General features: G+C 44.2%; 6 protein-coding genes across 18 annotated transcripts in view; 3 read left to right on the top strand and 3 right to left on the bottom strand.

Annotated features, from left to right (window-relative positions):
* RhoGAP102A (Rho GTPase activating protein at 102A) overlaps nucleotides 1-28,705 on the bottom strand; it is a 42,928-nt gene extending 14,223 nt beyond the window's left edge. The window contains exons 1-4 of the mRNA XM_019845525.2: nucleotides 26,756-28,705; nucleotides 19,517-19,673; nucleotides 16,516-16,632; nucleotides 4,894-5,081 (exon numbers count right to left, since the gene is read on the bottom strand). Of these exons, the coding sequence (XP_019701084.2) occupies nucleotides 4,894-5,081; nucleotides 16,516-16,632; nucleotides 19,517-19,673; nucleotides 26,756-28,705 (2,412 nt within the window). The remainder of the gene's footprint in view (nucleotides 1-4,893; nucleotides 5,082-16,515; nucleotides 16,633-19,516; nucleotides 19,674-26,755) is intronic.
* A 26,625-nt stretch (nucleotides 28,706-55,330) lies between these two features.
* Nucleotides 55,331-57,113, top strand: LOC109504691 (uncharacterized). The gene is made up of 4 exons (XM_025300553.1): nucleotides 55,331-55,790; nucleotides 55,908-56,261; nucleotides 56,445-56,553; nucleotides 56,685-57,113. Exons 2-4 carry the CDS (start codon nucleotides 56,016-56,018, stop codon nucleotides 57,029-57,031), a joined length of 702 nt encoding a protein of 233 aa, XP_025156338.1. The 5' UTR covers nucleotides 55,331-55,790; nucleotides 55,908-56,015; the 3' UTR covers nucleotides 57,032-57,113.
* A 756-nt stretch (nucleotides 57,114-57,869) lies between these two features.
* LOC105192100 (uncharacterized) lies at nucleotides 57,870-59,159 on the top strand. Its single transcript, XM_025300554.1, has 4 exons — nucleotides 57,870-57,966; nucleotides 58,322-58,464; nucleotides 58,594-58,755; nucleotides 58,890-59,159. Exons 1-4 carry the CDS (start codon nucleotides 57,878-57,880, stop codon nucleotides 59,066-59,068), a joined length of 573 nt encoding a protein of 190 aa, XP_025156339.1. The 5' UTR covers nucleotides 57,870-57,877; the 3' UTR covers nucleotides 59,069-59,159.
* Nucleotides 59,160-59,298: 139 nt separating this feature from the next.
* Nucleotides 59,299-65,056, bottom strand: Uvrag (UV-resistance associated gene). Of its 3 annotated transcripts, none has more exons than XM_011155986.3 (10): nucleotides 64,890-65,056; nucleotides 64,082-64,562; nucleotides 63,788-63,992; nucleotides 63,063-63,650; nucleotides 62,809-62,981; nucleotides 62,244-62,470; nucleotides 61,999-62,169; nucleotides 60,974-61,924; nucleotides 60,822-60,891; nucleotides 59,299-60,737 (listed from the first exon to the last, which is right to left on the bottom strand). In XM_011155986.3, exons 2-10 carry the CDS (start codon nucleotides 64,184-64,186, stop codon nucleotides 60,543-60,545), a joined length of 2,685 nt encoding a protein of 894 aa, XP_011154288.1. In that variant the 5' UTR covers nucleotides 64,187-64,562; nucleotides 64,890-65,056; the 3' UTR covers nucleotides 59,299-60,542. The 3 variants fall into 3 exon arrangements, 2 of the variants coding, with proteins under 2 accessions (XP_011154288.1, XP_025156357.1); XM_025300572.1 differs by having other exon boundaries at nucleotides 60,543-60,737; nucleotides 64,880-65,007; XR_003113181.1 differs by having other exon boundaries at nucleotides 60,626-60,737; nucleotides 60,966-61,924.
* cyst (rho guanine nucleotide exchange factor 18 cysts) lies at nucleotides 64,956-85,476 on the top strand. Of its 10 annotated transcripts, none has more exons than XM_025300568.1 (19): nucleotides 64,956-65,118; nucleotides 65,717-65,823; nucleotides 71,633-72,079; nucleotides 72,677-73,134; nucleotides 73,474-73,623; nucleotides 73,747-73,934; nucleotides 74,949-75,086; nucleotides 75,710-75,785; nucleotides 76,033-76,162; nucleotides 76,258-76,450; nucleotides 77,601-77,672; nucleotides 79,606-79,662; nucleotides 79,876-80,425; nucleotides 81,538-81,767; nucleotides 81,896-82,431; nucleotides 82,528-82,739; nucleotides 82,864-83,043; nucleotides 83,104-83,807; nucleotides 84,314-85,476. In XM_025300568.1, exons 2-19 carry the CDS (start codon nucleotides 65,784-65,786, stop codon nucleotides 84,609-84,611), a joined length of 4,659 nt encoding a protein of 1,552 aa, XP_025156353.1. In that variant the 5' UTR covers nucleotides 64,956-65,118; nucleotides 65,717-65,783; the 3' UTR covers nucleotides 84,612-85,476. The 10 variants fall into 10 exon arrangements, 9 of the variants coding, with proteins under 9 accessions (XP_025156353.1, XP_025156352.1, XP_025156355.1 ...); XM_025300567.1 differs by having other exon boundaries at nucleotides 65,047-65,265; XM_025300570.1 differs by having other exon boundaries at nucleotides 65,047-65,265; nucleotides 72,677-73,080; nucleotides 84,314-85,475.
* A 3,226-nt stretch (nucleotides 85,477-88,702) lies between these two features.
* Nucleotides 88,703-91,090, bottom strand: LOC105192104 (WD repeat-containing protein 89). 2 transcript variants are annotated; one of them, XM_011155989.3, is made up of 7 exons: nucleotides 90,703-91,090; nucleotides 90,023-90,249; nucleotides 89,594-89,931; nucleotides 89,396-89,521; nucleotides 89,203-89,303; nucleotides 89,025-89,124; nucleotides 88,703-88,941 (listed from the first exon to the last, which is right to left on the bottom strand). In XM_011155989.3, exons 1-7 carry the CDS (start codon nucleotides 90,849-90,851, stop codon nucleotides 88,786-88,788), a joined length of 1,197 nt encoding a protein of 398 aa, XP_011154291.1. In that variant the 5' UTR covers nucleotides 90,852-91,090; the 3' UTR covers nucleotides 88,703-88,785. The 2 variants fall into 2 exon arrangements, with proteins under 2 accessions (XP_011154291.1, XP_011154290.1); XM_011155988.3 differs by having other exon boundaries at nucleotides 89,025-89,127; nucleotides 90,703-91,088.
* Between the last annotated feature and the right edge of the window lie 16,410 nt (nucleotides 91,091-107,500).

Genomic DNA, 107,500 nt, shown 5'->3' with positions numbered 1-107,500 from the left:
GCCTGGCGTGGTGACAGCTAATTTAGAAGCCTCAGTGATGTAAGAAATTAATTCTACACAGTTTGATCGGTGGCCTCGACCGAGCCAGCAAGTTTACGTCGCGATTTTCAGACAGAGTCTCACCGCCCACGTCCAGCTGTTCGGCTGCTATAAAAAATGCCCATATTATGAACAGTCCTTGTTCACTGGTACATCCTTGAAAAAATATATTTTCACAGACCAGATTTCCTTTCTCTCTCTCTCTCTCTCTCTCTCTCTCTCTCTCTCTCTCTCTCTCTCTCTTGTCCGGAAGTCCGTCGAGACTTTTCAATATTCAAATTTACCAACCCTGTCTTGCGATCATCGCCGCGACGAATGTCGCAACGCAGAAGGGTCTCAGTATCTCGCAGATTTATCGCAGGCGATACCACGCAGGCCAAGTTCATCTCATCGACTATGTTTTCTTCGTTTTCTTTTTTCCTTACACGTTTCTTCTTCTTTTCCCTTTTTTTTTCGGTAACTACGGACGATTTATGGACACCTGGGTGCCATAACTCGGCGTTATAATCTTCGTGTTAGAGAAGAGGCACGGCGAGATATGACGGAGGAAACACCTCGCGCTTAATGGAGCCTGTGAAAGGTGATCTGCTTGTGCGGGGAAGGAGGCCTCAAGCTCTGTAATTTCTGCGCGACTAATTTATGCATCGTCGCTCTCTTCCCGCTCGCCAGGCGTAGCTTGAGACGAGTTATAGCGCGCGTCATCAACACCGGCGGAATTAATGCTCATTTTAGGATGTCGATTTCCGTGTCAACGCCGAGTGCAATAACTTGTGAGAGAAAAGTAATAAAGATTTACGTGATTTACAAAATAACTTATTATTATAACTTACGAAAAAATAACTTCTCGAGAAACAGTAAACAGTCATCTTCTTATTATAAAATATATGACTGCATTCGGACAGCTTCGACATTCGCGATTCGAGACTGCGGCGCTAATTGAGAAAACGATTTACGAGCCGCGCTAATAATAAACTCGTGCTCACCCCCCCCCCCGGCCGGTGGCAGAAGAAAGGAGCGTAATAAAACGGAAGTTTGTGCCTCGTGTTATAGTGATAATTAATTAGGAAATTCCTACGGCGAAGGCGGGGACAGGTAGCGGTGCACTGCACCGTTCCTGAAACTAGCAAAGTCATTATGTACAGCGAAAATGGAAGTTTGCAGTCGTTTAACTACTCCAGCGACCGCTCGCTTGCGCGATTGCCTGCAGTGTGCCCCGGAGGTGGACTCGATAATGGCTTAATCAGCTCTACGAAGACTCCTGATTCGCTGCCGTGCGCTAACGCTGCGCTGGGAAACACGTCGGTGATCCCGGGAGGACGTTGCGTCTTTTTCACGTCAGGACGATCAAAACGCCCGCTCGACCGCGCATTTCGTCGTGGAAGACTACGCATATAAACCTCGACTGCGAGTAGCGTAGGAAGTGTACATCGACGAGTATAACGTAATCGCATTGCGAGGAGACCACGTCGACGACGCAATATTTCATCCCTCAAGGCTCCCGAAGGTTCGCGAGGAAGAACACAATATGCGTCACGTATACTGCCATTTGCTTAATACGTCATCTTTTACGGGAGAAATAAAAGTTTTCCGCCGCGTCGTATATATTCATATTTATATCCGGCTTTACCGAGAGCGACAGGGAAAGCGAGAGAGAGAGAGAGAGAGAGAGAGAGAGAGAGAGAGAGAGAGAGAGAGAAGCAGAGGCGTTCGGTCTTGAAATTTAATAGCGTAGCGCGCAATAAAAACGCTAAAGAGCCGCGCAGCGTCTGCGAAAATAACCTTCCAAAAAGATATCGTGAAATCATAATTTGATTATATAATACGACGCGTTGCCGGCCACGCCGACCGGGGGTTTCGCCCGAGTGCTCACCACCGAGGACAGGCATCGGTGCGCGATCGTGCTAAGTATCGCGGGTGATATCGGGCGGATCTTGCGGATTGAGGAGCAGCGGGAGACGGTACGATTCTTAAAATAACGATGAACACCCGCGCTACCGGGCAAAGCGCAGAAAAAAAAATTGCTCTTCTGCTCAGGTGGCGGGCGCCTGTGAAAGCGAAATATTCACTTCCGGCTGCGAAGCCGGAGAGATATTTGTCACTTCTGAGAGCGAGAATAAAGAAGAGCGAAAAAGGGCGGTAAAGCGGAGAACGCGCGCCGACCATGTTCCCGCGCATCGGACAGCTTTATCATGAGAATGAGGATAAATGAGGGAGGCTGTACGCTTCCTCCGCGCGCGTCCAGGCTGAAATTTTTCCCGAAGGCTGAAATAAAATCCGCGCGTTCGTCATTTCGAAATTAAATACCGAAAGTTAAGAGATCTATGGTGAGGGATTCTTCTCCCGCCTCCGTCCGGAAAAGTTGCGGCCCCAAAGCATGACAAAAGTCCAAGACTGGATTACCTGAAGTAACCCGCCGGATATTTCGAGCTTTCGCCGATCGATTGCCCTGATTCAAATTTCTGATCAGAGAGTATCCACCGGAGATCACAGGCGCCGCGGGAGAGGGGAGGTCGTATATCCGTTAAAATAGATATAAAAACTGATCGCCGATTATAATTGCCAAGTGTCTAATGTATCATGCATCGTACGTGCGTCTCATCTGATAATTAAGTAAAAAAATTCAAAACTCATTATCGAGTAGAAAAGTTAATAGGGTTCTGGTAAGGGCCTGATTATTTTTCCGTAATATTAATCGGACCCTAACAGGGATAGAAAGACAAGGGCCCTACAAGATGTGTAACAAGTAATTTAATGGGTCCTTGTAAGGCAATATTAAGAGGGTCTTATAAGGAAATATTTTTATTATTGCTTGAGTCAAAATATTCGTTATTTTTGATCCAAGAAATTTAGACTGCAATTTCTTTCTTTATAATCTTATTAGTATACAACAAGAATTTTTTAAAATATAGCATACTTTACAATAAAATATAGCATTCTTTACACATTACAAAAATCCTGCTACTGTTTTTATTAAAGTTTGCTGCATTTCAAAACGAAGGCAATATTAGAAAAATAGAAAGAGACTAATGAATATGACAACTAATAAAACTAATAAAATTTGTTTTTTATTGCGGTATAATTAAAAAATCTTTAAAAGAACCAGATACAGCATACCTACTAAAATAATACTAAACTATGAAAATTTTATTACGCGCTTCAGATCTTATTAATTTTCTGTAACAAAACTTGATGTTGTATCTAAAGCATCCTCAAAAGTTCCTTCTAAGGCTCACATCAGTTTTCCTTCTATCAAAGCCTTATTTATTAGATCTAAAGCATTCCTAAAAGATCCTTCAAAAACTCTTCTTAACTTTCCCTATCAAAACTTTATTTATTATTTATTATTATTTATTATTTATTTATTAAATCTAAGGCATCCCTAAAAAATCCTTCCAAGGCTCTCATCAGTTTCCTTCATCTAAGTTTTATTTCGCAAAATCCAAGAGATCCTTAAAAGAGCCTGAGCTCGGGGCCTGATGTGGTAATGATCAGTCATCCCTTTTCATTTAGGGCATCCTACTTTCAGCCTTATACTAACTTGTTGTATACTAACAAGGTTATAAAGAATGGAATTACTTCATGAGAACGGCCCTGACAATTTTTTCCTCGGGGAGGAGCTTATTTTGCACTTTTAGGTCCCCACGAGCGTGAGGCGAGAAAATGTTTAACGCGTCGACTGCCACGCCGGGATTTTCGCAGATTGCTCGGAACGCTCGGCTCAAGTTCGAACCACCGAGTACGCGGGCAGCGAGCGCGACGAGAGCGTGTATATTCGTTAGCTCGTCTCGTCGACTATATATAATATTTAATTTGTTATACGCAGTTGGTCACGTCTCGCACTTAAATCAGCGAGGCGCGGGCGATGTTGCAGCGGCCCGGTCGCGCCGGTGGCAGTGAACGTGTTAACCTTCACGTGTGCAGGCACAGAGGAGGCTCTCGTATATCTGACGTAAGGTCCTGCGTTAGATCGATAGCGGCCCTGACCGTCCGTGAACGACAGCCGTGGAGTACACAGAGTAAACGTGTACTCCACGGTGGCGTCCGGTCGGACGTATCCGTCGAAAAATAACCACTTGCAGCTCGACGTCTGGCCGGCATCGCAAGTGGTCATCGATAAACACCCGCCTTGCCCCGAGGCACGATGACGCAACGGATGATGCCGTTAGAGCGCGATGTCGCTCGTCGGTGACGTCGACGGAGAGAGAGAGAGAGAGAGAGAAAGAGAGAGAGAGAGAGAGAGAGAGAGACGTCGCGCGCTTTCAACACAGCCGGCTGCTTTTGGGCGTTGTTCAAATCGATTTTTATTCCCACGCAGCCACTCCCAGTTAGCACGCGAGGATCGAGGGTGCACGGCGCTCTTTGTTTTATCAAAGGGGATTTTTTCTTTTTTCTCTTTTTACCCGAACCGCCGCCTCCGCCGTCCCCGATAGCGCGGAATCCGGGGAATTTTGCGCTTTGTGCGCTTGATACGATGCCGTTCGCCGCGTTTCTATATTTACCGGCCGGCCGCGGCGCATCATTAATGGCCGGTCGATCAGCTGCCAAGCTTCACCGCTCGAAAGAAACGTACTTTCGTAAGTAATACAGGTCAACGCCTTGAACAGCAATGATGCGCCGCTACGCGGTACGCGATGTATAGCCGCGGACGAGATAAAGAGAAGTCGAGTACTTTCTGATCGAGAAGAGGAAGAGCGGTGGATCGAACCGCTGAGGTCCTCTAAAGGTCGTCATTACGACATCGCGATATCGAGTTTTGTCTCGCGAAAAATCGGGGATTGTATCAGTCTTTCGTACGAGAGGGACGTTTCTGGAAACGGCAAAATTCAGCATCTTCTTGAAGAAGATTGCCTTTACCTCCTCGGTTTTCGCCGCGATGGTCGTCGGGGTTTCGATGAGGCTGGAGAAACTGGCCCTGCTGCCGTGCCTGCTGCTTCTGCTCAGGGAACCGACATCGGTCACCTCCCCAGCGGCTATTCGGGCGATCCTGTCGTTTTCTATGCACTGCGACAGCGGTATGCCGAACACCAGGCCGCCGGCTACGTCTGAAGCGAGAAGAAAGGAGAGATACAAATCTCGCGGTCTCCTCCGTCCGTGCGTCGCAAACTTGAGGGAAGCTCGTTATCGCGAGTATATTTTCTCGTCAAGAATAGGACAAAACTTGGAATTTTGTTTTTATTTCATACTCCTGACTGAAGCGCCAAACTCACCAGATTCAGGCGATATTTAGAGTCAGTTTGATGTCAAACTTGTGAACGAACAGGATTTGCGAATGAACCTGTGAAATACTCGAATCGTGCTTTCGAAACGTTCTGAGACTACATTTTCAGTTGGACTCGGCATGCATTTGCCGGGATTGGGAAAGTTACTTTGTAAAAGTATCTAGTTAGAGTTAGTTTTCTTCACTGAAAAAGTACACTCATAAGTTACTGATCTTCAAAAATAACATGTTACAGTTATAGCTATTTAGAAAGTAACGTGTCGTTACTTTTTCACAATAATTGTGCTATTATTTTAAATTTCGTAATTGTGTAAATTCTTTCCATTTTATATAAAAGTAGTTTGTTGATTATTATATGTTTCTCATTTTGTATATAATTTTTAGAAATTAGATTCATTAATTTAAATAAGCAATTCATATTTATTCTTTAAGATTATTGATAACAATTATAAGAAAGTGAATGAATTTGATGAGGATAATAAAATACTAAAAATACTAAAAATAATCTTAACATCAAGAATTAGATTTTTCCACTAAAAGATATATTGATATTTTATTTTAAATAAAAACTTACACTCATATGTTTTCTTAAATTTGCAGTTGAAGTTCTACTTGCATGAATAATTTTTTTGCCAGTGCAAATTTTGCAGAGAAATGCCCAGTTGTACTCGTTTCCAAATTTTTGCTGCAACTCGAATATTTCTGCATATGCTGGCGCCATGGCATTTTACAATTCTTCTCCGAAGATTGAGACGTTTTATCCATTGCTTGAATTTTTCGTATAACTGAAACCGCGCAGCGCACTTCACGCTGAACGCAAGTTATGTTAACAAGTAAGGATAGGCACGACGGAAATGTCCAATAGGAGAACAATCTTTTTGACAGAAATACAGGTTGCGTTCGGAGAGGAGATTATCAGCGTTATTGCGTCATTTTATCCTTGTTTTAATCTAATGAACGATAAAGATAGGTGATGCAACAGCGCGTTTTCCAAATGCAGCCAAAATTACTCTATGCTTCTTGGGTATCAAGCATCGCACGTCGCGTTATCGTGCTGATCTGCCACAACAAAACAAATGTAACTAGGTTAAGTAAGTTATAGTTATAGATGGAAAAATTGGAACGAAGTTAAGTTATAGTTACCGAAAAAAGAAAAATAACTGTAACTTCATCACAAGTAACGAGTTACTTCCCAACCCTGGCATTTGCTGCGTGCGGTCACTCGCTCGTTCGTCGCTAGCGTGTTATCTATTTATTGTGCGTGATTCCGCCGGTGAATCTCTCTCTCTCTCTCTCTCTCTCTCTCTCTCCCTCTCTCTCTCTCTCTCTCTCCCTCTCCCTCTCTCTCTCTCTCTCTCTCTCTCTCTCTCTCTCTCTCTCTCTTTCCCCGCCTCTCTTCCGGATAATTGCAATCTGTCTGATCACTTGGTCGGCAAACGGAACACTGCGAGAGACCGACATCGATCTGATGTACGGGCCGGCAGCTGCGTTTCGCTCGCGGCACAGCGAATTCGCGTGTACGCTACATACGCAGCCGCGCGTATTCCGCGCGCACCAACAGGCCCGGTGATATTAAATCGTCTCGCTGTCTGCTAATTAGATCCATTAATATGAACGATACACGTCGAAAGCCATTTCAACGGCTTGCCGTCGATCCGTCGAGGCGTTCCTCCAAAATTCCAATCGCTACATGTTATTCAATTAGCGCTCCTCTCTCTCTCTCTCTCTCTCTCTCTCTCTCTCTCTCTCTCTCTCTCTCTCTCTCTCTCTAAAGCGCATAAACTAAATAATTAATAGCGAAGAACACCTTCTGATAGAATTATTCCGTCTCACTAACATTCCGTCTCACTAAAGAAAGGCTCCCGGAAGGGTTCTCCGTCCCGCTCACAAGGAGATAATTCGCTTTCGAATCGAATATCACGCACGAAAGCGCACTCGGCTCGCCCGGAGCAGCGTATCAATTATTCTCTTAAACACTAGATATTTCTACTTGCCTCCTTTTTCTTACTAAAGAAACGGAAGTTCAAAGACTCCGTATCTCGGAGAGAGCCTTTGAGAACTTTCCTTCCTTCCTTCCTTTAAAAAGCCTTCGATCTTGCTCTTCTTCTCACTCACGTGGGAGACAAAAGGATACGAGCTTGCACGCCGGTAATACAGCGCGTGGATCGTTCTTTTGAATCCCTTTCCCTTTGATAATTTTTTAATTTAATTATTTTCATTTCATTTAATAGGGTGCGCGCAGCTTTGCTCAGTGATGTCGTCGCTGATTAATAACCAATAACAATTTGGACGATTCCGTCATGCATTTCCGATGCCCTTCTAAATATCCGAGAAATTGTCTCAGCTCAACCGAGTTGACAGTCTCAAATCAGCCGAATTATTAGATCGGGCTTCTCCGGCTACCGTGGATACCACCGTGAACTCCACGCTCGACGCTCGGGATATTTTAGTGGGCCAGTTGCCGACACGCGAAGAGGCCAAGGAGTCCGCCACGTACGGCTCCGAATGACGTACGCATTCAACATGACACTAATTAACATCAACGTCTTACCCAGCAGATATCGCCGTGTCCTTTCGGATTCGCGGCCAAAACGTGTTCCACCGAGGCACAAAGTTGCAACTCGAAGACAGACGTGAACTCCTTCAGCGCCCACGCCCGACTCGCCGCGTCGATCGTGATATAAAAGCCGGATAATTCGAAGCACGTTTCGAAGTGCCGGGCAGCCGAGTCGGTCGAGGGTACCCGCGCCAGTCGTCTTCGATTATAACGTCAGCGGCGGGGAAAATTACACGGGCGAGATTCTTGCAATTCACGTCCACGGGAGCGGCTCTCTTCAGCGTCAAGGAAACTGCTTCGATTGCGTTAGACAAAAGCGCAATCGGCCGATATATCGCGCGCGAGCAGACTCCGGGTTTTCATTAACCCAGCGGGAAATGCCGACGGGGATTGGTTGATTCTCTCAGCCGCTCCTTCTTGACGTTTCGCATTTTGACTTTGCCCGTCTGTGGATCGATCTCCTTTTCCATCGCGGCTCGTAATGAGAAAGACACCGGCGCGGCGGTGTACTCTCGGTTTCAGTACGATGGAAAAATTAGCCAACCTGCCTCTATGCAGGCGAGGAACGTAACGGCGCATTTTATACATTCAAAGGACATTGTATGAAATTGAAAGAAAGAGAGAGAGGAAGGAATATCTTCGCCGTTTTGCGTAACACAATTTTCCAGTACCCGTCGCGTCGATCACTCCGACAGAGAAAGAGAGAGAGAGAGAGAGATAGCCACCCGAGTAGAAAAATTAATAGAAGTAAGAGCCTGATTATTTTTCCCTAACATTAATCGGACCCTAGTAGAAATAGAAAGACAAGGTGTGTAACAAATGGTTTAACGGGTCCTTACAAAGCAATATTAATAGAGCCTTATAAGGAAATATTTTTATTATTGTTTGAGTAAAAATATTCGTTCTTTTCGTTCCAAGAAATTTAGACTGTAATTTCTTTATTTCTTTATAACCTTGTTAGTATACAACAAGAACTTTTTATTTTCAAAATATAGCATATTTTACAATAAAATATAGCATTTTTCACATATAAAAATCCTGCTACTGTTTTTATTAAAGCTGCATTTCAAAACAAAGGCAATACTAGAAAAATCCTTGAAAAAGACTAATGAATATGGCAACTAATAAAACTAATGAAATTTGTTTTCAATTGCGGTATAAAAAGATCTTTAAAAGAACCAGATGGAGCGTACCTACCAAAACGATACTAAACTATGACAATTTTATTACACGCTTCAGATCTTATTAATTTTCTGTAACAAAACTTGATTTTGTAGATCCTTCTAAGGGCCGCATCAGTTTTCCATGTTTTAAAGCGTTATTTCGTAAACTCTAAGGCATCCCTAAAAAATTCTTCTAAGGCCCTTATCAGTTTTCCTTCTATCAAGCCTTATGTATTAAATCTAAACCATCCCTAAAAAATCTTTTTAAGGGTCTTTCCAACTTTCCCTAGCAAAACCTTATTTATTAAATCCAAGGCATCCCTAAAAAGTCCTTCTAAGGTTCTTATCAATTTTCTTTATCAAAGTTTCTTACTTCGCAAAATCTATCTCAAGGCATCCCTAGATCCATCTCGGGGCCTGATGTAGTTCCATAATAAGGCATCCCTTCTTAGAGCATCCTACTTTCAGCCTTATCGGAGTCTTACATTTCATAAGGATGGCCCTAACAATTTTTTGCTCAGGCAGCGTTCGGGGAAACGTATTCGCGATTAAGCGTGTTTGCGGCACCCTTCGTGTTAGAAATCGTGCGTTTCCCTCTGCGACGGGGCGGTTATCCGTTTCGAGAAGGGAACAGGGAGAACAGATCGGCTTGGTCTCTCGTCACCGCGGCCAATGGCGGGTATCGAGGGTAAGGTGCTGAAGTGAGTCTCTCACTCTCTCTCTCTCTCTCTCTTTCTCTCGCGGTTCGGCCACTCTTGAAGCCAGCTGAAAACCGAAAGGCAACAAACCGTGTCCCTATACCGGGTCCGATTATAGACCGCGATCTGGGCCATCCCGGCTTCTCCCCCGAGCGTGCTCCTCGGCCGCGCAAAGAACGAGAGCGCGCGCAGCGCGGGGCTTCGCCACTTTACGAACTACAATATGCGAGAAGCGAGCGGCGACGGCCTTTTCTTGGAAGCGGCGGGAAACGATCGGGCATCGATCGTCGACACTCATGCCACCCCCGACGTGTGTGACGATCCGACGACGCCGGGCTCTACGTATTTAGAAGCGCACGCGGACGTTGCGCGCGTATAAATATCCCCCGGTGTATCTCGTTGCGCGCGTTCTCAAGTCGAATTGACATTTCCTCCGATACGTGTATTTACACGTGCGCGCGATTTTGTTTATCTGTGTGTTTTCATTGCGAGCGTGCCGCGAGGAAGAAAGAGAGAGAGAGAGAGAGCTGAGGAAGAAGGAGGAGAGAGAGAGAGACAGAGAGAGGAGAATTTATTTGGACGCAGAACTCGAGTAGCTTCTCGCTTCTTTGGCGACGCGAACGACGACGTTCGATGCATCTCGCGAGAGCCTCGCGAGAGCCACTTTGACGCGATCGTCAAGCGCTCCACACTCGTCGAGATCCTTCCCGATTTAACATTATCGTTATTATTACGTGAATATGAATAGCGAAGAACGTCTCGACAATAAAATCGATAGAGAGAGAGAGAGAGAGAAAGAGAGAGAGAGAGAGAGAGAGAGAGAGAGAGAGAGAGAGAGAGAGAGAGAGACAAAGAAAGAGAGAGAGGTTATCTCATTTACCTCGGCAAAATAAAAGCACATTTTATCGACATCCTTTTCCTTCCATTTCCATTCGGATCCCCCCTCTCCCCGCTGCCCTTCCGTCTCATTACTCATCCTTTTCTTTATATCGCACCCCAAGCCACAGGGTGCGGTTCCTCGTGGCGCAAGTCGAATCCTATCGTCGCTTCCTGCTTTTCACAGTAAACGTTCGTCCGGAGAAGACACAAAGGGCAATATATCTATTCTCCACGTGAGGTGCTTCGTGAGAGGTGCAGTTCATATTCCGAGACGCGCACGGTCCCGCGGGCGGACGCGCGCGGCGCATTAAAGGGTGTGAGCGACCTCGCGGCGAAGAGGCTCCCGATTGACGCCCGGTGTCCCTACGCATAGGCACTTGTACCCGTAGCGCGAACCGCAAATAAACCTGATATATGCGGAAATATGTACCGCCACCGAGCACCCCGTGGTTAATTTTAGCCGACGAAATTGTGTCTCATACCAGCCTGGCCGATGCTGCTGCTGCCGCTGCCGCTGCCGTGTCCGCCTCTCGCCTCCGCCTGCCGCAGCTTGCACATGGGCAAATGAGATGCGTTTTTCTCGCGCCCGGGCTCTCTCTCTCTCTCTCTCTCTCTCACTCTCTCTCTCTCTCTCTCTCTCGCTCTGTACGAGCGAGACCGATCGCGAGAATTTTCGCCGCGATATTCCGTCATCGAGCTGACCGACGCTAAACTAGTTTCCAGATTCCTCAGAGTGAGATCTCTCGCTCCGAACGGGCGAAAATTCGCTCCGGGCGACATTGAAAATTGCCGCTATTCGGAATCGCAAGATTAAGCAGTGCTTCATTACGTTGGATCATACGAGCAATGTTCAATAAGCACTGTTTGATATGTAAATAATGTTGATGTAAGAAGCAATATCTGCATAAAAGAATTAATCATGTGTCAAACTCGGGGTAGGTCAGTCCGTGTGAGTGAATATTTCGATCTACCACGGAGTGGTGAACTTGTCTCTATGAAGTACTTGATTCACTCTTCAATTCCGAATTATATGACCGAAAAAAAGTATTCTATTTGTAAAATGATTTTTCCCATAGTCTCATATTCTGAGCGAAGTCTTTTCGATAAAGCGATTAAAGTGAGGTATTCATATAAAATTTATTAGATATTATTCCGACTGTTTTCTTCTTATTTCAAGAGGATTTCCTCTTATATCAATTAATTTTCTTCTTATATGAAGAGGAATATGCTGATTTGAATGTCGGCTTCTTTTATTCAGTCATGCTCTACCTCCAGACATGAACGGAAAAAAAAAACCATATGCTCATGGGTCGGAATATTTGGTTAGACTTTTTGAAAAGGTATGTATGTTACTGCAACATATAACAAAGATAATTTACCCACATTTGGTCAAATACAGTTTATAATCTCTTGCAAGAAGTTGAATAATATATTCTTTCTTTTAACTATGGTTTCATACAATTGGTTATGACAAACATCTTTGTAGGTACGAAGTCCACAACAAAACTGATTGGAAATTTATTTGTTATGATGATCTTATTTCAATCGTGCTTACTTATTGTAGAACTGGAGCCAGAAGTACATCTATATATATATATATATATATATATATATAATCCCTCTAACTTTAAGAATAATGTGTTTATAATATTTTCCTCTTAATCTTAGAGTCTCCTCTTGAGACTATATATAAGAATAAAATTCTCTAAAATTTAAATGATTCCACTTGCTCTGAAATTACTTTTTTTAGGTAATATTCATAAAACAACCCAAAGTGGAGAATTCACTTTTCATGAGCAAAAAGGAGCTCAAATTCGACTTTCGATTTAGTTATTACTTTACTTTTCGCGTGCGGATATCACTCGCAGAAATTCAAATCGGGAGGGAGAGAGAGAGAGAGAGAGAGAGAGAGAGAGAGAGAGAGAGAGCATGGGACATCACCGTTTCTTGACGATGGGAAACGCATCGGCCAATTATCGCCATTTGCTATTTTTACCTAACTTTCTTCGTTCCTTTGCGCTACTCGGTATATCTATCTTTACTTTTTTTATCGTCTTTTGCGACGATCGCTCTTAAGTAGAGCCGAGAATAGTTACTGCGTGTTCGGCTAAAGTTCCGCGATGCTTTCTCGAGAGTGTCGTGCGCATTGTACTCCCGCGCGGTTGTACTATCGTATTTGTATTTGCAATAAAATGTATTTGCGGTAATTTGCATCTGTAAATCATGGCTGAGTAACACGGAGGCATAAGTCGCGCGTTGGCTGAAACTCGACACGGGAAATCGTTCCGCGCGCTCGCCTACCGTAATCGCGAGCCGATTCGCCCGTTACACGATACACCCGCGCCAGGATTCTTATTTGAACTGTCGCAGGCGACTGCGAGAGTGCAGCGCAAACAGCGTCGACAATGCAATCGCGCGGCCATGAGGCGCATAATTAGTTCGGCGAAATGAGACGGAATGAGAGTGCGCGGTGAATACCGTCACGAAGTGTGGAACAAGCCGGGACATGCAGTGGGCGCATTTTCGAGAGAGGCTTGTCGCAGGAAATTGCAGTTTGCTCGCGACGATTCCACTCGCGTGAGAGCACTCGACGCGCTGGGAAAAAAAAGGAAGAAAGAAAGAGAATTGCGCCGAGCTGGCCGCGAAAGCGCCGAATTTGCGTTGCCACGTCACGGAAGTTGCGCGTCAGCCCAACGACGCGCGATCAGTGCCCACTTTACGAAGATAACATAATTTCCAATCTTTGATTCCAAATTGAGCAAGGATATCCAAGTGATCGTCGTTCTTTGTTCCGCGCGACGAATGTCCCCGTCCGCCTGATTGTCGCATGCACGTGAAGCTCGTTCAGCGACGGCTTATTTGGCGTACTTTTCACAATGATCGAGCGCGAGGAATTCGCAACAACAGGGATAGGACGGCCGACGAAAATAGACTAGAAATTTGTCCCAAGAATAATATTTATTTTTGTTGCGGCTTCGGTGGGTGTGTGAAAATTTATATATATATATATATATATATATATAAGTATCACGCACATTTACGCACATACGCGCAGGAATTTCGTAAAGGCGTATCGGTGATAGAACACTCACCCGAAGTTCGCGGCAAAGCGCTATTGCGTCTGTCTGAAAATAACTGGACTAGTTATTCTCCAAACAAATAATTGCGCCATAAACTCGCCCGTTAAATACGGCTCTCTGCACATTAAACTGCGCACGTACTTAATTATTGATTCGCCCGCGCGAATTTCCGCGACTCCGAGTTTCCCCTCCGCCCCCGGCAGCCCCCAGGTAACGCTTCAAGTTCGCGTAACATTCTGCGTCTCTACGCCCAAAAAAAAAGTATTCTATTTGTAAAGTGATTTTTCCCGTAGTCTCATATTCTAAGCGAAGCCGTTTACGGGAAAAGGATTCCTCTTCCGGTAAAGCGATTAAAATGAATCATTTATCTGAAATTTATCAGATATTATTCTGTCCTTCCTCTTATATATATTTCAAGATTTCTTCTTATATCAATTAATTTTCCTCTAATATGAAGAGGAATGTGTTGATTTGAAAGTCGGCTTCTTTTGTTCAGTCATGCTCTACCCTCTACTTCCAGACATGAACGAAAAATAATCATATGCTCAGAATGTTTAGAACTTTTATGAAAGTTTAGCTTTTTATAAAAGGTATGTGTGCTGCTGTAAGATATAACGAAGATAATTTACCTATATTTGGTCAAATACCAGTTTATAATATATTGCAAGAAGTTTGAATAATATATTCTTTCTTTTAACTATGTTTCACACAATTGGTTGTGATGAACATCTTTGTAGCTATGAAATCCATAACAAAATTGATTGAAAATTTCTTCGTTATAATGATCTTATGTCATTCGTATTATTTATTGAAGAACTATTTATCGTAGAACTGGAGCCAGTAGTATATCTATATATACAAGGTGTCCGAAAAATCGCCTACTCCACTTCGGGAGGTGATTCGGGACCCAAAAACAAGCAAAAAAGTTCATACAAACATAGGTCCGGAAATGAGCCGTTTCCGAGTTATAGCCACTTTTATGTTCAAAAATCGTAATTTAGAATCTGCTTGACATCCCTCTTTCTTAATTATTTCTTAAATTAAAAATTTTTATTTTTTAATTTTTATTTGTTATTTTTATTTAATTTTTAATTTTCAATTTTTATTTTTAAATTTTTATTTTTAATTTTTCTTTAATTATAATTTTTTTAGTTTTTTTCAATTTTTCAATATTTGTAAATACGATTATATTATTTTTAAAGTAAACATGAACAGATATTTAAATCGAATTAAATAAGGTGTTCAAAATGACCACCTTCAGCACGAATGCAAGCCCTTATTCTTCTATCAAAGGAATTCCGAACACTTTGAAAATTTGGATCCCTCCTTATTTCTTCAAATCCATGAATTATTCTTTGTCTTAAATCAGCAATATTATTGGGTGCATTTTTGTAAACAATTGATTTTACATGACCCCATAGATAAAAATCAAGTGGATTCATGTCTGGTGATCTTGGGGGCCAGGCAACCTAACCTAACCAACTGATTTGGATAGTCGCGAAGACAACTGACTTTAAGTAGTCGTGAAACCAGCTGATTTCTTTTAAAAATAATGTAATCGTATTTACAAATATTGAAAAATTGAAAAGAACTAAAAAAATTATAATTAAAGAAAAATTAAAAATAAAAATTTAAAAATAAAAATTGAAAATTAAAAATTAAATAAAAATAACAAATAAAAATTAAAAAATAAAAATTTTTAATTTAAGAAATAATTAAGAAAGAGGGATGCCAAGCGGATTCTAAATTACGATTTTTGAACATAAAAGTGGCTATAACTCGGAAACGGCTTATTTCCGGACCTATGTTTGTATGAACTTTTTTGCTTGTTTTTGGATCCCAAATCACCTCCTGAAGTGGAGTAGGCGATTTTTCGGACACCCTGTATATTACTTTTCGTTATACATTATAATAATTTTTTGCAAATTAATTAGTATAACCAGCAAGAATAAAGTAAGAATAAATAGTAAGAATAAGTAAGAATAAATTAAAGTAAGAATAAAGAGAAGTAAAGTGAGAATAAATAATAATTCTCTTAAAAAAGGATTAAACAATCTGTATATAAGAGGAAATTTATATTAAAATCAATAAGATTTGCATTATACATATATAATTGCTCTAACTTTAAGAATAATGTATTTATAATATTTTCCTCTTAATCTTAGAGGAATCCTCTTGAGGCCATATATAAGAATAAAATTCTCTAAAATTTAGATGATTCCGTTCTAAAATTACTTTCTTTTGGGGTGATTTTTCGGGGGCTCTGTGGAATCGGCGAGCGTAGAAGTATAACCCTCACGTTGCGAGCATGTATCAATCGCATGCGTACTCTTCGAGAAAGACAGATCTTACCCTTTGCGACGTAATGCGTGCGAGCGAAGTTTTGTTATATGTCCATCCTTGATTACTTTTACCGACGCACCGTGCCGATTTCATTCCCGTCGACGTTGACAAAGTCATTTTTAGACCACTCGTTATCGCGAGTTTCTACCTTGCAAGAGCAGAAGGACTCTTCGAAATAATTAGAGGGCCTCGTTTAGTGGACGTTAACCGTTACGTTGAACCCGCGCGAGATCTGAACGGCCCCCCCCCCCGCACTCCTTTCGTCGCGAAAATCGCAATTCAATATCGAACGGGGGCGTCTCATTCGTTCGCGAAGAGATAGAGAGAAAGAAAGACAGAGAGAGAAAGAGAGAGAGAGAGAGAGAGAGAGAGAGAGAAAGAGGGCTCTAATTGCGGAAGATAAATGTAGGCCGCGGTATAAATAACGTCACTGCGAAAGTTTATATATTCCAAGCGCTCGATTATCCCTCAGCGTGGAGGAAAAAGCAGCCGGCGACGACGGCCGCGTGATTAACCGGTAATCGTGCTTTGTGCTCACCCTTTTCCTTCTCGTCCTTCCCTTTATTGTCGAAGAAGCCGGTTGTGAGTGCTTTCCTCTTCAGCAGATACGCCCGTCTCTTCGGCTTCGTGGTCGCCGACCCGCTGCCGACCGATTCTGGAAAGAAACGCGGAGAGAAATGACCTGACAAATGTATTCCGAGACACATTCTGCTCGTTTCTTGAGTTTTTAGCGTTACATTATGCAGGCCGCTCGTAGAATTCAAACGGTATCCGCGTTTGTCTGCCGTGCCGGAATAATTCATGTCGAACGACCGTTCCGAAGTAAATCCGCGGCGTGTCGAAGCTGCCGGTTGATAATTTTATAAACCCTCGTCTCGGGCGAGAATAAAGGGGACACGATTCTCCCCGAGATGGGGTTGGACAATTACCTCCGTTTCCCGTACGAATTATCTTCGTTTCACGTTTTTCTACGTCTCGCAGGACGGAAATAACGCCGCGTTAATTACATCCAGAGCTCCGAGCGGAGTTCCTCGCAAAAGTCGGCTCCGACCGAGCGCGCGCGAGCCACGCGGGATCGGGAGATTCATGAATTCCACTTTTCATCTATGTCGCGCCTCTCACGTAACGACAATAACATTTTTGTCCCGGCGGCGCAATAAAATATCCGCATTCGAGCTCGATAACTCGTCATTTTTCCGGATTCCGATGATTTCCGCGACGAGGAAATTTCACTCGCTGCGCTGCGCGAGCGGAATTGTTTGCGTGTTCAAAAGTACGAAGAATTTCGAACAACCGGTTACAGGTTACCTCCGTTTCCTCGTACTCGGATTTTCTTTCCCGGCAATTTTCAATGGAATTAAAGCAGGTTCTGGAAGGGAAGGAGGGCGAAATTTAAAAGAGCGCTGATAAGAGCCAACGAGCGCTCGTTTTAACGCGCGAAACAAATAATGAGGGCGGATCGTGCAAACTTATTACGTTCTAAAGGGAGACTTCGTCGCGGTCTGCTTTTATTATTCACCGCGCGCACGTCAGAAGCAGCGCTCGCCTCTCTTATTAGCGCTGCTGAATAAATCTCGAATTCTAACCGGGCCATTCCTGCGCGTCGCGCTTCTGCGCTCTCCTTCCATGCGTTCCCTGCGGCTGAGCTGCGATTCCGGATGAAAAGCGAGAGTGCCGGAGTTAATCAACGCGAGACTTATTGCGATGGGAGTTCCTTGCACTCTCTATCTCTCTTTCTCTCTCTCTCTCTCTCTCTCTCTCTCTCTCTCTCTCTCTCCACCGCGGGCGCACGCCGCCCGCGTCGCCGTTTCTATTATAACGCAGTTATTCATAGTCATTCTATGACACATTCTATTTGCAATACAATGCCGCTTTAACGAGCGCGGCGTCCGCGCGCGTTCATCGCATTCCGGCCCTCTCGCTCGCGCGCGTGCTATCGCAGACGGACGAGAGAGCTCCGCGAGAGAGGAGAGACATCGAAATTCGAGTGGACGCTCCGTCGTAAAGGCGAGAGAGCGGACGCTCTCGTAACCATAAACACGTCAATCATCTGGAGTCTTCAGACGAGACAGCCGAACGGCGCCATGTCTTCGCGATAGGTGCCAAAGTGAGATCTCTTTGAGAGAGATACCAACGAAATTCCAACATTTTATTTCTTCCCTATTATCCTTCCCGCCAGGTGCGAAGGTGACGGGAGGTCGTTTCAGGGTCACGCGCTTATCGACACCATCGAGGAATCGAGGAATGGAGGAGAAACCGGCGAAAATCCGGCCGGCACCGAGGAAACCGGAACCCGGCATCGAGTTATCCGGCTAATTTCAAGCGCGAGTCACAATTTGAATTTCTCAGAAAAATGGTCACTACATTTAAATTTATACACTAAGGGCCTTTGCACGCTAAAACAGCGTTAACCGTAATCGTAATTTTAGTAATGTCCAACAGATACTTTATTATAATAGAGTAACGCAAGTGAAATTCTGTCTTAAAGTTACGACTGCGTTACTCTGTATGTGTTGGAAACTACTAAAATTACGATTACGGTTAACGCTTTTTTACGTTAGGCAAAGGCCTTTAAAGTAAAGTAAAGTAAAAAAGTACTTGACAAAAGACTGCGCTTGACAAAGGGATTCCTTATTCGTGCGTCTCGAGACGAGACTCTCGGATCTTCGATTTATCCTCCAAGAGTCGCGCGCGATCCATTTTACGCAGGACGACTCCGCGATGTCGAAGAGGATCGCTTTCATCGTAAAAATGTGCGCACTGCGGGGCAGGGGGGAGGAAGAGAGGAGCACAGCGGAGAGCGGCGAGAAGGAATTTCTGCGATACCGACGGCTGGGTTAATTCGCTGAAGAAGGAAGCGCCTCGCTCGCGCGCCGGGGAGCGTTGATGAGAGAGGGCATAAGGATTCGATTCTGCGGAGCGTATAAAAGCATCCGAGAAATTCATGAGCCTCGTCGGTGTTTGTTAAATAGAAACTAGCGGGGGCTGCGCGTTAAATACGCCTGGAATTTCGGCGGACGTCGTTGTTGCCTCCTTTCCTCGCCTTCGCTCCTCGCTCGCGATAACACCCCGCGGATTAACGTAGCGTGGCCTTAACACGCAGATGGCCTTAATGGAATTACGCGCGGTGGTGGGACTCCTCGTGACTCGCGAGGAACGGAACGCGGAACCGCTCGGCGAGGCGCGCTCGGCGAGACCGCGAATGTCGCTTTGACGAGCGAGCCGAGAAAAACACGCGAGAAAACTCGACGGCTCGCGACTGCGACGTGACATTATACGTAAATTGAAATGACATTATGAGTGCCTTATCGGCAAAACAGACTTTAATTCCGATTACGATTACGCGCGGCGCACTCGAGTAAGCGGTATCTTGCACGCATTGGCCGCTCGGTGAACTCGGGACGTTGCAAATCGAGATTCTACGCTTGCAGCGGCATGATAAATCAAACACGCTTCTGCTTCTTCTCTCTTGGCGAGAACGCCCGAGGTCTTTTTTCTCCCGCTCAACATTCCTCAACTTTGGCATAAATAAGACTCACCGCTCGGCGGCCTGATGTGCACACCCAGGTTGAGAGCTTGAAGCTTCGCAACCGCCACCTTGCAGAGGACCTTCCTCTCGATCTCGGACAGCGTCCGCAGCTGCGTGTCCTGCAGGGTCACGCGCCGATTCGTCGTGCCTGCCCAGGTGCATTTTCCCTGCGACAAGGGGGAATGGTTGATATCACTTTCCGGGCAGCAACCGGCGGATCAGTCGCAAGTCGCGCTTGCACTTGACAGATCCTCGCTGACGGATCCTGCGAAAGCGTCACGAGTCTCCGTCTCGCGGACATCGCGGAGCGTGCGAGGTATTAAGCGCGGCGCGGAATATCTCTCGTCGTACGCGACGGGATTTCCGAACGGGATTAATAATTCCAGACGCGAGCCTCGTTATCATGCAACGATTATTCAAATTAATCTTGCCATGTAAATTCGCGAAATTAAAATTTATGAATTCACGCAACGCGCAGCGCGCAGCGCGGAGCCGCGCGTTGTCTGCGAATTGCCGCGACTCGCGAAGCGTGTGTATAATAATGTTTGTAACGTGGGAGTGCGATAGAAATTCGGCAAGTTTACGGCAAGTGCGAGGACGACGGTCCTGCGACACGTATCCTGGCTCATTAACTACGTTTCACGAGACTCTGACGAAACTTTCGCGATGGATCAACGAAAAGCCACGGCTTACCCGAGAGATAAACAGGACGAGGTGTAATATTGAGGAAATGCGAGATGCAACGAGAAGACGCGATATGACAGGCCATAACTCATACATTTTCCTTCCACTTCGCGGAGGAGATCGAGTTAATCTTGCTAGAGATGAAATTGTCTGAATATTTTGCTCGCGCGCGCGCGCGCGCACGCTTCCGAGAACGCGCCGTGCCATCGAGCCAAGTTTATTTAAATTATACGCGGAAATTTGGAAACAATGAACCGTCGTCGGCTCGATTGATACGACGATCAGCGCACGATATTCGCGCGCATAATCGTCGCGAGAATCGAGAATATCGGTTGAATTGAATTCTGCCCTCTCACTGTATTTACAGCGAGAGTTTCTCTTCTCGAAACGCGTTCGAATTTCGCGTCGCTGAAATCTGGAGAGTTTCCCGAGCGAAAATTGAAAATTACCTTTTCGCACACATTAACAATCCATGTGATGGTAAATGCACGATGGCAAAAATTACGAAACGGATGGATGATCCAGAGAAATGATGAAAAAGCAAATAAGCAACAGGAAGCAAATAAAATTTCAAACATGTACATTTCGAATCATTTATTACTTGTCAACATGTCCTCCAATTTATTTCGCAGAGTTTACTCTGTAACCGTTTGGGAATTATGTTTGCGTTTATGTTTCACACTTTGGTCGCGGAACTCTAGCGAGGATGTATTATAACATCGTAGGTTATTAATTGCAATATTTCGTGCACATCCTTAACGAACCCCTGGATTATCTGTACGCTTGATCTATTTTCTTCTATCAAAGTCATTTCTCGCTGCTTCCGCTTTCTTGTGGAGGGAAACCCCGGCAAATGTCAATCTTATCAGCTTCTATTCGATAAAAATTGCGGGGAAGCTACCCTGCCATTCAACGGCTACCCTCGCATTCATGAACTTATCAGTCGCGGGCCAGAGAGGCGTCAAATTACGTTACGTCCGGACGAAAAAACAAAGCGACGTTGGGGAGAACGTTGACGAAACGTAAAAATCACTCCCGCTGCAACGGCGCGTGCAATCCGCGAAGTTTTGCGCTTTTGAAAGCCCCCGATAGGAACGGGAACGACATTCGCCTATCGTTCTTCGCTTATTCAAACCGCTAGCAAATGCATTGCCCTGTTGTCTACAACGTTGCTCTCTTCCAATTTGTCAGCGAAGAAAAGGACGAATATATAACGGTCACTGTTATTCAGCAACAAACAATTTTGCTAACGCTCGTTCCTTTCTCCCTTTTCGTGCGAGTCTCGAAACGTACTTCGAAACGTGCGACGTAGTACACATCGTTCCACCTGCGGTAAACGGAAATAAATACGCAGCAATGAGACAACGCGGACGGGAAAGTCCGAGAGAATATTTCGCAATTAATTGTTCCGCTTTTAATCCAGATTTTTCACAGTCTTTTCACCGTGGCACGAAAATTCAACAAAACAAAATGGCATAATTAAAGTGTATTTCAGACAGATAAGAATAGATTTTGATTTCCTAACTATCACGCTGCTAAATATAACATCACAATGGCGAAGTGGTAATTTTGTCGCAAACACTCCAGTGGAAACTGGAAATTGCCTTTTAATTTCACTACCCCTTTAATAATAGAAGAGTCAACGTTCGTTCTGAGAAAGCTGGTATTAGAGAGAATTACTCCTCGCAAAGTTATGCTTAAAACTAATAATTGGAATAATAATTCAATTGCATTAAAAAATTGCCTCTTAATTTTACTGCTCCTTTAATAACAGCAGAGTCAACGTTCATCCTGAGGAAGCTGGTAATAGAAGATTTTTTTTCTCAAAATGGTATTTAAAAATAACAATTAAAATGATAATTGACATAATAATTGAATTATATCTAAAAACAACGGATTAATTTTCTTTCCCACAATATATAAGCATTAAAGCCTCGTCTATTCTCTGATACTTCCTCTCATAGACATAATATATCTAGACTGCGTGTTCGAGGAGTGGGGATGCAACTCTCGGAGAGAAGGAAGCACCCTGTTTTTACTGTTCGTTCTCTCTCGCACAGTCCCGATAGAAGGGGTATAGGGGAGGCAGTTGCTGTACAGTAACCACCTATTCCCCTATTCCCCTTCCACCAGCAATGTGCGAGAGAGAACGAACAGTAAAAACAGAGTGTTTTCTTTTCTCCGAGAGTTATACCCCCACTCTTGAAATTTGGGAGAACGCGCAGCCTAGATATACCATGTCTATGTTTCCTCTTGTGAAAGAGACAACTGTTAGCAAAAGAGTTTCTAAAACTTCACGATATACGGTAAATGTCCCAGTAACCGGACGTTTAAGCGCGTAAGTCGTCACAAAAAATACAATATATAATATTAAGAATAATTTTGATATAAATATTTGCATTTATTCGAAAACTTTCCCGAAGATTTCCTCAAGTAGAGAAAAATGATTTAAACCAATGTATACATCTACTGTTAATGAAATATGTGTCAACGGGAAATAATATAAATATAGATGCTATGTTTTAATGAATTTATTAACGATTGACCATTATTTTGCCAAACTACAGATGCATATTTATTTAATTGATTTTTATTTTAACACAAAAGTGTCAAATTGGTATATTTTTTCCCAACTAATCGTCAAATATTGGGGTTTTTTGTACACAACAATTATCACTTTCATTCATTATTGTTAAAATAAATAGTAAATATCTTTTTTCAAAGTGGTCGGATACTGGGTCGTTTACCTTATGTACAAAGTTGCAACTTTTAATATTTAACATTGCAAGGAAGGAGACGTATCAAAAAAACATTATTCTCATCCGTTGATGTCGTCTGCTGCTGAGAAGGGCTGCTCAAAGTGACGTGCGCTTATTATTCTGTGCAGTTACCTTATTTCCCGACGAGACGCTGCCGCGGCCTTCGACGCGACGGGTATTTGGAAATTAACGCGATAATGCGGGGGAAGGGAAGAAGGAGTTAGGGTCGAAAAAGTTCGTGACTTGCCTGTTAACCGGCCCAGGCGAATTTTGTTACTCCTGTTTCATATTCCGTAGTCTGCGGACGTACGTAAGAGACGTACCCCGCGGTGGGTGCACGAAGATTAAACGGGGGTAGTGGGTGATGTTCAAGGAAAGGTTGAACGAAACCGCATTTTCTAGATAAAGACAGAATATATAGGACGGACCTCGTCTCCCATGCAAATGCGAACGGCCCGTGGAACGACGGCAATTTCGCTTCGTGCTATCGTCCCTCGCCTGGTCAAACTATTTCTTTCGCTCGCACTATCTTGCTCGACTGCGACAAGTAGATAACGCAATGCTCGCTCGCACGTGCGAGACCACTTTAATGTCGACGAAATTGTAAATCTCGAAGCAATGTAATCAGCGAGATCAGTGCTACGCGAGAGGAACTCGCTAGTTGGACGGTGTCCGGCGTTTCCTCACTCGCGAGCGAAGCGATTTTCTCCCCGTGAGAAAAATGTCGAGACATAAATAGTTTCGGAGGAGTGAGACCGGACGATAAGTATCGTCTGTTATTCACCGCGAAGAGGAACGTCTCTCGCGGGACGTTCTGTGCGAAACGTAAATCAATGTTCATTTCCATGGGAGATCTAAAAGCTGCCGGACGACCAGCGCGACATTTCTTCTCCTTTATCGAGGAGATAATTAATTTTAAGGCTAGACGAGCTGAGGCTAGACGAGCAACGTAATTTCACGAGATGCAAACGCCGGTGTTTTCCGACCGACGCACAATGGAGCCAGATGACATTCTTTGGTTCTCAAAATTCTCTAGAGATCTGAATTTCCAACCGATCATCGACACCGATGGATGAGGTTGATCCTAGATAAATTCCGAAGAGATCTGTCTTGCCAAAATTAAAAAAGAAAATTGTTTTCTCGAATTACTAGCCCCAAAAGAGGAAAAATTATCGTTAAACGCGAGAAACTTGTGAAATACTCATTATTCGACACTTATTTCTATCTAATAGCGTATTCAGCGGATTGAAACTATGAAACCAATCAACGGACACCTCGAGATATATCGATCTTGAACCAGAAACCCATTACCCCAAAACTCATATGTCCAAAATACAAAAACAACAAATATAGACCCGATAAGCACAAAACCGAAGGATTTTGAGTCTTTCAATCTAGGAATCTATCAATCCGAGAATTTTTTAGCTCGTGGATGCATGAAGCCGTATGTATTAAGAGACCCAAATAGCCCAAGAACCCAATCTAGCCACAGCTAGACCCAAGACACTGTACTTTAAACTACAAACTTTTAAGACAAACCCTAAACCGATGAACCCTGAACCAATAATTTTTTCGAAATTTCGGCTAGACAGATCTCTTTGGAATATATTCAGGATCAACCCCTCATCCATTGTGGTGTCGATGATCGGTTGGAAATTCAGGTCTCTAGAGAATTTTGAAACAAAAAATATCATCTGGCCTCACTGTGCGACGCGGCGCTGCGACAACGAGAGAAAGAGAGAGAGAGAGAGAGAGAGAGAGAGAGAGAGAGAGAGAGAGAGAGCTTTCCTTTCGCTTTCCGCGAACTCGCGGCGGATTATTCGCCGGAATAACGGAGGAGGAGCGCCACGTGAGAATAGCATGGACGCGGAGGTAGTAACGGTGGTAGTAGCCTTCAGCTTCGGTGTTGGTATATCCGAGTAGTAGTAGCAGGGGTTAAGTATAGTTTATACACACCGCCGTTGGCTGACTATTTCTGGCGGCGCCAGCGAAATTCCGAGGCCCTAAATTGGTTATCGCGCTTACCGCTTAACGAGAGCGTCTGCCGCAAGGTCGACCCCCTTTTTCTTCTTTTGCGTCTTCCCCCTTCGCATCTTTCGCGTGCTTAGACGCCGAGGATAAGGAGGTGTCGAAGGAAGAAAGGAGATACGCGGTCAGATCAACGGGCGCGATGATTAACCGGGCATGCCGCGTGCCGAGAGAAGCGGCCCTCAGTTCTGGAAACGGCCACGTTCCGCGAACAAGTCGAGAGGTATTCGCGCGAAAGGGCTATTTGCGCCGACATTTCTGTGTCACACACGGCGAATATTACAGTTGAAAATTGGGCGTCTTAACGGACTCTAGCAGAAACGCGCGCACAGACGTCGGTATATATATATACGTATCTCACTTTCTCTTAAGTTGAGAACTTAAATAGATAGAATACTCCAAAATAGACTTCTTTAATTTCTGGAGAAATTCTGCACGAAGTAATTCCAAGGCCGAGTGAAGTTTCGCCGCAAACGCGAGGGAAACCGACGCGCGACGTGGAATTCGCACCGCCCGGCGAAATTTGCCCCGTCGCAGACTACTATGGGAGCGGCGCTAATAAATTTCGGTACGTCGTCGAGAGGAGCTCCTTGCGCAGCAGTTTACGATGCAAATATAAATATCAGAAACGCCGGGAGTAAGGAAAGACACTTGTCAGTCGAGAGTTATCGGGCGACTTCGCTATCCTCTCCGCATTAGAGGCTGTCGGCGGCCGCTTTAGATAGATCACTTGTAGACGCGTGGCGTGTTATCATGTTTATAGAGGAAGCGTAACAGGTTGGAGTCACACCGTCGGAACGTAAATAACCTTCCCGTCGGCCGACACGTCCGATCGATCCCAGACACGCATCGACTTTCCCCTCGACTTTTTCCGCGAGACCGGCCGGAGTTCCGCCGAATACACGTACGCGCGGCGCGGAATCCACGCCGCGGAAAGATATTCCTGCCTCGCGTAACGTGGAGATCACCGCCAGCGAGCGCATTACGAAAATGCGGGTCTATGCCAAATTCACGGCATCCACTGTTCCTTTTTATCGAGCTTTTCGCTAATTTCGCGGAGACGCCAAAGAATGCGCGTACTGTAGCACGTTGGAAAGTGTGTGTGTCCTCGGGACGCATCTAATATAACTTCCAGAAGACGCATTTCGCTTCTGCTCTCCCGGTCTCTCCTTATCTCCGAAGTGGCGGAGGAAGCTCTACGCGCGCGCTTAATAAGTCTGATTATCGCGAGTCCGCACTTGCCGCAAGTGCACCGAGAGAGAGAGAGAGAGAGAGAGAGAGAGAGAGACCGCTTTTGTGTGCTTCGCGTGCGAAAAAGAGCAGAGTCGGAGACGTGCAGAGCGTTAATAGAGTTAAACGAACTCGATTTCAGGGCTGTAGTCGTCCCGGTTCTTTCGGTAAGATTCTCGTGTTATCTTAATCTCTCGTTTGTGTGTGTGTGTGTGTGTGAAACGAATTCCAAATTTAGTTCGATAAGGCAATCACAGCACTCCATTAATCGTCCGACTTGCCTGATCCTCTTCGCGTTAAAATTCCATCAATATTCAAGCCTCATCAACTCCTACACAATATTAAAATTTCACACACACACACATGCACATCAAGCATGAAGCAGAGCCGGCTTTCAATATATTGTGCGGAATCAGCAATTTTGATGTGCGAAGCGAGCGGACTGTCGAGAGCTTTCAGCAGCCGAGACTGAAACTCCTCCACAATATTCCACAAATCGAGCACGAATATACGCGGGATACACTGAAAAGCTGAAGCAGAGCACTCACCTGAGGAGTCCACACGGACGGCTGATGCGACGCCCTGGACGTGCTCTTGCTCCTGGAGCGCCAGATCTTCTTCGCCACCAGCCGGCTGCCGTGATGGACCACGCTGCTCGAGGACTTGCTCTTCTGCATCGCGGTGCCACCTGCGGAATTGGTGGAGGCAGACGTGAGTGCCGGCGAACCGGGCGCGGAGTGCGGCTTATCCTTATGCGCGTTGGAACCGTGCAGGAAGTGGGACAGGAAGGACTGATGGTGATGGGGTTGCTTCGGGGTGGACGGCTCCTCGGAGCCGAGGCCGGCGTCGATGCTGCTCCGGGAGCTGGCGTTTCGGCTCGCGGCTGACGTGGTCGTGTCGGCGTCCGACAGGTTCTCGGACGGCGGCGCGTCCGCGGAGGAGGACATCTCCCGATAATTCACAGCCCAGTTCTCCTCCGTCTGGCAACCCTTGCTGTTGCCGTCGTCGTCGCCGGGCTTGGTGATCTCGCCCTTGGCCTTGATATTGCGCAGGTTCCGGTCGTAGTTGACCCGCTTGAACCGGTCGACCTTGTCCGCGTCCATCGACTTCTTCCGCGCCATTCTCAAGTACCTCTTGATGGTGTCGCTGACGGACGGCGACACGTCGTCGTTGTCGACGCTGCTGCGCCTTCGTCCGCTGGGCTTTTGCGAGTCCTTCGACTCCTTCGACGTGTCCTCCTTTTCCCTCTCGAGGAGAATCGCGTCGAGAACGGCTCGCGGCACCGGCTCGGTTTGCACGCCATCGTCGAAGAAACCTCGGTCGGTGCTGGGTTCTTGGACGGCGATCAGAGGCGGCGGCGAGATCGGCTCTCTCTTGCCGGCTGACCAACTGTCGGACTCTTTGCCTCTCTGCGGCTTGCCTCTCTGATGACCCCACCATCGAGTAGACGGCGTGGTGTACGCACCAGTCGCTCGAGGCCCTCTGAAGCCTCTGGTGCATCTCAGGTCGAAGTAGAGCTTCTCCAAGAGCTTCCGGTCGGTCAGGATGTCGGAGATCACGTGTTCCCGAGAGGAGGACTTGCTGTAATAACGACCCAACGTCTCCATCAGCGACTTGTGCACGTAATCGCCCTGATAAGACGACACAGACGACGACGTCGGAGCGACGTTCTTCACGGCGGAGGAGCTCTGGCGAGAAGAAGCCGGCTCTTCGCGCCTAGTCTGCGCTACGATCAGGTCCAGGTGCTGCTGAAGCTTATCTATCAGGCTGCGATAATCGAAGGGTTCCTTCCCTTCCGTCTGCTCGGCGGCTGCCTCCGACGACTTGGCGCTCGTCCTCGCCGCCGGGTGAGCCGTGTCAGCCTGCATGTTCAGGTACTTTTGTAGCATGTCTGCCAATTCTTTAGCCTCGGTGTCCTCCTGAGACGTCTTGCGACGCATCACCGGGCTCGACGGCGTGCTGCCGCCGCCGCCGCCGTCGCCGCCGCCGCCGCCGCCGCCGCCGCCGCTGCCTGACGTCAGCAGCCATTCTCTCTTCGCCTTGGCTAGATCAAACTTGCCAGACGTGGTCGCGCGAAGGACGAAGTTCTGAGGCGAGCTCCTGACGTCGTCGGCTTCATCGGCCGAGCTGGCCTGGGTCCGGCAGCTGCCGCCTTTAATCTGCCGCCGACGTCTCGGAGCCCGGAAGCCCAAGGTGCCGGGATACGAGGCTTTCCTCCAGAGCAGGAAGCGCGGCTCCTTCTGGCACACCTCCTGGAAGTATTGCTCGATCTTCGGGATATCCTCCGAGCGATTGTGCGTGCCGTCCGGGATGAGGCGTCTGCCGGCGTCCGCCATGTACCGCCACGTCTTCCTCGTCAGCAGCCATCGCTCCTTGGACGGTTTGCTGGAGCGTTTGGTCCTGCGTTCCTTCGAGGTCGCCGGAGTGCCGCGTATCGAGCTTCCGGTGTCCATGCTGTCGCGACGCGAGCGTCTCCTGCCGCCGGGACGCTCCGCCATCGTCGCGTCCTTCTCCTTCCTCGCCACGCGAACCACCTTCGCGGGATTCTACCTCCTGCTTGTGCACGACAACCGACGACTCGCGTCAGTCGTCCTCCAGCTTCCCGTCGCGGACTCGCTGTACCATACCAGGTGGTGTGCGTATGTGTGTCAAATGTGTATGTATGCTTGTACATATATTTGTACGTATATGTGTATATATATATATATATCTCCCTCTTGTCACTCGCGACGATCCGTCATCGTTCGATCGGGAGGACACATCGGGCGAAACGGAACGTCTCGTGTAGGATGATGCACCACTGCACTTCGATGCTCGGTGCACTTTGTGACGCTGCTTGCAGAAGCAGACGATTTCGAGAGAGAGAAAGAGAGAGAGAGAGAAAGAGAGAGAGAGAGAGAGAGAGGGGGAGAAGGAGGAAAGATCACGCGATTCTTTCTCGGACGATGATGATTCCGTTGGTCCCCCCGAATGCCAAGTGAGGTGTCAGCGGCTTCGAAAAGAAGCCGCGGAGTTTCGAGCACCAGACTACCGCTCGCTCCAGTTACACGACGTATCCTCCAGGTGATGAGGTTTCAGGGTCAATAATGGCCGGCTCGGTGGACCCGACAGCACTTGGGTCGTCCTCGAGTGAGAATCAGGTAAGTCGCTCGGATGGAGAAGCACTATCTTACGGTGTTCTCCAGGTAACGGGGGCTCACTACGGCGCGAGTAAACCGATACGGCACTACGACGACGACAACAACGACGACGATGACGACGCGGACGTCTCGACGGCCGGACGACGTCGCACGAAATCGCACGCGTTACGCTTGCCCGCGAGCCGGCAAGGTGGAAGCTGCCTAAAGTACGCGACTGCTGCTCCTCAGGGCGTCGCGACGCTCGTGGACGCTCCGTGTCTAAAAGCGTCTTGGCCCCGTCTTACCTCTTCCTTCCCTCGTGCGGAAACGCGAATGAGCGAGGGAGCGAGCGAAAGAAAGAGAGAGAGAGAGACAGAGAGAGAGAGAGAGAGAGAGAGAGAGAGAGAGAGAGAGAGAGAGAGAGAGAGAGAGAGACAGAGACAGACAGACAGACAGAGAAAGAAGGAGAGAGAAAGAGAAAGAGAAAGAGAGAGAGAGAGAGAGAGAGAGCAAGATGAGGATGGACGGACGGACGCTGCAGAGACGACGACGGACCAGACCGAGGAAGAAGAGAAGGTATAGACTGCGGTCTAGGATACCTGGGCCAGCAGACTAACCGGAGGTAGCGTCGGCGGTGTCGTCATACGTTTGCCAAATACCGACGGCGCTTTCTGGCGGCGCAGCCAGCCGCTGGCGTTTCTCGACGAAACAGTGTCGGCTTTGACGACGTCGTCGTGACGGCATGATACCCGCCTCCTCGTCGTCGTATGATCGAATAAGGATGACGATGTCGCATCGCGGGCAGAACGCGCTAGCTAAGCGCTCATCACCGCCGGCCGATGAATTAAAGCCAGTGGCAGGCGTCACGAGGTGCGGCTGTCGTCGCTCGGGGAGTCTCGGAGGATCGCGGACGAGGAAGTGGCGAAAGCAGCCGGGAGTAGTCGAGGAGTATCCTCGAGTACTCTGGTTCATGGCTGCGCGATGCACGTCATGGGAAATACGCAGGTATAACTTGAGGCATAATCGTAAATCATGGGATCCGTAAATATTTCTCAGCGAGTCATGGCCGCGGGGAAAAGATGGCTTATACGTGTCTCGGTTTATAATGGAGTCCACGTGGAGAGTAATGACGATAACAGCAGCGATCAAGCCGCGGCTCGTGTAATTACGACGCGCGCTCGTCGACGCGCGCGTTGACGTGTCAATCGCAGGTGACACTCTGAAGCAAGTTGTCACCGGTGTCAAAATAGATGCCCTGTCGTGGGTAATCATGTCTCAATTGATGGCACTGCTCCCAGTTATCCGTGACTAAATGGGAGTCATAAAAAGTGAAAACTTTATAATCCCTCCAATTACAGGTCGCTGCGAGAGGTCGCTTTCGTTGTACTTCGGTCGAAGCCGGAATCTTTTAATAGCCTAATTTCCTCTCTACGAGGCTTCATGGGAAAATGACAAATTTTCTTTTGTACCCGATACATCCGTCGTCAGTGGAAACCCCCGTCCCGTTCTGAGTCCTGTTGCACGTATTATATCGGCGCGACAGCGAGCGAATAAAGTAAGGATTCTCATATTCCGAAGGCTGCGGTGAATGTATAAGCAGCATTTACGATACTTCGCGGGGCACTTCGCGATGCAGCGTATCGATGCGCAATGCGGAAGACCCGAGGTGATGGGCTATGGATTACGATAAGAAATGCGGCCATCAAAGAACCTGCGCGCTGCTCGGTTTCTTTCGAAAACCAAGGGAAAATAGACGGAACGTTACTCGTTTAAATTCAAGCGAGCCCCGTTTTAATCTCTCGAGGAATCGGACGAATTTGCGAGAGTCGAAAAAGAGAGACTGATTTGATGTTAAAGTAACACATCTGCGTAACATCTGTCAACAGTACGACGAGATTTCTCTTTCGCTTGCCGTGAAACTTTGCGACGGCGTCGTCAAGTTTATTCACACATGAAAAAAAGAAAAAACTCGGCACGTGCAGTGGATTTTCCGTTGTTTGAGCAAAAGAAGGAAATCTTCCCGCAGAAGGTCTTCAGCCAATCAATTGTTTTCAATTATCTCAATCGAGTTTTAATGCAGCCGAATGCCTTCGATCGTGATAACAGAGTTATCGTTATTACCGACTTTTCGCTTCAGTCCTCATTCTGTTACACGAATTGAGATTTCTTTCCGTGTGTAACAATTTGCTGCATTTTATCGACGATATTCGAATTAAATAAAGAAATGACGGGCGTGTATCTAAACGTGTCGATCCTGAAACTCCTGAAAAGGATAACGGCATTTCAATTAAGACTCAGCTACAAATATTGAAATATGAAGAGCACAGACCCGCGACCTGTTCACTCGAGCGAAAATTGCGTATAAAATTCACAAAGCGCGCGCGCGCGCCCTTTGTTCGCACCCCCGTCTCCGTCGATTTGGGGGTGTGCTCCGCACACGCAGCGGCGTGCATTCTAAAATTGATAACCGATGCAATCGCGTCCGCGTTAATTAATAGGCTAACACGAGGCGCGTCATGCGACGCACACCGGCGTTTCGATCAATTTTTCGGTGTGATATTCCAAACCGTCGGTATGAAATGGATTTTACTACTAATTGGATTATCGTGAAGGATCGCGGTGTCGAATGTAACGGTTCCTGTTTCGAGAGCGGACTAAAATGCTCACGTCCGCTCACGTGCTAGCCATTCATCATCAGGTGACGCCGCTCATAATTTCCGAGATTATCCGGCGAAAATCCGGCGTTCGCTCGCTTAATGAGACTGAACGAGTAATGGAATAATCGGCGATTTTCATTTAAGAAAAGGGTGAAGTGCCGGAATAAAAAAAACAGAATTACAATATAATATATGAAAATCGTTACAAGGTAGTATTGATCGGATTTTCAAGAAGGGAAGTATCTGTCGCCCAATTATTTCGGAGGTCACCCTATGGCCCTATATATGTTGGACTAACACACCTACTGCTGATCTATACAAAGACCGTAAATCAGAAGCAAGTTAACTGAGACTTATTAGCTAGTGGAGTTTCTTTTTGCTCGTCGGCTCGAGTCTTAATGTAACACTCGTAGTCACGGAGGAGTACGGACGCGTGAGAGCACTTTGGAAACAATGGGCAAAACAGCAAAGTCAGGCGCCGGCATCGAAGAGCGAGAGATGACGACAAACTTGGATGCAAACTTGTCCAGGACGGCCAAGTTGTAATCTTCGTGTGGAAAATTCGAGTACTCGATTAATTTATCCAATTAGGCTGTCGCAAGTGCGGATTTCAAAAAGTGGAGGGCGCGAGAGAAGAAATATCACGAACAACACGACACATCTCGGTGGTTCGCATTGTGTTATTTGACGAAGAAACCGCTGTTTTTGACTTTACCGTCTCTAAAATTCATGCTACTACGCCGATGCACGTTGTGTTTGCTGTCTGCAAACACGTGGGGGTTTTTGCAGCAACACAGGGAGATGGTTTACTCGCTACCGAGCATGCGAGTTCCTATCCACCGAAATTACACCGATCCTCCAGACTGCAGTGAAGTAGCAGTGAAGAAACACGGGCAATGTATGACCGCGAGTTTAATGAAAGAAACCCGAACGTTATTTTCGAAAAATATTTTCTCGCGCGGAATATATTTGCCGGTGTCCGATGGAGAAACCGTCCGAGAGCAAGAGCCGCCATATTTGATTCCGATTTTTTGTAATATTTTCAGTGCGATGGAAACTCGTTTCCTACAGAAAATTCCCTCTCTTCACGAAATTAAATAATTTCGTAATATTTTATTAGTCTTTTCCTTCCTTTATACAACACTCAGATAAAAATTCAAAGATATCGCAATGTATATTATTATTATTTTTACGGCATTTAAATACCTTCTATAAAAAATCTCGTTTTTAAGAGAGAAACTTATTATCTGTGTAGTTATTATTTATTTTTCTATGATTCTAGACTCGAAAAGTTTATATCTCTAATTATATATCCCGTGACCTACTTGTATGATGTTAATATTATGCTAATATTATGTCAATATTATGCCAAGTATGTTGAATCAAATACGAGCGGCGTGTAGCCGTTCTGCCGTTGTTTACAAAAGTGTAAAGCGAAAAGCCCGACGATATTCCTCGATGTTTTCGCGCGAATTTTGCCATCCGTGAGCACAATAAGGAATTCCAAAACTTTCGGACGAGTTCAGATAAGGCTCGCCGGCAGACACTTCGGCGTCTCTCGACGAGTGCTCGACGAAATGCGAACTCTAAAGATAGAGCGACGTGTGTCGTTTCTCCGCTTCGTTTCCTCCCTCGCTGATTTACCAGCGCACTTTTTTGCGCGCCGCGCATCCCGCGCTCAGTTCTTTCCTCGTCTGGAGAAGCGGCACGGCGCATTCAGCCTTCGCACCTGTTTAGATTTACGTGCGCGCCTTTCGAAATGATACCGAGCTCTCTTTCTCTCCTTCTCTTTCTCGAAACGAGACCAAGGTGAAGAAATACGTAGCGTTCGAACATCGCTTTCAAGAGCGGCAAAGTCAAGAAAACAAATGGAAATTTTACAGTTGTTGTGTGCTCGGATTTGACATTAATCATTTCGATGTTTGTTAGACTGCTTCATATCGTATGTCGGACGTGGAACACGCAGTTTGCTGCGGATTCTCACGTGAGACAGTTCCGCGATAGGACTTTACGGCTTCCCCGTTGTACCTTTACGGCCGTCAAACAGCTTTGCATTCGCGCACAACACAATGCGTTACAGGTACGCCGCTTGACAACGACCGCGTTTTTATCGATCGCGGAAAGCGGAACGGGCTCGCCGGAAATGATAAACGAGCCGCTAAACGGCGATTGTAGGCAACATCCGGGAGACAGTGCCGAGCCACCAAATCCTTTCACGCATTTACCGCATGGAACACATAAAACGTAATACAAGCGTAAGCATATAACATATACATATTACATGTCGGTAAAGGGAGCATCTTTGTTGGAATGGTCGAAAGGTCTTATTACTATCGTAATATCGCGGGATTTATCGTGTCCTCGTGGTATTAATTCCCACGTCGGCGCGGAAATGCGTAATTTTATATTCCGCTGTTTATATTTTATATCGATGATATTAAATATACAATGTTATGTTGATAATTAGTTGTTTTTTAATTTAATTTAATTACAAATTAAATTACAGATAAGTTTCAATTAATTTAATTTTTGTACTCTCTGCGTTCTATTTAATTCGTAATTTAATTCTTTTAAATTTAATTTCTGTTATACTGTTATACTCTGTAACTTAATTAATAAAATTAATAAAATTAATAAAAAATAATTAATTTAATTAAGTAAAACAGATTAAATTACAGACAAATTTAAATTAATTTAATTTTTGTACGCTCTGCGTCTTGTACTTTTGTACTTTAATTCTTTTTAATTTAGTTTTTGTTAAATTAAATTAAACTCTGTCCAACACGTTTCGTTGCTGTCATAATATTGTCTGTAATTTATCGGGACGCTTTTATTTTATATTTGTGTCTACATTTTGCACGCGACGTCTTCTTAGATTTTATTTAGAATCTTCTTAGATTTCTTCTTATCTTCTATCTTCTTAGATTTAAATCACGAGGTTTCGAAGAAAGGCATCAATCGAAGGAATATATCTTTCAGATTTACGGGGTATCATTTCGAAAATATGATATCTGTTCTTGACGTATATTACTCCAGTATTTTTTACGATCTTTGGGATATTGGAGTTTCCTTTCGGCCTCGCACGGAGGTCTAATAATCTCGAAGGGTCTCTTTGGCGATCTAACGACCACCTGCCTGACAGATTACTTCCTGATATACGGAATTCGATTTTGAGAAATTGCCCATAAGCATTACGCGAACTACGTAGCAACTTTACATGGCTAGCAGCGGAAATCGAAGCCTTAAGCAACCGATAATATCTAAACATGTCAACTATATTCACTGATAACTTGTGCACGAAATTTGCATCTTTTTATTTTATACAAACGAGTGGAAAGTTAATCAAGAGGAGTATCTTGAGAAAAATATCTCGAGAAAAAATCTTGCGAATTTTACGAACAACGTTACGAACCCTGCATACGTGTCGCAGAATTATAATATAAGAGCTCTGTTCTTTTCGAGGAACAAAAAGAATTGAAAATTACGTTCAAACGTTGGTTGGGTCGATATGCTGTAACTGTGACGTCACAACAAAAATAAAGTGGATACTTTGCAGCCTAACGTCGATGGAGCGTGGAGCAGATCGAACGTTGTTACCACGCGGATTTCCTGAAAGCTTCAATCTTCGAGAGCCATCCAATGTGCGTCAACACCAGCACCAGGACGAATCAAATCCTCCAGGATAGGCAGAGCTAAATACCTCCATGGCCAACAGCGATCTGGGTAATCCCCGATCCCGGATTTATACGTGGGCAAAAACGTGCTGCGGTGTCATCGTGTGAGCTTTATCTCGCGAGCCGACGACGATATGAAACAAACGCTTTATAAGGGTCGATCCGATCAAATTAAGCCACACTTACGCTACATTTTGTTTTTCCAGAGAAGACACTTCCAGAGAAAAACGCCGCTCGATTACACCGTACGTAAGAAATCACGCAACCTCCTTCGAGCTAGTCGCGTCTTTTCTTTCTCTTTGAACATCTCTGGACAACTGCGAGGTCGATTTTGCCGCGACTCCGATTCGAAACTAAGCGAAAGAAACGACTTTGTTTCATGAGACTTAAGGGCGCGTCGGCGTGAAGATCAGAATAGACGGAGTTTGTCATAAACAAAGGACCAGCTTCTTAGAGAGCGCGCCTCTTTAAGACGCGCTGGTCCTTTGTTTTCGCCAGACAGTTGAAATATCGAAGGAGACGTCGAGGAAGATATTTTCTATTTCGGCGAGAGCGAGCGCGATGTCTGTCGCTGGAGGCGCGCGATACTTTAAGACAAATCGTCACTCCGTTCTAATTTCGCGGCCCGCGCTCCGACTTCTTAAGCGATTAAGCAATTATTATGAAATATTGTGACGGCTGCCAGTTGAAAAATTTGACGTAACTCCCCTTCTCCCCCCCCCCGCCGTATTTTTAACGTCAAAGTGCTGATAAAGTGTGCGTGTATACGCGAATCTTAGAGCGATAATATTTATAGTAGCGGAGAGTAAAAAGAAAGGGGCGAGAATAAATATACATTTGGAGTAAGGCTCGGCGGAACGCTTTGAAGGTGCGCCGGCCCGCGCATTATAACGCGCGAGATGACTATAATAATAATATATGTTCGGCCGCGCAACATTTCGGGAATAACGCCTTGAATGGCCGATCATAAATCTGTAATCAAAGTAATCACATACACAAACGCCGGCTATTAATCAGCCGGTCGATGAATCATGCAACGAGTCGTGTTGGTCGCATTAGCGCTCTCGTCCGTACACAAATAATTATCTCATTGTAATACGGCATTGTAGACGGGGATTTCCCGGATTTAACGAGATCGGGGGCAAGCGCAGCGTGTTGCGTGAAATTAATCAGTGACTGGAACGGCATGGTATAATTCCATTGTGGCGGAAGTATTAATACTTTAACTGCTGATATTTCTAGTCGAGTCTAAACACTCGTGAATATGAATAGTAATAAACCAAATCTCAATCTCTCAATCCGACCGAGATGCCTCCAGCTGCGTTCGTTGCTATCAATTCTCTTCCTGAGTGAGCAATTCGTCTCTTATCGAGCCGTGTCTTTCAGCGAAGATAGCGTTGCGTACTGCAGTTACGATAAAATAATGATGGAGAGACGCGAAAGCGGTCACACGAAGGACGGGGAAAGAGGGAGATAGAGAGAGAGAGAGAGAGAGAGAGAGAGAGAGAGAGAGAGAGAGATCGAGAGAGAGAGAGAGAGAGAGAGAGAGAGAGACAGAGAGAGAAAGAGAGAAAGAGAGAGGGAATTACGGAAGGACATCGGTAGCGTAACCAGCGCCAGAATAATCGTCCCAGTGGCGTCTTTTAATCCGAACCGCCATACGAATCTATTTTTCGCCGGACAATCGCGCCAGAAATACCGGATTGGCCCTCCTTCACGATAATTCTGTTCTGGTGCTCACATGATCGCCACCACTTGGTGCCGCGCCGCTTACACGTCGGGTGAATCCCGGCAGTGTATCGCACGTTTCACAACTGGCAATGTCAAGATATCCATCGCGCGACCCATTTCCGCGTGTAGAAACGCGAATATAAAACGGCGAACCGATAAGAGATCGCGCCGGGACGACGACGATGACGCGTTCAAAGCACGGCGAGACTCGTCCGCAGCTCCGTCAAAAAAAAAAGAAAAAAAGAGGAATACATAACGAAGCTGTCCTTTCGAACGAATTCTTCGAGAGAGAAAGGATTCCCCGAGTGGAACGAACGTCGCGATCGCTGATCGCCGTGAAGTGACGAGGAAATTTGCGGATCGACACGCGAGAGGGAAAAATCGGTGCGGATCTTTTTCCGCACCGGTCGATCGGCGCGGTTCGGACGTAGCCGCCGGCGCGCCGTATTCCCGGCGTTATTCCTCGCGAGATATGCGATGTAACATAGATATAGTTCGATATCGTCGATCGGCGAGACTGGGTTAGAACTCGTCGTACGTATTATAAAATGCGCGTATTATTTTTAGATCGGCGCAAAAATACCGCAAGGTCGCCGCACGCGCCCATGCTGGTGCCCGACGCGTACGGTGCGAGCGAGTCTCCGCTCCGAGGAGCTTTGCTCCCTCCTGAAGAGAAGACGCCAGATGCCGCTACCGTATGGAGGGATCTCCCCCGACGACGACGACGTTACCCGTTGGAAGTCCACCGGGTAGCAATCGCGAAAACGCCAAGTACACTCGCGGAGGACTGACTTTTCGACGGCTGATAGAGCGAGGCGCTCGATGCCCGTTCGATGATGAGCGTGCATCGGCATAACAATGTTTAAAATTGTTACAGTACTGTAACAATTTTACAGTCATGATATAAAACATGAGTGACGACCGACTTGTCGCGAGACGAATGTTACAAAACGAGAAGACATCAAAACAGGACACTCTCGGTGACGGTCTGATTTTTCGATCGACGAGGAGAAAAGTGATATCATCGAATGATCGTTTGACATTTGAATAATTATTGCGCAATCGTTTCTAATGAGAAACGCGGCGAGCGGCCTGCTGTGTGCGATGTAATCGACTGCAGCCATGAGAAATAAAAGTCCGACATTTGAAAGACAGATTTAGAAATGTTCGGTCGCTAGTTCGTTGGTTCCTCTAGTGTGTCTCACGCGTTTCTACGGCACACCTTTGCCGCTTGAAACTTTCGTATCATTTGCTTGCCGCAATCGACAAGCAGGGTCTTACCTTAGTCAATGAAACGAGCAACGTGACATCGCATGATGCCGGCATTTGTACCTTCGCTGGCATCGATCGTGAAGTTCTCACGGTTGGCTTAATGCTTGCAATAGAATTAGACTAATTTTAGGACAGTTTATTCTGTCACAGAAGAATGGGCTAATGCCGCGAATCTTTTCATAGAAGACTAACAACAACCATTTGAAGCGTATAATTAGTGAGATTTATAATTAGAGTTCTCTCTCTCTCTCTCTCTCTCGCGCGCGCGCGCGCGCACACAAGCGGCTTAGAGCCTCTACGGTAAAATTTGGATCTCCTAAATAATTAAATTTTTTTTAGAGAGAGAGAGAGAGAGAGAGTGTGTGTGTGTGAACCACACACTCTGGTTTCTCTGCCGAGTGTCTCGATCGATGATGAGTCAAAGAACGATAGAATGATGCACAGTTTAATTTTACTTATAGACGAGCACGCTGTGGGCGACAAGCTAGTCGCGAAAGCCACGTGTGTTTCAAAACTCGACTCGATGCAATTAATTCCAATTAATTCACGTTTCTGTACAATCCTTGTACAAAATCCTTTCTTGTCCCTTGCAACTGATAGATCCGCGAAGAGGTGACGAAATAGCGATCGCTCGCGCACGCTCATGCGAGCTCGAGATTCTCGTGGCCGGCGAGACGTTGTAAATTCGAGCGCTCGCGCGTACACGTGCGTTTGCCTTTTTTGAATTTCATCCTGTTCCAAGATCTAATAAGAGACCCTCTCCCAAGGCCTTTGGCCTTTCGGCGAGAGTGCACTGCCTGCGCGCTGCCGCGCGCGTTCAGCTTCGTCCGAATTCAACGGCTACCTGTGACTATCTACGTACATCGCGAATACACGCGAACGCGACACGCGGATAGGGCTTATTTATGGATTATATGGTGGAGCCTTTGCCAGACGGTAGCGAGAAAACGAGCAGACCGTTGCCAAGCATCACACGCACCGTGTGATACGCACAGTGCGTCGCTCGCGTGCGGGAGGTGTGCGATGAAAAAGAAAATTAAATCGCCGACGATAATCTCGCGGACACACGAGTGATACCCGAGTGGATCAATTTAGCTTTTGCGAGGGTGACGAGAGCGGCTCCGGAATTAAAGTCCGTGGCTTTCGCGAATCACGCGAGGTACCTTTACCTCTCTCTCTCGCTGCAAAATTTCGCGACTTTATGACGATGCGATTCTAATAACGTCGCTGCTGGTTAATAACGTACGTACCGGGAGCTCTCGGGGAAACAATACACGAGCGCGAACGCTGTTCTCAAGGGCGAAACGTTCTCTACACTGACAATATGGATATTTACAATTGAAAGACAGCGCGCGGCTGCTGGCGATTCTATCATCGCACTTTGCGAAGGAGAATTGACGGAAGGAGAAAAGAGTCTCCTTCGGTGTTTTAATAACGATACATATTGATACGCGTCTTTTGCATCTCGCCATTGTTTTCATCTGTTCTGCCTATTTCCGAAACGGACCAAAGATTGTGGAGCAAAAGACAGAATATATTTTCGAATCATACGGATAGAGTCTCGAACTCTTCGTAATGATACGTATGTTCAAGTATCGTTCCTTAAGTAAAAATCTCATGGCTCATATTCGATAAATAATTTCAAGTTCTCACAGCTGTGAGCTTCGGTGAGATTTCGGTAAAATAAATATCCCAATCGATCGTGCAAAACGTGCGTATTGAAAAAGTGGGAGAGAGTTAGAAAGAGATAGTTTTTGATTCGAGTGCGTGTTGTACAACTCAAACAAATGATTATATGTCTCGTATACGTGAAACATTTCGATATTAACCTTTGCGGTGCGCGCGTCTTCTAAAAGCGGCTTTTATAGTTTTTGAAATAAAACTTTCTCGCACGTGCCGAAAATAGATCGGTGAGATACACAAGACTCCCGCCGCGGCACTTTCCGGCACTTCGTGACAGTTAAACAATTAGTACCTGCGTATATACGTAAATTACATCTGCAATTTGGCTCTTATCGTTCCTTCTCGCCCAAGCCGCACGAGATACATTGCGATAATTGCGATAAATCGCGTGACCGAGAGGGAATTTGAATCTCTTGCATTACGCTTGGACGGGAGGGCGCTGTTACACCTAAGAAAGTGACAACCCGAAAATTTTCCCCGACGTATAGCACGAGTTTCCCGGCCGCGCGCGGATTCGCGAGTTGCACGCGAGCGTGTGTGTGTGTGCGTGAGCTCGTATAAACACGCCAACACAATCATGTGAGTCACAATAGTTGGCAGAAATCCATGAAACTGATCCTACTACTAGACGCATAAACGGTTTCGACAGGCGATCTATTAACCCGAAATAGGCTTTTTCTGTCGCGAAATATGCGTGTTTGCGCTCGCACTCACAGTTAATTCCATCGCAACGATTTCGCGCGTGAGCGCGCGCAATTATTCATCGGCTCGACGCGCGCGCCGTCGACTGTTTGCAGTTAAAAATTACACCCGCACGCCGTTCGGGCGCGCCGTTCGATAATCTCCAATTAACGTGACATAAACATTTCATCGGGCGAAACTCGTCCCGCGGAATAATGTTTGTCGCAAACAAAAAACGATATTATTTGTACGCGTATTCAAAAGTAAAAAAACAGATGGTAAAATAATAATTCTACACCGCTTTGTATGTTTCAATCGATGTAAAAGATACCAAAGAAACGAGAGATGATATTTTGCAAAATAATAAAATTCCACGACCACTTTTCGCGAATTATATTTTTACGGATCGCGAGCCACGAATGTGCGTCGAAAGGTTAAAAAAGGTTGCAATGACGTTGTGTGAGAAGCGCGGACGCCCGGAGCATTACACACGTTGACAGTGTGAACGCATTTCGAGCATGACCTTTGGCGCTCGAACTCGAACTGCGAAATATTGTGCACTCGTTTGCCGGCAACAGTCGGATCTTTCATAGATTTTCGCGCGGGGACGCGCGCGCGAACCAGGAAACTCGTCAATTAGTCGTTTAAACGCAGCTTCGCGGCCCGACGGATTATCGGAGGTGTCAGTCCGCCTGACGTATCCAAGACGGACCGGGGAAATCCCCGACGAAACGGTCTTTAAATATATACACACGAGTCCACCTCCGATCACTGTCCGGCTGTCTATCACGTTTCATGAACGGTTACAGAAACGGTGCGCGACGGCGACTCCAGATCGCGAATTGCGATCCTCGGGATGCGTGGCTTCGGATTACGCGATTTCTTTTTCCGTTCCTCGTATGCGCCGTCGCGTTACGCGACGGTGTAAATAATCTCAATCCAAATCTGAGCGATACCGTTTAAAACAAAAAGAGTGAACAGAGACGAGGCGTGTACGCGAGTGTATTTATTAACGGCTCGGTGTGTATTTATATATAACGGCGTCACAGACTCGTCTCTGTGACGCTTGAATACGTCCACGAAGAAATGATTTTGCTCGAAACAAATGACTCGACGAGATTTCGGTGCGGCGGAATGTGTAATTTACGGATTAGCGGAGAATCTTTAGCGCCTCTCGACGCTTTCCTCGCTCGCGCGAGTTCGGATCTTGACTTTGTTTATGGACAGATGCGTTTACAGCGAGCTATATATGGCGCGTTACACGGACACGCGACACGGTGAAATGATCGAAGGACTGGACGAGTGTGAAACTCGCACGACGCTGCGAGATGAAATTTTGTTCAATCGCGTGTATTTATGTCGCCGATGTCTCGCGCTGTGAGACGGACGCGATATTTTTGAAAGATTTCGCGCTAAATCTCGCGAGACTTTTAGCTAAATGTGCTAAATCGCGCGACACTTTTAACTCGTATATACAGTGTATATTTATGAAGTAAAAACACACACACACACGCTTTTTAGCGAAGCGACCAGATATATTCCTTAATATCAATTTCTTAATTTTCAACGACGGAATTTCTTATTTCTTAAAAGACTTAGTTTTTTTTTCACTCACTCGTCCCTGAGACCTTTTATTTTTATTTATATAAACTAGCGTTGCCGTGTGCCTTTGATACTCTATCGTTTATTAAATTACTAAAACAAAGAGGATGCATAAAATTTGTGACACGGTTTTGTTTAGACAAAATAGCTTTAGACAAAGTTTTTGTCTAAACTTTCAATTCATCATCTTAATAATAACAACAGACTCATGATGCAGCACAATGCGCGCTGCATTGCTGAATCAGCGAATACCGCGCCACTTGATTTATTTCGGCTGAAAAAAATGTTGGCAAAGAGAGGGAGAATGACTTGTCGGCGTGTTCAACCGCCGCGAAACACGCCATCGTTATTATTAATTGCGGCAGAAAAACACGTGGATAGCGTTTTTCAGTGTTCCCGTTGTTTCCTCCGCCGACAGGGGCAATTTTTCAATCTCAGGATAAACAGGATGGAAGCGAGAAAGAAAGGAGAATTTACGCGGGAACATGTGCTGAACAAATGAACACGATTCCAACGCAACTACCGAGCGCAACGATACTACGTTCTACATTGAAATTCCTTGCGATCGCGACCAATGTTGATCGCGATGAAAATCGTTGCGTATAAAAAATAAAAACTTGATTGGCATTCGTTACGCCCAAAAGAGAAAAAAAGGTTTCGACACACACATACACATACACGTGTATGAAATTTAAAGCGCGCGTGCTGTAACTCTATTCTCATCGGAATAAAACAATAGCAGTGCTATTTTCACCAAAGTAAAATTATCTTTGTATACAAAGCGTTACGAGAGAGATTTCTCGAAGGCGCTCTGCGTAACTTTGAAAACTTTCGGGCAATCAACAGACGCCTCTCGACAATCTTTCAGTGTTACACAAGTATTATATATTTTTGCGAAACTCTCTCTCTCTCTCTCTCTCTCTGCTCTCTTTTCTCGCGCGTCATCTGTTTATACGAGTACTCTGGATAGAGTTACTTCACTCGCGCGCCGCGTGACTCATCTTTCATATCACGGACGAGGGAGGAGCTCGCGAGGAACAAGTCCACGAAACGAGTGAATCGCGACAATCGCGACAGTCCGAGAATCCAACTTGCTCGCGTTCGACGAAAAGGTCGACAAAAAAGTTCGAAACCCCGCGATATCGAGAGGTTACATCACTCGCGATGAACGCGTCACGAATCTCGCACGCGCCCGCTCGCGCGCATGCGCACGCGCGCGCGCGCGCGTGCGCGGGACGGTCCTCATTACGCGAGCGGCGCGCCTCGAGTCGCCCGAACAATGTCGTAAATCCAATGCTTTACGATCGCGCCCGACCCCGACAGGCAGAGGGAGGAGAATCAGTGTCATGTAAAACGCTTACCGTTACACATGGCGCGATCAGCTTTACTCGCGCCTTCAGCGTCCGGCGAAGATGTCAAAGACGAGGCGTACATAAGAAGAGGCAGATTTACGAGCCGCGCCGTTCATTCCCTCCCTCTCTGTCTCTCTCTCATTCTTTCCTTGTCGCACGCTCGCCTGCAAACAAGCGGATTCCCGCTCGCGCGGAAATTCGCGCTCTCGCGTCCGCGTTCTCGACACCCAATAACTGTAACCTCTCGACGCGCGCCTTAACGTATACGAGCGTCTCATTAGAGGGACGCGTTTGCGTCCGATCGCGCGACTCCGCCGAGAGACTTGCTGCTCGCAGGACGGCTGCTCCCTCCTTCGCGTCGTAAATTTCCGGCAAGCGACCGGGCCTCCTCGTCGCTTTTCGACTCACTTACCAATAATGTGGTGGTACTTCTCGACGAACTGCGCGGTGCTTTGAATGCCCATGAGTGCCGCGTCGACGTGGGTGTTCCAGGGTGCGGAATATCGCGCGTCCAGCTCGACGTAATTGACACCTGGCATCTGCTCCCGGTGGCGGTCCGCTAATCTGGAATTCGTGGATGCGCCGTTGATCGATCGACGAGGATCGCGCGCTGCTGCCGCGGTCGCCGGTCGCGACGGCCAAATGGAAGCGGCGCGACGCGACTGCCGACGACGTTGGCTGACTGAACGTTGACCCGAATCACTTCCGTCACTTCCCGCAGCTAACTTCGCGGGTTCACTCGCGGAGCGTTCACCTCGCGACTCGCGACTCACCGTGTATGTCGTTCTGCACTGCAGATGAATCACTGATCTCGTCGATTTAGGCTGACTCACTCAAAGTGTGTACGCTCGCTTCCGAGGGGGAAAGGAGCGACGACTCTCGTTTGTTCGCACCGCTGATAACCGCACCGGTCCTGAAAGTTTTCTCTCGTTATCGGTCAGTACTTCGCGACGCGGTGCTCGGCCGGAGCCGACGCGACGGGCAGAAACGGAAGGGAGACGAGGCGTTGCGAAAGAACTGTAAAATGAAAGGCGAGGTACAGAATAATATATACAAGCCGGGAGTGCCCGCTGTGAAATGTTCCGAGATTAATCAGAGCTTAATCATCGTTGAGGGAAAAAAAGAGAGAGAGAGAGAGAGAGAGAGAGAAAAGTTGCTGTTTTTAACTGCAGTCTTCACAGAAATAGAGCGTAATTAGAAAGTCGTTCTAATCGCGATCCCGATACGGCGAAGAGATTACGTTTCCAAACAAGTATTCAGCCTTAATCGGCATGTTCGAGTAAACTTTAGAGCAGACTGTATTTGTCATCGACGAGGCGTCTTCGGCGTGAATTTATCGGGGCGAGGGGAGAAAGTGCAAGAAGCAATTACCAGCAGCCCTCGTGCCCTCGTCAGTGTAGTCAGTGGAAGAAAGGTGCTGTATCTTCTTCTTCGACGACGAGTCCCGCAACGCGAGACCCGGTCGGGGTCCAATGGGAGAGAACTTTGAGCGATTCTCAGCGTCCCATTGGCCACCGGACGCTCGTCCTGAGACGCTCGTCGAGGTAAGCGCGTCGCGAGCCTCCTTCCACTGTCGTGACCAACGAGCGTGTTCTCTCACCTATGATCTAGCGATCAGAGCGCAAACGATGTGCCAAACCGATGCACGTGCGACGTTTCCGAATCGCCTGTCCTGCTTGATCCAATCGACACGATCGCTCCCGCCGCGAGATTCCGAGAGTCGCTCGGGCCGCTCGAGAATCGATCGGTATCGATCGCGGTCAATACCGAGGTCGAAGTACTCGAGTTCTCGAGGCCCGCGAAGGATGAAGTCGGAGGGCGCGTGTCGGAGAGTCGTTCTTTCTCCTCGCTCGACGACCTCGTGGACCGATCTCCGGCACGACGTACGGTCTCCGACGATCGCGTAACCGTCCACCCAGCACAAGCAGGTCCGGGAACAACTCGCGAGCTCCGTCGATCTCGACGCGACCTGGTCGGTGGCTGAAGTCCTCCCCGGGAATGGGGAACGCACGTTTCACGAGATCTCCGCGGGATCCATCGGCGCTCCCGCTATGCACCGGTCAGCTATGGGGATCTACCTATTTCCGGCATTCACAACCACCGGGTCGATCCGCTCAACTACTGAACGACGCGCTCTCTTCTCGCGACTGGCGGCGAACGACGCGGCGGCTGCTGCGAGCGCGATCAACTGCTACCGCCGAAGAAGAGAGCGAGCGAGCGAGTGACCGGGTGAAAGAGAGAGAGAGAGAGAGAGAGAGAGAGAGAGAGAGAGAGACCGTGAGAGTGAGAGAGGGAACGAGAGGGAGAGAGGGAGAGAACGCTTGGACCGATAGACATTGGCAGAGCTCTGGGACTCTCGGTGCTTATTTTAAAACCACTGTCCTTCCAAGTCGAGCGACCGTCCTGCGGCGCGGCCGCGGCACACCACGGTACCGTCCCGTAATCTCCGTGGTCGCGGCCACACCGCCGTGGCGTGTAACCGGACTTGTTGGCAGCCCTCTCCTCGCCGACGTAACGCCGCCCGCTGTCAAATCGAATCGCGGGTTCGCGAGGGTGATCGCCGTCGCGCGGTGGACGGTCGCGCGGATGCTGGGAGGAGGCTTCAAAGCAGAGAGGGAGGTCGATGAGTCGGTAACGGTAACGAGCACAATTGGTACTCTCGTCGTTGCTTGTAGAACGCGTGTGCGTGGGCGAATTGAAAAGAAGAAGAAGAAGAAGAAAGAGAGGTCTCTGAAAGTCGATGGAAAAGTAACGGACTTGCTCGTTGCTTCCCGAGTGAAGACGGTATGACAGGGAATAGTTCCCTAAAATGACTAATGATGACGAGAATTCTTTTCGCAAGAGGAAAAACGAGTAACAATGACAAATTACTTCGAACGGAACAACTTTGCAGTTTCGGTGCGCTTTGTTTCAGTTTCGATATGAGTAAGATCCTGAAGATCGCGCTGGAGCGACGTCGTCGTGATGGCGTCGGACGATCCGCGTGTTAAAAAATCTTCAGGAAAATGCACGTGCGGAGAAGGAAGGCTTATGTATTACGGGTTCTGACGAATACCAATGTGGCGCGCAAGAACTTTGCAGGAACGAGAAACGTAATAGATTATAACGGTATCCACATAATTACTGCAAAACTGAGGGTAGTTTTCTAGGTTGCGTCCCTGCCGGCGGTAACGCGACATGACATTCGCGCGACAGCGTTCGATTTATTGGCAGGTTGTCTTTGACGCGCAGGAGAGAGAAAGAGAGCCGCTCTCGCATGCGTATGCGCGTATACACGGCAGCTCGCAAATAACGCGGCTACAATAAGATCCACGGCCGCCATATGGAACAACAAGCGCACGTTTGCTACGTAAATAGATGTAAACCTACATTCGGTGCAAAATTCACGCGACGGCTTGCGAACCCGCGATTCCTGCAAGCTGCTGCAACGAGATTTACAAGGAGTCGAATCTGTTTAAGGCTCAAAGTAGGGAGATCGTCCCGTCAAGGGATGCGACGCGTAGTGGGGCCAGATAAAATTCTTTGCTTCAAAATTCTCTAGAGACCTGAATTTCCAATCAATGATCGACATCAATGGATAGGGTTGATCCTGAATAAATTCTGAAGAGATCTGTTTTGCCAAAATTAAAAAAAAAATTTTTCTCTCGAATTACTAGCTCCAAGAGAGGAAAAATTATCGTTAAACACTTCGACACTTATTTCTATCTAATAACGTATTCAGCGGATTGAAACTATGAAACCAATCAACAGACACCTCGAGATTTATCGATCTTGAACCAGAAACCCAAAACTCATATGCCCAAAATACAAAAACATCAAATATAAACCCGTTAAGCACAAAGGGATTTTAATCCTTAATTCTTTCGTAATGTGGACTGAAATGATGAGCTTTGAAATTCTGAGTTTTCTAAAAGGTGATTATAAGTTCTGAGATCTCACATTTAGTACCCATTGAGGTCGAACTCAAGACGCTGTACTTTAAACTTTTAAGACAAACCCTAAACCCATGAACTCTGAACCGATAATTTTTTCAAAATTTCGGCTAGACAGATCTCTTTGGAATTTATTCAGGATCAACCCCTCATCCATTAGTGTCAATGATCGGTTGAAAATTCAGGTCTCTAGAAAATTTTGAACCAAAGAATGTCATCTGTGCGACGGCGCGTTCCTCGGAGCACGGGTTCGAGTTTGTTAATTAAAAATTATAGAAGCTTAACCGACACTGAAGTTCGACTTCTCGATTAGAAAAGCTCCGAGCTGCAGGACTTCTCGGACTCTTAAAATTTCGAGCGACTCGTAATCTTTTCCTCAGACGTAATATTTGCGAGAAACAGCTGTCGCCGATCCTTTCCGCCTCGCGGCGTTTCCCGGCTGGCGACTAATTAAATTTTCCTGCAAACTTCTCCTCGCGGTTTCCTCGTCTCGATTTTCACGATTTTCACGACACCGCGACTCATTGTGTACGCGGTAGAGACCGATTTGGATTCTTTCGCGGAAGCTTTTTCCTGAGCCGAGGCACAAAGTGTGGGCAATGACACTTCCTACGAATAAAGTGACACGAGATCCGCGGGAGCGTTGTCACTGAGCCGTTTGTGGATTTCGCTGAGCTCCAGAGCTCCGCAGGTTTATTAACTTCCTCTGAAAACGTCAGGCTCTCTGTCCTCTCGGAAGAGTTCATTTGGCGAAGAACACGACGACGCGGTCTATGAAAGTCGTCTCTCCAATGGTCCATGACCTCTCGGATCCTCCGAAGAGAGAAAAGATACATCCAGCTCTTTGTTCCGCTGACATGAAACGCCAACGTGAAAATCAACGCCTCGAGAAGAGCTACAGCATTTTAAAATTATATTATAATTACAAAAATCGTCATGTTGCTGTGAAACTTATACATGATTGTATAAGTTTCCGTCTGGTCGCTGTTCGGTTTTTCCTCGTGCGTATGAGTAAATTATTAGGCGTTCCGGTTAGTTTTGAGGGATTTTTTGCAAAAGAAACACGTTTATTTTTGAGAGACGTTAAATTATATTTTGTTCGAAATATTTTCCATCGCTAGCTGTAACTTTTTCCCACTTTTCGGGCAACAAGTGAATTCCGCGATAAAAGAAATGTTCTTTCATCCTTCGAAGCGACCCACTCACCGAGCCATTTTTGTATTTCTTCATATGATTTGAAGTGCTGGTCAACAAGGTCGGAAGGAGCACAGTCTGGTGAATACGCGGCGTGCGGTAAGACTTTCCATTGAAGTACCGATAATGTATCCTTAACTGTTTTTGCAACAGTACGGTCGAACATTGTCGTGCAACAAAATCACTTTGAGTTTTTTTTGAGCTATTACTGGACGTTTTTTATTTAAGACATGATTCAAATCGATTAATTGTTCTTGATAACGCACAGCAGTGACTGTTTGATTCGGTTGTAGCAACTCATAAAACACGACATCTTTCATGTCTTACCAAATACATAATAAAACTTTATTTCCATGGATGTTGCGTTTTGGAGTCGATGTCGATGGTTGGCCTGGATTTATCCACGACTTTTTACGCTCAGGATTACCATAGTAAATCCATTTTTCATCTCCAGTTATAATTTGATACAAGAACTATTTCTTTTTGTGTGACGAGAAAGCAATGAAGTGCAAATGCTTTCGAATAGCCAATTCGTGTGGAACCCATTTGCCTTCTTTTTGAATCTTCCCCATTGCGTGTGAACGATCTGAAACGATTGGTTTACCAACATTTAATGCTTCAGCTAATTTTCGAAGTGTTTGAGCTGAGTTTTCATCCAATAATGCCAACAATTCGGCAAGCTTCAAACTTTTTCGATTAACCCGAACGTTCTTTGTCTTTCAGATCGGAATCACCGATACCAGTATTCGCATGTTTTAATCGATGGAAAAAAGTCAGAATAAATTTTTGAGATGAATCGGTGGGCTTTAGCAGAGCCGTTTTCTTCGAATCCAAACAATAAAGCAGCAAATGTCAAAAATGCTCTTTACCATGCTCCATTTTCAATCGCACAAAAAATATGGTTATGTTCACGAATGCACGTGCCATGTGTCAAATTATTTGTAGAAATGTCCAAGCTTTAAAATGGCGTATCAACTTTCAAAATATCTCTAGTAGATTTGTGGCTTGATAGCCATCTATATTAAGCCCTCAAAACTACCCGGAACACCTAATATATGTGATATTAATGGATATCGCAGATCTCACCGACGACATTCTACAGCGATATTAATTGCGAAGTAAATTCATTGATCTCAAGGGGGATTAAGCGAGACAGTATTCGGTTGACGTCTCGCGTCAAGCAGAGGCAACTCGGGCGTGACGCGAATATTTTACGACGGCGATTTCCAGTTTTATACAGACAGATCCAAGGAGTCTCGCTTCCTATCTATCTGGGAGTAGATTAATACGTCTTTCGCGGCCGCTTTCTCTCGCTTGTTTACCGAATATCCGTCGAATCTCGACTAAGCCCGGAGCGAAAAAAAGAGGAAAGAAACGTCCACGGCGCGTCATTTCGCGCAAAGGCTGCCTCGCGCAATCGCGATATTAACGCGACAACGAGAACCGTGCATGTCCAGGGCTTATTTATCGAGGCGATGCAGGCTTTCGCGAGATAGCAAGAAAGAGAGCAAGAGAGAGAGAGAGAGAGAAAGAGAGGAGGCTTTTCGGCTGACGTTTTATGCGCAACAAGAAGCGCTCCCGACGAGAGTACTTTACGCTGGTAATTTTACACTTTGTACGCTCCGACGCGAGCGAGTTCTCGCCATTCTGCGAATCGCCGAGATGTCCTCTCCCCGTCTCTCTCTCTCTCTCTCTCGCTCTCTCTCGCTCTTCTCCACCCTCGCCGCAGCGAAATTATTTTTACCCGCGGTCCCGCGCGTGGAGAACGCGCGCGCTCATCGTGAAAGTCAAAACACTTGCGCGCGGCGGGGTCCGCCGTTATATCAAACGTTTAATTGGGCGCCACATCGTGCCTGGCAATGCGAAATACCAGCGTAAATTTGATAGGACACTTGCTCACGCGTTTCCCGCGTGCCGTCCGACGTAAAAGCGCGAGCACGTGCGGCGGAGAGGCGAGGTGAACGTCATCGTCGTCGCGTGCTGGTGAAAAGGCCGACGCGCACATCTCGCTTCTCTCCGACGAATTCGCGCGGTACCAATCATTCGAGCGTCCGATGAGAAAGCAAGGTGCGCGTTTTATGCGATTTCGGGCTACGTGTCTCGCGGGGATCAGCGCGCAATCGCGAGCTGAAAGCGACGTCGACGATGTCGACGAGAGCGGCGAGGGAATAAACGGCAGTGGAATAAACGTCGAATCGCGGGATTTCCGCGCGAGCCTACGAAGCTGCGGAAGCTCATTAGCCGAGCGTGAAAAAGCTCGCAGGCTGCGAGGAAGTCGGATTCGCGCCGTGAATCTCGGGATAACAACGTCTCCGGGCGAACACGTAGGACGCGCTCTCGCCATTAAATTCCAGCCATTAACTTTTCCGCGACGCATGTTTCCCGCGCGCGCGCGCGCGCGCGCAGCCTCGGCTTCTTTGTCAACGAATCTTCCTTCCCTCCTCCTTTTCATTCTTTTTCTTCGTCCTCTCCTCGCCCCTCGCCCGGCCTCGTCGTCGTCGTCGTCGGCTCACAAGTACCGAGAATCTCGCAGCTGACCGAGAAGAAAGAGAGACGAGGCGCAGGAACGCGGCCTATAAATCACGTTAACGGCTTCTGGTCAGAGCCGATTACTATCGCGCGCCCTAACTCGCTCAAACAATAATTTGCTCCCGAGCTGCAGAAATTTACGGCGCGTACGCGCTGTCGGCCGGTGATTTTCAGCCGTGCCGTGGGACCCGTGACTTTTCTGCAATTTCTCGCGCCGCGCGCGGGAGCGCGACTGTTTGGGCTGGATAAAAGCGAGGAAAAAGGCGAGCGCGGTAAAAAGCTGCGCGAGCGCAGCCCGTAAATCTCCGAAGCGTCGCGCATTTCCTCGCTGGCCTTCCTTGTTCATCCGCACCCCCAAGACTTATCCCCCCTTGCCGCTGAGATGGGCGGGCCGCGCCTTTATTCTCGCGCGATGTTTCGCGCGTATCGTACGCGTCTACGGCCGCGTCTGCGGAACCCGAGCGGTTCCACGAAATGCCACGATTTCGCAAAGCGTCTCTCTCTCTCTCTCCTCTCTCTCTCTCTCTCTCTCTCTCTCTCTCTCTCTCTCTCTCTCTCTCTTCCACCCACGAGGTTCCATCGGACTTTAATAGAAACGGTCACCAGGGACAAATAGTCGAGCCCTCGATCTCTCCATCTTCCTGCCAGCCACTGGCTCGAAATTGGACATAGGAAGTCGCTTCCTCGCATACCGCCCATCAATCATCCGGCTAATGCAAATTGGACCTACGTCCGGCTTCCCCGAAAGTTGCGAGTGGCGAGATACAAGCAGTAGCCGAAAAAAAAAAGAATTTACGACGTTCCTGCCCGAGTGAACGATCGACTTAGTCCCTCGAATAGGGAGGGTATCGAGCATAAATAGTCTCCGAATTTCCACCCCCTCTCCCTCGCTCTATCGGCTGCTCAGAAAAGAGTCCCGTGTTCCTCCGTGCTCGAGATTTATGAGGCGAGTGTGCAAAAGTTGGTCGATGATCTCATTAGCTCGACAGAAATGAGTCATTTTACAAATGTGGAATCAGACAATCGGACTTGAGAGCTGGCGGAACGTGGTGGTATAACAATGACGGATACTTCGCTCCGATACGTGTCTCCTTACTATGAAGGAAAGTAACACGACTAAAGGTCCGACAATTTCTTTTCGCGAAGGGAGAGCAAGCTCGGGAAAAGACGCGAGATGCGACGCGACGCGACGCGACGCGACGCGACGCGAAAGGTCAGCTGCGCGATGATGGCGCGAAGGTGTGGACATCCCACCGGCTGATCGTCGGGAAACGGTGTAATGCACGACGACGACGACGACGACGACGACGGCGACGACTACGAGACGACTTCGTCTTCTTTCGTAGCGACGACGTCACGGTTCTATTTCTGGCCGCGTGGACGCAGCGATATCTTTAGAGCGACCATCGGTACAGTCTGTTTCCGAGCTTTCCTTCCTGCGGAGCCGGGAGCGTGCCAGTTGACGAGAGAAGGCGAGGCGGAGATGATTTATACCGACTAAATCGGACCGTTCCTCCACCCCTCCGTAGCGCCCTTAATTCCGCCTCGCTATACCTAGTTCGTCCGAGAGGACGCGCGGCCCTCGCGCGCCACGTCGGAATCGAGATCCTACGGCATGGTGGAGAGACGACGAATTTAGGCGCGGCTAAAAGCCGCCGGCGATCGTTTTGCAATCCTCGAGTGAGATCAAAGCAGCAGCGCCAACGGAAATATCGCGGCCCCGCCGTTCTCATTGTCAAGCAAGCTGATTAATGAAAAGCTCATTTGAAAAAAAGAAAAAAGAAGAAAAAGAAGAGAAATGAGAAAATACATTCTCGTCCGAGGAGACCCTCGAGACCCTCACGGGATCCTCTGGAAAATTCGAGAGTCTTACTCGAGAGGACGGGACAAATCCGTCCATCTCGAGCTTTAACATGCTCCCGAAGAACAATGCGAAATTTGTTTCCCAGAGCTTTCCAATCTCGCCAGCCGGTGATCGTTATCCTTCGACTCGCCCTTGCGCGTTCCGACGAAAACTTTACGAGCGGGGGCGAAATATACTTCACGAAATTGGAGTGATATTAGCATAGTAGCTGCGGAGCTCCGTTAAGAAGCCCCTACATTGTTTGTCGTCGTATTTCGTCCCGCGCTCTCTTTTCATCTTAAATTACATCTGCATAATTATTTCCTTAATAAGAATTTTCTTTATACCGGAAATTAAGAGACCTGACGGGGCTTGCACGAATACTGGCCCGAATTAGGCACCGCAACCATTTTTAATTGAAAATTTATCAGCCTGTTTACTCTTCAACGGTGTCAGATATTAGCGTTGGAATTTTTTCAAAAAGAAGATGCTAAGAACAGGGTATAAAGAAAATTGTATCCGAATCGATTAAAGAGACGTACCAGAATAAACGAGACACAGTAAAAAAAAGTATTCTAGTTATAAAATGATTTCTCCCATAATCTCATATTCTAAGCGAAGCTTTTTACAGAAAAAGGATTCTTTTTTCGATAAAGCGATTAAAGTTCACAACAAAACTGATTGGAAATTTATTTGTCATGATGATCTTATTTCACTCGTGCCTACTTATTGTAGAACTGGAGCCAGAAATATATATATATATATATATATACATATATATTATTTTTCGTTGTACATTATAATTTTTTTCGAATTAACTATAACCAGTAAGAATAAAGTACGGTAAGAATAAATAATAATCCTCTTAAAAAAAAGATGCAATAATCTAAAGTGTATAAGAAGAAATTTATATTAAAATCAATAAGATTTGCATCATACATGTAACACATAATCCCTCTAACTTTAAGAATAATGTGTTTATAATATTTTCCTCTTAATCTTAGAGGAATCCTCTTGAGTCTATATATAAGAATAAAACCCTCTAAATCTTAGGCTATATATATATATATAAGAAAAAAACCCTCTAAAATTTAGACAATTCCGCTTGTTTTGAAATTACTTTTTTTGGGGTGTATCGTCCGCTGACGGGTCGACGAAAACGTGACGGAGAGACGGTGACGACACGTCGAGCTGTCGGAGCCGCTTATGTAGTAGCTCGCTGTGTAAATTCGCGACTCCGGAAGCGATGCGCCTTCTAATCGACGCATCTCTAAATAAAGCGAACGGTGTCCTTACTGTCCCGCCGACTGCAGTCGGTGGCCGAGAAACGCGGCGGCTCTACATTGAACTATCTGTTGCCTCTGGGCCGGCGCCAAGATCCGGCGGGAAAAAGAAACGCCGGGCGAAGATCGGATTGGAGCTTCTCGTTCCCTCCGATCTCTACTCTCCGTCCCGATCATTACCCGAATATCCTCCGGGGGTAATTATCGCGCGATGTAAACCGCCCGGTCGAATAGCGCGCCGAGTGTATTTTCGTCAGCGTAAGCAAACACGATCGGCGAACGGGGAACTAAACGGGAACTAAACTCGGTTCATCGAGCGCGGAAATAAAGCAATTAAGGCACGCGCGTTCGTCCGATTTATTAATAACAGCCGATAGTTCGGCGTGAAAACGATAATAAGTTTCCTTACGCGAATGGCGCGAGGCCAAGCACAATAATTTCCAAGCCGCGGTGCCATCTTTTCCTGCTACTTTGCGCCTTTGTCAGTAATAATACGCGCGAGCGCGATACTCGATTCCCGAATATTTACTGAGCGCCGCTTATTTGTCCTGCTGACGTTATACGAGCCATGATCAAAGCCGTTTTATCATTGTTTGCGCACGTGACCGATCGTCGTAATCGTTGTAATAATCGAGTCTCCCACATCGCTGATGTTTTTGTCAATTATTACAGTGCTCGTCGTGATGATTAATTGAGTTTTCGTCAAGAAAATCGAAGATTCCAATTTCGACCGTGGAAGATCGATCGCGCGAAGTTGCAGATTGCCACAAATTAAAGATATGACAAACGCTCTTTCTTGCATCGCTAAATATCGATCGACGTCTTCGTCATGGCTGAACAGTTCGGCTTAAATATCGTTCGAGATGCATGACAAATTTTTACGCAAAAATGTAAACACGAAATCGTAAACTTACACCTATCACAACCTGCGCCGCCACAGAATTGCGCGTGGAAAAATTTCGGAATCTCACGATGCACCAGACTGAGATGCAAAATTGAACATTACGAAATATGGGTGACCGATAGAAGAGGTAAGTGAAAATATCTTTCAGTTGCTCGGCACGTTAATATCATTACTAATGAACAAATAATTATTTCCATATTTTTAATTCGCCGTGAATAATTATCGACGATGTTAAAAAAATCAGGAACACCGCACGCGAACAATGGCTCGAAACTTCTAAGCATCCTCTCGTGCAGTTCTCGCCGTCTTCCCTCTCCCCCTCCCCCCGCGTTTCGCAGACTAAATCATCGAGATGGATCGCTACACTTCGACCTATAGACGAGACTACACCTGGCCCGAAGTTTCATGCGTGCGAAAACCTCCACCGCCGCAAATCGCGAAGCGCGAAGACGCGAGAGGCATCGCTTGCGTCTGCATGGATCCACGGAAAGCGCTCGAAGAATTATTACGAATATGCCGAAAGTCTTACGATTGCGACGGTCGTCCGGAACGTCCCTCGAAACTTCACACCGTCAAAGATAAACAAAGGTCGAAACCGGTAAATACCCCGGAATCTCACTTTTCCTTGATCGCATGATTAACGACACACCTCACACATGAGCATGAATAATTATTACACCCGAACCACTCGAACCCAGAAAATCAAAATGGGATCAATGAATAATACAGTGATCGGTGGAGGAAGAAGTGACGCTGAATAATAGCGATTGAATTTTTAAAGCTCGCAGCAAGATGTCCCGATCCGTGCAGAAAATCTCGCGACGAAGGATCAGCGCGAGTGAACGCTGATCGTTTAAAGACCACGTATCAGGTGGATTACAGCGATCCTGGTGAATACAATGAAAATACTTCGAGATATATAACAATTACTACCGCGCGCGGTAGTAACCCGGAAATTAATTTCCTGGTACACTGTTACGTTCTCATCGCTTCGCTTAAGTAAAATTTTATCTCGTCGCAGCTGCCGCGCGGATGACGCGACGTGACAAGCCGTCGGCGGTCGTCGAGGGGGATGGTCAACAACTGCAGTGTTGTCTGCCAATCAACATTATCATACAAGCTGATTTTCCGCCGCATCGTCATCCCAAAATCTCGAAAATCGGCAAAAGTCCGAGAGGCAAGGCGTGCGATTTTTCACAGAAAAGTATATCAAGGTACGAGAAGAAGCACGAGGATGACGATAAATGTCTCTCGCTGTGGAAATCGAAGTATCGAGATAGTATCGACAGAATGGATCACACCATCATCAAAGCCGAACTGCACGACGTCAAGAGGAACGTCGTACCGATGTACATTACAACCAATTGAATTTATTGGAAAAATTTGCTAATGATCAACTAAATATGCGGAAACTTAATTCGTAGCGTAATCAGGCATCTATGAATGAAACAACGTGAAAAATAAAAATATTTGCAAAAAGATTTATACCGAATTATATCATACTGAGTATTAATCATAAAATGTTGCACTTAAAGTTAGATTAGTATATATTCATGTTTCGGGAAAGGAAAGACGATATTGTGTATAAACGCACAATTGATATTCAGCTTTTATTCGCGAGTGATATCGGCTACTTCAGATCATTCCTGCATTCTCATCGCGTTTCGGCCTGTTCCAAACGTCGCGTGTCCAAAAGTATGCATCCGCAAAATTAATCGAGCTGCTAATCTCTCAGCATCGTCTAAACTATTCCGGTTTTGAGGAAATAGTTATCGGCACAAGATACTATCAAAATTTGCCAGTTGTAAGATGATCGATGTCAAGGACGTGACCGAGTCGTTCGTCGTCGGTGTTGTCGTCGTGCTGTTGAACGGGATATTTCATTATGCGCTCTACAGAGCGACCGTCACGTTGATTATGCTGATAAAGGATCAAGTTACTTGGATTTTTCCAAAGTTGAAATTTGGTCTGCCACGAGACACCAATGCCGCTTTACCCAACATGAGCCCATCTCTACCTTATTCCGCTTAGTTGATGTCCTTCGCTTCTGCAAGATATTAAAAATTCTTGACGTGTCGTAATTTGTCGAAAAAATATGTTCTCGTAAAATATCGGGCTAAGTTGTCAAATATCGGGTATTTCGGGAATTTTTGGTAGCATAACACATCAGCGCTGCGGTTCTCGTGAAAAATAGCAAAACCGCCACCATTATCAATGGATAGCAATGTCCCATTATACCTCTCAAGATTCGATATGAAAGATTGCAAGTGTGACTATCATGGCTTCGAATATCGGAGGATGAGGTAAATATAAAGAATTTTTTCGATTAGCAAATGATTTCTAATAATCCTTACCTGAAACTTATATATCTATCAGATTATTTCAATTAAGAGCTAATACAGCTCTAAGTCGTAAATAAAATCATTGAACGAGTTGAGCAAGACAATTATTTTTCAATAATAAAATATTTCATAATTATTAGCAAATTATTATACACATGTAAATAAGTGATAATTAAATACTGATCCCTTATAAAAGATTATTAAAAAATGCCAATTAAGAATCTTGTTGAATTATTATTGTACTACTCCATCTATTCCGATTGTCTCGATTATTGCACCTTATCTTGTGTGTGACAAATATATTTCCACTTTGAAGGTACAAGCAATTGACTGATAAGGAACGTCAATCTCGCAAAATCAATTGTGAAAAGCTAAGTTCCATGTCGCCGACTGTGGACGACATATCTGATACAGATAAAATAATGAAAAGTGTTTACAAGACAGATTATGAAAAAAGAGGTGAATTTGAAAAATCTTTGATATAAAAGAAAGAAAAGAGAGAAGCTCTGAAGAAAAAATTTACGTTCTTTTTTACTTTTTGTGTATTATTGCGACATTGACTTATTTCGTTGAATCTGTCCGTTGTAGATTACAGTTCGTTGATTGCGGAGATGGATTCGTTACTTGGACGACCTATTATATCGCCAGCTGTTAATTGGAAAGATGCTTACAGAGATCCGAACAGATTTAGATATTCGGCTATGGAGACACCAACGATTCAACCCGCCAAGAATATGAGCCTGTTAAAAAGTAAGTACAGATTGTCGATATATATATATAGTTGAGAGAAATATTGTTATTGTCATATTAGTATATAACTAATTATAATTAGTATATCATTTTGTATGTGTGTGTTACATTATGTACAGTACGATAACTCGCAGTTTCAGAAACCGCTTCCTTTTGGGACAAACCGTTTACAGGCACTTCAGAGTACACGGATAAAATCAGCAAACTGGGCTTGAGCAATATGAAAAGTCAGCAACGATACTTGAAACCTCTTCTCCCGATAAAAAGAAAGTTCGGCGACTGCAGCCTATGGAAATCTAAAGCGATGCATTAGCTATGTGATGTAAAAGCTGCCGAGCGTTACAAATAAAGATGGAAATAAGTATACACGAATGATGCAATATATAAAATGCATAACATTTATAACGAAGAAATAAAAAGTGAAAGATAAATAGGTCGTAAAATTTTCTTGGGTAACGGGCGTGTAACACGTACGTTTTCCCATATCGTTGTTAGATAAAGGAAATGCGGGAACACAGTAAGATAAGACTGACGCAACCTCAGTTTCCTTCTCTGCCTTCGAGTAGACAAGTTTTATTTATCACATTGCAATAGTCCGTTGTTAACAAGTTTCACAATGAAACTTTGCCTCGCGAACAATTTTCTTCTCAAGACGTTTTCCACATTCACTTAATTATATTACTGGCTAATTAGGGTTACCTAATTACTTACATGACCATTCTGTTAAGCAATTAATCTGGTTTAGTACTTTGGTTGGTCCTCGTACATAAATTCACGCGGTATATTCTCAATGGCAAAAATATAATTAATTATGCTCAATTGCTTATACTGTAAACATAAACCGAATATATTAGTCAGTTACGTGAGCTAAGTACAGTGAAAAAATCTAGAGTATCTAGAATATTTACAATTATATCTCATGTAACTGCATTCTTTACATATTACCTTGACTTTCGATAAAAATGCTTTAATACAGAGAAACAATAACAATATAAGCTTTGTAATGCGCAATAGTGAAGTCGCAACTTATATAATACAACTGATGTCAGTACATATGTACATTTGACTATCAAATCGAGAAAATTCCAACTTGTGATCACAAAATTTGAATTTTCCATCTGGCCGTAACTATTGTTCAACTAAAGTTGTCACACAAGTGCACAGCGTGCGTACAAATAAAGCAATGCAACTAATAACGCGCCTGCACTCATATCGCATATATATAGATACGTACTATACGCAGTCGTAGAGGAACTATATTTGTTCTAACGATCTTTTCCACATCGTTACACCTGCTAACGTCCTGTTGTTGCATCATCAATTCGAATTGTTTTGTGCAACGGGAAAGAAACTGCCAGTTTTTATAGAACAGTATAGATAAGCACGCGATAGGTGGCTTTTTTAATTTGCTTTTTCGTACACTTTTTAATGGTTCGGTGCATATTCATACCACGGAATGCGTCACTGCCATATCTGCTCTATGTAAGGCGTGTGCGGTGATTCATTTAACAATCTTATTTTGCTGACTCGAACGAATGAAAGAAAAGAGATGGTAAATGTATTTTTTGTAACTTTGCATGAATTTAACATACAAATTTAAGTGAAGTCAATTTAAGTGAAATCACGACCTTTTTAATAAAACTTCTTTTATACTGAGAATATATGGGAGATGTTGCATAATTGCTTGAAGACGTAAATCGAATACGTCTTCAAGAACCTTTTTCGGTGCATACCTACACACCGGTGTTTCGCACTATTAGGGCACAATTTCACGATGTAGGCAGATATTAAAGACGCGGTTTCATAACTTTAAAACTAGTTTTCTTATTAGCTAAGGCTTCGGTACGCGCGCACACGTTCTCCGAGCTGCGCCTAATGATGTCTATATATTCGCTCGACGTTTGAATATCACACTGCGACTTCGCTTCGTCGTATGAATAACTATCCGGTTTTGGTGCGCTTAAAATGGGCCTCGTGTCTGGCTGGAAATGTTAAATGAACGTTTTACACACTGTAACGTTATTAAAAATACATACGGGACATCAATATTTACTATCAATATTTACCACTGGTTCGTTCACCATGATACTCTGCGGCCATTTCTCAACATGTTGGGAGTAACTTGATTTGTCCGATCTGCAAAATGTGTACGTAAAATATAAGAGACTGTTAATTTATACCCGAATAATTCATATCGTCATCATTTATACCTGCTCACCTGGATTCGGAGTCGTACTCCTCTCGTAGTGCAGTATCCTTCGTGCAATGCTCCGGAAAGCTGCTAACGCAGTTTGTTCTTCGCTTTTGTTCCGATTCTTCGTAAGTACACACGTCGTCCAAAGACAAGCACGACTTGGCAAAACGTTCTTTACTGTAAATGGCAATTTCCCTAAGCGGGCTTTGTTCGTGAACACTGTTATTTTGTTCACTGATGGTCGTGCTGCTCGTGTCGTAATTCTGCAGAGTCTCACTCTTCGAGTGATGCTCCTCGCTCTGTTCGCCCTCCTTCAGCGCGCTGTCTATCGCGTCCTTGATATTTCTCAGACCATCGTCCATCGAGAAAATATTATCGTCGTGACTCTCTCTCCTCGCGTGGTTATCGTTCGAACTCTCGTGCACGTCGTTTTGGCTACTACTGAGAGCCATTTCGCAGCTGCTTATAGAATTGGAACTCCTGTCCCTAGCGCTCACGGAACTTTCCAAGCTGTCCGCGACGTTCCTCGATTTGGAAACCGACGTAGGTATCATGATCTCTATGTTACTCTCAATAACGACCTTATCGCTACTGTCAGCGAAATTATTATCCTTAAGGGTTATGTTATCGATATTATTCAGAATGGCACTATTTAACGTTTCGTTACTGCTATTGCTTGACCTGTCCTTAGCCAGTACCAAGGTTTTATTGTCAATGGCACTCTCTTCCGACTTACAAATACGTTTCGATTGACTGCCCAGCGCGGGCGACTGCACAGGCTTGTCTAAACCCTGATCCAAAGAGGATCCGAGCGTGGACTTGATGCTTTTCAACTGACTCATCGATCGTGAGGAGCGGTGACATTTCTCGAAAATAATCTTCTGCAATGGCGGCGTGAGAGACGGATTCTGCTTGCCGTTGCCGACTTCGGTGTCCAACGATGAGTTTGAGAACGTGCGTTTCGAATTGTCCAAACTACGAGAGAAATAATATCGTTAGGTATTTTAACAAAAGTGAGCGTATCAGACGACATAGTCGATGTTACATACTGCGTTTGATTGGGTTTGATGTTAATCAGAGTAGCGAGATTTGGCAGCGTCGCTCTTAAATCGGTAGTAGGCAGGCCGCAATACCACCGAAGTTGTGCTATGTTTTTGTTTAACAAATACACGGCATAATGAAACTGTAACTTATCCTTGCTTCGAGCAAACAGTGGGAACCTAAGAACAATGTGTTGCGTTAATGATGGTTGCGTCAACGAATGCAAGTGAAAACAGCTGACAGATATCCTTACTGTTTGTCATTATCGGGTAAACTTTCCGTAATATGATCTATAATTTTACTGCGAGAGCCGTAATGTATGATAGGATATCTAGTCGGTACATTCAAAAAGTTTGCGATCATCTGCGTTGTGTGAGCGACGAAGCCCAGCGCGACGGCAACTTGTGTGTCATTAGATAATTCCAATTCCTCGCTGTCCGGCAAATGAACATCATTTATCCTAAATTTCCCAGTATCTTCCTATGAAATTAAAGAAAATGTTAGTGATTCACAACCACTCATATTTGTATATAAAATGATTCACCCAAGTTATTCAATGATTTTAGCTTATTTTTCTAGAAATCTTTTTTAGATAAAAGTCAGTCAAGAGAGGATACATATTTTTCTTGTATAATTTGTGAAATATTCAGTCAACACGCATAAAATAAAATCAAGACAAGTGTATGCAATTTTTTTGTGTATATAAAATATATTTTGACCTTGTTTTGTCTCTATTTCAAGGTAAAACCAATATTTTCAATGATAGAATCATGCTATCATAACGTAGCGTGATATAAAATCAATCATGCGGAACGCACCTGTCGGATTGGATATATTAAACTTAATTCTGATATTAACTGGCGCCTCCTATGTGCAAGTTGACTACTTATTTGTAAATAAGTCTCCCTCGTATCCATATGATTCTGTCGCCACTCGTTCAGTCTTTCCACATCTTTATTCAATTCCCTATATCTTTCCACCAAATCAGAAGCTGAAAAAAGAAAATATATTTCTTTCGTCATTTATCTTTGATAATTTCCATATTGTATAGAGACGTTTCAGATATACTAACCATGATCTTGATTCTCTTCTACGATGTTAGAATGCAACTGATTCAGCACACGAATCTCTCCCATTTTACGTGCTCTCTCTTGTTCTAACAATTTTGTTCTAAATTTGGCCATTTCTAACTCTTTACGTATTCTCATAATTTCAGCCTTCTTCTCCCTATTTACTTTTCGTGGTTGTAACAGTCTGTTTAAAGTTGTCTGTGGATATTTAGGAGTATAAAAATCATCACCCGATGCAATGCGTACTCTAAGTGCTTGTACTGATTCCGTTTGTTGTTTTAGTGCCTGCATTTTGCTTCTTAAACTGGTAAGTTTATTCACTGTATAACTACTCTTTACTTCAGATCCATTCATGTTCATGTTGAGATACCGCTTTAAGTCTGGAGCTGTTATAAAGCAATACACAGGAGCAAAATATCCACCATGAAAGTGGAATATTAAGGAATTTTCTTTCAAGATGGTTTCGAGATTTGCTGGTAGCTTAGGACCAATATAGGATAATCCAGTAAATGATATTCCCCATGAGAAGAAGGTTACATCAGTTTTAGCATCGCCTGTCATAGAACGCTTCCAAATTCTTAGAATAATTTCTGTTGAAGAAGATGCAATTACTTTCATTTCTTTTCATAGGAATTAAACAACAAATCAAAATAAATTATATCATGAATATGATATTAAATTCCAACTGCTGTATATTTTTGCCATACTAACAGAGTGTAAAGCTTACCACTAGCTGCTGAGTAACCTGTGGCATGTAAAGTAGGTACTTCCAGACTTGACCATCTTGGATTAGCATTGTCAATTGCTTCACTTGTATATAACGGGGATGACATACTTGTCCAATGTAGAGTATAATAGAACCAACATATTTCTCCATTTACATTCCCTGTTAGATTATGGCCTATTATTTGTATCAGATTTCTGAGTCTCAGCTGAAAAGAATATCACAAGAAATGTGACAACAGCCTCTTGTCGCACCCAGAATGTTATTGTATTGTTCAAGATTCAATTTGCGACTCACTTGCTGTGTAGCGAGGGAAAGCCAAGTCTTATACCGCGGGACAATTCGCGGTTGAAGGGTCAAATCTAAATCCTTAACGACGTTACGCGATTCGGGAAACTCCATTGTGAAACTTCATAGTACCACGATAACGTCATTCAATCGCAGAAATAGCCGCGATAAGGATCCAAGGGAACACAGAGTACTTTAATTAGCAGCACGGATAATCGCAATCATACGCGCAGGTTAATTAACTTATTACAAGATGTGGTGTAAACAAATAATTTTGCATCTATCGATTGTTCGGCAAACGCCGAATCGCAGAAGACCGCCTGTCGTTGATTTTACACGTCGATTTAAGTCATTAAATGACGCGTAAAATTTCCCGAAGTAGTCGAAGCAGAATGACATTCGAGAAATTCTGACAGTTCACATTTGACACTTATCGATATACTTCGGTAATATCGTCGGAGCCTGCCTGCCTCTCGCGCAGGGTAACCACCTGTGAATAAAAAATACAAGCTAGTTAGTCCCTAAAGTTGATCATCGATAATTGCCCGTTTACAAATCCGTCTCCGCGTTCGAAATGTCAAATAAAATTCGTCAACGTCGACTTTCCCGTCGTTATCTCGCTGTGCTGTTTGTAACTTATAGCGATAAGCGTCGTCAATAGTTTACGAAATTAGGTGGTTGCACATTTATGCTCCGAAAAGAGGGAGAGAGAGAGATAGAGAGGGAGAGAGAGAGGGAGAAGGGGGAACAAGTGCAGAGAGTGCAGCTGACGACTCTTGCTCGATCCCGACGCAGATTAGCTCCGACCTTTGTTTACCTAATCCTTTGTCTCAGCCTGGATTGTGGAAGTTGCAGGGATACAAACGGCGGCACGGGACGGCCCAGTCGATTCGCGCAAACTGTGTCGTTGCCGGTGCACCGGAGTACGAGCGGATTCCACACGGGGGAACGGCAAACACGTTCGCACTCGCGGATGCGGGTCTGTGCGAATGTTCCGCGGGGCAACACGCGGCCCGCCTACGCCGTCTTCGGTGTACAGCACTGCGGTCAGTACAAAATGGTCGACGTGCCTTGACCGTGTCGCACGGGTAGGCGATGCGAGACTGCGTTACCCCGTGCGAGCGAGCTGCACCGGAGTCGACGGCGACGCGTATGCGACGTTAAATGGCTATCGCGGGATAACCAAGCTTTGGGTACGTATCCGCTACGGCCGCCGCCGCGGGATCGTCGAAAGATCGCGCGATCGCGACCGATCCACCTGTCAATACGGACTCTCGCTTTCTCTCTTTCTCCCTCTCTTTCTCTCTTTCGCTCTTCTCTCTCTCTCTCTCTCTCTCTCTGTCTCTCTCTCTCTGTCTCTCCGTGCGGCACACAAAGTGCGCGCCTCGACGAACGCGCGCGTAAACGCCGCCCGATCTCGGCGTCTTCCTGTCCGGATGTTCGCTTTGCAGTCGGCTCCTTGCAATTCGCGATCGCGACGTTGACGAGCGGAGTCCCACACAAGCGGAGAAAACGACTCGGTGCGTCTCGCGTCGCGGCGAGAAGCGTTCCCACGACGCGCGGCGCCCCGCGGCCGAAAAAGAGGAGCCGTCTCGCAGCCTCGCTCGACTCAGATCGGCTTAGGTGATTTTCCGATTGTTGCAGTCTGCGGTCTTCGAGAAGAGAGCGAACGTGAGTGCGCCGTGAGTATCCGAGCTGGGACGTGAAGACGATGGAGAAGCGGCAGGAGGTGCTCGCCCCGTTTTCCTCCGGTGAGTCTCCGCGTTGCCCGTAGACTCGCCTCTGCTTTCTCTGTCTCTGAGTGCGTGGGGGTGCAGGTGTTTGTTATGTAGGCGAGTACATTATATTTATTGCAAATCAAACTGTCCTCCTTATTCGCTAAGTATCTTCATTCTGTGTACATGTAGGAATGCATGCGGAAAATACCCAAGAAAACCTTAATTTGTCAGCCTTATGGAGTAACTTATAAAGTCAACCTTAATATGTTGGGCTACGTTAAAAAAGAAAGAAATACAGAAGAAAACACGGATATCTGAAAGTTTTGTGCAAAATGGGTCAGGGCGTCTCCAAGGATTATATAAAAGATATCTATTCGTATGTCAGAAGTTTCCATCCTGGCTCCTATCTTAAACATTGATAAGAATAATCTGCATTATGTCATAGTCTTAAAATATACGTATATGTAATATCCTTTGCTAGGAGTGCTTTTTATTGGACAAAAGATATTTTATGTTGGGTGTGACAAAGTGAAGGTCGCTTTGTTTTAAAAGACAAGTCAATGGGATGTGTCAAAAATAAACTAAGGAATAAGTAAAATGTCAAAAAGAACAAAATGAATGATGAGTGAAATATTAGAAAAAAAATTACACGAATGGTGAATAAAAGAGATCTTTTCAGAGAAATGAAATGAGCGATATAAGTAAAATGCAAGGGAAGAAATAAATATAACAATGTGCGGTAGAATGAGATGAGCTCGATATATCCACTTATAATTGCAAGCTTGTTGCATATATACGTGTCATTGCTATTTATATCTGAACAGAAGCAAGAGAATGTTCTTCAGGTGTGATCAATACCAAATGGAGCTGAGAGGTATTTGCTATTATCCTAAAGTACGACACATGCATTGAGTGTCGAGACAATATGAATACTCTTTTTGAGCGCAATTAACGACCCAGTGGAAGCATTCATTTCTGAAAAATTCTCAGAAATTAGGTTCTCTCATTGAACACCTACTGTGTTCTGGATCGTATTTAAAAAAAAATATTTGTATCACTTTGAAACCTGGTGTATCTTAAACTAACTCATGATGCCTCTCAGTTATCGATTTTACATCGTTTGTTTGTCACCCATTATTTCCCAATTAAGAATCGACCTCACAAGAGGCAGAAGATAATTAAATTGTAATTACACTCGATTGATACCGGTGCGCTCTTTGACCTAAAATCCATTTCGTTCTACATATATTTTAGGAACTAACGGAAGTCAAGCTTGCGAAAAATTCGTTTTTTTTTTTCTTTTTTCTTTTTTTCCATTATACTTGTATTTCATCCTTGCACGTAAGCGAGGTCAGCACCTCCAGCGAAACGTCCGACCTGTGTTGAATTTTCGCCGGCATTTAGCACGCCCGTTAAAGCGACAGTATCAACGCTAAATGGCGCGGTAAAACGTTCAAAGCGACATTCTATTACGGAAATTTCATCGTGGGAGGAGTATCGCAGTGCCTAATAACGGTAACAATGTTTAACTCTGCCCACTAGGCGTACTAACCACACGGAAAATAATACAGTTAGTTCCCTTCCTCTTTTTTGTTTTGTAGCGTGCTCGATTATCCGCAGTGTTTTAACGAAAAGGGGGAGAAAGCGAGTGAGAGAGAGAGAGAGAGAGAGAGAGATGCGAAAATCGATGTGGCATTTAAAAGAAGCATTGGAACTTTCTCCGGGACGAGGAAAAGCAACGCGCACGCCGTTATTCCTTAGTAAACGCAAAATTCTGTTCCGTCATCCGCCAGATTATTACCGTAAACGCAGTGAGGCTTCCCACCGCACGACAGGTCGATAAGTATTGCTCATGTGCGAGCATCCGTGAGATTTTGTGCGGGAGCAGGCCATCGCGACGAAAGGACGATCGTCCTTTTCAGGGTCGCTGGCGGCGGCGGCGGTGGCGGCGGCGTACCGCCACGAAAATCATTACCACCGGAATATTTAATAACGCCGATAATATCGACTCTCGACGTGTGTCGTCGCCGCGGCCTACATTCAAATGCCAGCTGGAGCAAATACACGTCGCGTCTCTCTCGCGGATTACCCCCGGCAACCGATGACGCTCGAAGGGTTGTTGTTTGCATTATCAGTCGTGCGACGGTCGCGAAACCTTTCCGCGACAAGGAGGCGGACAGAAAACTCTCAGACAAAGAGGCGGCGGGCGTGTATCGCGTGAGACGTATTATTGGAACAACGCCGTGAACAAGATGACACGCTTATTGACGAATCGAAGTATCCGCGCGGGCAAGAAAGTTTGAGATCGAGGGAAATTTATGAATTAGACTTATGAAACTTATTATTAACCCTTTGCTGCATAGCAATATAAGATAAGTGGTCCTCCCAGAGTGCCACTTATCATCCAAATTTGTTTTTCCAATAATTTAAATTTTTCACATATGTTTTTAGCATACTCGGTATTGTTGGACTATTAAAACGTTCCTCTAACTAATACATCAATTTTTAGAGTCATTTCAAATAAATAATTTGTTATTAATAAGCACATTACTGAACAAAAATGTCGTTTTTAAAGAATAAATTTGTTTACACGAAATTTCATGCAATAATGTATACTTCAAAATAATTATCTGAAGGTTCTTGGGGTCGCTGAATACAAATCCGGTGTGAAAAATACAAAATTCAAAATGGCGAACGGAATTTTCAAAATCAATCGAATTCGCTTGAAACTTGTTACTCAGGGGTTTTTGAAGTCGCTGAATACGAATCCGGTGTAAAAAATACAAAATTCAAAATGACGAATCTTGTATGGCGAACACAATTATAGAAGTGAAACAAGCTGACTGCGCTTGAGAACCGGGCAACTTGATCGATGTCAACCGAACCTTGCCGTATATATCCGTCATAGCTCTGACGTTTTGAATTTTCGATGATGAATTTGTAATTAGCAACCTCGAAAACCCTTAAATAATAAATTTCAAGCGAATTCGGCTAATTTTGAAAACTTCGTCCGCCACATTGGATCCGCCATTTTGAATTTCGTATTTTTCACACCGGATTTATATTCAGCGACCTTAAAAACTACCGAGTAACAAGTTTCGCAAAATTATATTCATTAGAAAAAAACGTACAACAAAGGGTTAAATTCTGTTCATCTGAGACGCGTTCGGCTCGTTCAGTCTCTATTTTGCGTGTGCTTACACGAAGCAAACAAATTGGTTCAACCGATGCAACAATAGGCAAACCAAAAGAGAGCGCATTTTGGTTAAAAGGAACAAAATTTCTGATTCTTATGAGCCACTCTCGCCTCTAAGGACCAGAAATTCCGATTCTCTTCATCCAAAACGCATTCGGTACGCTCGTTATCACGTTGATTCAATCAATCACCTTTTTTTCCATGTTTATTGTGTCTAGACACGCATTCGCACGTTTGTGTACTTTGCACTTCGCGCCGCAAATGTGGCTGTCAGATTCCGACTTTTATTCGCCTCGCATAAAGATTTTATGCAACTCTATCGTCCCGCCTGAGAATCAGTCGCTCGCACGTAGCGTGGAATGCTTAATAAAAGACAGACGTCGCTTTCGAGTAGACTGTAGTAGACTGCTTCGAGTAGACCGAAGTAGAGACGAGTGGACTTTGGTGAGATTCGACGTCTGATCTCTTCTTCCTATTTACCACCAACGAGCCGATTTCTGTTCGACCCGTTTTTACGCGAGGACACGCGAAAAGTCAATTAAATTCAAATCAACGTTCAAATCGACCGCGTGATCGACATGACTTATGAGAGTATTCGGCGTTACAAGAGCGCAGGAATCGCCAAAGAGATCCTGAGTGATGATCCGAGTGCGCGGAAAACCAGCGGAGAAAACCGTCCGAGAGATCGGTTTCGGGGCGACCCGCGGCTTTCCGGGTGAAAAGATACAAATCTGGCAAACATCGGCGATACCGGCGGCTACGCTGGTGGTGCCGGAGGAGGAGGTGGAGATGGAGGTGGAGGAGGCAGCGAGTTGAAGGTTGGCGGCGAGTTACAGGGTCGGGGGTGCCGGGGAGGCTGGGAGGGGTGGCGCGCGCGAACCAACGGATCAATTCGCGCTCGGGAGCTACAGAGGGAAAAGCAACAGTCTGTCAGCCTCTTTCTATCCGGAAAAGTGCTCCACCACGGTACGCTATCTCGCGCTGCCGCTCTTGTTCGCCGAGAATCACGAGACAGAGATACTCATCGCGACGACGACGACGACGACGACGACGACGCAACGTCGTTGCGTTGGTGAAACCCGCGACGCGCGACGTGATCGTCGTCGAGTCGCGCTCTCGGGAAAATCGCAAGATTCTACCCGAGAAAGGATCTCCTGGGAAAAGAAGTCGGGTGGCACGCGGCGCGGTAATTCGCCTCGGCAGACCAGCCGTGAGAAATCCAGCCGTGAACGCGGCGTGTATCGGTCGCACAGACATTGTCGACGTCGCTAACGCGCCGGAATTATAGCGTAGATCCTCGGAGGGATTAAGAGCCGCCGCAGCGCGAGTCCCGGAGAGCGTGGACTTAATGGCAGCGCCGGCGACGGCGGCGGCGGCGGCTTCGCGAGCGAGCGAGTTGCGTGGAGAGATGCGATTCTCCGGTCGTTTCTCACGAGCGAGATCATGCGGGACTGCTCAAGCTCGCGGTGCGCGTACAGTTCGACCTGCGGAGCGGACAGTCGGACAGACGAAGAGACCCCGTCGTCGTCATCGTCGTCGTCCTCGTCCTCGTCCGTGCCGCCGTCCACCCGAGGATCTCGCTGCGATCGTTGTCGTTATCGTACTGTGCAAAATCTTGAAAGGATCCGGACTCGCGTCGAGTCCTGCGAGCGTTCAGACTGCCGCACGGTGGTGTCGACGGCTGAAGGGTAGGCCGCAGGGGGTGGCCGCGAAGGAGGCCGCGGGCGACGTTAGCGTTACCCGGCGCGCACTTGAGGCGACTTGAGCGGAAAAGCAACGGCACACACGCGCGCACATGCCGGCGATGACGGAATATATAATTTGACCTGATTTCCATTGAACATGCCTTCACACCACGGCATCCTCGCGGAGCCTGAGATGAGGCCGCGCGGCGGCGCGCGATTGTTGGGAGTCGTCGTTTGTTCGCAGTCCGCGAGTCAATAGGCGCGAGAGACGTTTCGGTATCGGTTTTCTGGCTATCTCTCTCTCTCTCTCTTTCTCTCTCTCTCTCTCTCTCTCTCTCTCTCTCTCTCTCTCTCTCTCTCTCTCTCTCTCTCTGGAACTCTTCCTCGCGGCCGCTCCGCTCTCTCGCCTGGCGTTATCCGCTATCTCGCGGTGTGCGAGCGCCGTCGAGCGAGCGACCGGCTAGGCCTGCACCTTTCCGCGCGACACGCCAGTAAACTACTTCGCACGCTGCTCTTTATTGCCCCTCCTCCTCCGACGAGAACGCTATCGAGCGACGAAAACATATACACCCGCGCACGTCGTTTCCCGTTGCGCGCTAATGCGTCCTGAAGTAGGAAAAAAGACGGGGAAAAGAGAGCGTTTATTAGCAGCCCTCGCGGAGGACGAAAGTTCGGCATAATATACGTAAGATATCGTGAGCTTTTGCGAGCAAAGAGTCAGATTCGACATTTACATGAGATAATAGATCATTAACGAGACCGGAGGAGGGATAATTAGAGTAAGAGAGGGAGGGGAAGAAAGGAGTTCGGTAGAGTTTTTTCCGGCTCCGAGACGTTAAGTCAGCGCGGTAACGCGTTGCGAATAACGAGAGCATGTGCTATGATGATGATGGCGAGGCTGACGGCGCCGCTTGCCGAGGACGATTCTAACCGGGCGCGACATCGCGCGGTGTGCTTGCAGATGAGTGTCCGAACAGCGGCGAAGACAGCGAGGAGGATGTAATAACCGATTATCTCGGCTCATCGCACTCCGACTGCGATCGCATGCCTATCATTAATGGGGATCTGCGCGACCTGAGTCTGCACGGCGGCATCGTCACGGAGACCGGTTACACCAAAGACAATACCGCGAAAACGCCGATCAGCATGTCGGCGGTCGGCATGACTAGCGATGAGCAACACCAGCAGCAGCAGCAGCAACAGCAACAGCATCACCAGCAGCAGCAGCAGCAGCAACATCATCAGCAGCAGCAGCAGCAGCAGCAGCAGCATCACCACCATCACCACCACCACCACCACCCGTTGCTTACACTCGGCACTAATATTCAAGCCCAGCCTAATCCTCTGGTGCCCATCATTAGCGTTACGCCGCACTCGCCCGGGCTGGCCAAGAACTATCCGGTGCTAGGTAAAAATCCGGTCCTCGGAATTTGTGAGATAGAGATCTCAGGCGCAGTCGAGCCCTAGAGTCCTTGGCGCACTCGGCCACCCGGACCGAGCCGGAACAGGAACCGATAACCGTAACCGGTTTGTTTTTTCAGATCAGTCTTAGACCTGTCGAGTCGAAAGCCTCTCCGTGAATCCTACCAAAATTTTACCAAGTCTGTCGAACCGGGATCAAGACTGCATCGTCGTAATGTTATCGGTTCCTTCCGGTTTTTATTGAATATTTATAGTCATGTTATTTCCTCCGATAAGTTGCTCTTTTCGTCTGCCAAACTTCAACTTTGTCGCGAAGTTACTTTGACAGTTGCTTGCTTCAGTTTTTATATTGGTTGTACTATCCGGACTATACGCGAATTTGGAGACACACAGAGGGCAGGTTGTTCCAACTCCTTGGTAAGTTAACTGATAGTTAAATCATATGTCTGTCTTTGTCTAAATTGAAGGAAAAGCAAAGATAAACATATGATTTAACTATCGGTTAACCAGCCGAAAAGTTGGAACAACCAGCCCACACGTGCGTGCAGATGAATGTGAAACTATTCGCTCTGCTTTCCCACAGAGGAGAATCTGCAGCAGCTGCACGAGATCCACGACTGCATCCAACGTATGCGCGACCTGACGTTGAGCACCCTGGGCTACCACAATCGCGCGTCCAACAACGACGCCGCGCAGCGATTAACCTCCTCGTGCCCGACCTTGTGCCCGCTGACCTCGGCCGAGCTCGCGCCTCGTCCGGGCAATCCTCACGACACTGGCTCCGACCCGGACCTCCTCGCTAATTGCTCCACCAACAGCTCCCCGACACACTTCCCGGGCTCAGTCGGCCATTCTCGTTCTCAACGGGCGCAGGCAGGTATAGACAGGAGACGCAGTTGGACCGGGGACCTGGAGGACCTGGAAGAAAGCCGACGCGGCGGTCGGCACCGGTATTCCGGGCAGAATCACCTGCAGGCCCAGAACATGGTTAATATTGACCGTTACTTGTTGGGACCGGAAGTTGGAGCCGGTTCGATTTCGGTGAGTTCAAGCTTCGATGCCGCGGATCTTGATGCTACGGAAGGACACGCCGTCGTTACGAGGAATAAGCGAATAGCTGACAGAAATGAATTGCATCTCGTGGGCGCCCGAGTCAGCATCGAGATCTGAACTCGTCGAAATCGCGTCAGTTTCAACGGCCGTTGTCACAGAAAAGAAACACTCTCAATATATATACATATCCGCTTGACGACGATGGCATGACTCTCTCAGAGATAGCTTCATTGTTGTTGTCTTTATATATGCATTTGCGCTTCGTCAAGGCCGTCGCTAACGCCGCTCTCACGCACAATCACAACGTACCCGTTTACTCCGTTTCAGCGACAACGCAGCATTAGTTTAAGTAGCCTAGACAGCGAGAACGAGCTAGAATTAGATGGAAAATCGTGCACCGGACCTGTAGCTGTAAGCAATCGGGCGTGCAGGTCGCAGACAAGCACTCACTCTCTGAACGAAGCTGATCTTGTACAGGTAATTTTTCATAAGATACACTTCCTCCTCCTCCTTCTCCTTCTCCTCCTTAGAGGATGCTGTCTACGTTTACGATATGATCGTCGGGGACGGTCGACTACATAGCAAATTTTTCTTTGACAGAGCGAATATCAGAAGATAGTCACAAAGAGGGGTAGTCAGAGATTAGCAGAAAGTAGCAGTTTAATGCCAGGGCTGACTGGTTCGCGTTTACCTCTTCAGAAATCCATATCGACGCCCTCGATCGTTACGCCGCAGGTTCACGCGCATTTAGGCGAAGCCGGAACTCGAACGACGCCTTCACTCGCAGCGTAAGTCCACTTACTACACAAGTCACGGCTCGCAAAAGATCGCAAAGCCAGAAAGAATCAAAGGGCAAAAGTCAGGGGATGATTTCTCGCGAAAGTCGCTGTTTTTTTGCATTTGTCGACTTCGAGAGAACTTCGGCACTTCAGAATCGAAGGGCGGGAAACGGGATAATCGTAATCTAGCTTGCGATCTTATTATAAGTTTTAGCACCAAAATGCTATGCACACACCTTGTGCGTGCACATCCATGTGCGTGCGCCCGAGCACTCATGTATGTGCATTCTTCACGCGTATATATTTACATCTTGTCGGTTTTTCAACTTTTGGCACACTAGTAGAAACTCATCTCTCGGAAATGAGCGCAAACGTATCCATGCATGAACATCTTTACAATTAGTAGAATGAATCTCTCTGTCTCTCAGAGACGTATCTACGTTCATCAATGCCTGAAACATTTTGCATTATGTAGAACTTTTGTTAGAACCGACTGCTCGCGTGTTGTTGTAATACAAGCTACGCTAAAGGAGCGCGTAAAAAATTGACGGTATCACATCGTGACTCACGACAGCGACGCTCAGTATGTCCGATGCGTATTTCGCTCCAGGCATAATTTTGCTCACGTTATTAGTCCTTAACGGCGGATCATCATTAATTAACCACTAAACTTTCTCTTTTTACACGAGACGAAAATAGCCGTAACACATTAATAATCATAATAGCGCGTGTTATCATTATCCACTGGATAATAGTCGTCCGTTTTTTACACTTTATCGATCATTCTCGTCGATTGTGTAATTATTTTGTTGAGCGCGAGCAGTTTATCACATCAGATACACACACATATATATATATATATATATTTATCTCAGTTATTATCTCAGTGTTCTTTTGTAATATATAGTAATATAGTAATCAGATCATTTTTGCGAATATCTATAATGCAATATTCATTATACACGATAGTTGCTTAGTTTGTGTTTGTACTTGAAACTTTGCTATCGATCCTGCATGAAACAGCCGTCATGAAAGAAACGAAAAGGGTAGTGGGAGTGAGACAGAAACCGAAGATCTCCATACACCACACAGCCACGAATTCCACGAAGACCGAGAGGGCACTCCTAGTGCCCAGATATCCCTTGACGAGCTTTTGACCGAGTGAGTACTCGATTCGCCTTTTAAGTCTCATACTATACCGAATTGTACACGATACTGCGGAATATCTTTTTATCATCTCTGTGATGGACACGGTTTGTACCAGTTTTGCCGGTCGGTCGGTCGATCGATCGACCGATTGATTGATTTTGTAGCCACAAATAGCCCGTAGTTTATGCTACAACTGCAAAAGCAGACACAGAGTCGGATTTAAAACACGCTGCCGCTTTGAGATAACACGTATCTTCGTTCTAAATGTCTAATTAAGAGGCGCATAATATGCGGGCGATTCGACGACTATTTGAAACTCGTTGAGCAGGCAGTATCCATCGGGTATTATAAACGCCAGTGTAGAAAAGAAGAAGAAAAAGAGATGTGTCAATTATTGTCACATTGTCTACGCATGCTATAGACATCATTCTTTTTTTTTTTTTTTTAATACGTAGTATTTGACTGCACATATTTACGATTATTACACACGTTTTTATCTCTCATGATAAGCTGTTGATAGATCGGAACGCTTCTATAGTTGCACCGCTGATCATCTACAAAATACAGCTCCGAATAAAGTCTTCTCCACTATTGAAAATCAAACAACAATGTCGACATATGTTTTCAATTTGCAGTGGCACCGTGTACGATGATCATCACTCCGAGAAGACCAGAAGAAAGCGTGGTTCGATCTTCTTCCGCAAGAAGAAGGTAAATCAGTTATTTGAAATCGCGATTGCTTACTTGAAAGAGATTATTTTAAAAAATATCTTTTTCTACGTGGAATATACTTTCTCTTTGATTTGTACTTTGATTCTGTAAAAGCATTTGCAATTCTATGCAGATATTGCAATTCTAATTAATTAGGAAAACAATGCAAAACTACAAAAGCTGCTTCGTGTCGGTACCCAGTGTCCCCTTTTCTCTTCTAATGCTTCACGTCGGAATCTTATTTCAGGATAAAAGTGGCAAAAAGACTAGTCAGCAGCAACATCTGTGGGTAACAATGACTGTGGGGACTCAGGGCAGCTTACTATGTGATGTTTGTATGAAACATTCGACGAATAAACCGCTCCTCCACTGCGACAGTAAGAGAAAATCATCAACTGTAATATAAGATCAAATCGATCCTTCTTCAACACGTTGTCACCGACGTCGCGATTGATCGATTTTCCAAAACCAGATTGCGGAGCGTCGGTTCATCAGAGTCAAGGGTGCAAGGATCAGTTGGTGCTGGAGTGCATCAAGTCCAAGCATCACTCCGGCAAGTCCGCTGCAAAGTCCTCGTCGAACGCCTCCACGATGTCGAACAGCAACAACGTGAAACGCGGCTCTACGACGTCGCTGCCCTTGCCGACGTCGTCCGGAAGCGGAAGGTAATAAAAACTCATCTTTGAGCGAACTATATATCTTTTGCATTGGATCTGCGTATCTGTGGTTCGAGATTCGCACGCAAATGGCATGGCTAGGCCTAAGCTCGGAGTTTGCGATCAACTCCTCATACCTGTATCGAACGAGTAATGAGTAATTCAGATCACGTGCGGTACGATCTCGACTCACTCGTTCTTCCACTTTGTACGCGCGATACGATACGGTGATTTTGACGGGGAGGAAAAACGTCTCTCGTTTTCCATCTGACCGACATTCCGGAGGACATTCGACATTGTCGCAGTGACACGCACATGATAGACGATAACGATACGCTAAAACGCGTACGAGGTGTGGGAGGTTCTAAAGAAAGGGTTGCACATCTTGTTACTCCGAGGCTTTGGCTGGCTCAGAAGCTTATTATTTCTGGTTAATTTGGCAGTTTAGCAAGATCAATAGTACGGCAAGCTTTAGCGCGTTCAGCCTCGCGCCGCTACATTTTTTATTGATATAACATCGTTTACATATATATTTTTATACGTTATTACTTGTACAGAATATATACCATGACCAGACCACAGCTAGCTCTCGGTTTGCTATTACACAAGCCACAGAGAGAGAGATAATGCCGAATAGCGGCCGATATCGCCGGTAATTTCACGACGACCGATCGGTCGCCATCGAGCGCATTTACATAACTCCGAGATTTACTTTGTGGTTCTTTTTTCTCGATCTTGATTGCGTTACCACGTCGATTAAAAGAGAAGTAAAACGGGACCATACGTGTGTGTGTGTGTGTGTGTGTGTGTGTGTGTGTGTGTGTGTGTGTGTGTGTGTGTGTGTGTGTGCACATACATATATATATGCAATTTATATGTATATAAAAATTGACGAAATTAGAAAAAAAAGGTTCTTGCGTGTGGGGAACGATTCGTTAAGATGTGTATGTCGGCGCGTAAGGTCATAAAGAGCAAGGTACAAAAGAAAAGAACAGGCAAAAAGTAATGGGAAGGGGGAAATAGGGATGGAGGAGAAACAGCCTAAAAGAAAAGAAAGGCGATGATGAAGTTGCCCTAATGCAGTGTGTGCTTTTTCCTTCTCCCGTGCATTCCCCCTCGTGCAACCACGTGAAACTGATCGATTGTACGACGATTAAAGGGAAATTAACAGCAAGAAAACCGTGTCAAGCTACAGCCCTTGGCGGCGAGTTGCCACTAAGCTTGGAGTCAAGTAAGTCTCTGATATCTGATGTGTTCCTCCTATTCTGTCGAAAACGTTCCGTTCGTTTCTGTTCGTTCGTGTTAAGTCCTACATGTCTAGTAGGAAGACGCGCGTCTCTCGTTCCTCGATTCTTTCCTCGCACACTCATTACATCCATATATACACACACATGCACAAGAACACATGCAGCATACGCACACATACACACACACACACACACACATGCACACATGCACATTATTGTCCACGACCATCAAGCGTACGGCAGTCGACCTGTCGTCCCGTTTTAGACCCAGATGAGACATCATCTTGCCCTGCCTGTGCTTCTGATCTTGTGCTTGCTTCTATAATTTGTGTCCGACTCAATGATATAATTTGTGTTACCTCTTCGTTGTAATCTTCGCCTAAATTACAGTGCGTAAGTCACGAGTGTTAGTCTGTAAGGTAAATCTGTCACAAGCGACGAGTATATGCGAATCGAACGTGTATATACACACTTATATATATATATATACATATATATTATATATATAATATTAATTTATTATATACGTAATATTAATGCATTATACATATATACCAATATATAGATATATATATACATGTATATATAGGTTAACCAGTTCATAAATGTGCTCACCTAAAACGTGTCGGAAGAAGCGCATTGTTCGAGGAAGTGTTTCGAACAAGAGTTGTTTGCTTTCAGAGTGACGATGAAAAGCTTGGTCTTCGGCCTCACTCGGGTCTTTGCCTGAGACGTTTCTCCGAGTAATGCATTTCTTCCGAAATATTTTAGACGGGCGTTTCAAATGGGCCACCCTGTATATATACCGCAGTAGACACGTGTTAATGCCATCTCATCAGTTCCTCCGCCCTTTCTCTCTCTCTCTCTCTCTCTCTCTCTCTCTCTCTCTCTCTCTCTCTCTCTCTCTCTCTCTCTCTCTCTCTCTCTCTCTCTCTCTCCCCCCCCCCCTCCCTCTCCCTCCCTCTCTCTCTCTCTCTTTCTCTCTCTCTCTCCCCCCCCCCTTTTCATTTGTACATCTTGCCCCGATCATACGTACGATTTTGTCGCGATTGTCTCCTTGTCATATTACTCCCAAGTCTCTCAATGTGTCACGAGACTTCGTCGTTCAAAACTTAGACCACGTTAGACCACCCATGCGGACAGTTTCTTAAGTTTCCGGCCGGGCTGGGATTATGGTCCAACTGATGGCGTCCTTCGGATAAGCCGGCGATGAGATGCTAGAGAGAAGCTAGAGAGTACACGCGAACGCTGTAGGATCTGATAGGAGCATAAAGAAGCAAGTTGCACTTTTGTTATGCGCGACGCATCATGTCCCAGCCGACGGTCTGAACTCTCGGAGTTTCCAGTTCTCTCTCTCTCTTTCTCTTTCTCTCGCAGGTTCTTTACCGCCCCCCATTTCGCGAATGGCTTTGCTAATTGATATCAAACCGATATCTTCATCTCTCCTTCTCTGTCTGCCTCTGTCTCTCTTTCTGAACTTCTTCACTAGCTTCGTTATTAGCTGTGCATTGCGATGAGCGTCGTGTAATTCTTATGTACGTCACGACAGTTGCGGTAACTCGATAATATGTCGGATACGTGATCGACTGCGTGAACGAGAATTTTAGACGAGAATTTTCACGTATGTTCAAACGAAGATTATGAAATGTCGTCTTGTGCACGCAAGGTTTGTATCGACCGAGAGAAAAGAAAGAAAAAGAATATAGCGCTGTAGGCTCAACGCACAATTGCATTGATACGCAAATTTTGTTGAGAAAGGCCGGCGTACTTTAGTTCACGTTAATTTCCAGAGTCTCTCGACAGACAAGCTGGAGTCCGACCTAACGTCGTTGTATATGCATCATTTAGGGGAGAGTAAGACTTCTTCTTTTCATCGCAGTTAGTGCTTTCTGAAACAAAGCTATATCTTTCTTTCAGTCAAACGATAAACGAAGAAAAAGATGGGGATGGCGGGCAACATCGCGACCTTTCCAGGTTTGTAGACCATATCTCTCTCTTTCTCTTTTTCTCTCCTTTCTTTCTCTCTCTCTCTCTCTCTCTCTCTCTCTCCTCTCTCTCTTTCTCTTCTTCTGTAGATGTTACCGTAAATTTTGGCCCACATGAATATCGATATAACGATATTATATCGTAATGCTGCGTGGAACACAGCGAAAGCGACTAACGAGCCGTTTCTTCAACTCGTTTCAGCGGATGGGAGGAATTTGATTTCGGAGAAGATCATCAGTTTACCGTGGGGGACCTCGAGGAGATCGACCCCGAGCTAGGTTTGGGAAAGGAGGAGCCGGACTCTTGGAGCGCTGCCATCGGTCGCAATGTTGCGCTGCGCCTCGTCGATCACTGCGAGCGCGAGGTGAAGAGGCAGGAGCACATCTACGAGTTCGTGCTGACGGAGAAGCATCACTGCCTGGTGCTGCTCGCCATGGAGAGAATTTTCGCGGAGGGTCTGCAGCGTCACTTTCGCCTGGGCCAGCCGGATCTCGAACGTATGTTCCCCCGGCTGCGGGACCTTATCGAAATCCACCTGCGGTTCCTGCAGAAGCTGCGGAAGCGGCAGAACGCCAACTCCGTGGTCAGCACAATCGCTGACATCCTGGTCGAACAGTTCTCCGGCGAGAACGCGCAGCGCATGAAGAGCGCGTACGGGGAGTTTTGTAGCCGCCATAGGGATGCCGTCGAGGCGTACAAGTATTATCAACGTCACGACTCGCGTTTCGCTCGCTTCGTCCGCCACTGTCAGGTGTGTTACAAACGACCAACAACGCGTGTCACAAATATCAGATTGACTCGAAAACCCTCATCCAAAAAAAGTAATTTCAGAACAAGCGAAATCATCTAAATTTTAAAGGATTTTATTCTTACATATGGCCTCAAGAGGATTCCTCTGAAATTAAAAGAAAAATATTATAAATATACATACATATATACATACATTATTAAATAAATACATTATTCTTAAAGTTAGAGGGATTATATATTGTATGTATAATACAAATCTTATTGATTTTAATATAAATTTCCTCTTATACACAGATTATTTAATCTTTTTTTAAGAGGATTATTATTTGTTCTTACTGGTTATACTGATTAATTACTGATTAATTTGAAAAAATTATTATAATGTATATAGCGAAAAGTAATATATGTAGATGTACTTCTGACTCCAGTTCTACAATAAATAGACACTAATGAAATAAGATCATCATAACAAATAAATTTCCAATCACTTTTATTATGGACTTCATCATAATCAAAGATGTTCAGCATAATCAATTATATGAAACACAGTTAAAAGAAAGAATATATTATTCAACTTCTTGCAATAGATTATAAATTGTATTTGGCCAGATACGAGTAAATTATCTTCGTTATATGTTACATCAACACACATACCTTTTTTAGAAAACGTTCCAAATATTCCGACTCATGAGCATATGATTACTTTTTTGTTCATGTCTGGAGGTAGAGCATGACTGAACAAAAGAAGCTGACATTCAAATCAACATATTCCTCTTCATACAAGAGAAAAATTAATTGGTATAAGAGGAAATCCTCTTGAAATCCTCTTGGAAAGCAGTCGGAATAATATCTAAATTTTAGATGAATGCTTCACTTTAATCGCTTTATCGAAAGAGAAATTCTTTTTCCTTAAAAGGCTTCATTTAGAATATGAGATTATGGAAAAAATCACTTTACAAATAGAATACTTTTTCTGAGTGCTTTTCCTATAGAATGCACGTTTCACTTTTCGACATATTTTATGATTTCCACGAGAGAGCACTATCGGATAAATCCAACGATTTGCGTAGACTGCGGAATAACGCGGACTAACGATGTAATTTCTTTCCCCAGACGAATCCGTTGTTGAAGAAGAAAGGTATACCGGAATGTATACTGTTCGTTACTCAACGTCTGACGAAGTATCCGCTACTGGTGGAGCCGCTCATCAAAACCGGCGTCGTGCAAGAGGAGAGTGAAAACTTACGTAAAGCACTGCTACTTGTTAAGGAGATTTTAGCTGATGTAGATGCCTGTGTAGCCGACAAGGAGCGGGAGGATAGAAAATTAGAAATATACAATAAGTAAGTCCATTTTCCTTCTTTCTCTTTCTCACTTTTTCTTCTCGATCCTTCTTACTTTCAATTACGATGAACATTGTTCGTGCGTCCATCGTTATCAACCCGGGATCACAAGTGATCGTTTCTCGCAGGATCGACGCGAAGTCGTTTGCGACATACCGTGGTGCCAAATTCAAAAAGTCGGACATAATGGCGTTCAACAGAATCTTGAAGTTCGAGGGCACCGCATACTTAATGCAAGGCCGTGGCAAAATGACTGCCATCGTAGTGGTCGTTCTCTCAGACATATTATTTTTCTTGGCTGAGAGAGATCAGAAATATGCGTTCTTCGTGCCTGACAATAAAGCCGGCATAGTGTCGCTGCAGAAGCTGCTGGTACGTGAGAAGGCCGGCCAAGAGTCCAGCATTTATATAATAAGCAGTAACCCAGCCGAACCGGAGATGTTCGAATTGAAAATCCAGAAGCCAAAGGACAAACAGCTGTGGATACAATCGATCCGATCGGCGGTCGAGGCTTGCCCACAGGAGCCCGAGAATGAAGCCGACACGTTGACTGAGAGCAGCAGTGAACTGCGAGACACCCGCTCATCCTCAATCTCGCTCATATCCGTCGAGGAGAAGCAGCGCATCGCCAAAGCCAAGGAGTCGCATATACTTAGAATCGTCGGTACGTCTTCCTCTTGCTTCATTCTCTTCGATTCGTAATTTTCAGTGTCATTCTCATCCATGAGCGAAAAATTTGATCAAACTTCTGTATCGTCAGGCGAGCTGCGCAAAAAAGACGCGGAGCAGGCACTACTGTTTGAAGAGAAAATAAATCTGCAAATGCGACTTTTGCACGCGGCGAACATTTGGGGCGCGAACGAGAGCGACAACGAGAGAATCGAGAAGCTCGAGAAGCTCGAGAAGGAGGTTCCCGATTATACTCGCTTGGCGCACAACGAAGGCTCTGATACCACTCAATTGTGGCAAGAGGTAAGCACTGGACACTTTCCAAATATCACCAATGAATCAGCAATTTATCAACATATTTAACAAGTTTGTGAGAATCTCAGGTTCTCTATTCTATATATTTATATAAATTTCATGTTCAACGTAGGTGGTCATGGCGGTGCAAGAAGCAACGCGCCTCGCTAGCTCGCTGTCGTTCAGCGCTGGAGGTGCTACACTGTCGAGAAGCTTGAGCTCCGCCGGCGAACGCCACAGCGAGGCTTACGTTCCGCCAGCTCTTTGCGTCCCTCGGAGGGCCGAAACATTCGCTGGTTTCGATCATAGTAAGGTGAGAAAGACGGTAAAGTAAGAGGTACGACGACGATGACAAGCGGACTTGATGTTCCAGGAGCGACATCCGTTGCGCGACTCGAACGCCGTGATTCCCGTCCCGAAGCTCGGCGAGCTACCGAAGGAAAGCCCGGACGAAAAGGAAGGTCAAGAACTGGAGACCAACAAGGATCAACAGTTGGCGGCGATACGTTTGTCTCATCACGTTTATACGTTGCTCTGTATAATAAGTAATCAGATGACGACGATCGACGGCCTGCAGGCGCAATTGTCCGCGTGCAAGGAAGGCAGCATGCCCATGGGCAAGTCCTCCAATAGCCGACCGAACTCGAATCGCCAACTGGAGGAACTGCGGAACTTGCAGGATCAGCTCTGCCGGGAAAAGGCCGCGTTTCGCGCCGCATCCCAGCAGGAGAAGAGTCAACTGGAGGAGGAGCGCACCGACCTGGTGCGGCAAAGGGAGCAATTGGCGGCGGAGCAGCGAGACGTGACGCAGCAACGAGACCAGCTGTACCGGCGTCTCGAGGCTCTGGAGCGGCAAGGTGTCACGTTGGTCGGTAGCTCCGCCAGCTCGACTACGATCCATTTGTCGCACCTGACGCAGAATGCCGAGGCGGTGCAGACGCGCAAGTCCCAGCCCGAGGCCAAGCGTATTCCCCTGAACTTGATCAGCGCGACGAATCAGCAGAAGGTGCAGAGCAATTTGCCGGTCAAACAGCAGCTACCTCTCAAGCTGGCCAGCGGCAGCAACAACAACACAAGGTAGGAACATCTCATATAAGCTAATTGTATTTTACGGTCAGATGAAATGAGGTATGATAAGGTCTGTTCTTTCTAGCTGAACTAGTACTTTTGCCGTTGAAAGGGAAAGAAACGAAATTCCAGTGTAGCACTAATTGAGCCAAAGAAAACAGACTTGATGAAATGAAACGAGATGGTACTTTTCATCAAGATTTTTCCAACAATTCGTTGAATCTGACATTATATATCATATTCAGGTTCTTATGAAAAATTTTCACAAAAATTTGGTCATCAACAAATCATCAAATTTTCTAACTGCGCTTTAATAATTTGACCTGAAACGCATGATCGTGTGCTTATTTTAAATATTTTAAATAATAATTATTTCAGATAATTCTGCTCCGTTTTCTTTTGTTCATATCCAAATACAGATTTGAATTCGTCGTACTAATGGAAAGAGGAAAACGATAGAATTCAAATAACAGCCGCGACTGACGCAAACAGTAATCTCGTATTATGACCGACAGAAGCGGCAGTACTGCCAGCAACAACAGCCCGGACCGGCACTCCCGGACGGGCAGCAGCCCGGCCATCGTCACCGGCTCAGCGTACTCATCGCCCGAGCTCGGCAACAACAGCCACGCCGGCAGCAGTCACACGCACTCGTCGAACCGCTCGCTCCGCATCACTCGCTCGCCCCCGGACTCGTACGCGCATCAGACGCAGCATCAGCAACGCGGCGACCCGCCACCGCCGCCGCAACAGCCGCCGCCACCGACGTCGGCGCAGCAGCAACCGCTGGAGGAGGAGGTGATTTTTTTCTGACGACTCTTTCGATTTGGTCGCAAGCACTCGCGTTCTTCGCGCGCGACTACCGGCGTGGCCACGCCAACCTCTACGCCGACCCCGTCGCGCAGCCAAACGAGGAACAACCAGCCCCGCAACCGCGTCAAGTCCTTTTGACTTTCAACGTTCTCGCAGTAACGTGATGTCGCTGTCTACCTGTGTACTCGTTTCTCGCGCACTCTCTCGCTTCTCATCGTAATCCTCCGTTCATTTTCCCCCCTCATGTAGTCTCCTTCCTTCCTTTTCTCCTTGTGTTGTCTATAACCATCGTTCACTTTCGCGTCATACTTTCCTCCTCTTAATGTCACCTCCGGGTCACCTCTTTTTTCTTCCCTTCCCTTTGGTCCGGGTTTGATCGTTTCGCCGGTAGGAAGTCCGTGGTATGATACTTGGACGACGAGCTCGCAAGTTGCTTCCATCGCACCAGCACTGTACGATATTCCATCGTGTCCGCCACGACAACAGCATTGTCAGTAAACTCAATCAATTTACTCTTTCGGTATAGTTTAGAGGAGGACGAGATTAATACCGTTATACATGCTCCAACTGTTACTGATGGCAATAATATCATTTTTATGCCAAATATCAGAATATATACTATTACCTTGGCGAAGGAACCCGTTAGGCATAAAGTGTAATTTCTATTAGCTATCGGAGAGACGTTCTCGCAGAGGGGAGAGAGAGAAAAAAAAGTATTAACGGCCGGCTTAGCGAGGTAGATCAGCCGATCTTGTTGAATTCTTGCGTCGTTACGTTATTAAGCCGACTGACACTGTTTGTAGAGACACAGATTTTAGATGAATCTTTTAAGCAAACCTGTTGCTGCTTGCTGAAAAATGCAAGGTAGATAAAAATACATATGTATAAATATATATATGTATAAATTATATATATATATATACATATACATACATATATATATATATATACATATACGTACATATATATATATACATATATACATATATACATATATAACGGTTACATATACATGGATGTGTACATATATATACTTTTTCATAAGCGTACGTGTGGCACGTATATTTGTGTGATTGTGTGTGCGTGCAGGCGAATGTGTATGTATGCATGTACAATCGAGCACGAGTGCGTGAAACGACGAATGCGTGTGTGCTGCGTGTGCATCTAATTGCTCTGTGTGAATGAATGCATGCTGTTGAGAACACGCGGGCGAGTCTGCGGTAGCTATCCTTGTATCTCGTACTTTTTTAAGTATTTTAATACGTGCTAAAGTAAGCTTTATTATTAACAGTTTATTATTATTATTATTATTATTATTATTATTATATTACATTTAGCACTTGTATTATTATTATTGTGTGTGCCAAGTCGTTGATCGAAGTCAATATTTCGTTTTCTCGATATAAATTTTATACAAATGATTCTGTCGCTATTCTTTTCGACTTAGCGAACGAGTAATGCGACAATTACCGTTGTATACGCGGTGATAGGTACGCTGTGAATGGAGTTGTACCACCTCGATTCTTCCGCATGAATGAAATTAGCACGACGAGTGGCGGGGTGGGGAGGGGGATTCATACTTGACATTTTACTTCGAGATTATTCACTGCCATTATTGTTGTTCTTTGTCGAGTGTCCTTTTTTTTTGTCGTATGATTGTCTACAACTTATTTTATTTATTGCATTGTGTAAGATCAACGATGAAGGTCCGTACGAATCCGAACGGGAGCGCGAAACACGGCGGAGAGAAGCAGCCGGCAATCGCGCATTCGCCAGCACGATTCCGGTCAGCTCCGGTCGCGTTGCGAACTCACTGTTGGACTCGCGCGCGGGCTTTGCATTCCGTATTGTCTGATGTATTTTGTCTTTTTATTTATATATGTCGCATTTGTATATCAACGAAATACGTGAATTTTCGAGTGCCGGGCGCGCGAAAGTGGAGACATCCGTAGAACGCAGGAGCGAACGGTCATACTGCACGTCGGAGCTGAAACCCGCCGTTCTGTATAATACAGTTGATATAGTGCGTATTATAGCGTTTATCTTAGCGAGGAAAAAAATCACTGAACACGTCTGTCCGGTCTCTCGAGACCCAAACACGCAGCGGACGACTGCGATGCGACAACTGTGTTATATGTAAAAGAATATATGGTTACGATGTTTGTCAATACGTATCCGAATTATGGATTCCTGAGATAAAAATATCAATTCAGAAACTGTACAATCATATATATATATATATATATGCGCTGTGTAAATATGACATTCCTCATACGGATAAGACTGGCGTGCAATATGATCGGAGCGAGGTGTACAGCTAGGGCGTCCTTGAGGCACGATATTGTGAAGGAACGACTAATAAATTAACCTCGTTAAGAAGGAACTTAAGTAATACTACCAAACTCGTCTCAATCAATCATGGTGACAATAGATCTTAAAAGTATTACGTAAGAATTACGATCAGGAAAAAAAAAAGAGAGAGAGGAGACATAAGCGACGATTTACTACGAGTCTACTACACTATTTATTACTATTACTCTACCACTACCATCACCACCACCAACCACCACCACCACCAACCACCACCACCACCACTACTACTACTCTATTATACACTATTACTATTCTACTATTGCTACTACTACTCTACTGTTACTACTACTACTACTACTACTACTACTACTACTACTACTACTACTACTACTACTACTACTACTATTACTACTACTATTACTATTACGATGCCGAGCGTGCGTATGCTCACAATTGATATTGCAATTAGCTGTTAATGTCCTCCACGGGTGAGTGTCCGACTTCATCGTGCGCGAGTACGCATAATCTATAAATTCAGCCGCATGATTTGCACACACACACATACACATGCAATGCTCATCGGGTAAAAGAAGAGAACTTTTAAGAAATGCAAAATCGACTATGTAGAATAACGAGAAACATAACTACGATCAATTTCCACCGCGCACTCTCGTGATGGCGTCTTGAAAGCAACGGTATCTTTTAGGACGAGTCTCTCGATGAGACGACAATGTCGTGGCGGATGTGTTACTGAAATACGCCCTCCTCGAATTCTGTCTCCTGATCGGGCCGAGTAATTTATCCATTTCATGAAGTCGCACACAGTATCCCGCAGGATGATAAGACGAAGAATCAAATCGGTAAACAGCTAAGGAATAGTGCGACGGCCTACGCGCGTCTCGTGGCGTGTTTTTTTTTCTTAGAGTTACGTCACGTGACGACGCAAAAAAGAATTTGAGAAAGAATATATAAAGATATATATACATATATATATATATGTGTGTATAAAGATATATATAAATATATATATGCATAAATTTATATATATTTTTATATATATATATATATATATATAGAAATTATTAGTAACGCGGTTTTTCCACGTTTTAGCGAATCTTTACGTCCCCGATGCTCATGGGAAGTATTTTTGTACGTTTACTCTGTACCTACTGTTTCGCTCTAAAACTGTATCTACTGTTATCATTGTGATACTCGCTGCTGCGATCGTCTTTTGAACGTTAATATAATATTACTATAATGTATAATGAACGGGCGTGCGTTTGGTTATTGATACGCTCACGGATTAATGATGGAAGTCTCTTGCATTCTTAAACCATTTTCAAACACGAAGTATTGACTGTAGGCTATTGTCGATTATTGTTGTTATTATTATTATTATCGCCGAATCGTTTTAGTTGATTATCTTGTCAAGACTACCATTTTACTCGTAATGCTCGGTACGAATCCTCTTTATGACGATTACAAAGTGGTTAAGTCCCCTTTTTTAACTCTATTCTCGCTACGACGGAACGAGACCGGTCTCTCACGGTCTCGCTCTCTTCTCCTTTTTCGTCTGTTAATTCCATATAACCGCAGTTATGTGTGATTTACATTCCTTCGTATTTACACGAACTCGTGCTGCATTTTTTGATCGGTATATGACTCGCCGTTGAATAATTAATCGCATAAAAAAATAATACCTATTTATTATAAATGTACATACACCTGTTATTGTATAATAAAGACGAATGTGAGGGAAATACACGATTACGACTCAATTCAAACGTTGTGTGACTCTTTTATCTTATCTTCAATTTCATTTACTCATAAAAACGCCTCACACTCTTGCAAATATTCATTCTCAGCACGATCTGAAGTACGGTTTGCTTCTGTGTTGTCGATTTTTCTCGGCGATAATTTTACCCAGTGATTCACAGCTCGATGGATATTCCGCAGATTCCTTTTGTCGCCATAAGCTAATGGTGCCATGCTCGCCGACCGTCACCAAGGTACCACTCTGAGGATTCGAGAATATGCGATCATTGATTGTTCTAATGATCGTTCTGGATAAGTAATCTCTTCTGATCCCTCATTCCTTACCTTTTCATGCATCCAACTGTCTCGTACTTCTTGCTTATTCCCTACGATCTCGTGACTCACTTCCAGATGATCACCCGCGATGCTCAAGCACCATAGTTTACTTCTGGGAAAAATATAAATTATATATAAAATATACATTGAATATTTCACTTTTCTCTAGTAATATGATTGCAAATACTCTTCAAATGCGCTGCATTTTGTTAGTAAGAAAGGTTTCCCAAGTGCATTTGTGGCATGGTATCTCACTATATAATAATAGATGTAATCAACATCGACATCCTGAAAATCATAAAATCCATTATTCGGCAAGGAAAGCGAAAGGGAAGCAAGTAAAACGAAGAATTTGCTGTCACAATAGAATGAATACATACCGGTATCATTAAGTTGCGACGTTCAAATGTCGCATAGGCACCAGCATCTTCACAATTCCATAATTGTAGCACATGTGTATGCGTCGTACACCACAAAGAGTCGTTGCCTGACCAACCCAGCTTATCCTGAAGACATGATTTAATTAAGACTCCCTATGGCAACTTATATAAAATGTATATACCAGATAATTCTCTTACCACTGATGACATGGTATTTAAGGAGTACATTAAAGCCTCAGCTTCTGACGGCTGCGTGAGGTCAAATACATTTATCAGACCATCTGTACTACCCGATGCCAAAACATTGTGTCTGACAGAATTAAAACTCAGGTCAGTAATGTCATCCATATGTGACTCCCAATATCCACCGAGAAGATTATTCTTATGTTCCTTTGTCGACTTATTATATCTTACATCCCAAAACAAAATAAATGAATCTCCACCTGTACACTCGGTTGCACCAACTATGAGTCTTTGATCATAACTAACATCAAAGCTGATCATAGTTTTCTTTTCGTTATTTGAAAATGAATCATCTGAAACATTAAAGGAGGATATTGTAACATTAGAATCCTTAGCAAGAAAAATTTCTTACCAGTATTTATAATTGTTGAAACTGATAATTACCTCTAAACACTCCCACGAGTTTATTCTGCTCACGCAAATCAAACATTTTAATTTCTCCATTCTGAACACTATAGAATATATCTTTGGAGGCAGGACTAAACTTGATTCCCATAACAGGTGATACTTCGGATGATATTTCATGGATTAATCTAATTGAATCTTGGCTGATATAATTTATTGAGATCTTATCATTTGATGATACATGTGCAAGCTTGAAGTCTTGATCACTATATATAGAAAATGCTTATATAATAAAGATAAAAATTATATACATAAAAATATATATGTAATAATGTTACTTCAAGTCAAATCCAACTAAAAATAACGTTACATTATTAAACAAGCAGATACAAGCAAAATATATATTTAAATATATATTTAAATTTACCAAAAATATAAATGATGTACAAGAAAACAAATATCAAAAATAATAATTATTTAATCAAATTATTCTTAACATTTAACACTGATTTTTAAAACATTTACATACAATGGTGTTACATACATATTGTGTGTGACATAGGATACTTTATACCAATAATAAACTCATTAACAACAATAAACTAGCAAAATAGTTTAACAATTACAAAGGTAATAATGGACAAAAAATATGTCCAGAAAATCATATTTTTGTCATAGATTTGACATGAAATGCTCAGTAAAAAAAATATAAAATATACCATTGAGTTCCATAAACAAGATAGATATATCCATCTTTGGAATTCGTTTTTTCCTTGAACAAAGACAGCTTACTTTCTTTATTGTTCTTGTGCGGCTTCGAATCATTTCCAACGTTCAATTTCTTCAGGGAGTCTATCACTTTCGCCATGCTGCTCTTATTTCAAATTGAAGTAAAATTTATATATTCTAACTTGTTTATCTTGCTATTTTTCTTTTTCTAATTTTGCGACTTTGTCACAGTGTTTTCAGTCTTTTTCTGTGGATAAAATAATTTTTCGTTTTGTTACAAAATATTTTATAACTCCACATTCGGGATAACCTAAAACTTAAAACAATTTCTAAAATTTAAATCCAAACACAACCCTTCACTACATGCTGCTTACAGCAAAGAGGAACGTAAAAGTGGCCAATACGGTGTTTTCGACGACACCGACTTTCCGCACTGGGAAAGGGCGCCATCTGCATCCATTTTGAGAGGGGAACTACGATGCTACATCCACTTTCAGGTTTCGGCGGTAAAACCTGTATGTGGTGGCAGTCCGTGCTACATCCATTTTTAGGCGGTTTATGTCCGTGCTACAACCATAATAGCGTACTTGACAAGCACGGTCTTGCACATTGTTACGCGTTTATAACATGAATTAACATGTTAACATGTGCAAAAAAAATTGACATTGTGTATGATTAATATCATGAAGATCATACGAAGTGTCCGGTAATTAACTGCCAACCCGAAGTGTAAGGGTAGATTGGGTTGAGACAAACATAAAATACCATTTTGCGAGTTTCGCAATAATTATCGAGTTATTAATGACAGAAATCTGAGGAGTAAAAGCGCACCAACATAGATGATTCGAAAAGCGTTGCAGCTGCTCGGGGCAGCGATCATGAATTTTTTCCCTAGCGTGAACTAATAAAAAGTGAAAGACTTCTGTGAATCAGTGGAAAATGAAAAATTTTATATGAATTTGTGAAAATCGAAACATTTCACACGACAATTGAATCGTTCAACATGGCAGTTGCGCGTTCTGGATAATTCAATGAATACCAAAGAAATCAAAATGATCAAAATAATAATGTCCGTGCAGTCCGAAGGATATTACGTGACACGTAAAATCCGTTTGATATAATATCCAAAGAAAATGTTTCAAAATATGTATGTACAGGTAATATAAACCTTATGCACCGACGAGATATACTACAAAGACTGATGGCCTTACAGGATTTAGCATACCAGAGAAATTTCCCTGGTGAGGCACCCGAGCGAAAGAGACCGTCTCGCATTTAGCGCAGTAAAATTTAATGGAAACTAATATTTTTCAATACTTTTTTTCGGATCAAAAAGATTCAGAATTCAGACATATTCAAAATGTCAATACTTTTTAATACGTTTCAATTCGACATTTTATACAGGGAAGCAGGACGAAGGGAATGGGATGCGGGCAACGATACATCATGCGTCTCCAGACGTGTCAAATCGTTTATTATAGAGGAGACTTTAATACGGCAACATGTATTCGAATATTTAATCGTCCCATGGACCACTTACATATAATAAAAAAAAATTAACGCCGATAAATGAACGATTCGTATCAATTTTTTCTTTTCTTGTAGAGTGATAATGAAAGAGTAAATCAGTATCGAAAATCGAATACCGATTAATACCATAAATCAGTGTCAGAAAATTGTCCAATGACAATTTGTTCTCATTTTTCAGGTAGTTACTGCTGTAATTTACACAACAAATTAACTCGGTTAAACGAACGATACGTACCAATTTTTCTTTTCTTATAAAGAAATGAGAGAATAAATCAGTACCGAAAATCGAAGGCCGATCAATACCTAATTTATTCATCAAATTAACGCGGATTAATGGGCGATTCGTATTAATTTTCTGTTTTCTTATAGAGAAATGAAAGAGTAAATCAGTACCGACAATCGAATATCGATTAATACCATAAATCAGTGTCAAAAAATTATCCAAGTACAATGACAATTTGTTCTCATTTTTCAGATAATTACCCATTTAATCTTATTCAACAAATTAACTCGGTTAAACGAACGATTTGTACCAATTTTTTTGTTTTATAAAAAAATGAGAAAATAAATCAGTACCGAAAACCGAAGACTGATCAATACCATAAATCAATGTCAAGAAAATTGTCCAAGTGCAATGACAAGTTGTTTTCATGTTGCAGGTACTTACCCCACTAATTTATTCAACAAATTAAGTCGGATAAAAGAAAGATTCGTATCAAATTTTATTCTCTTATAAAGAAATTAGAGAATCAGTCAGTACCAAAAATTGAAGACTGATCAATATTTAATTTATTCATCAAATTAACGCGGATAAATGAACGATTCATATGAATTTTTTTTTCTTATAGAGAAATGAAAGAGTAAATCAGTACCGAAAATCGAATATCGATTAATACCATAAATCAGTGTCAAAAAATTGTCCAAGTGCAATGACAATTTGATCTTATTTTTCAGGTACTTACCCCTCTAATCTTATTCAACAAATTAACTCGGATAAACGAACGATTCGTATCAATTTTTTTTGTCTTATAAAAAATGAGAAAATAAATCAGTACCGAAAACCGAAGACTGATCAGTACCATAAATCAATGTCAAGAAAATTGTCCAAGTGCAATGACAAGTTGTTTTCATCTTGCAGATACTTACCCCACTAATTTACTCAACAAATTAAGTCGGATAAAAGAAAGATTCGTATCAATTTTTATTCTCTTATAAAGAAATTAGAGAATTAGTCAGTACCGAAAATTGAAGACCGATCAATATTTAATTTAATCATCAAATTAATGCGGTTAAATGAACGATTCGTATGAATTTTTTTTCTTATACAGAAATGGAAGAGTAAATCAGTACCGAAAATCGAATATCGATAAATACCGTAAATCAGTGTCAGAAAATTGTCCAAGTACAATGACAATTTGTTCTCATTTTTCAGGTATATATCCCTCTAATTTACTCAACAAATTAACTCGAATAAACGAATGATTCGTATCAATTTTTCTTGTCTTACAAAGAAATGAGAGAATAAATCAGTACCGAAAATTGAAGACCGATCAATATTTAATTTATTCATCAAATTAACGCGGATAAATGAACGAGTCGTATCAATTTTTTTTCTTATAGAGAAATGAAAAAATAAATCAGTACCGAAAATCGAATATCGATCAATACCAGAAATCAGTGTCAGAAGATTGTCCAAGTGCAATGACAATTCGTTCTCATTTTTCAGGTACTTACCCCTCTAATTTATTCAACAAATTAACTCGCATATATAAACGAACGATTCGTATTAATTTTTTCTTCTCTTATAGAGAAATGAGGAAGTAAATCAGTATCGGAAATCGAATATCGATTAATATCGTAAATCAAAATTTATATTGCTGTTTAATTCCATCGTCGCAAAAGATTTGACGTTTTCTCTATCCTAGTCCTAACTTGTAGAAAATTTGATACTCATCTCTATTTAACAAAAGTACGTCGGACTTTCTGTACTAATTAATATAAAAAATTATTTTTAATTCTCATTTTTTCTACCTCTAATATTTTAATACCGAATCTGTCGAAATGAACCGGTCTGCAGAAATCTTGGCAAGACATTTCTTTCTTTTTCTCGCTCTCCTCTCTCTTGGTCTCTGAATCGCCGTTAACGATCGAAAACCGCGGAAAGTAACGAAAATTTATTCATCCAACTAAAACGTTCTCCGTGTTACTTTGTAAGTGTTGGATAAATACCGATCTGGCGTTTTGTCAAATATCTAACTAAAGTATCTTCGTTTTTTTCTTGCCGACATTCAAATCGGTAGTTTTCTATAAGTTAGGATTTGATAAAGAAAAAAGTCTTTTCCGAGTCGAAATATTAATTCTACATTGATCCTGCAAATTGCATCCAATTTGAAAAATCAATGCAGAATATCTAGATGCGCAATAGTGAACAAGCTTTGTCCTACCTGAACGTTACATCTGGCTACTCTCGCAGTCTCGCCCATGATGAGTCTTCAACAGCGACGTATTCCGCAGTTGTTTAATACTCGTTTATCTCGATAATGTATATGTAGTTAATCCTTTTATATTCTTAATTTAAATGAACAATTTTTGTTAATATTGATTATATATTCGCTTAACAGCGCAAGAAAGAGAACAAAGATAAAAACGTAAATAGAACTGCCTTTGTTAGAACTGCGCGTGAGATAAATATATAAGGATTAAATAATCATATAAGAATTAGAGGAAATGGGGAGATGAAAAACACTTTTTATTCTCATCATTCTTAAAGTTCTTTTTTCCTGTTTTCTTCTTTTCTTTTTTCTAATGAGAATGATGAGAATTGTAGCTCTCAAAAGAGCTGAAACTGCGAAGGCAAAGACAACGGTTATGTCTAATAATGCTGTTTCACTAATAGAGATTTTAATTCAGATTCGGTACAATAAGAAAGATAAACAAGAATGAGAAACGGACATTCTAGCAAATTCTAAACGAAAACAGCAATCTGAGCATTATTAGACGAATAAAAATCAACACTCGTAAAATTTATATCAGATTCTAAAATCATTATTCATAGTTTTCTAAATTATGTGCAACTTTTTATTGAGAACATAATTAAAAATTTATATTCATAAACCTTAGCTTGCCTCAGTAATCTTGCTTGAATAGACATTTCATATTTTATGAGAAAAGAAAAGTAGAACTCATGTTACGTGAAATTAGGATAATGAATAATCAATTCTCTAATGAATAATCAAATCAAGCTATTTTATCATTTTTCAGATGATAAACTATGAATGCTGATCTAATTTCGACTCGGGTATGTCCTTACTTCGAGTATGGTCCGTTAAAATCAGAAAAATCCTGCGTAATAATAATGACTCGAGGTACCTCGAATACCATACATGATGTATCGCTGTCCACGTTTCTCGGCGCGCTCCAAGTCCTCTCTCCATCCTGACTTCTCGATCCGACATCCTCCTTCTGGTTACTCCGTCGCAGCACCCCCGGATACTCCATCGTAGCACTGGCGACGACACTGACTCTAGCTCTAACACTCGCGCAAGTAAGATTCGGACAAAGAAACGCGTATTAACCGCGATACGACTACCGACACTCGTACTCTGCGTCGCGGTATGCGCATCGTTCGTCGGCCCGAGGCGCAATGTCTTTTCCGCAATCACGGAGTCATATATAAGCGTACGAAACCAAACAATCGGGAAGACACGGTTACCCCCCACCTTGCCGAGCAGTGTTGATGCCTGCGTCGTCCGTTAGCTGAAAATGAAAACAACTCGTGTTTTCAAAGCATGACTGTGAGAGACTCGCTTCAAACTTCACAATACTTATTTACGTCTGTTCCAAGAATCATATTACGCCGAATTCAAACTGTCTCTATTGACATGACATACACGAGATCTGCGATCGCATCATTGATCTTTCTTTGGACAAGAAAATCCTGAGAGGAACGCTGTTCGAGAATATCACATTTTATGTTTCAGATGCTTTACATTATCGAATCCGATATAACAGATCAGGGAAAGTATGAGTGCGTCGCTATAAATAACACCGTGGACACGGAGTACTCCAAGTCAATCACGTTATACGTGAAACGTACGTATATTTAATATTATATAAAACTTACCTTTTTAAAGAAAAAAGTAAAAAAAGGCGCCAAGTACAAGCGCAACACGTATTGTGTTATTTTTAGAAGTATCAAACTCAAATTATTTTTTTATTGTATATATGTGTACATAAGTTTTTACAAGTAAAACTTATAACTATAATAAAACTCTGCAATACTTTTCTATTGTACAAAAGAAGTGATATATTAGAACAGTAGCGCCAACTGAGAAACCTATCATATATATGTGATTATTGTATACTTAACTTAATATTTTTAGAAATCTCAAATTCAAATTATTTTCTTTTTTAAGATATATATTATGTACATAATATAAATTTTTATAATATATATACATAAACTTTTAAAAGTAAAAATTATATAGTGTTATAAAAATTTAACACGTTTGTTAATAGTGTCCAACATTAAAAAAAAATCTTTTTAAAGGTTATGTTATTCAAAATATTCAAGATAACCTAGCTACAAAAAATGTCCATAACATAAATTTTTACAAGTAAAATTTATCATTATTTATTAGAACACTGAGTTATATGATTATTTTACTTGTTATTGTAACAAATTAATTATTATAACAATACAATAAAAAATATTTGATACAAAAAATCTTGGCACGACTGCACCAAAAACTATATCGAACTAAAACTTGTTTAATACATATATAATAGCATTTTTATTGTTTATTACAATATATTCTATAATGAAGGTTTATAATTTATTTATTATAATACTATATAAACTTAAATAAAACATACCATATATGTATAAAGAGAATTTACAAGAACATTTTATTATAATAAAAATGCTGTCATGTATGTATTAATCAAGTTTTAGTTTGATATAGTTTTTTAAAGTCAAATTAGATATCATTGATATTTCGTCAATTATAATAAGAATAACATCTTTGAATAAAAAATATCAAAATATGTAGAATATATATACATTCGATATGTATATTCTATAGTGAAGGTTTATCATTTATTATAACTATATAAACTTAAATAAAACATTACACCATATATATATATTTAGAGAGATTTTACAAGTACATTTTATTATAATTATATAATATTATAATTATAATTTATTATTATTATATATACGAGAGTAATTGCAGATTCATAAAGTATCTATGATTACTAGTCGGATAATGACGGATCGTGAATGCCGAGAATGAAATTCCGACTTCTTATTCCCGGAAAATTCATCAAACGTCAAACGAAGGGCAAAAAGTGTCGTCGCTCGTGAGCCGATCAACACAATCGGCGCGATGTAAACATTGCGGGCCTCGGCGGCGGTTGAAGTAAGAGAGATTTGCCCTTGGGCATCTTTTCTTTTCTCGAAGGTTCCGGGACAACGAGGGGAATGCGAGGAGGCCTTTCAACTGTACGCGACATTGATTTACTACTTATTGATTACTGAAAATAAAGAAAATTATTCTGTCGAAGCATAGGATATTTGTTAGCTTTATGTTAATTAAAGAGGAATGTGTACGATTAGAAAATATGTTAACAACTAATTGTACAGAATGTCAAAGTTGTTGTAACGCCGTTTTTGGAGAATAATTAAAGGTCATGGTAGTGTTAAAGAGTGGAATTTCATCTCATGCGAATTTTGTCTCGTTCTTATTAAATGTTAAATTATCCGTTGCGGACAATAACTCTTCTACTTTTCATCTAATATTCAATGATAATAAATAACATTTAATTGCATTCGTTTGACTTTTTTTATTTCGAAAGTAAAAAAATATATACCAGGGTGAGATTTCACCCATGACAACATCAACGTGATTTTCTTTGATGCTTTTTTTAAAAGTTCAAATATTTCGTCGACTCGCGGGATATTTATAATCGAAGTCTCGTCGCGTTAATTAACATGTGCTCCTCCGAGCGGATCGAACCGACGGCCACTATCAGTGCCACGAGCGAATGTCCGGACGGGATGCTGAATTGAGAAGCAGGACGAAGAGAACGGGACGCGAGCAACAATACATCATGTGTCTCCAGACGTATCAAATCGTTTATTATACAGGAGACTTTGATACGGCAACATGTATGTAGAGGATTTAATATTTAATATGTACTTTTTATTTTTCCTGCTCCCCCCCCGGTCTTTTTAGACCTTCGGGCATAAGGCCTGTTCGTTTTGTCTGCACTGCTGAATTAGTGCATTAAATTGAAGTGAAACAAACGTAGATTTTTCTCATTTCAACTTGTTGCACCAGTTCAGCAGTGCAGACAAAACGAACAGGCCTTTTGTCTGGCATAGAGATAGTAAAGCCCTAAACACAATGCCAGGCAACAGGCAATAAGAATAAAAATAGACCAATCACAATCGACTATTACAAGAATAATCTATTGTGATTGGTCTATTTTTATTCTTATTGCCTGTTGCCTGCCATTGTGTTCAGGGCTTAACTATGGTTGCAGCACGGACATAAACCGCCTGAAAGTGGATATAGCGCGGACTTCCACCACATGCAGATTTTACCACCAAGACCTAAAAGTCGATGTAGCATCGTAGTTCTCCTCTCAAGATGGATGCAGATGGCGCCCATTTCCAGTGCGAAAATCGGTGTCGCCGAAAACGCCGTGTTGGCCGCTCTCAGCTTCCTCTCTGCTTAAAGCCAGCGGCACACGGTGCTTGTTTCCGCGCTGGATTGCTAGCAGGATGAAAATACTGCGTTCTAATTGGTGCATTTACATTCATCTTCGGAAATGTACCAATCACAACGCAATATTTTCATCCAGCAAGCAATCCAGCACGAAAACTAGCACTGTGTGCCGCTGACCTTACAGTTTGCACCAGATACTGCTGCAGTCCTGTAGCTGGACTGCCGGACCAGAAAATAGGAGCACCTGCGAGGGGTCTGTTCTTTAAAGCTACATTGCTGAACTAGTGCAATAAGTTAAAATGAGACCAGAGAGGAAGCTGAGAGCGGCCAACACGGCGTTTTTGGCGACACCGATTTTTCGCACTGGGAATGGGCGCTATCTGCATCCATTTTGAGAGGGGAACTACCTACAGGCAGCCCTGTATCTCTAACCATTTAGGAGATATCGAAGGTTAAAGTTTTCCAGTCTTTCTCCGTCGATATCCAGCCTTCCTCCGTCGATATCTCCGCTTCTACTGGGAGTAGAGTGTCGTCCATGTAGTCGAAAATGTAGGGTTTTGAAAGGACTTTAATTTGGTACCAGAGCCAGCCCTGTATATCTATCCGTTTAGGAGATATCGAAGGTTAAAGTTTTCCAGCCTTTCTCCGTCGATATCCAGCCTTCCTCCGTCGATATCTCCGCCTCTACTGGGAGTAGAGAGTCGTCCATATAGTCTAAAATGTAGGGTTTTGAGAGGACATTAATTTGGTACCAGAGCCAGGACTGTATCTCTAACCGTTTAGGAGATATCGAAGGTTAAAGTTTTCCAGCCTTTCTCCGTCGATATCCAGCCTTCCTCCGTCGATATCTCCGCTTCTACTGGGAGTAGAGAGTCGTCCATGTAGTCGAAAATGTAAGGTATTGAGAGGACTTTAATTTGGTACCACAGCCAGGCCTGTATCTCTAACCGTTTAGGAGATATCGAAGATTAAAGCTTTCCAACCATTCTTCGTTGATATCTCCGCTTTAATTGGGAGTAGAGAGTCGTCCATGTAGTCGAAAATGTAGGGTTTTGAAAGGACTTTAATTTGGTGCCAGAACCAGGCCTGTATCTCTAACCGTTTAGGAGATATCGAAGGTTAAAGTTTTCCAACCTTTCTCCGTCGATATCTCCGCTTCTACTGGGAGTAGAGAGTCGTCCATGTAGTGCAAAATGTAGGGTTTTGAAAGGGCTTTAATTTAGTACCTGTCCGAAGCCTGTATCTCTAACCGTTTAGGAGATATCGAAGGTTAAAGTTTTCCAACCTTTCTCCGTCGATATCCAGTCTTCATCCGTCGATATCTCCGCTTCTACTGGGAGTAGAGCGTCGTCCATGTAGTCCAAAATGTAGGGTTTTGAAAAGGCTTTAATTTGGTACCTGTCCGAAGCCTGTATCTCTAACCGTTTAGGAGATATCGAAGGTTAAAGTTTTCCAACCTTTCTCCGTCGATATCTCCGCTTCTACTGGGAGTAGAGGGTCGTCCATGTAGTCCAAAATGTAGGGTTTTGAAAGGGCTTTAATTTGGTACCTGTCCGAAGCCTGTATCTCTAACCGTTTAGGAGATATCGAAGGTTAAAGTTTTCCAACCTTTCTCCGTCGATATCTCCGCTTCTACTGGGAGTAGAGAGTCGTCCATGTAGTGCAAAATGTAGGGTTTTGAAAGGGCTTTAATTTGGTACCTGTCCGAAGCCTGTATCTCTAACCGTTTAGGAGATATCGAAGGTTAAAGTTTTCCAACCTTTCTCCGTCGATATCCAGCCTTCATCCGTCGATATCTCCGCTTCTACTGGGAGTAGAGGGTCGTCCATGTAGTCCAAAATGTAGGGTTTTGAAAGGGCTTTAATTTAGTACCTGTCCGAAGCCTGTATCTCTAACCGTTTAGGAGATATCGAAGGTTAAAGTTTTCCAACCTTTCTCCGTCGATATCCAGTCTTCATCCATCGATATCTCCGCTTCTACTGGGAGTAGAGCGTCGTCCATGTAGTCCAAAATGTAGGGTTTTGAAAGCGCTTTAATTTGGTACCTGTCCGAAGCCTGTATCTCTAACCGTTTAGGAGATATCGAAGGTTAAAGTTTTCCAACCTTTCTCCGTCGATATCCAGTCTTCATCCGTCGATATCTCCGCTTCTACTGGGAGTAGAGAGTCGTCCATGTAGTCCAAAATGTAGGGTTTTGAAAGGGCTTTAATTTGGTACCTGTCCGAAGCCTGTATCTCTAACCGTTTAGGAGATATCGAAGGTTAAAGTTTTCCAACCTTTCTCCGTCGATATCCAGCCTTCATCCGTCGATATCTCCGCTTCTACTGGGAGTAGAGGGTCGTCCATGTAGTCCAAAATGTAGGGTTTTGAAAGGGCTTTAATTTAGTACCTGTCCGAAGCCTGTATCTCTAACCGTTTAGGAGATATCGAAGGTTAAAGTTTTCCAACATTTCTCCGTCGATATCCAGCCTTCATCCGTCGATATCTCCGCTTCTACTGGGAGTAGAGTGTCGTCCATGTAGTGCAAAATGTAGGGTTTTGAAAGGGCTTTAATTTGGTACCTGTCCGAAGCCTGTATCTCTAACCGTTTAGGAGATATCGAAGATTAAAGTTTTCCAACCTTTCTCCGTCAATATCCATCCTTCATCCGTCGATATCTCCGCTTCTACTGGGAGTAGAGGGTCGTCTATGTAGACCAAAATGTAGGGTTTTGAAAGGGCTTTAATTTGGTACCTGTCCGAAGCCTGTATCTCTAACCGTTTAGGAGATATCGAAGGTTAAAGTTTTCCAACCTTCCTCCGTCGATATCTCCGCTTCTACTGGGAGTAGAGAGTCGTCCATGTAGTGCAAAATGTAGGGTTTTGAAAGGGCTTTAATTTGGTACCTGTCCGAAGCCTGTATCTCTAACCGTTTAGGAGATATCGAAGGTTAAAGTTTTCCAACCTTTCTCCGTCGATATCCAGCCTTCATCCGTCGATATCTCCGCTTCTACTGGGAGTAGAGGGTCGTCCATGTAGTCCAAAATGTAGGGTTTTGAAAGGGCTTTAATTTGGTACCTGTCCGAAGCCTGTATCTCTAACCGTTTAGGAGATATCGAAGGTTAAAGTTTTCCAACCTTTCTCCGTCGATATCCAGTCTTCAACCGTCGATATCTCCGCTTCTACTGGGAGTAGAGAGTCGTCCATGTAGTCCAAAATGTAGGGCTTTGAAAGGGCTTTAATTTGGTACCTGTCCGAAGCCTGTATCTCTAACCGTTTAGGAGATATCGAAGGTTAAAGTTTTCCAACCTTTCTCCGTCGATATCTCCGCTTCTACTGGGAGTAGAGAGTCGTCCATGTAGTGCAAAATGTAGGGTTTTGAAAGGGCTTTAATTTGGTACCTGTCCGAAGCCTGTATCTCTAACCGTTTAGGAGATATCGAAGGTTAAAGTTTTCCAACCTTTCTCCGTCGATATCCAGTCTTCATCCGTCGATATCTCCGCTTCTACTGGGAGTAGAGGGTCGTCCATGTAGTCCAAATGTAGGGTTTTGAAAGGGCTTTAATTTGGTACCTGTCCGAAGCCTGTATCTCTACCGTTTAGGAGATATCGAAGGTTAAAGTTTTCCAACCTTTCTCCGTCGATATCTCCGCTTCTACTGGAAGTAGAGTGTCGTACATGTAGTGCAAAATGTAGGGTTTTGAAAGGGCTTTAATTTGGTACCTGTCCGAAGCCTGTATCTCTAACCGTTTAGGAGATATCGAAGGTTAAAGTTTTCCAACCTTTTCCCTCTCCGTCGATATCTCCGCTTCTACTGGGAGTAGAGAGTCGTCCATGTAGTGCAAAATGTAGGGTTTTCAAAGGGCTTTAATTTGGTACCTGTCCGAAGCCTGTATCTCTAACCGTTTAGGAGATATCGAAAGTTAAAGTTTTCCAACCTTTCTCGGTCGATATCTCCGCTTCTACTGGGAGTAGAGTGTCGTCCATGTAGTGCAAAATGTAGGGTTTTGAAAGGGCTTTAATTTGGTACCTGTCCGAAGCCTGTATCACTAACCGTTTAGGAGAAATCGAAGGTTAAAGTTTTCCAACCTTTCTCCGTCGATATCCATCCTTCATCCGTCGATATCTGCGCTTCTACTGGGAGTAGAGGGTCGTCCATGTAGTCCAAAATGTAGGGTTTTGAAAGGGCTTTAATTTGGTACCTGTCCGAAGCCTGTATCTCTAACCGTTTAGGAGATATCGAAGGTTAAAGTTTTCCAACCTTTCTCCGTCGATATCTCCGCTTCTACTGGGAGTAGAGGTCGTCCATGTAGTGCAAAATGTAGGGTTTTGAAAGGGCTTTAATTTGGTACCTGTCCGAAGCCTGTATCTCTAACCGTTTTAGGAGATATCGAAGGTTAAAGTTTTCCAACCTTTCTCCGTCGATATCCATCCTTCATCCGTCGATATCTCCGCTTCTACTGGGAGTAGAGGGTCGTCCATGTAGTCCAAAATGTAGGGTTTTGAAAGGGCTTAATTTGGTACCTGTCCGAAGCCTGTATCTCTAACCGTTTAGGAGATATCGAAGGTTAAAATTTTCCAACCTTTCTCCGTCGATATCCAGTCTTCATCCGTCGATATCTCCGCTTCTACTGGGAGTAGAGAGTCGTCCATGTAGTCCAAAATGTAGGGTTTTGAAAGGGCTTTAATTTGGTACCTGTCCGAAGCCTGTATCTCTAACCGTTTAGGAGATATCGAAGGTTAAAGTTTTCCAACCTTTCTCCGTCGATATCTCCGCTTCTACTGGGAGTAGAGAGTCGTCCATGTAGTCCAAAATGTAGGGTTTTGAAAGGGCTTTAATTTGGTACCTGTCCGAAGCCTGTATCTCTAACCGTTTAGGAGATATCGAAGGTTAAAGTTTTCCAACCTTTCTCCGTCGATATCCAGCCTTCATCCGTCGATATCTCCGCTTCTACTGGGAGTAGAAGGTCGTCCATGTAGTCCAAAATGTAGGGTTTTGAAAGGGCTTTAATTTGGTACCTGTCCGAAGCCTGTATCTCTAACCGTTTAGGAGATATCGAAGGTTAAAGTTTTCCAACCTTTCTCCGTCGATATCTCCGCTTCTACTGGGAGTAGAGAGTCGTCCATGTAGTCCAAAATGTAGGGTTTTGAAAGGGCTTTAATTTGGTACCTGTCCGAAGCCTGTATCTCTAACCGTTTAGGAGATATCGAAGGTTAAAGTTTTCCAACCTTTCTCCGTCGATATCCAGCCTTCATCCGTCGATATCTCCGCTTCTACTGGGAGTAGAGTCGTCCATGTAGTCCAAAATGTAGGGTTTTGAAAGGGCTTTAATTTGGTACCTGTCCGAAGCCTGTATCTCTAACCGTTTAGGAGATATCGAAGGTTAAAGTTTTCCAAGCTTTCTCCGTTGATATCTCCGCTTCTACTGGGAGTAGAGGTCGTCCATGTAGTCCAAAATGTAGGGTTTTGAAAGGGCTTTAATTTGGTACCTGTCCGAAGCCTGTATCTCTAACCGTTTAGGAGATATCGAAGGTTAAAGTTTTCCAACCTTTCTCCGTCGATATCCAGCCTTCATCCGTCGATATCTCCGCTTCTACTGGGAGTAGAGGTCGTCCATGTAGTCCAAAATGTAGGGTTTTGAAAGGGCTTTAATTTGGTACCTGTCCGAAGCCTGTATCTCTAACCGTTTAGGAGATATCGAAGGTTAAAGTTTTCCAACCTTTCTCCGTCGATATCCAGCTTCATCCGTCGATATCTCCGCTTCTACTGGGAGTAGAGAGTCGTCCATGTAGTCCAAAATGTAGGGTTTTGAAAGGGCTTTAATTTGGTACCTGTCCGAAGCCTGTATCTCTAACCGTTTAGGAGATATCGAAGGTTAAAGTTTTCCAACCTTTCTCCGTCGATATCTCCGCTTCTACTGGGTAGAGAGTCGTCCATGTAGTCCAAAATGTAGGGTTTTGAAAGGGCTTTAATTTGGTACCTGTCCGAAGCCTGTATCTCTAACCGTTTAGGAGATATATGAAGTAAAGTTTTTCCAACCTTTCTCCGTCGATATCCAGCCTTCATCCGTCGATATCTCCGCTTCTATTGGGAGTAGAGGGTCGTCCATGTAGTCCAAAATGTAGGGTTTTGAAAGGGCTTTAATTTGGTACCTGTCCGAAGCCTGTATCTCTAACCGTTTAGGAGATATCGAAGGTTAAAGTTTTCCAACCTTTCTCCGTCGATATCCAGCCTTCATCCGTCGATATCTCCGCTTCTACTGGGAGTAGAGAGTCGTCCATGTAGTCCAAAATGTAGGGTTTTGAAAGGGCTTTAATTTGGTACCTGTCCGAAGCCTGTATCTCTAACCGTTTAGGAGATATCGAAGGTTAAAGTTTTCCAACCTTTCTCCGTCGATATCTCCGCTTCTACTGGGAGTAGAGGTCGTCCATGTAGTCCAAAATGTAGGGTTTTGAAAGGGCTTTAATTTGGTACCTGTCCGAAGCCTGTATCTCTAACCGTTTAGGAGATATCGAAGGTTAAAGTTTTCCAACCTTTCTCCGTCGATATCCAGCCTTCATCCGTCGATATCTCCGCTTCTACTGGGAGTAGAGGGTCGTCCATGTAGTCCAAAATGTAGGGTTTTGAAAGGGCTTTAATTTGGTACCTGTCCGAAGCCTGTATCTCTAACCGTTTAGGAGATATCGAAGGTTAAAGTTTTCCAACCTTTCTCCGTCGATATCTCCGCTTCTACTGGGAGTAGAGAGTCGTCCATGTAGTCCAAAATGTAGGGTTTTGAAAGGGCTTTAATTTGGTACCTGTCCGAAGCCTGTATCTCTAACCGTTTAGGAGATATCGAAGGTTAAAGTTTTCCAACCTTTCTCCGTCGATATCCAGCCTTCATCCGTCGATATCTCCGCTTCTACTGGGAGTAGAGGTCGTCCATGTAGTCCAAAATGTAGGGTTTTGAAAGGGCTTTAATTTGGTACCTGTCCGAAGCCTGTATCTCTAACCGTTTAGGAGATATCGAAGGTTAAAGTTTTCCAACCTTTCTCCGTCGATATCCAGCCTTCATCCGTCGATATCTCCGCTTCTATGGGAGTAGAGAGTCGTCCATGTAGTCCAAAATGTAGGGTTTTGAAAGGGCTTTAATTTGGTACCTGTCCGAAGCCTGTATCTCTAACCGTTTAGGAGATATCGAAGGTTAAAGTTTTCCAACCTTTCTCCGTCGATATCTCCGCTTCTACTGGGAGTAGAGAGTCGTCCATGTAGGTCAAAATGTAGGGTTTTGAAAGGGCTTTAATTTGGTACCTGTCCGAAGCCTGTATCTCTAACCGTTTAGGAGATATCGAAGGTTAAAGTTTTCAACCTTTCTCCGTCGATATCCAGCCTTCATCCGTCGATATCTCCGCTTCTACTGGGAGTAGAGAGTCGTCCATGTAGTCCAAAATGTAGGGTTTTGAAAGGGCTTTAATTTGGTACCTGTCCGAAGCCTGTATCTCTAACCGTTTAGGAGATATCGAAGGTTAAAGTTTTCCAACCTTTCTCCGTCGATATCCAGCCTTCATCCGTCGATATCTCCGCTTCTACTGGGAGTAGAGAGTCGTCCATGTAGTCCAAAATGTAGGGTTTTGAAAGGGCTTTAATTTGGTACCTGTCCGAAGCCTGTATCTCTAACCGTTTAGGAGATATCGAAGGTTAAAGTTTTTCCACCTTTCTCCGTCGATATCTCCGCTTCTACTGGGAGTAGAGGTCGTCATGTAGTCCAAAATGTAGGGTTTTGAAAGGGCTTTAATTTGGTACCTGTCCGAAGCCTGTATCTCTAACCGTTTAGGAGATATCGAAGGTTAAAGTTTTCCAACCTTTCTCCGTCGATATCCAGCCTTCATCCGTCGATATCTCCGCTTCTACTGGGAGTAGAGGGTCGTCCATGTAGTCCAAAATGTAGGGTTTTGAAAGGGCTTTAATTTGGTACCTGTCCGAAGCCTGTATCTCTAACCGTTTAGGAGATATCGAAGGTTAAAGTTTTCCAACCTTTCTCCGTCGATATCTCCGCTTCTACTGGGAGTAGAGGGTCGTCCATGTAGTCCAAAATGTAGGGTTTTGAAAGGGCTTTAATTTGGTACCTGTCCGAAGCCTGTATCTCTAACCGTTTAGGAGATATCGAAGGTTAAAGTTTTTTCTCATAACCTTCATCCGTCGATATCTCCGCTTCTATGGGGAGTAGAGGGTCGTCCATGTAGTCCAAAATGTAGGGTTTTGAAAGGGCTTTAATTTGGTACCTGTCCGAAGCCTGTATCTCTAACCGTTTAGGAGATATCGAAGGTTAAAGTTTTCCAACCTTTCTCCGTCGATATCCAGCCTTCATCCGTCGATATCTCCGCTTCTACTGGGAGTAGAGAGTCGTCATGTAGTCCAAAATGTAGGGTTTTGAAAGGGCTTTAATTTGGTACCTGTCCGAAGCCTGTATCTCTAACCGTTTAGGAGATATCGAAGGTTAAAGTTTTCCAACCTTTCTCCGTCGATATCCAGCCTTCATCGTCGATATCTCCGCTTCTACTGGGAGTA

The sequence above is a fragment of the Harpegnathos saltator genome, unplaced genomic scaffold, assembly GCF_003227715.2.
Source record: "Harpegnathos saltator strain DR-91 unplaced genomic scaffold, Hsal_v8.6 scaffold376, whole genome shotgun sequence".
NCBI classification, from domain to species: domain Eukaryota; kingdom Metazoa; phylum Arthropoda; class Insecta; order Hymenoptera; family Formicidae; genus Harpegnathos; species Harpegnathos saltator.
This window is presented reverse-complemented; position numbering and strand designations above follow the sequence as displayed.

What these genes read in the sequence shown, in the direction of transcription:
- LOC105192104 (XM_011155988.3), bottom strand. Translation starts at nt 90,851, where the DNA reads ATGGCGAAAGTGATAGACTCCCTGAAGAAATTGAACGTTGGAAATGAT. An exon ending in CTTGTTTATGGAACTCAATG is followed by an intron (nt 90,250 to 90,702) that starts GTATATTTTATA and finishes TTCTATATATAG; the next exon opens with TGATCAAGACTTCAAGCTTG. An exon ending in TAAATACCATGTCATCAGTG is followed by an intron (nt 89,522 to 89,593) that starts GTAAGAGAATTA and finishes TCATGTCTTCAG; the next exon opens with GATAAGCTGGGTTGGTCAGG.
- LOC105192100 (XM_025300554.1), top strand. Translation starts at nt 57,878, where the DNA reads ATGGATAGCAATGTCCCATTATACCTCTCAAGATTCGATATGAAAGAT. An exon ending in GACAGATTATGAAAAAAGAG is followed by an intron (nt 58,465 to 58,593) that starts GTGAATTTGAAA and finishes TGTCCGTTGTAG; the next exon opens with ATTACAGTTCGTTGATTGCG. An exon ending in GAATATGAGCCTGTTAAAAA is followed by an intron (nt 58,756 to 58,889) that starts GTAAGTACAGAT and finishes GATAACTCGCAG; the next exon opens with TTTCAGAAACCGCTTCCTTT.
- Uvrag (XM_011155986.3), bottom strand. Translation starts at nt 64,186, where the DNA reads ATGGAGTTTCCCGAATCGCGTAACGTCGTTAAGGATTTAGATTTGACC. An exon ending in TTTCCCTCGCTACACAGCAA is followed by an intron (nt 63,993 to 64,081) that starts GTGAGTCGCAAA and finishes TATTCTTTTCAG; the next exon opens with CTGAGACTCAGAAATCTGAT. An exon ending in AGAAGAGAATCAAGATCATG is followed by an intron (nt 62,982 to 63,062) that starts GTTAGTATATCT and finishes TTCTTTTTTCAG; the next exon opens with CTTCTGATTTGGTGGAAAGA.
- LOC109504691 (XM_025300553.1), top strand. Translation starts at nt 56,016, where the DNA reads ATGGATCGCTACACTTCGACCTATAGACGAGACTACACCTGGCCCGAA. An exon ending in ATAAACAAAGGTCGAAACCG is followed by an intron (nt 56,262 to 56,444) that starts GTAAATACCCCG and finishes GAATTTTTAAAG; the next exon opens with CTCGCAGCAAGATGTCCCGA. An exon ending in GGTGGATTACAGCGATCCTG is followed by an intron (nt 56,554 to 56,684) that starts GTGAATACAATG and finishes ATCTCGTCGCAG; the next exon opens with CTGCCGCGCGGATGACGCGA.
- cyst (XM_025300563.1), top strand. Translation starts at nt 70,335, where the DNA reads ATGGCAGCGCCGGCGACGGCGGCGGCGGCGGCTTCGCGAGCGAGCGAG. An exon ending in GCCACTAAGCTTGGAGTCAA is followed by an intron (nt 77,673 to 79,605) that starts GTAAGTCTCTGA and finishes TCTTTCTTTCAG; the next exon opens with TCAAACGATAAACGAAGAAA. An exon ending in CAACATCGCGACCTTTCCAG is followed by an intron (nt 79,663 to 79,875) that starts GTTTGTAGACCA and finishes AACTCGTTTCAG; the next exon opens with CGGATGGGAGGAATTTGATT.